This window comes from Pseudonaja textilis, chromosome 7, assembly GCF_049901715.1.
Source record: "Pseudonaja textilis isolate UNSWEBS1 chromosome 7, rPseTex1.2, whole genome shotgun sequence".
NCBI lineage: Eukaryota > Metazoa > Chordata > Lepidosauria > Squamata > Elapidae > Pseudonaja > Pseudonaja textilis.
In genome coordinates, this window is record NC_141996.1 from 8,250,024 (window position 1) to 8,394,202 (window position 144,179).

Consider the following 144,179-nt stretch of genomic DNA (forward strand, 5'->3'; position numbering starts at 1 on the left):
CACTTTGGGTTAAGGGTGATCAGTACAAGGAGAGGCTGAACGTCCATCGGTCCAGAGTGCTCTACTCTGGATTCCTATATTAGTTGGGAGGGCGGGTCAGGTGATGGGCTTACACCTCTAAACTTAGAGTGTTCTAACTCTATGATTTCAAATACAACACTCCCTTTTTACAATCCTATAATCCCTTAATTCAGGGTAGTATCTGGGTGACTGCATAGAGCTGAGTATTTACTGGATGAATGCCCTTCCTGATGCCTATGTGGAGCTCACAGCAGATGTTTTCTCTTTGAACCCAGAAGGAGAAAAATATCCCTTGTTACGTAGGATTGAACTCTCAACCTTGCAAGTGGGAGGCAAGCATCTTCACCACTAGGACACCATGAGGCTCGTGATTTTAAACACAATAAATACCATTAAAGCAAAAACAAAAAGAAAGGAAAGAAAAGAAAAGAAAAGAAAAGGAAAGGAAAGGAAAGGAAAGGAAAGAAAGAAAGAAAGAAAGAAAGAAAGAAAGAAAGAAAGAAAGAAAGAAAGAAAGAAAGAAAGAAAGAAAGAGAAAGAAAGAAAGAAAGAAAGAAAGAGAAAAAAATAGTCCCTGAGATTACAATTTCTTGGTTGTGTTTGATGGAGAGGCATATGAATTAACAGATGAATTTTGTTTCAAGGCCTAGTAGTGTTCATCTGATGGTTTCGGCTTAAGACACAGTTATGGGAGTTCTGCAGGACATTCTCTAATCCACATTCTATGGGTGCCACCAAATTAAAATACGAACATTGAAATTTGGACCAAGACTTTGCTTCTCTTTCTCGATGCTCAAGGTTGAAATTGCAGTTCACCTTTTATTAGAAAGATTACATTATCGTTTCTTTATGACTGGATGATCCTTAATGAGAAGATCTGAAGAATAGCTTAAAATCCCTACTCTTAACTCTATCCTAAGCTCTAACCGGAATCCTTCAGATACTTGAGTGCTATTTCTACAGAACAGGCCTGAAAAAAGCTATAATCTATAGCAATCTCTTCTAATCTCGATAACTTTAAAATATGTGGACTTCATCTCCCAGAATTCCCCAGCCAGCCTTAATGGCTAGGAAAGTCTGGGAATTGAAGTCCACACATCTTAAAGTTGCCAAGGTTGGGAAACTCTGGTCTACAATCAAAGCCCCCTTTTAAAATTGTGTTAGCTACAGATAGTCCCCAACCTTGGTTCGTTCATTCAGCAACCGTCTGAAGTTTGAACAGCGCTGAATGAACGGTGGTTACGATTGGTCCTTACAATTCTGGCTGTTCCAGCATCTGCACAGTCACATGATCATGATCTGGGCCCTTGGCAACCAGTTTGCACTTACAACCGGTTGCAGAGCACACAATCCAGCAGGTACGCAAGCAGGTTCTGACCAGTTCTGGAGAACCGGTAGCGGAAATTTTGAGAAGTTTGGAGAACTGGCAAATCCCACCTCTGACTGGCCCCGCCCCCAATCTATTCTCTGCCTCCTGAGTCCCAGCTGATCGGCTGGCTCTTCTTTGGTTGCCCTGCACAGGAGAACGGAGCTGGAAAGCAGGGTAGTGGGGTGTGGAGGAAATGGGGATTTTGCAGTATCCTTCGCCCAGGAGTGGGGAGGGAATGAGATTTTACAGTATCCTTCCCCTACCACACCCACCAAGCCATGCCACGCCCACCAAGCCGCGCCCACAGAACCGGTAGTAAAAAAATTTGAATCCCACATTGACACAATGGTATGATCACCGTTTGGAAATCTCCCCTGCTGGCTTCCCCAGAAAGTCAATGGGAGGGTTGCAACTTGCTGGGTTAAGTTTCCCTGACCCATGTATCCTTCCTACATCCCTTCCACCCCTCTACTCAGCACAACCCTCTTAACTGCTTGCTGGCCCAGGATTTGCAATTCCTTCCCAGCTTCCCTGCTGACTTTGTGAGAGACTGGCAGGAAGTTGCCTGTCTAACAACTGTGAGATTTGGTTAACAAAGGCCACCAGGACTCCAGGGGTTGCTGTAACTAAACTATGAGACCTTGCTTCAGCGATAGAAACGATGGTCCCAATGGCCGTTGTAAGTTGAGGACTACCTGCATTCAACACTGGAGCATGAAATAGTCAACCCTATTTTTATATGTTGCATGAATCCACCCTAGGCTATTATAATCTTTCAGCGTATCATGCATCCTACAAATTTGGGATACTTGAATAAACCAGGACTTAATTAACCATGGATATACGTTATTGTGTGACCATCACTTGGAGTGCTTCTTGAGTTAGTCTAGACTGCCAACCAAAACATAGTGAGTTTGGTAGAACTTTCACTGTTGTATAGTAATAAGACATAATATAAGCTGGATAAAGAAATATCGGTTACCTGGAATTTTTTCAGTAAATTGGGTTAGTGAGAACTCTGTGCAACTGCTAAAATACCACCATCCACATCTCTAATGAGGATCAGGGTTAGGATCAGGTCCCTGGGGATAGTTGCTAAAATTGAAAGAAGCCATGCAGAAACTTTGGGCAAGAAGTCACTTCTGAACTGTATGCCCAATAACCGTTTCATGGTTATTATGAAACAGTTAAAGGTAAAGGTAAAGGTAAAGGTTCCCCTCGCACATATATGCTAGTCATTTCCAGCTCTAGGGGACAGTGCTCATCTCCATTACAAAGCTGAAGAGCCAGCGCTATCCGAAGACATCTCCGTGGTCATGTGGCCGGCATGACTAAACACCGAAGGCGCATGGAACGCTGTGACCTTCCCACCAAAGTGGTCCCTATTTTTCTACTTGCATTTTTACATGCTTTCGAACTGCTAGGTTGGCAGAAGCTGGGACAAGTAACGAGAACTCACTCCGTGACGCGGGGCTAGGGATTCGAACTGCCAACCTGTCGACCTTTCTGATCGACAAGCTCAACATCTTAACCACTGAGACACCGTGTCCCTTCATCAAACTGTTACATTCTCCTAAACCAAGGCTCTTCAAACTTGGCAAGTTTAAGACTTGTGGACTTCAACTCCCAGAATTCCTGAGCTAACATGACGGGAGGAGGAAATCTGGGAGTTGAAGTACACAAGTCTTAAAGCTGTCAAGTTTGAAGACCCCTGTCCTAAACCCACGAACGGTAACCTTTACTAAGAAAGGCTGTAGCAATTACACCAGCTTAATAGATATGAAGTCATCTGGCAAAAGCATTTTCTATGAACTCTGCAGAAATTCCTAATCCAGCCTGGAAGAGACCAATGGCGATACGGAATTTTGGGAGCTGAAGTTCTGATACATTGGGAAAGGTCCGGATTAGAGAAGGTCAGGAAAGGAGACTCAAGAGTATGGGAAACTTCTAAATTTCATGTAATCACATCGTTCATTGGGCGCCGGTGCCATAATAATTGGTCCTTGTTTTACTTTGTATGGTTTCTGGCTCAGATATATATATCTTCTATCAATTTTATAACTGAAGAGCCTACAGGCTTGAAGTTCAAGACACTGTAGCATCTTAAGGTTCACGGCTGCTTGAAGGTTTCTCTTGCCTGCCTTCTCAAAAGAGAAACATCAAATATTTTGAGTCTTCATGGCTTCCTGCGGCCACTGGTAACTATCGATAACAAAGGAGTCATAGTCAGGGCTGTAAATGAGGTTTTTCACAAATGCTTCTTTGTCCTCTGGTTCTGGATACCAGGAGGCCAAGTTGTGTTTGTAGGCATAGTCAACCACCTATGAACAAGAGACAGAAGAAGAAGAAAAACATTAGACAAAGCCATTGGAATGAATGAATGAATGAATGAATGAATGAATGAATGAATGAATGAATGAACGAATGAATGAATTTCTTTATTAGCCAAGTGTGACACAAGGAATTTGTCTTGGTGCATATGTTCCAACCAGATGCCATCTAGATCAGTGGTTCTCAACCTTTTCTTCACCACAAACCCCCTTTAAATACCTTTTGTGGCCAGGGACTTGTTGGAAGAAATATCCATCTGGTTCAGTTCCAAGCTGGAAGAAAGACACTGGAAACATGGAGGCTGATTGGAAAGGTGGTTTAATGATGGAAGCAGAACCACCAAGCACATGGGTTCTGGTGCAGCTGACCACATGAAGTGGAGAGTGGAGGGTTTTTGTACCTTCTCTTGGGCTTTGCATTTGAGCTTCCTGTTCCTGTGCAAGAACACGTATTCTATTGGCTGTTGGCAGATTCCTATGGGGCCATGTAGGGGTTATGTAGAGGTCATAGTTGGCTCTATAGGCAAAAGAGGAAATGCAAATCCTAGGTGTTTGTCTGAGCTAATCTGGTCAGCTTCCAGTTTATTGTTTAATTGAGCTCTGAGGTGAAGTTTGGACTGCTCTAGAGGATGATGCAATGAAGGGGTTTGTGTTCTGAAAGGGTGTTGGGGAATTCCTATTACGGCTTAATGTCCTGTTTTGGATCCTGGGTGAGGGGCTGCTTCTAATCTGACCATTCTGCCTTTGTTTAGACTTTGCTGCAGGGAGTTTCAAAGTATCCTGTCTTTAATGGACTTCTGCCTGCAGTATTTCCTTTGCTTATGAATAGAGCTATCTAGATACTTGTCTTCCTCTTTCAATAAGCTCTTTATCTCTTAAATGTTGACATCTGCTGTCGGCCATTAAGAAAGAGTGGGGGTTCCTCTAAAAAAACATGTTTCTCTATTTCTCTCTTTGAGGAAATATAATATTCTGCCTTTTTAATATTCCTCAAAACATTTCATTCTTTGGGGCGGGGGGGGACTTCCCACAGACCATGGCCAGGGGCCACCAAGACTTAAGATTTGAATCATAGTATTTCTTCAAGTCTTCGCAGATCTCCTGTGACAATATTGTTGGGGTTGAGAACCACTAATCTAGAGAACCGACAACCTCCAAAGCCAACAACGCTATGATGGGTGTTGCAGACAACGTAGCCATTTTGTGATTTGCTCTATGGATGCCACTACAGGTAGTCCTCAACTCACGACTGGTCACTTAGTGACCATTTGAAGTCACGACAAATCTATCTTGGGCTGTTTACGTCCTGCGCGTGAAAATAAAACCGTGGCCTCCCCTTGATCATGTGACTGAATCTCGGGTGCTCGGCAACGCGATTGCATTTATGTGGCCGCGCAGTGGTTAGAATGCAGTGCTGCAGGCTACATCTGCTGACTGCCTGCAATTTGGCAGTTCGAATCTCACCAGGCTCCAGGTTGACTCAGCCTTCCATCCTTCCAAGGTAGGTAAAATAAGGACCCAGATTGTTGGGGGCAAGAGGCTGACTCTGTAAACCTCTTAGAGAGGGCTGTAAAGCACTATAAAGCGGTATATAAGTCTAAGTGCTACTGCTATTGCTACAGCCATTTACAGCATCCCATAGACATGAAAACATACTTCCAGGTTTTGGCAAAACTGTGCCCAAAGTGAACTACAGGTACTCCTCAACTTATGACCAAAATGGAGCCCCAAATTTATGTTGTTAAGTGAGAAATTCGTTAAGTGAGTTTTGCCCCATGTTGCGACTTTTCTTGCCACGTTTGTTAAGTGAATCACTGCAGTCGTTAAATAAGTCATGCCATTTTTAAGTGAATCGGATTTTCCCATTGACTCTGCTTGTCAGGAGGTCAAAAAAGGGGACTCTAGGACACTGCAACCGTCATAAATGTGAATCAGTTGTCAAGCATGCAATATAAATCCAATGACCCGGGGGATGCTGCCATGGTCATAAGAGTGAAAAAGCGTCCATAAGTCACTTTTTTCAGTGCCGTTGTATCTTGGAACAGTCACTAAATGAAGTGTTTTAAGTCGAGGAGTACCTGCATTGATTCGCTTAACAACGGTGATGGTGCTTAACTGATGTGGCAACCAATATCCAACCACAGTGTTTGCTTAACAGCCGCTGCAAGAAAGGGTCATAAAATTGTCTGTCATGTGACTGGCTCATTTTATAACTATCATGACTTTCCACCATCATGGGAAGGCTCCATTTCAGTCATAAGTCGAGAACTGTCATTCATATTTTCTTCAAAGACTGATTAGATGACTGAAGCTTCTGCTGTGGAAAAATCTAATTGGAGAGCATGATTGATGACTCTTGGCTATGGAGGTGTTCCGTTGGATGATACACCGAAAGGGGTGGGGGGAAAAGCAGGATCAATGGTGACAGTGAATTACGCATCTCAAGAGTTGGCTATCTGTCAGGATTCCCAGCAGTTCCCCCAATTAAATCATGAGCCTTGAGCCACACTCCCAAAACTTCAAAGGATTTATTAGAAGTTAACATGCCAGCATTAGCCTGGACATAGCTGACTCTGTGTGTCATTGGAGAATATGATACACCCAGGAGATGGGGTAAAACCAGGGTCAAGAGTGACAATGAATTGTGTGTCTCAGAGTTGGCTACACCCAGACAATGCTGGACCTTTTAACTCCCAATAAATCCTTTTGAAGTTTTGGAAATTTTGGCTCGAGACTCGTGATTTAAATGGGGTTAAGTGCCGGAATCTTGACAAGGGGATTATTGCTGTTCTACTTACCAGGGCCGGCCTAGAAGGTAAGCTGTAGCGGTTCAAATTGGTGTTTTTTTGAATGCTGCGCACGCGTGTGCGTGCTCACAGAACCAGTTGTTAAACCGGTTGCAGCTCACCATTGCTTAAATCCCTCATACCAGGAACGTCACGAAAGCTCTTACTTTAACGGCAATTTTGAAGGACACGTCTCGAATGGAGCTCAAAGGTGGATAGAGCCTTCCTTCAGCCAGGTGTTCCTCTGTCACCTCTTCTGCAATTGCCTAGGAGAGAAGAAAGCGATTGTGCGTCACTCCCTGGCCTACAACGTTTAAAAATCCACCACATAAAATCTCATAATTCCTCCCCATCCCTCCATGGCAACAACACAATCAAATCAACCACGTGATTGGCTCTGTCTTCTTGGGCCCACTGACAAAACCATGTTTTTAGGGGCCTTCCAAAAAACAACCATGGTGGGGGCCAACCATATTTGGGGAGAATGACATTCCACAGGGAAGGTGCCAACACCGAGAAGGCCTTTTATTTTTTTTATTTTATTTTTTTGCAGTCCCACCAGATCAACCGCCCCAATCGATGGGAGCCATAACATCCCCTGCCTTCCCGTCCTTGGAACTAAAATGAAGTGGAACGGAAGAGCACGAACCTCTGCTGTGGTGAGAAAGATTTCCTCGGTGATGTGACGGACTCCACAAGCGATGACTCCTAGAGCAACTCCGGGGAAAACGTAAGCGTTGTTCCCTTGGCCGGGGAAGAAGGTCTGACCATCGGAGAGGGTTACCTTTGGAAACGGGCTCCCACTGGCGAATATGGCCCGACCCTATCCAAAGAAATCCAGGCACCGTCAGACAAGAAGTCAAGGAGGCGGGTTATTTTATTTTACTTTATTTATATTCATTATTTTATTTATTGTTCTTTAGTATTTTATTATTTTTTATTTGTTTTAATTAATTATTTTTTTATTTTTCAATATTTTTATTAATTTATTATTTTATTTTATTATTTTGTTTTATTTTATTTATTGTTCATTATAATTTTATTATTATTTTTTTGTTTTACTTATTTTTTATTTTTCAATATTTTTATTAATTGATTATTTTATTTTATTATTTTGTTTTATTTTATTTATTGTTTGTTATTATTTTATTATTTTTTATTTGTTTTACTTAATTTTTATTTTATTTTTCAATATTTTTATTAATTGGTTATTTTATTTTATTATTTTGTTTTATTTTATTTATTGTTTGTTATTATTTTATTATTTTTTATTTGTTTTACTTATTTTTTATTTTTCAATATTTTTATTAATTGATTATTTTATTTTATTATTTTGTTTTATTTTATTTTATTTTATTTCATTTCATTATTTTATTTTATTATTATTTATTTATTTTATTTTGTTATTTATTTTATTTATTTTGGTTTTATTGTTTTATTTTATTATCTCATTTTATGATTATTTCTTTTCTTTTCTTTATTATTTTTATTTAGCATATGTCAAACAAGGTGAAATGGAACAGGAAGAGGAAAACCAAGGGGTGTAGGCAAAACATTTGCCATCTCAAAAGTCTTTTAGACATGAAACAGTTCCTTTGAAGTTACTGGAACTTCTCTGGAGTTTTTTTTCCCCTCCTTTGCTGGTACTTTGCTTGTGTGGAGTGACCACTCAAAGTTACAATGGCACTGAAAAAAGTGACTTATGACCGTCTTTCACACTTATGACTGTTGCAGCATCCTCACAGTCGTAAGAGGCCTGGCGAGGAGATGCGTGCCTCGATATGAGTGATATTGAGTTGGCTACACCCAGCCAATAACATGACCACCAAGCCATGTCCACCTAGTCACATGACCATCAAGCCACGCCCACCACCTAAGCCACGCCACAGAACCGGTTGTTAAAAATTTACGCAAAATTTACGCGCGTGCACACGAAGCATGACCACCAAGCCACGCCCAATGAACCAGTGATAAAATTATTTGAAATGCACCACAGATCCACAGACGTATAATATTTTTTTGCCAGAAACTCACATTAACTTTCAGTTTTCCATCAGAAAAAAAATCCACCATCGTGAACAATGACCATGCCATTTGCTTAACGCCTGCTGTAAAATATATCATAAAATTGGGCACGGTCCCATGATAATCTGCTTTGTGACCATCTCAACTTATGACTGTAATTATGGTTCCAGTTGAAGACTACCAGTATTGTCAGAAGATTCCGTGGGAGGAGACTTACGTCTGTCAAACGGTAACAGTCTTCGGCGGTGCACTCCGCTTTGCTCGTTGGGTTGCTGAGGGCAAACACAATGGGCTTCTCATTGAAGGTCCCCATGTCCTTCAAAATCTGGTGAGTGAAAGCACCTGCCACAGCAGCCACCCCTGCAAAGTATTTTTTGTTTTTTTGAAAGAAAGAGAACAAAAGGAAGTAAACAAAAGTTGTACGGAAATCAATTGACTGGCTCAAGGTTGACTCAGCCCTTCCATCTTCCTTCCGAGGTGGGTAAAATGAGGACCCAGTTGAGGGCAAGAGGCTGACCCTGTAAACCTCTTAGGTTGTAAAGCACTATGAAGAGGTGTACAAGTAGCCTTCGACTTACAATGGTTCATTGTTCAAAGCTACAACATCACTGTAAAAAGTGACTTATGATAATTTTTCACACTTACAACTTACACTGGCACTGATGATGTTACCTAGTTTGAAATGAAATGCAGACGTAAGCTTAGAGAACACAAAGGAGTTATTGTTCTCTACCTTGAGTTATTTCTGTAGTAATAAAGGTGGGATCAAAAAAACCCAATCTAATAAGTAATAATTAGTCAGTAATTGCAGCTTGAAAGTGAGAATCCGCATTCACAATAGGAAGGCCCGAAAACAGAATGGAAGCAACAGAGAACGTTCTAGAAGGAATCAGGAAGGATTACCAATAATAGCTGTTGGTTTTATTGTCTGCACCACTTCCTCCAGTGTCTTCACAGTGGGATGGTCATGAGCAAACATCTCCTTCTCGTGGTTCAGATGACTCCTGCCCTGGGAAACAAGAAAAGCACAGGCAGACATATTTCTAAGTTAAAAAAAGAAAAGACCAAACAAAGTTATTTTCCCAACATTGTGGATCTAACGGGGGTTAGATTTATGAAACAGTTGTATTCAGTGGTTACTCAAAAAAAACCTCAGCCAAACTCATTCTTCCTAGAGCAGGAATGTCAAACACAAGGCCCGGGGCCCAGATCTGACCTGTGGGGTGCTTAGATCTGGAATAGAATAGAATATAGAATGGAATGGAATGGAGTGGAAGGGAAAAGAAATAGGAAGGGAAGGGGAGAGAAGAGAAGAGAAATGGGAAAGGAAGGGAAGAAAAATAAATGAAGAGAAGAGAGAAAGGAAGAGAAATGGGAAGGGAAGGGGAGAGAAGAGAAATGGAAAGGGAGAGAAGGTAAGAAAAGAGAAATGGGAAGGGAAGGAAGAGAAGAGAGAAAAGAAGGGAAGGAGAGAGAAGTGGGAAGGGAAGGGGAAAGAAATGAGAGAAACGAGGGAAGAGAAATGGGAAGGGAAGGAAAGAAAAGGGGAGAAAGAGAAATGGGAAGGGAAGGGGAGAGAAGCGAGAGAAGGGAGGGAAGGGAAGAGAAATGGGAAGGGAAGGAAGAGAAGAGAGAAAAGAAGGGAAGGAGAGAGAAGTGAGAAGGGAAGGGGAGAGAAACGAGAGAAGGGAGGGAAGGGAAGAGAAATGGGAAGGGAAGGGAAGAAAAGGGGAGAAAGAGAAATGGGAAGGGAAGGAAGAGAAGAGAGAGAAGGGAAGGGAAGAGAAGAGAAATGCGAAGGGGAGGAAAGGGAAGGGGAGAAAAGAGAGAGAAGGGAAGGGAAGAGAAGAACCATGGAGGTCTTCTAGTCCAATTCCTTGCTCAAGCCGGGGACCCTATACATTTCAGACAAATAGTTGTCCACTCTCTTTTTGAAAGCCTTCAGTGATGGGCAGTGGTGGGATTTTTCTTTTTACTACTGGTTCTGTGGGCGTGGCTTGAAGGGCGTGGCAGGGGAAGGATACTGTACAATCTTGAGTCAGAGGTGGTATGTGCCAGTTCTCCGAACTACTCAAAATTTCTGCTCTCCAGAACTGGTCAGAACCTGCCGAATCCCACCTCTGGGGATGGAGCAGCCACAACTTCCGAAGGCAAGCTGTTCCGTTGGTTAATTGCTCTCACCATTAGGAAATTTCTCCTTGGTTCTAGGTTCCTTCTCTCCTTGGTTAGTTTCCAACCATTGTTTTTTTTTCCTTGCCTTTTGGTCCTTTGGAAAATAGTTTGACACCCCCCCCACTCGTCTTTGTAAGAGCCCCTCAAATATTGGAACTGTGCTATCATGTTCTCTCTAGTCCAGGGGTGTCCAACCTTAGCAACTTTAAGACTTGTGGACTTCAACTCCCAGAATTCCTCAGCCAGCAAAGCTGGCTGAGGAATTCTGGGAGTTGAAGTCCACAAGTCTTAAAGTTGCTAAGGTTGGACACCCCTGCTCTAGTCCTTCTTTTCAGTAGACTAGACATCTCCAGTTCCTGTAACTGTTCTTTGAACATTTTAGCCTCCAGTCCCCTAATCATCTTATGTGAAGTACAGTACAGCTTTATATTGGACTGATGAGACTACGTTTGGAATGCTATGCCAAAAAAAAAAAAGATCTGGAGACTCCAGAAAGAGTGCAGAAAAAAGCAACAAAAATAATAAAGGATCTAGAGGCTAAGCCACTTGATGAACAATTGAGGGAACTAGCTTATGTCTGGTCTAATAAAGAGAAAGACTAGGGATGATATGATAACAGTCTTCCAGTTGAGGAGCTTTCACAGAGAAGAGGCGGTCAACTTATTCTCCAAAGCACTTGAGGGCAGGGCAAGAAGTAATGGATGGAAGTTGATTATGGAGAAATCCAGTCTAGAACTTCTTCTTCTTGTGCCATATCCGTCATCGGATGTTGGTTGATCCTATTTTGATCAACAGCCGCACGAAAAAGTACTGCTGAGTTTTGTCCAAACCGGTCCCTTAGATTTTGAAGCCCTGATGTTCTTCTTCTGCCTGGACCTCGTTTGCCTTCAATCTTTCTCTTCAGGATTAAGTGGTGAGACTCATCTCCTGAGGGGGATGAGTCTGCCTACCGAGATGAGGTGGACCGGTTGCTTTCGTGGTGTGGAGACAATAACTTGGTCCTCAACACCAATAGGACCAAGGAACTTATAGTGGATTATAGAAGGAACAAATCAGACATCCAGCCCCTGCTTATCAATGGAGACCGAGCGGAGCAAGTGGCCAGTTTTAAGTTTCTGGGTGTTACCATAAAAGAGGACCTGACCATTGCAGCTATGGTCAAAAGGGCCCAGCAGAGATGATACGGAGACTTCTCAGAAAACAACAACTGAATGAAAAACTGCTGGTGACCTTCTACTGCTGTACCATAGAGAGTATCTTAACTTACTGCACCTCTGTATGGTTTGCCAATTGCACAGAGGCAGATAGGAAAGCACTCCAGAGGGTTGACATCATTGCCCAGAGGATCACAGGTTGCCCTCTCCCCTCTTTGGAAGAGCTTTATAGCTCCCGCTGCCTTAAGAAAGTTCAAAACATTCTCAAAGATCCATCTCATCCTGGGCACCCCCTTTTTTTTTGAACTATTACCATCTGGCAGACGGTACAGGACAATAAAAACAAGGACAAATAGGCTGAAAACAGCTTCTATCCCAGGGCAGTAACTCTGTTGAATTCTATTGTATAGTGCAGTGTTGGTGCGGTGTCGGAAGTTTTCGGTTCAAAGTGTGGAGTGTGAAGGATGTGTGTTTGTGTTTATTTTCATGGTCATGATGTGCACTGAAGATGGTGTTTGATTTCATTGTATGAGGTGCAATGACAATAAAGTAAACTAAAATAAACTAAGTGAAGTGAAGAATCTAGAACCGAGGAAAAAATTCCTGAGGTGAGAACAATTTATCAATGGAAAGGCATACTTCTGGCAGCTGTGGATGCTCCATCACTGGAGGTTTTCAAGAAAAGTTTGGGCAGGCATTTATCCAGAATAAAAAGAATTATGCTTGAACAGCAGGTGGGACTATAAGACCTCCAACGTCCTTCTAACCCCATTATTCTATTTTCTAATGGCAGGGGGCTGCAAATGGCGATCACTTATCTGCAGCCTGCAGCGACCAAGCGGGATTCTCCTAATGATGACAACTGGACTACTGGAACGGCCATCATAAGATGTCACACTCAGGTGACATTGTGTCTTATGATGGCATCACTCAGCAACAGATTTACCAATCCTCATTACAGATGCTGTAGCATCATGGCATCTGTTTTAAGGGCCTGACAGTTACCTTGACAATGAGTCCTTTTGAGTCGACCATCCAGATTTTCTTAACAGCTTCTTCTCTGGGAATTCCTTCTTTTGCTAGTGCCATCACAATGAGGTGAGCAATACCCAAAGCAGCCTGAAAAGAAGCAAAAATAAAAATAAACAAAATCAAATTAATAAATAAAATCAATTCCTCCCGATAACAGGAGGAATGAAAGAGTAGGACTGGTAGGGACATCCAATGAAACTAGTTTCAGAATAAAGAAAGAAAGAATTTCTTCGTGGAAGTGACTTAAGTTGTGGAACTCCTTACTACAAGACATGAGATGGCTACTATTTGGTGAACTCCAAAAAGGAGATTCGGGCAATTCATGGACTACCTTGCAAGGCTGAGAAGTGATCACCCAAATTCTCAGAAGTAAAAAAACTCTCAGTCATCCAGATCATGGTTGTCCCAAAGGTGACTTTTCAGGAGGCAACTGGATGTTTTGGGGGAGTTTTCTGAAGACATTTCACTTCTCATTGAAGAAGCTTCTTCAACTCTGACTGGATGGTGGGGAATGGAAGGATTTATATTCCTTGCGGACAGCTCGTCCTTTGCATCCTTTTAGGGGGTCGTTGAAGCACTTGAAGGTTTATCTGGTTCCTCAGGGTCACCTGAGTAGTTTTCCTGGTTCTACAGGACTACAGAAACCAGAAGCACTACTCAGGTGACCCTGAGGATAGAGAGAAACCTCCAAGTGCTTCACTGACCCTCTAAAAGGATGCAAATGACCAGCTGTCCACAAGGAATATAAATCCTTCCATTCCCCACCATCCAGTCAGAGCTGAAAAGCTTCTTCAATGAGAAGCGAAATGTCTTCAAAAGAAAAAATAAGAAAGTCCAGTTGCCTCCTGAAAAAGCACCTTTGGGTCTCAGAAGCAAACCAGAATCTTACCTCTCCAGCCCCTTGGAAGACGAACGTATTATCAGAAAGCTTGTTCTTTGTAATTCTTAAGGCTGCAAAGATTCCGGCTATAGCAACAGAGGCAGTTCCTGCAAAAAATAAACAAAATTTTTTTTGCTATTGTTCGTGTGGATGGACCTGAAGTGCATACAGGTAACACAAAGAACTTGGGTGTCTTTTTCCAACAAGCTATGGTGTTCACTGAAGTCCGTGACCAGCAAGAACTGCTGAGATTAAGATTTTCCCGGGTGGTTGTTTGCAGCTTACAACTTGGGCAAAGATGGTCTGAGAATCTTACTACTCATTTTTTCCTGTTCTTTGTCAAGGGACTTTTTTTAGAAGTGTCTGCAGTGGCCATAGTGGCTCTTTTGGTACTATGACAGTGCCAGTGTTACCAAAGGCATAAATCCATTGGTCAGTGGAATTGGTAGGACCTCCATCTTCCCATGTTGACGACTGAATAAACATGATTACCTATCTCCTTTTCTACTTATTAGTACCTTTGTTAATTGTATTTTTACGATTTATATTGCTTTATTTAGTTTCCTAGTACGATTTATGTTGATTGTTTATTTAGTATCCTATGGTTATCACTAAGTGTTGTATCTTATGATTTATGATGAGTGTATTTTTATGATGATGATCATCATCATTGATCACTTATAGCTTTTAGGTACGATGAGAGCTTATGCACTGAAGACAGATTCCTTGTGTGTCCAATATTGTATAGGGAATCATATCCCAAAGGTGTGTGACGACCCAGGGCCTGGCACAAAAGCAACACAGTCAGATAATCAGTAGGAGTCCCTTTATTAGCTCCAACTTTGCCCCCAATGTCCTGGTTCCCTTCTGGCTGGAGAAAAACTCTCCCAGGAACAGCCTCTGGCTGCAGAGAACCAAGTCCAAAACGCGGTCAACAAAAACTGTAACTATAAGTCCAATCAAGGCAAGAGGAGGTAATTAGTCTGGCAGGGCAAGAGAAGGAATTCCAATCATGAAGAAGGAGCAATAATTCAACTGGGTTGGGAGGATGCCAGGAACGCAGATAACCAGTCAACACAAGATAAACTCACGTTTGTTCCCAGCAGATGCCGCACTCAGCTTGCATCTCTTTTAAACTCTCATTCCCAGGTGTGGCTAATGAGGGGAATCAGGGCCCTTTCCTGCCCCGTAAGCCATGCAACCCATGTTGCTCTCTTCTCCATTCCACCCTGCACGCCCTAGGATGAAGAAGGGGTGGGCCTGGGTCTTCTCTGAACTCTCTCTCCCTTGTTCTACCTCTTCCCTGCTCTGCCCAGCCAGACTTTGCCCTTCCCCAGTTTCCTCCACGGCCAATGGAGCCACACTCCCACTCCCTGTCAGCTGTTTGTCTTCCTCCAGACTCTGACAGGGGCATGAGAAGTTGCTTTTTCAAGAGGCAATGTCTTCAAAGAAAAAACAAACAAGAAAGTCCAGTTGCTTCTTGAAAAAGCACCTTTAGGATATGATTCCCTACACAATATTTCTAACACAGTTATGTCCATTTATAAATGCTTCCCACACGATCAAACACACATAGCTGGACTGTGCAATTTGTGGACCATTAAGCCAAACGCATCGCTGAGTCACAAGAGGATCTTGTTAATGATGCTCAGCTCTAATGAGTTTCACCTCTTGTATGACTGCAAAACCGAAGCAACGCAATAGCAACTTTGCATTATAAATGAACCCAGCATGACTGCACTCGCCAGGTGTTTAGACACCTGCTTAGCTAGGCCAACAGGAAGAGGAAATTGTCTACATTTCTGACGAAGCACGAATTGATCTGAACGGCTGGAAAGGAAGGTAATACACCTAAATCAATCTTGGTAACTCGAGTCAGCAAGTGTGTTGGATTACATGATTGCTCTGGAAACATTTCTTTAGGATAACTTAGGATATAACCTTCCATCCTCAGGGTCAAAGCTGGCTTGAGAAGATGGAGCAAGCATTTGGATAAGTGGTATGTTCCAGGGGTGTCAAACTCGATTTCATTGAGAGCCACATCAAGGTTGTGTTTGACCTTGGGGTGGTGTGTGTGTGTGTGTGTGGCAGGGTGGGAGTGGCCAGCTCAATGTCATTCGTTGAGGCTCCATTTTTGGCCATGTCAGTCCTCCCGGGCTCCATTTGCAGTCATGACGGCCCTCCTGGGCTTCCTTTTGGACCATGACAGCTTCCTGCCAGCAAAAACAGAGCTTAGGAATGCCACATGCAGCCTCTCCAAGCTCCCTTTTTGCTGGCAGAGGCACAGTGGGCCACTCCTTCGCTGTTTCCAGGGTGGGCCCATTGGGCCAGATCTAAGCCCCTCACAGGATGGCTCCGGCTCCATGCCTTGAGGTAGACACCCCTGGTATAGACTGTCACCTGTAACTATGACATTGGTGCTTATGACCCATTTTGCAAGGTACAATTTCAAAAAGAAAAAACTGTAGCCCCACAAAAACCACGTTATTGACCTGTTTTGGGGGTGCGTAAAGCCAATGGCGTCTTTCGATTTTTGCCCTGCAATCTTCGAAAATAAATCTACTTGTTCTGAATTCTGATGAAAAGGAAAAGTTTTCCAATTCACATTTTAAAAGGCATTTTTCAGCTAGGTGTTAAAAGCTGGGTTTTGTGCCTGCTTCTCTCAAAGCTACAGACCAGAAAATACAATGAAGTGTTCCGCAGTGGAGAGGCTGTTGTGTTACATTATCCCACATCAAAGGCTAAAGAGTGACACAGTATTTAAAGAGAATTGATTGCAGGCTCCAGAATGAACCCAATTTTTCAATTTATACCATGCACAAATACACCCACTCAACACACACACACACACACACACACACACACACACGTGTGTTTAAGGAATTTCTGGTTGCCTGTGAAGTGAGGAGGGTGCATAGTTTTTTTTCCTTGACTACAAGAGCAGAGAAATATGGTCAGTGTACTGAAAAAAATTACAGTTACAGAATAGAGTTGGAAGAGACCTTGGAGATAATCTAGCCCAACCCCGTGCTCAAGCAGGACACTGTATCATTTCAGGCAAGTGGCTGTCCAGTCTTTTCTTTAAAAACTTCAGTGATGGAGCCCCCACAACTTCTAAAGGCAAGCTTTTCCACTGTGAATTGTTCTTGTTGTTAGGAAGTTTCTCCTTAATTTCAGGTTGCTTCTCTCTTTGATTAGTTTCCATCCATTGTTTCTTGTCTTGCCTTCAGATGCTCTGGAAAATATTCCGAATATTGAAACACTGCAACCGTGTCAACCCCAGTCCTTCTTTTCTCTAGACTAGCCAAACCCAAATCCTGCAACAGTTCTTCATATGTTTTAGTCTCCAGGCCTTTAATAGTCTTTTCTGCATTTTTTCCAAAGTCTCAATATCTTTTTTTTTTTTGTAATGTAGTGAACAAAACTGGATGCAGTATTCCAAGCGTGGTCTTACTAAGGTTTTATAACGTGTTACTAATACCCCATATGATTTTGACTTGATGTTCTGTTTATGCAACCAAGGATTAATCCTACAGAGACAATCTTAGACAAAATCATGGAGAAAAAACATTCCAGTGATATCAGTCTCCAGAATAGTTAAATGTCCCATCTCCACTTCACTCGACACAAAATTACGATCGGGTAACTTTGTTTTGGATTAAGGACCACACTTGGTCGCTTTCAGAATGAATCAAGGGCAGATAGCAAGAAAATAAAAGTGGCGAAGGTGGAGGAAGAGATAGTGAGAAGGATCACCCACAAAGCATAACAGACCGTAGTCTTCCTCTCATATTTCACTTGGATTCCTTCGCTATAGGTAGTCCTCAACATATGGCCTATTGCTTAGCAACCATTTGAATTTAAGATGGACCTCTCTGAGGGGTCGTTATTTCATTTAGAGCTGTTTTTAATATCCTGTGGTTATGTGATCATATTTTACAACAGCGTTGCTGAAAACAGGAAGTTATTTCTAGTTTTTAGTGAAGCCAGTCCCTCAGTGAACTGTTAGTTGCTTGATAACCATGGTCATCATTTAATGATTACAGTGGTTGCTTAATGACCACTGGAAAAAGGTGGTAAGATTGGATCGGTCATGTGATAACCATCATGAGTTACAACCATGATGGGCAGCTCCGTTACAGTCGTAATTCGAAGACTATCTGAATTCTCTTTCTCTGATTTTCTGACATCCCTCTAAAATGGAAGTTTCACCAACATCTATATCTACAATATCACCTACCTACCTACCTACCTACCTACCTACCTACCTACCTACCTACCGTATCTATCTATCTATCTATCTATCTATCTATCTGTCTATCTAGGCATGGCCATGGTGGACGTGGCCTACTGGAACTTCTGGGAGGGCTGTTTTTCACCCTCCCAAGGGTCTGGAGGCCTCCCTCGGGCCTCTGGGAGGGCGAAAACAGCCTCTTCCGGGCTCTGGAGGCCCACTGGAAGCTGGAAACAGGCCCATTTCTGGACTTCTGGAAGGCCCCTTTCCCCCCCTCCCAGACCCTCCATGCGGACCCTGCGTTTACCTGCATTGCGTGGGGACTCCTGGGTGTGGCGGGGTGGGGCAGGGTGTGCAGGGCCAGGCGGTCGATTGAAATACCGGATAGATGAACCAGATGAAAATTTAACATCTGGTTAGCCCGAACCGTTCCAACTGGTAGAATTCCACCCCTGGTGGTAAGTTGAGGACTACCTGCATTCTACCAGACTTCCATGTATGCAAGAGGATATTATCTTTGTCTCTTAAATATAATCACACTACTATTGTTCAGAAAACTGAATAAATACTATTTAGGACAGGGGTCTCCAACTTTTCCAACTCGGTGGAAAGGCAGAGGCAGGCGAGAGTGAATGTGTGAATGCCACTTTCACAAATTTAGTGTTGCATACACACATGCACTCACCACTTCCGTGGCTCAGTTCAGAACGGGCTGTGGACCCCTGATCTAGGAAATGTCCTAATGCATTTAAGTGAACTATCCTGCTACTGCTATCCTATAGCTCACGTTGTCATGGCGGCATCACGCGACATATCAGGACTTTCCCCCCTTTGCTAAACTGGGCGTGGGTGTGGCCAACACATGACATATCCGGCCCTTGGGCTGGGAGTTTGACAGCCCTGCTATAGTTTCAAAAGCTCTTTATGCAAACAATCCCTTTTTGTTCCCTTAGCCTGATTTCTAAGAATATTCACACATGCTTTTCAAAATTCATATTTATCAAAGCTCAGTGCACTCTTCTGTCCTCTTGAGGGAGCTAAATAATTAATTTTTTTATCAGCATCAGAGAAACGAACGCCATACAGTTCAAGGCACGCAACTTTTCCAAAGAAACACTTCACGTTTAAAAAGAAAAACATTGTTATAAAGAGATGAGGGGAAGGAAAGAATGCTAAAGTATGGTATGACTTCCTGTTATGTGGTTTTGAGAAATCTCTACAGTCTTCCCAAGAGGTAGGGTGTGCCGAAACTAGAATTCTATATTCTAATGACTAAAATCACCAAAACCTTGCAGGAAGGTGTTGCATAATAAATGTTCCTTTTCTTAAAGAATGTTTCTTGTATGTCCCATCAGCTCTACTAATTGTTCCCCTGTTTTCCAGTTACGTAATCCAAGACGTAGCAGATGTGAAGAACAAAGATTTATGATGAAAATTAGGCTCTGCTAGTCTCAAAGGAGAAGACTTTTAAGAGCCCACAAATATTTTTAAGTAAACAACTGGCTGTTTAATGTTCATTTAATACCAAAAGGTCATTCTGCAAAACAAACAGAAATCAATCTTTCCTGCTCACTGTAATTTGCTAACACCAAAAATAAAACATATCAAGCTTTTATTAATGATAATTTAAGAATCCATTTATTCAGTTGGTCACTTTAAATTCATGGCCAAATATTTATGTTTATTTAATTTATTTAATTAAGTTGGGTGTGTCCAGTCCATGACCCCTGGACAGCTAGTGATGTGGCCACACAAGACTTCAAACTTTTAACATTATTATGTGATTTATGTACATTAGTTATAGTATATATTTGATACGCAGCCATATAAGACCATTCCTCTCCACTCTACACAGCCCAGACAAGTCAAAAGGTTGGACACCCATGAATTCGACACAGGGATGTCCAGTCTTGGCAATTTTTAAGACTTGTGGACTTCAACTCCCACAATCCCCCTGCTTCTTTGGCATTTCTTTGATTGGGATATTGTTTGCTTCTTCATTGTTGGTCTATATTTAATCTTGGTGTTCATCTTTGCTCATTTGAGGGTTGATCGCTGGTGAGAGGTGTTCTGGTCTTTTTGTTCCTTTTTTTTTGGCTTGTTGGTTGTATCTTTTAAATGGTATGTAGATGTTGTGCATGTCTATGGGCCTGTTGATGGCTGATTTGTCAGAGTGCCAAGCTTGGATCCAGCCAAGTCCAAAAATACTAGAGGATTCCTGGAAGCCTGGCAACATTAGACCAACGGTCAAGAAGCAAACAATACCCCAATCAAGGAACTGCCAAATAAACTAACAGTAAACAGCAGCCTAAACAAGGAACCACCAAGATCACTCCCACCACTGACAGGGCAAGCCACAAAAATATAAATTGAGAGCAAACCCTACTAGCACTAATGATGTTACTTAGTTGGGTAATGAAACGTCTGCAAGAAAACAGCCAAGGTAAGAGAGCACCAAGGACCTTACAGTCCTAACCCCCTCCTCTTCCTCCTCCTCCCTGCAAACCTTACTCCCTTTTAGCACTGATGATGTTACTTAGTTGGGTAATGAAATGTCTGCAAGAAAACACCAAGCTAAGAGAGCACCAGGGACCCCTCCTTTCAGCACTGAACTTCAAATATTCTCCCCTATCGAAATCTCTCAGTATCAATACAAATGTCATGAACTGAATCTGTTCTTGCCCATTTCACAAGAGAACAGAGAAAGAGGGGTTGTGATGAAGGAAAATCTACATCAGTGAACTAAGAAAGAATTTTTGCAGAGGGAAAATGTGTAACAATGTGAAGGTGAAGGATTCGAATGCAAGTCTTTATGAAGGTAAAATCCAACTTCCAACTGTGAGGAAATACATTCTTCTTATTTTACTTTTTATAAGTGGCTGCCTCTGTTTGTAAGGAACATCTCCAGATATCTCTACGGAACTTTATGTACGGCTGGGACGAACTGCAGAATGTGTAACTCAACCGAAACAATGTGGTACTTCTACTTACCTCTTGAGTATTTCCTCCAGGCAGTGGTGGGATGCTGCCGATTTGGACCGGTTCACAGGAACCAGTAGTTCCGACAATCAGCTGGCCCCAGCTGCACGCATCTGCCCTATCCTGTCCTTTATTTCCTGCTTTGTAGCTCATCTCATTCATGCAGCACAGCTGATTTCACCCCCCCTCACTGTTCTACTAACAGTTGGCGACTTGGAAGGTCAGCAGATAAGCTTCTAAATGCTCTATTTTCAGCGCTGCGCAAAGCACACGCTCACTGAACCGGTTGTTAAACTGACAGCATCCCACCACTGTCTCCAGATGAAGCTCAGAAGACCTTGAGAGGTACCTGTTGGCAAGGAATCAACTGCAAAGGAACTCAACAGAAGACGCCTTGCAAGGTTGCCACCTTTCATTTTATCAAGGAACACTTAGACATCTTACCCTGAATGTCATCGTTGAAAGTACAATAACGGTTGCGATATTTGTTGAGAAGCCGGAACGCGTTGGCATTGGCAAAGTCTTCAAACTGAATTAGACAGTTCATTCCGTACCTGCAGAGTGACAAAAAAAGGAATAATAACCAAGAATAATAACCACTGGCAGAAGAACTGATGGGAAAAACACCGGCAACTTGCTTGCAGGAAGAAATAGGAAATCCTCTTCACAAACCAATGTCATAAAGGCTAGCCTGGGCTTTCTGAACCCAGCACCTTAACAAGGATCTTAGAAGTTGTAATGCAAAAATTGTGGAGGACACAATTCAGATTGGGGAAAATTTGACACAGAGAAACTTTGGCAATTGATAGGCTTCCGCAGAGACAAATATAGATAATCCTTGACATACAGCATTCGATGAGTGACAGTTTGAAGTTACAACAGCACTGAAAAAAAGTGAAGTCCACAGCACAGCCCTTCTGCCAGAACAGTTTGGGCTATTCTATACGTTGTATTTATGTGTCAACAGGAGTTCTGATTTACCCCCAGCTTATCAGGTACTTGGGAGCCGAGGGATTGGCAGCACAAGGAAACAACAGCCTATAGCTGGCCATCAACACACCAATAAGAAGGCACAACATAAATAAGTCTCACTGAATAGCTTAAAGAACTTATCTCGGTAGAGAGCAGTTCCTTGAAGATGGGCTTCAGCGCGAGCCTCAAAGCTCAGAAGACTAAACCTCTGGTCCTGCCGACCCATCTAGATTGGATCTTGCAACATTATCCTAGGACATATATGTTCAGTGGTGGGATTCAACCGGTTTGCACCACTTTGGCCAAACTGGTTGTTAAATTGCTGGCTGGCCCCTCTCCTCCCCATCCAGGAATCCCCAAGTGCTCCATTTCGGCTCCCAGATAAGTGCAGGCCCAAAATGGGGCGTGGGTGTGTGTGTGGGTGTGACGCGCCCCCCCTGCAACCTTTTTCTGCTCCCAGGGAGGTGCAGGAGGCCGAGTGCTACCTGTCACACACCCCTGGCTATGCCCATCATGGCCACGCCCACCCAGCTGGTCATTAGGGCAGAGAACTGGTTGTTAAATTACTCGAATCCCACCACTGCCTATGTTCAGCATTCGTGAGATGATCTTTGTTTCACAGCAGTGGTGGGATTCAAAGATTTTTACCACTGGTTGGGTGGGCACGGTGTGGAATGTGTGCACGCATGCACCAAATGTGCACTTTGCACAGCCACAGAGGCATTTGCACAGGTGCAACTCACCTCCTGCAAGCCTGTGCTCTCCTTGTCGCTTCAGCTGCGGCTACATGGTACTACGCTGTGCCGCGCAAAGCAGCTGCGCTTCAAAAGCAGAAGATAAAGGTGAGTATGATAGCCCAGGTGGGTGGGTGGGCCCAACAGCAGATGGGCGGAGAGAAACGTTTCGGCCTCCACTGCTCATCGGCGCTACCAGCTCAGCCGAACCAGGCTGAACCAGTAGAATACCACCACTGTTTCACAGGCTGTGTGAACCCAGCACACACAAACTCCGGATTATGTGGCAGATCCTGGGAGGATTCTTTGAAAGACCCACGCATGGAAAAATAATGTTTCCCTAACAGCACATGGTTAAACAATCAGTGCTTTGAATATATGAAGCGAATAATTGGAGAGACGGCGCCAAAGAAAAAAACAAACAAACTGATGAATAGCCCCCCTTCTGAATAAGTGGCCAAGGGAGCATCTAATGAAAAGAGAACATGCTGCCTTTGGGTCCCAAGCTAAGCAATAAAACTTTGGCATGGCAAAACAATCTTCCATTCAGCACCTCCGACTCTTCCTGAAACCTGACGTGAACAAGTCCAGGATAACACGGAGGGCTCCCAGTCTGGAAACCGACACCAGGAAAATCAAGCTTTATTTCTACATAAGCTATTGAAAGCTCCATTCATCACCGTATTAAAAAGGTTCCTGGTTTTTGTTAGGGTCTCCCAGGTGTATATATTTTTCTCTCTCTCTTGTTGCTGTTTGTCAGGAGTTTTTCTTTTTGCCCTGCTAAAATGTGTCTGTCAGCTAGCAGACAAAGACAGCTGGCTCTGTGGGCTCTTGCTAGACATTCAGACAAGTAATTCAGTCCCCATTTTGCTCCTTGATTATAAAAAAAGAAATGAGAAAAGAAGAAAAGGTTTACCTCTCCGACAGCCCTTCTATCTCACCTGTATTTCAGACGGGCATCTGCTCTTAAAGAGCTTAGAATCCATGCCATACAAAGCATTTTTTTAAAAAAAATTCTGACAAGGGAGCATGAAATTCCTGTCAGGAGGCTACAATTCTTACTCCGCTTACCTTCTGGATGTAGGTTGCCAGAAAATTGGAGTATAGTCATCCTCACAGTTCGCCCCCAAATTTCTGTTGCTAAGCGAAACATTTCTTACGTGAATTTGGTCCCCTTTTGCAACCTGTCTTGCCACAGTCGTTACGTGAATCACTGCAGTTGTCAAGCTAGTAGGATGTTTATTAAGTGAATCTGGTTTCCCTGTTGACTTTGCTTTTCAGAAGGTCGCAAAAGGGGACCCCAGGACACTGCAACCGTCATAAATAAGAGTCAGTTGCCGAGCCTCTGAATTTTGATCAGGTGACCACAGGGATGCTGAAATGGTTGTAAGTGTGAAAAACGGTTGTAAAGTCTTTTTTTTTTCAGTGCCATTGTAACTTTGAAGAGTCACTAAATAAACTGTTGTAAATCAAGGACTTCCTGTAGTAGATTGATCTCAACTTGCAATGACCACATCAATGTACAGATAGTCGACTTACAACAATTTGTTTAATGACCTTCCAAGTTACAATAGCATTGAAAAAAGTGACTTGTGACCAGATCTTAACAAAGTTGGAAGGTCATCTGGTCCAACCCCCTGCCCAAGCAGGAGACCCTACACCATTTCTGACAAATGGTAGTCCAGTCTCTTCTTGAAAGCATCCAGGGATGAATCTCCCACAACTTCCAAAGGCAACTTCTGTTCCATGGGTTGATTGTTCTCACTGTCAGAGAATTTCTCCTTAGTTCTACGTTGCTTCTCTCCTTAATAATTTCCACCCATTGCTTCTTGACCTGCCCTCAGGTGCTTTGGAGAATAGCTTGACTCCCTCTTCTTTGGGGCAGCCCCTGAGATATTGGAACAGTGCTATTATGTTACCCCTAGTCCTTCTTTTCATCAAACTAGACATACCCAATTCCTGCAACCGTTCTTTATATGTTTTAGCCTCCAGTCCCCTGATCATCTTGATTGCTATGCACTCTTTCTAGAGTCTCAACCTCTTTTGTATAGTGTGGTGACCAAAACTGGGTGCAGTATTCTAGACCAGTTTTCAGACTTACGACCGTTGCAGCATCCCCATGGATATATGTCCACAATTTGGGTGCTTGGCAACAGGCATGTATTTATGACGGTTGCAGCTGCCCAGGGTCATATGAACTCCTTTTGCAACCTTCCAACAAGCGAAGTCAGTGGAAGAAGCCATATTCGCTTAATACTTAACAACGGTAGTGATTCGCTTAACAAGAGCGAGAAAATAAATTGAAAAATGGGGTACTACTCACTTAACAACAATGTTGCTTAGTAATAGAAATTTTCGGCTCAGCAGTGGTCATAAACCGAGGAGTAGCTATATTCAAAGCCAACTTATGATGCTTTCTTGACAAGGTCCACCAAAATTGGCTGGATGTAATCACTTATATGAAAGTTTTCTAAACTCCAAACTTCTAGTAACCATTTCAGTGTATTCCGTAGCTCAATTCCTAATAATTACCTGGACATGAGTCATACACAGCTGGCTGGGTATAACCACTTGTAAGAAAGGAGTGCCATTCTTTGACTTTCAAGAATTTGGAAAAAATACAATAAATTGTGTAAATAAAAATGGTGACAGTTCATAAGGATTACTAGGTCCAAACAGAAATACACATTATTTACATGGCAAGGAAGATAAACCAGGAATGGTTAACTTGATTACTTTATTTAAAGAGGAAAACACGTTCTTATTTGGATATCACTTTTGGAACTTACACTTGTAAAGAAAAAAAAATGAAACTTTGATTTTGGTTCTGTTGATTAGAAAGATTTGGTGTTCTAGAAATGGCTAGTTATTATATATCAGTGTGTAAAAGCAAAAAGTCAAACTGGAGTTTATTCTCTTGTACCGTGCTAGGAAGAGTTGGAAGTCAATGCCCCCTTTCCTATCCTTAATTTCCCATGTTCTTTTCTTGTTTGTATTTTATATAATAAAATAAAAATGATTTTTAAAAAAGAAAAAAAAGGGGTATCGCTGTCTAAACTGGTCCCAGCTGTAGCTTCTCTGTGGACTCATTTTTATTTTAAGATGAAAACTGAGGATAATTTCAGCTTCTAGCAATTTCTTGCAAATTACTGCTTTTATCCCCCAAAGGAAAATAACCCTGAATGCAAGACAGCTCTCTATCTAAAGAAAGCTAAGACGGGGAATAAAAGGAAAACAGATATAAATGCACACGGAGTCTTCTCTGTGCCACCTGTCTTACCATCTTGTCAAATGGAATTGCCAAATCCTATGGAAACCAGTATGGAAGAGATTTTCCTCTCAAGTGAATGCAATGCATGCATGCATAAAGCTAGGTATAGAATAGTGTTTAAGGGGGTAAGCCAGGATGAGAGACCACAGTAATGCTACTCCAGTCATTCTTTGCAGCCTGACTTACTTACACAGAGGTGGAAATTCTCCGTTTGCCACCCAGAAGGGCCGGAGAAAGGCAAGGCATAAATCTGGCAAGTGTATAAATATTGTAATGACGTACACATAACTCCTAAAGAAATCCAGACAGGACAAAAATAAAAGTTTTATTAAGGATTAAAATGAGTAGCTTTATATGAAATATGACGTGCATCTGGAAAAATATGCATGCTAAAATTGTCTCTCTCCCTCTTATAAATAAATACACAGGGAGACTGTAGAAATCTAATTTCATCACGCATTATAATAAATTTAAGGGACTCATTAGTAGCAAGAGAACGTAAATAGACTGCTAAACTGGATTGGATGGTCCGTTTTGTTGGTTTTACCCCATCTAAATTTGGATAGAAATCGTGGCAAAAAGCCATGAAATAACAGTCATTTTTTCCCCCATTTCTGTTTGCAAAAAAACGAAATGGTTGACAGAGACTGTGCAAGAAAATGTATGCATATTGTTCCCAAATAAGTACAATCAAGAATCAGCACACACACACACAGGTAGTCCTCGACTTACGACAATTTACTTAGTGACTGTTCAAAGCTGCAATGGCACTAAAAAGTGATTTATATGACCGTGTTTTTTTCACACTTTGGACCGTTGTAGTGTCCCCAGGGTCACGTGGTTTGCCGGCAGCCGATGCAGACGGCAGAGGTATCGGACAGTGAGGACGAAAGGGAACCAGTCAGTCTGGAGAGGACTCGGACAAGGGTCCTGCATCCGATGCAGGGATGTGGCCAGGACCATCTGGGGGTGGAGTGCTGCCTTTGGAGCCTTCGGAGTCTGGCAGCAGAGAGGCAGAGGCCCCAGGGGAGCCATCACCTTCTCCTTAGGGCTGAATAGCCCAAGGTCACCCAGATGGCTTTGTGCCTGAGACAGGAACTAAGAGTCACTGTTTATTTTTCCGTTGACAGTATTTTAAAGTCACCTACCTTTCTCCTACTTCCACTTCCCAAGATTGCCCACAGCAGAGGCAGCCAACAAGACATCACGATACAGATCTGCAATGTATTCTCAACTCCAGCAAAACGGACATCAACCAATAAATATCTTTTGTGGGAGTACATTTTCAAAACAGACGGATAACAGACAGATGGCCTGGGATACCCTTCCTGATATATAAACTTATCCTGGGCTTTTATCACAGATGGCTGAATCTGGCTCTAGGTGCATAATCCCAGGTGCTGTGTCTGGCCCTGCCATTCCTCACATCATCACCTGTCAAAGACTGGCATTCAACCAGAGAAAATGGCACCAACACTTGAGATGCTTCTCCACAGACCAATTAACGTTACTGCCTATTAACGTTGCAAAAGACCCCGGCAAGTGAAGGAGATATCAATCTTTTTCTGTCTTAAGTCCTAAATTGATGAGGCTGAAAGGAGAGTGTGTGAGGACTTCTTGATTTTATCACTCACCAATGTTCTGTCTCAGGAGAGACGATTGGGCAACTCACCAAATAAGACCATATTAAGTAGAAAATTGAGAGCAGCCATCGGCGTTTTACTCACTTGCTGAACAGATTGAGATTGTGATGACCCGGGGTATGGCACAAAAGCAAAAAAATCACAAAAATAGGTAAAGCCCCTTTAATACCCCCAACTTGGCCCCCGATGTCCAGTTATCATCGGCTGGAGAAAAAACTCTCCCAAAAACAGTTTATAAAGAGAAGAAATTCCATCCAAACCCAAAATACATCTAAATTATAAATAAAAACCAACACAAACCACGCCGCAGCAATTAACAAGACAGGGCAGGATAAGGGATTGAAGACGTGGAAAAATAATGAACCACACACACTTGGGAAGATGCCAGAACTCAGATAAAACTTGACAAACCAGAATAATTTCATGCTTTGCTTTCAGTAACTTTGCCATGTGCAGTTTTCTCTTTTAAACAGTCTTCCCAGCTTCAGCCAATGAAGGGGATCAGGGCCCTTTCCCCCCCGTAAACTACGCAACTCACATTGCTCCCTTATCCGTTCCTCCCTCTCTGCCCTAGGATGAAGAGGGGGTAGGCTGGCTTCTCTGAATGTCCAGTCGGACTGTGCCTTCCCCAGTTTCCTTCACAACCACTGGAATCACACTCCCACTCCCTGTATAAATGTGTTGCTGTGTCCCATTTCTCTGCCACTTCCTCCAAAGACAAACACTAGTGGTTGGAATGCAGAATTGCAGGCAAACTCTGCCCACAGTCTGGAGTTCGATCCTAACCGACTCAAGGTTGACTCAGCCTTCCATCCTTCCGAAGTCGGTAAAATGAGGAGGCAAATTGTCGGAGGTAACAGGCTGACTCTGTAAACTGGGTAGAGAGTGCTATAAAACACTACAAAGCGGTTATATAAGTCTAAGCACTGCTGTTTTCCTTTTAGGAATAACTATTTCTTTTTTTCCTCACAGTTGCCTGGATCTCATTTTTATTTATAAATTTTATGTCTACTTATTCTACTTTACATATTTATGTATTCAATTATTGTATTTTGTCCTATAATGATTGCATTTTACCCTACTGTCATTTTCAATTGTTCGTTTAGAATTTTATTGGCAATGTGTGTTTGAACCTGTACATTGATTTGGCTCATAGGCTAATCAATCAATCAATAGATATTTATTTATTCTGGCACAACCTCCGCTCGAGTGGGAGCCCCAAATTATTTTTCTAACAGTTACATGACAGTTATCTGTGACTCTTCCCCAAGATCATTCCCATATACCTTAACTGTGACCAGTTATTTTTAACAAAAAGCGCTAATCACTAGGCCTGGCCTTAAATGCCAGAAATCCATGCGAGCTAACATTTTTCACATGCAGATGTCCTGTGCCACGGATAGGAAATCGTTCCTGCTCTACCACATAAATAAACATTAACCTAAGAGGGTCTTCATCCAAAGGGGTCATTTCCAGACCACCCACGGGGGCATCCGTGCCTACATTTTTTTTCTCTGTTTCAAATCTGCAAGTTGAAAGCTGGTTTGTTTACATGCCTCAATCTCTCACGGTAAAGCAGCTAACGGGAGAGTAAGTAGTAAGCCTACTCACTTGTTAGTGACGGCTTGCATAAACTCATCCAGCAAGTCATCGTACTGTTTCCCACGAACTCGCTTATGCTTGAGGCCAATGTAGAGCGGGTCATTCAGGAGCGCCTAAAATAGAGGAAGGAAAAACAAACAATGTCTGCCTCAACAGCAGCAGGATATTTTTCTCCTGCCGGCTAGAACCGTTCTTCCTGCATTAGCAGGAAAATGGATGATTTATCTTCATTTCGGGCCGTTAACCCCAAATAGTAAAGGCTCTGTGTGGTAGCTCAGGTTGGGTTACATTGACAGTGTGGGAACAGGACCCTGGCTCATAAAACAACCTCTGTCTTTTCCTGGGAATAAATAGAATAGGATTTCCTGTCTGAGCAGGAGGTTGGACTAGAAGACCTCCAAGGTCCCTTCTAACTCTCTTATTCTGTTTGTCTGACTGCAGGGCTATGTTGCTTAAAGCAGCTATGTTTTAAAGTAGGGGTCGCCAACCTTTTGGACCTCAGGGACCACTAACCGGTTCTGTGGGCATGGCCTAATTTGTGGGTGTGGCTGTGACTGGCTGGGCATGGCTTATATGTAAATATTATAAATATTTATATAAATATTGAATTTTTTATTTAAAAAAAGAGCTACTTTTACCCAAAATCAGGAAAAGCAGGCAGGCAGATTGAGTTGCTCACAGAATCATTCAGCGATCTATCTATCTGCCATCAGCTAGCTCAGTCTGTCACATAAAATTTGCTTGCCGTGAGTCTGCACTGAATAATAGAACCTTCAGTCCTAAGGGAGGTTCAGCTGTTCTTAAAAACAGAACCGAAGGTCTAAAGACTAGCTAGAAAGCAAGACATCCAACCATTTCCTGCTTCCTAGATAATCTAAATCTCCCAGCACAGCAGAACAGCTGATGGTTGGAAAAAGGAAAAATAGCAATTTAGAAGGCAAGTTTGCCAGATAAGGAATGACTGGGTGAGGAGGGTTCCCATGGGCCATGTGGGGCGGTGCAGCCTTGTGTTCCTGCACAGCCTGGATTAATTGCTTTGAGGGGTGCTCTGGGGACAACATTTATCTGCAGCCCACCAACATTTTCCCGCGGCCTGCTGCGGCCCATTGGTTGGCAACCACTGTTTTAAAGCATTGTGGGAAGTCCCCCCCAACTCCTAGAAGAATGAAATATTTTGGGAAATATTAGAAAGGCAGAATATTATATTTCCCTAAAGGAGAAATGGAGAAACATGCTCTTAAAGACAGAAAGCAGCCCCAAAGTCTTTCTTAATAGCCCACAGCAGATGCCAGCACTTAAGAGCTTATTGAAGGAGTACCTAGATAGCTCTATTCATAAGCAAAGCAAATATTGCAGACAGAAATCCATTCAAGAGACGATATTTTGACACTCCTTGGCAGAATGGTAGGATTAGAAAGCAGCCCCTCATCCAAGATCCAATACAGGATGAAAGCCATTAGCTATAAAAGAAATTGCCCAACACGCTTTCAGAATATAAGTCCCTTCATTATACAATCTCAGAGCAGTCCAAACTTCATCTGGGAACTCAGATAAACAATAAGCCAGAGGTTGACCAGATTAACTCAGACAAGCACCTAGGATTTGCATTTCCTCTTTTGCCTATAGAGCCAGCTATGACCCCTACATAACCCCGTACATGACCTGATAGGTATCTAACAACAGCCAATAGAATATTAAAGGATATGTTCTTGGACAGGAACAGGAAGCTCAAATAGAAAGCCCAAAGAAGGTATAAAAACCCACCCACCCTCAACTCCATTTTGTCAGCTGCCCAGAATAACATGGTTGGTGGTTATGCTTCATCAATAAACCTCTCTTTCCAATCAGCCCCCAGCCTCCATTTTGTTTCCAGCACCTTTCTCCCAGCCTGGAACTGAACCAGATGGATTTTCCTTCTAGCAGCATCTTTAGAGCAATTGTGTCTTCCTGGGAGCAAAGGGCAATTGCAGAGGACAGCTTTAGAGCGTTATGTAGCACAGTATTTTTTTCAAACTTGGCAACTTGAAGATGTATGGACTTCAACTCCCAGAATTCCCCAGTTTGGGGGATTCTGGGAATTGAAGTCCACGCATGTTCAACCTGTCTAGTTTGAAAAAAACATGGACACCATCTTAAAGCAGCTGTGTCCTTTCCCACAAACATGCAGCAACTGGTTGATGTCCTAATTGTGGTATTCATAAGCAGAAATGATATTCAAAGACAAGGGATGTAGTTTCAGAATAATATTCCTGCAAAATATCTGTAGAGATTCTCAGTCATCCAGGTTATGGTTGTCATAAAGGTGCTTTTTCAGGAGGCAACTGGACTTTCTTGTTTTTCTTTTGAAGGCATTTCACTTCTCATCCAAGAAGCTTCTTCAGCTCTGACAGAACTGTGGGGAATGGAAGGATTTGCAAGGAATATAAATATTTCCATTCCCCACCATCCTGTCAGAGCTGAAGAAGCTTCTTGAATGAGAAGCGAAACGTCTTCAAAAGAAAAAAAAAACAAGGAAGTTCAGTTGCCTCCTATAAAAGCACCTTTGGGACAATATTCTTGCAAGCTTAGTGCTGCGGTGTCAACATCTGGATAGAGTTGAGTTTTAAAGCGATGAAGGCAGAGAACATTTATGCTTTAAAACACCATTTGGAGCATCTGAAGTCCTCCACAGCCATATCAAAGAAAAAAAACTACAAAAAGGTCCTTCATTTCATTAAAGCTGTCCTTTAAATCTATTTATTTTCCGCTTCAGTCCTTTGACTGTTACCGTATAAATGGTACCATTTAATCTTTCACATTTTTGAGAAAAATACGAAAATGGAATTGTCTTTGTAAAATGTACTGTTTGGTTTTAGATATATGTGTTAGAAGATACGTTTTTGTAACACTTTTCTTGATGTTCCTCTTGGATTTTCCTTTGTAAAGCAAAGTTTATAAGCATAAGCAATTGAAACTTTTAATCCTTATGAACCTCTTTCAGATTTGCTCCTTTTTGAGGCTGGTCCTTTATGTTTTTCTGAGAAAATATAGCCAGTGTGTATACAGTCCTTCTGGCTTCTGTGTAAATAAAGGAGCCCCCTCACAAAGCGAGGCAAAAATGTGCCTCTCTGTTACAGAGTATAATATTAACCCTCGGTTCGGATTTCAGTATAACAATGAAAGGGTAGAAATATTATCCTTCCGTGCACTTCATGCCTCTCCATTGCTTTCCTGCCTGGAATAATCAGAGCAGGCAATTAGCAATTTACTAGATAAGACCAACCTTTGACCATGTGGGCGGGACTTTGTGCACTGATGATGTTACCTAGTTGGGTAATGAAATGTCTACAAGAAAACAGACAAGCTCAGGGAATACCAAGGACCCAACAAATTTGAATTAGCATCAGCATAAAAATGTGAAGGATGTTCTGCTTAAAAATAATACTTTGATCCGAGCTCAGTTTCCATTGCAGGTAGTTCCTCGACTTATGACCACAATTGAGGCTTGAGCCCCAAATTTCTGTTGCTAATGAAGATGTTAAGTGAGTGTTGTCTCATTTTACCACCTTACCTATCACAGTTGTTAAGTGAACCACTGCAGTTGTTAAGTTAGTAACAGGGCTGTTAAAGTGAAACTGGTTTCCCCATTGAATTTGCTTGTCAGAAGGTCGCAAAAGGGGGATCCCAGGACCACGAGACACTGCCAATGTCATAAGTATGAACCAGTTGCCAAATTTTGATCATGTGGCCATGGGGATGCTGCAGTGGTCATAAGGGTGAAAAATGGTCATAAATTGTTCTGACCCAGCTCCCCAAACATGATAAACCCTCTGAAGTTAGTTCAAAGATTCCTTTATTAGGAGCGCCAGCAGCCCCGGCAAAGCGTTTATCTCTCACCGCAGGCTAACAAGTCTGTCCAGCATGGAGATGAATAGTTGTCTGCCACATATATTCATCTCCGTCCCCTGCCTTTTATCCCCAGAGCTAGGGTGGGTTTCGCTAGCAGCGGTGGCTCTTCTGTCCCAGGGACCGGCCCATAGATTTCCACTGCTCTCCTCTCCTCTGCCTTCTGTGCAGCCGTGTGTCAGGCCCTGGACCCAGCTGTTCCTCCTCTTCCTCATCAGCCATCTCCAGACCTGGGGGCTGTTGACTCTCCATTTAAGGGCTGATGGACGGCTCAGGCTCCGCCTTTGTCTCTCTCTCTCTCTCTCTCTCTCTCTCTCTCTCTCTGACGGCTCCATTCTCTCTTCCCCCTCGGAGCTCTCAGACTGCTTTGATGATGACCCTGACTCCCACACCTCCTCCTCCTCCTCTTCCTCTGATTTGGCTGCTAGAAGAGCCAGTGGCCGATAGGCTGCAACATAAGTCACTTTTGTTGATTTATGACCATTGTGACTCCGAATGGTCACTAAATGAATGGTTGTTAAGTTGAGCACTTCCTGTACTTGATACACAAGGGATGTCAGATGCTTTGTCCATGTGTCAACTATGCTCAAATCAGCCAAAGGATGCGGGGTGGACGCTGAAGCCATGTCCATCATCTTGTTTCATTTGATTGACGCATACACACCCCAGATACCAGCGCACAAGGCTTTGGCTTGTAATCCCGGTCTATGTACACAGACCCATAATTCATACTTTTGATTGAAATATTATTTTTCCAAGAGAGCCATAACTCTGGCCATTAACAAATGATTCATAGGAAGCACTGGTTTAGCTCAGTGGGAAACAGGATTCTGGACCGCATACTGGAAACAGAAGCAGATGCAAATACCAGGGGACAATTAAACAGCCTGGATGACTAAGAGGAAAGAGATTCGGGTCTTAATCAATAGGTCGATTCAGCTGCACCAAAAACTGGGGACGTGAAAACATCTTTCCAAGTGACACATTGTTCCCACAGTGCTTTCTTGCTGACATTTCACATCATTTTGTTCGTTGTTTTCCCAAACAGCGAAAGGCACAGCTGTGTTTCTCCACCAGGAAGCATAAAAGGGGATTCCCTGGATTGAAAGTCGAAGTTTCTCTCCGTTGTGACACATAGTGTTGTCCACTGAAGACAAGGCTAGGGGTTTTTTTTAAAACGCTATCAGCTGCCTAATTTGACAAAGCCTTCACATTGATTAAGGGGACTTAGTCTCCATTGTAGGAAGTCAATATATATTCCACAATCTCCAAAAAGGTGTTTTTTTTTTTCAAGAGGCAACTGGACTTTGGGGAAGAGGCAACTGGACTTTGTGGAATCAGAAACCTATGACAACTGAGCTACCTTTTTAAAGCAGGACTGCTGTAGAAGCAGGAAGTTTATTAGGACTAATTAAGGATTGCTCTTGATCTTAGATTCAAGGCTCAGGCCTTGGTTTATGTCTCTTCGACGCTCGTCAACACGAAAGGACAAATTAGTTTGAGAAGACAAGACAGTGTGACACCACCTTGAACTAGATTCAGGTCACCGACAATGTAGGTTACTTTGGGTCAGTTACTCTCAGTCTTACCCATCTCACAAGGTTATATTGACTGTTTCCTAGTATGATTTGATTGCTTATTGTACCCTATGACTATTATTAAGTGTTATACCTTATGATTCTTGACTCTTGACCAATGTATCTTTTCTTTTATGTATACCAAGAGCATTTGCACCAAGACAAATTCCTTGTGTATCTAGTCACATTTGGCCAATGAAAGAATTCTAATTCTACTTCCAGGAAAAAGTATTTATTTGTGAAACACAGTATTACTTTGTAGAATTTGCTGCTGCAGATGGGAAGACTACAAACTTAGATTTCCTTCCTTCCTATCCTGTCTTTATTATTTTTTATTTTATTTTATTTGTCAATTGCTTACAAGGTAATAGGTATAAGTATATACATAGTTATGAATACATGAAATGGGTACTTATAAAAAAAATAAAAGAAACAATAGGACAGGGACGGTAGGCACGTTGATGTGCTTATGCACGCCCCCTACAGATCTCTTAGGAAAGGGATGAGGTCAATAGTAGACAGTCTAAGATTAAAGTTTTTGGGGTTTGAGGAAGAAAGAGTCAGGTAGAGTATTCCAGACATTGACCACTCTGTTGCTGAAGTCGTATTTACTGCAATCAAGTTTGGTGCGGTTCACCTTGACTTTGTATCTATTGTGTGCTCTTGTATTGTTATGGTTGAAGCTGAAGTATTCATTGACAGGTAGGACATTGCAATGTATGATTTTATATACTATACTTAGATCGGACCAAAGGCGGCATAGTTCTAGGTTTTCTAGGTCTAGAATCTCGAGTCTGGTGGCATAAGGTATTCTGCAACGAGTAGAGGAGTGGAGAACTCTTCTTGTGAAATATTTCTGGACTTTCTCAACTGTGCTAATATCAGATATGTAATGTGGGTTCCAGACTGATGAGCTGTGTTCGAGTATTGGTCTAGCAAATGTTTTGTATGCTATGGTTAGTAGTGTGATATTACCAGAGGAAAAAGTTACGTAGGATTAGGTTAACAACTCTTAATGCCTTTTTGGCTATGTAGTTACAGTGGGCTCTAGCGCTTAGATCATTAGAGATGAGTATTCCAAGGTCCTTTACAGAGCTTGGATCATCAACAAGGTCTTAACTATTCAGCTTGTATTTTATTTTCTGATTTTTTTTGCCAATATGTAAGACAGAACATTTATTTGTTGAGATTTGAAGTTGCCATTTGTTTGACCATTCTGATACATAGTCAAGGTCTTTTTGAAGGATAGCAGTATTGTCTGTGGTATTGAACAGCTTTACATCATCAGCGAAAAGAACGCAGTTGCTCTTAATATTTTCACAAATAACTCAAGATGGAGAACATATCCAACATACTTTCTTCCTCCTATTTTCCCCAAAGCAACAACCCTGTGAGATGAGTTGTGCAGAAAGAGAGGCACTGTCCCAAGGTCATCCAACTCGTTTTCATGGCTAAGGCAGGACTTACTGTTGGAATACATGTTGGAATGTATTTTGCATTGCAACAACTACAAGTATTCAGCCAGTAGATGGCAGTGTTTACAAGTTTGGATCTATGGTATATACTCTTATGTTCTTTTGCTCTAAAGTAGAATTTTTGTTTCCTCTTACAGTTAAACAGTTGAGCAGGAAAGCACATGGTGACTGTACTCTTTGTTTTTCTGTGGTGCTATATATAAACAGAATTTCTAACATGAACTCACAGTCTCTTGCTTTCTAGCTGAGAGTGTCTTAAGTACTAAACCAAACTGAGGATTTTCCATATTCATGGAGGATTAGTCTAGGAAGAGCTGTGAGTCATTATAGATGATACGATGAATGAACAGTAAGCAATCATGGAATGACTATCACAATGAATTAGTGGCTTGCAAAATCCTCTCAAGTAGAGAAGATTAAATTTTTCATTCTCCTTTTTGTTTAAACTTCAAAGGAATTTTAAAAGGCAAAATTGGACCCTTTTGGGCATTTCTGTCCCACACATGTGGGGCCTACCTCCCATCTTGATGGCTCCCCACAGGTCTTCTGCCCGCTTCCTACTCTGCTGGGCCTCCCATATGGGAGGGGTGAGGCAGGATCAGGAAGGGGAATCAACCGATCCACCCTGCGGCCTCCATATAGTAGAGAGAACTAATTTTAAATGTATATCCAGTTTTGAAATGCTGAGAGATATTCCAGCTGACGCTGTTTCTAATTTTTCTTATTAGAGGGTGGTGAGACCATATTATAACCTATTTGTGGGATCTCTGGAGAAAAGGCTTGATAGAATCGTAATAAAAATTGGATTGTGGCTCCAAATAAAATTGCAATTACTTCATTTTGTGTAAGTCACAACACTCAACCTTCGTTTTGCCATCTTATTGTTTTAACCAGTAAGCTATCAACTTTTTTTAAAAAAAGCACTTTATTTTAATGAACAGCATTTTGTTAACTAAGTTGATCACATCAAATAGCACGAGGTATTTTCTTTTTGGCCAAAAACAAAGAAGGGGAAAAGTTACAGACGTCATTTCTGGCGTGGGCTTTAAGCTGCTGGATTGCATCCTTTTGCAGCTGACGACCAGAAAACTGTTAACAGATGAAGCCACTCTCGTATCATCGCAAACATTAGGGTGTGTGCAAACTGACAAAACACTGAAATTAATTAGGCTTGAATTCTTTTATTTGGCGAAATGTGATCTCCTCTGGTCACACAAAAGGATGTGTGCATTTCCTTCTGACTAGCACAGGAAAAGTCAAATCTATCTGATCGACTGAAAAGCTTTTATCGCAATCTCTCGTGCTGAAAGAGTGAAATGGCCCCTTTGGCTGCAGCAAGTAACTATCATACGACTTGTTGAAATGCTTTAGACAATTTCAATTCTGCTAGTCCATCCCACGCTCAAGCAGGAGGACCTATTCCAGGCAAATGGCTGTCCAATCTCTTCTTAAAAAGCCTCCAGTGCTGGAGCATCCACAACTTCTGGAGGCAAGTGGTTCCACTGGTTAATTGTTCTTTTTTTTTATGTATACTGAGAGCATTTGCACCGAGACAAATTCCTTGTGTGTCCAATCACACTTAGCCAATAAAGAATTCTATTCTATTCTATTCTATTCTATTCTATTCTATTCTATTCTATTCTATTCATTCCATATTATATTCCGTATTCTATTCTATTCTATTCTATTCTATTCTATTCTATTCTATTCTATTCTATTCTATTCCTATTCTATTCTATTCTATCCTATTCTATTACATTCCATTCCCAATAAAGATTCTATTCTATTCTATTCTATTCTATTCTATTCTATTCTATTCTATTCTATTCTATTCTATTCTATTCTATTCTATTCTATTCTATTTCTATTCTATTGATTTCTATTTCTATTCTATTTTGAATTCTATTCTATTGATTTCTCTTTCTACTCTATTTTGAATTCCTACTCTATTCTAATTCTATTCTATTAATTTCTAATTTCTATTCTATTCTATTCTATTCTATTCTATTCTATTCTATTCTATTCTATTCTATTCTATTCTATTCTATTTCTATTTCTATTTCTATTCTATTAATTTCTAATTTCTATCCTATCCTATCCTATCCTATCCTATCCTACCCTACCCTATCCTATCCTATTATTCTACTCTATTCTACTCTATTCTATTCCCTATCCTATCCTATCCTCAGCCCTATTCTGTTCTATTCATTCCGTATTCTATTCTATTCTATTCTATTCTATTCTATTCTATTCTATTCTATTCTATTCTATTCTATTCTATTCTATTCTTGTTTCTATTCTATTCCATTCCATTCCACTCCATTCTCGCTGTCAGGAAACTCCTCCTTAGTTCTAGGTTGCTTCTTTCCTTGTTAGTTTCCATCCATTGCTTCTCGTCCTGCCCTCAGGTGCTTTGGAGAGTAGCTTGACTACCTCTTCTTTGTGGCACACCCTGAGATTTTGGAACACTGCTATTATGTCTCCCCGGTCCTTCTTTTCATTAAGATCATAGACATTGACCTCTACCACCCATGACAGTCAGTTTAGGCGTATAAGATTGAATCTAGGTCAGCCACTGGGACCAGAAGTGCACTGCTCCAAGCTTTCGGACATGTGCTGGAGCCCATCTTCAGGGAACTTCTCTCTACTGAATCTGTGCTTCGGGCTATTCTGTGAGTCGTATTTATGTGGTGCCTTCCTATTGGCTGAGTGGTGTGTTGATGGCTGGCGATTGGCAGTTGTTTCCTTGCCCTGCCAAGCCCTCGGCTCCTGATAGGCTGGTGGTAAATCAGCATTCTGACAACGGCCTCATTTCCCAGGTTTTAATAGTTTCCTTGGCTGTTTTTGTGCTTGCCCATCCAACAAACTTAGTAGCAGCAAAATTGAATGTATGTCCTCGTTCATTGCAGTGTGAGTCTACCGATGAGTTCGTGTCTCCTCGTCTGACGGCTCACTTGCAATCTAGTGGTTAGCTTCTTCCCTGTCTATCCTACATAATAATCACAGAGGGAATCCATGCAGGGGATCCAGTAGATTACATTAGAAGTATCTCCCGCTTCCAAGCGATCTTTGCAACGCATGATTTGCTCTTGTATGGTAGTCACTGGGCAGTATGCAATGCCCAAAATTTAGGCTCCTCTCTAATGTTTTTCAGTCCAGACTAGATCACTAGTCTTTGCTATATCTGTGCTACATTCCCTGCAAGCACTAACTAGACTATCATTCAGTTCTGGCATGTTTTGGGCAATCTTCCATATGTGAAACCAAAGCCCAGCATGCTCAAGATAGATTAGCTTTCACACAAACATACCGTTGACACCATCCAATGCAACTTAAGGTACATGCAGTCTAATGATATATTCAGGTTGTTTCAAAGGTATTTTTCAAAAGACAACTGGACTTTCTTGGGTTTTTTTTTTCCCCTTGAAAAGTTTTGCTTCTCATCCCAGACGCTTCTTTGGTTCTGATTAAATGGAAGGGAATAGGAGGATTTATATTCTTCGTAGTTGTTGTCAGCACTGTGAAAGAATTTAAATACTTCTATTCCCCACCATTCAGTCAGAATGTTGGGGCCTGCCAGCAGAGCTGGTGGCAGACTCGGACAGTGAGGAAGAACATGGGCCAGTCCTGGAGTCTGGGGAAGGCTCTGGTGAGCGCTCTGCATCAGAGGCAGAGATGGGGCCAGGGCCATCCGACAGTTATCAGCTGCCTTTGGAGTCAGACATCAGTGAGGCAGAAGAACAGCTGGAGCCTGTTCCCGATATGCGCATGCACAGAGCTACCAGGAGAAGGGAACAGTTAAGGAACAAGGGTCAACTTGGGAGTAAAGGCACAGATGGACGGCGAATAGCCTCAGAGCCTCAGCTCCCTACCACTCCCAAGCAGATACTAATATGAGGCCAGGTTTTAGAAATGCAGATTTGGTAATCCATTACTCCCTGCAGCAAGGTCCGAGCAAAGGTAGGGTTAGCCCTCAGCCATAATAGGAATTGCCCAACAAGCCCCTTCATTGCATCGGCCAAACTTCAACCAAGCTTAGCTCAGACAGACCCCTAGGATTTGTACATGGCCCCATGGGAGTCTGACAACAACCAATAGAACACATGTTCTTGCACAGGAACAGGAAGCTCAAGTGCAAAGCCCAAGAGAAGGTATAAATACCGCTCACTCTCAACTCCATGTGTTCAGCTGCACCAGAGAACCATGGACTTGGTGATCCTGCCTCATCATTAAACCATCTTTCCAATCAGCCTCCATGTTTCCAGTGTCTTTGTCCTGGCTTGGAACTGAACCAGATGGATATTTCTTCCAACAAAGTCCAGTTGCCTTTAGAAAAAGGACTTTTGGGACCACCATGACCTGGATGATGGAGAATCTCCATAGACAGATATATTCAAGCAGCTCTGATCCATACCTTTAAGGTCGTAGAAGAGATCAGAAAGAAAATAAGCGAGACATCTCACCTCATTGTCTGTGCCAACATCCAGAAGAACCGGGAGGCACTGCTGTGGGTGGACGCCACCACAAGCAGTGTAGAGTGCAAGTTTTCCTACTGGGATGCCCATCCCGTAGCTTCCTAGATCACCCAAGCCTAAAATTCTTTCTCCGTCCGTCACCACAACAGCCTGAAAATGAAGAGAGGAATCTGTTGAAAAAAGAAGCATTCAATGCAGAGGTGGTATTCAGCAGGTTCTGACCAGTTCTGGAGAACAGGTAATGGAAATTTGGGGTAGTTCGGAGAACCGGCAAATCCCACCTCTGACTGGAGATTTTACAGTATCCTTCCACTGCCATACCCACCAAGCCACGCCCACAGAACCGCTAGTAAAATTTTTTGAATCCCACCACTGGTTCTGACCAGTTCTGGAGAAACGGTAGGAGAAATTTTGAGTAGTTCAGAGAACCAGCCAACACCACCTCTGATTGGCCCCGCCCCCATCTATTCTCCGCCTCCCAAGTCCCAGCTGATTGGCTGGGTCTTCTTTTGTTTCCTTACATAGGAGAACAGAGCTGGAAAGCAGGTTAGTGGGATGGGGAGGGAATAGGGATTTTGCAGTATCCTTCGTCTGCCACGCTCCCAAGCCATATCCATCAGGTCACAAGGATTCAGAAAGTGACAGAGTAACCAAACAACAAATTTAATACCGAATTCAACATGGGACCGTTGTGTTGGTAGTAAGTCATGTAATTTGTAGTTTTTCTTCTCACCAAGTAATATTGCTATAAAGGGAATAAATACATCCCCATATTGTTATTGTAGTTCAGTCTGACTCTTGGTGACCGAATGGACCATAGCATGCCAGGCGCCACCATCCTCCATGGTCTCCTAGACTTTGCCCAAACTCATATTAGTTGCTTGGATGACACTATCTAACATTCTCATCCTCTGTTTTTTGCCTTCAATCTTTCCCAACACTGTAGTCTTTTCTAGTGAGTGTATCTCCACATATTCCTCCACTGTGTTGCAAGTCTATCAAGAGAAGAAGCCCATAAATATATTTATGAATTATTATTCATTTGATTTAGACCTGCCACAATCAAAAGAAGATTTCAGCAGCTTGGAAAGAGTACAGAGAAGAGCAACAAAGATGATTAGGGGCAGTGGTGGGATTCAATTTTTTTTTACTACCGATTCTGTGGGCGTGGCTTGGTGGGCACGGCAGGGGAAGGATACTGTAAAATCTCCAGTCAGAGGTCTCCGAACTACTCAAAATTTCCGCTACCGTTTTTCCAGAACTGGTCAGAACCTGCTGAATACCACCTCTGATTAAGGGACTGGAGGCTAAAACATATAAAGAACGGTTGCAAGAATTGGGTATGTCTAGTTCGGTGAAAAGAAAGACTAGGGGTGACATGATAGCAGTCTTCCGATATCTCAGGGGCTGCCCCAAAGAAGAGGGAGTTAAGTTATTCTCTAAAGCACCCGAGGGCAGGACAAGAAGCAATGGGTGGAAACTAATCAAGGAGAGAAGCAACCTAGAAATAAAGAGAAATTTCTTGACAGTTAGAACAATTAACCAATGGAATGACTTGCCTCAGAAGTTGTGTGTGCTCCAATACTGGAGGTTTTAAAGAAAAGATTGGACAACCATTTGTCTGGAATGGCATATGGTTTCCTATTTGAGCAGGGGGTTGGACTAGAAGACCTCCAAGGTCCCTTCCAACTCTAATATTGCATTGTATTGTATTGTATTGTATTGTATTGTATTGTATTGTATTGTATTGTATTGTATTGTATCCTATCCTATCCTATCCTATCCTATCCTATCCTATCCTATCCTATCCTATCCTATCTTATCCTATCCTATCCTATTCCCCCAAGTAAGCCATCTCTTATTTCAAAAGATCTACCTATTTTAAGGACTGGTTGGAAGAGAATGAGAGATGCTGGTATACTTAGAAATAGACCTTATAGGTATTGTTTTCCTCTAGCTGACAAGGAATTTGCTTTAAAAATATTAACGTATTACAGATGATTAAAGGCAGAACCCCTGGAAGGATTTAAACGTCTGCCATATGGCTTGTGGTTTTCTTTTTTCTGCTGAAAACAAACGGGCATCGCTGTTTGATAGAAAACAATGAAAGCCATGAATGGGAATCAAACTTTTCCATTTCTTTAGATCACTCCGTTGTTTTCCGCTGAAGAAATCAATTCCACAAGAATGCATCTACAAATAATTGTTTGTGGCCTGGGCTGTGGGTAGAAAAAAGTCCTTCCCTTTACACACCAAAAACAATGCTGTCCTGAATATAAATTTGTGGTCTGAATATTTTGAATTTGCTAGCTGAGGGGCATCTGAGTCTCACTGACCTTATTAAACATACTACAAATGCAGTGAAAACTCGCTATTGATGTGGATTTCTTTGTTTTGAGATGTGGGCAATAAGTCACTATTCCAGGAATGTCAAATATGATTTAGTATTTTTCTCCTTCTCTCGGTCTTGCTCTCTAGTAACCTTTAACCTTTCAGAATAACAGAATTGGAAGGGACCGCTGAGGTCCTCTAGTGCAGTGGTCACCAACCAGTGGGCCGGGGACCACTGGTGGTCCATGAGAAAATTTTGGTAGTCCACAGAGAAATGTCACCCCCAAAGCAATTAATCCAGGCTGCACGGGAACACAAGGCTTGCATCACTTGCACTGCAAACAACATGAGGTAGTGAGGGGAGGGGGGAAAGGGCAGAGGGGGGAATTTGCCCCATTCACCCCACACACCTGGCCTGGCCCCCAGGCTGCTTCTTTCAGCTTCTTTCTTCTTCTGCTTTTTCAGCTTCTTTCTTCTTCTGCTTTTGGCTGCACACAAGGAAAGCAGCAAAAGTCTTTCTTTCTCTCCCCCAAACTCTGCCAGAAATGAGTCTTTGGGACCCAGCAAGGCATCCTGCTCCAAGAGGCTGTGCCGGCAAAGACTCATTTCTGGAGGAGTTTGGGGGAGAGAAAGAAAGACTTCTGCTGCTTCTGCTGCTTTCCTTGCATGAAGCCAAAAGTCTCTCTCTCTCTCTTCCCCTGAGAACAGAGCTGGAAACAGTATCCTGCGATCCCAAATAAACAATGATCGATTGGTAGGAAAATGGGGTGGGGAATTTTCCTGCAGACTTTTTGGGGGATTTTCCCAGGGTCTCTGGTCCGCAGGATTTAAAATTATGAGTTTGGTGGTCCTTCAGGTCCAAAAGGTTGGCGACCCCTGTTCTAGTTCAACTCCCTCCTCAAACAGGAGACTATACCATTTCAGACAAATGGCTGTCCAGTCTCTTTCTAAAAGCCTCCAGAGATGGGGAAACCACAACTTGTGAAGTTACAGCATCCCCATGGTCACATGATCAAAACCCAGGTACTTGGCAACCGTTTCATGCTTATGATGGTTGCAGAATCCTGGGGTCATGTGATCCATTTTTGTGATTGTCTGATGAACAAAGTCAATGGAGATGCCAGATTCACTTAATTATTGTGTGACAAATTTAACAACTGACATGATTCACTTAACAACAGTGGCAAGAAAGGTTGTAAAATGAGGCAAAACTCATAACTGTCTCATTTAGTGACAGAAATTTTGGACTTGATCGTAAGTCGAGGAGACCATATATTGGTAAATCACTTCTGTACTATTGCAAGAAAACTGTATGGTACAGTACATCCATAACCTCATGAGTCAAGTTTAACTTGAAGAAGACCAGGTGTATGGGCACTAAAAATATCTTGGTTATAATTACAGTCTAAATTTGGGTCCATGTGTGGAGGAATGGAGAAATTTTCAGGTTATGTAAAGCCATATCTATTTCTTTTTGGAACGGATGGATGGGTGATGACAGCCGTCCTTTGAGTCATCAAACTTACGGGTGTGTCAAAATCATTTTTAAGGAAGAATCACGGAAGATAGACAAGCCTGTTTTGCACCTATAATGAAGTCCAGGAAACTGGCATCTTGAAGAGAAGCGGAAAAGATATGTAGTAAGAGCTGTAAAAAGGCACAATTAGCCAGTAGCCAACACTCAACTGGCTCCATTGACAGTGTGACTTAAGGCAACAGCTATGATTTGTACCTCACATGGTGTCTTTTGGGACTGTCTGTATACATGGGGCATTATAGTATCCTCCCTTCAGCGTGACTGTGACGTCCCACGTCAAACTGTAGATCACACACCGTGACTAGCTGTAAGCTGAGGGCCTATACTGGTCCAGTATCTGATTTTCTTTTAAATATAAATGATGATGTGCTTCAATGGTTATATGGCCTAGACAAGGAGTGGGGCATGATGGCCCTTTTATGACTTGTGGACTTCAACTCCCAGAATTCCTGAGCCAGCATGGTCACACTGGGAGTTAAGTCCACAGATTATAAAAGGGCCATCGTTCCTCAACCCTGGCCTAGACATTGGAATCTTAACTTACTGCACCAGTGTATGGTTTGTCAATTGCACAGGGGCAGATAGGAAAGCACTCCAGAGGGTTAACATCATTGCCCAGAAGATCATGGGTTGCCTTCTCCCCTCTTTGGAAGAGCTTTATAGCTCCCGCTGCCTTAAGAAAGTTCAAAACACTCTCAAAGATCCATTTCACACTGGGCACCCCTCTTTTTTTTGAACTATTACCACCTGGCAGATAGTACAGGATAATAAAAACAAGGACAAATAGGCTGAAAAACAGCTTCTATCCCAGGGCAGTAGCTCTGTTGAATTCTACTGTATAGTGCAGTGTTGATGTGGTGTCAGGGTTTTCCATGCAATGTGTGGAGTGTGAAGGATGTCTGTTCGTGTTTATTTTCATGGTCATGATGTGCACTGAAGATGGTGTTTGATTTCATTGTATGAGATGCAGCGACAATAAGGTAAACTAAACTAAACTTATATCTTTTTAATAGCAATAGCATTTAGACTTATATACCGCTTTACAGCCCTCTCTAAGCAGTTTACAGAGTCAGTATATTGCTCCCAACAATCCGGTTCCTCATTTTACCAACCTTGGAAGGATGGAAGGATGAGTCAACCTTGAGCCTGGTGAGATTTGAACTGCCACATTGCAGTCAGCAGAAGTAGCTCGCAGTACTGCACTCGAACCACTGTGCCACTGTGGCTTAAGATTTGTATTTTATTATGTTTTAGTAATCTAGGTAAAATGTTAATATATATTGCTAGTCCATGATGTCATACAATAAATAAACGAATAAATAAAGGCAACAGCTTCACATGTTCTATTTCTGAATTTTAGATATCCACCCGTATTTTGCAATGCAGGTGAGATGTCTGAATTCTAACCCTTGTTTGCTTTGGTGTGGTTTTTGAACCGAATGTCAATCTTCCACTTATAATCAGGAATGAGGCCGCCATGGGATCAAAAAGCTATGAGTCACTCTTTGATCTTAAATCCTGATAAAATCAAAGTATAGGCCCAGTCCTACCATAGAACCTGTTCTTTGAAAAACAGCAAACCCCAATTTAACCACATGGGTCATTTTAGCTTGATTGGCTTTGATTCTGAAAAGTTCTTGTTCCATTATGCAAACGTCTCATTTACAAAGGCTAAAACTCCTTTCTTCAAAATTAATTCAGCATGTGAAGGCTGTCAGTCTTACTGAGGGGCGTGTGGATGAATTCTGTCTCCTTCAGAGCACCATGGAGAGATGTTACTATGGAAATGCAAAAAAAGGGGGGGGTGGCTTGGGGAAAAATAATTTTTGCATAGAAACTATTATTCTGCATTATGAAATGTAGACAAGAGAGATTCAGTTACTTTTTTTTTTAAAGGAGTCACAATTACTCATGCTCAGAAGGGGAATCTTCATTATATCTTAAATTTTATTTTGATCCTGCCTTGATTATTTTTAAAAATAACTCAAGGTGGCGAAAAACCTGTAGAGATTCTCAGTCATCCAGATCGTGGTTGTCCCAAAGCTTTGGGATGAAAAACCCTTTGAATAGGGTGGGAGTAGGAATGGATTTCCAGAGGAAAATGTTGCAGACTACAGGAACCAGGAGCACTACTCAGTTGCAACCCTGCGGACAACAGATAAACCTCCCAGTGGCCTCAACGACCCTCTAAAAGGATGCAAATGACCAGCTGTCTGCAAGGAATATAAATCCTTCCATTCCCCACTATTCTGTCAGAGCTGAAGAAGCTTCTTGGATGAGAAGTGAAAGGTCTTCAAAAGAAGAAAGAACAAGAAAGTGCAGTTGCCTCCTGAAAAAAAAAGCACCTTTGGGTCAAGGTGGCAAACAAACACACTTCTGCATCCTGTTTTCCCCACAACAACCCTATGAGGTGAGTGGGAGTGAGAGAAACTGACCCAAAGTCACTTACATTGTCGGTGACCTGAATCTAGCTTGTAGGTAGGCACTCTCACACAGCAAAATGGTGTCACATTGTCTTGTCTTCTCAGACTGATTTGTCCTCTCCTGCTGATGAGCGTCAAAGAGATGTAATATATAGACAGCCTCAATGGTGCAGTGGTTAGAGTGCAGTACTGCAAGTTACTTCTGCTGCAGCCAGCTGCCTGCAATTTGGCAGTTCGAATCTCACCAGGTTCAAGGTTTGACTCAGCCTTCCATCCTTCCGAGGTGGGTAAAATGAGGACCCAAATTGTTGGGGGCAACAGGCTGACTCTAAACCGCTTAGAGAAGGCTGTAAAGCACTATAAAGTGGTATATAAGTCTAAGTGCCTGAGCCTTGAATCTAAGATCAAGGGCAATCCTTAATTAGTCCTAATATACTCCCTGCTGCTCCAAGCAGTCCCGCTTTAAAAAGGTACCTCATTTGTAATAGGTTTCTGATTCCACAAAAAAATAAAAGGGTTTCTTTTTCACCCTCCCCATTAAAAGCAAATCAATCAGCCTCATTACCTTTATGTTGTCTTCAGGCCAGGAATTCAGCATTGTGGCAATGTGTCCTTTGTCGTGAATGGTAATGAATAGCCCACTGGGGAAGGAAAAAAAAGGATAAATTACACACACACACACACACACACACAAAAGTAAAACTAATCCGAGCAGGCCAGAGAAGTAGGACTTGCAGAGAAGGCTGGGCACTAAGTGGAACGGCATAGTAAAAACAGTTTGGCATGCAAAAAAAAGGAGAACCTTAATAGATTTTTGAAAGCACATTTAAATTTGGCAAAGAGGAAGCACAGGATTTTCTCATGCTTGTGAATTAGTGTGCAAAGGAAAGCGTGCAGAAGCAATCCAGGCAAAAGAGAAGTAACCAGAGCTCGTCTTTAAAGTCCTCGACTTATGATCACAATTGAGCTCCCCTGCAAAGTGACTTTTGTCCCATTATATGACCGTTCTTGCCACAGTTGCTAAGTGAACCACTGCGGTTCTTAAGTTAGTAACATGGTTGTTAAGTGAATCTGGCTTCTTCGTTGACTTTGCTTGTCAGCAGGTCCCACAAGACTTCAGGAGACTGCAACCGTCATAAATATGAGAGTCAGTTGCCAAGCGCCTGGATTTTGATCACATGGCCATGGGGATATGCTGCAACGGTCATAAGCGTGGAAAAAAACCCAGCCCCACATCACTTTTTTCAGTGCCGTTGCAACTTTGAACGGTCACTAAATGAACCATTGTAAATCGAGGACAACCAGCACTAAGCCCTCTTTTTCGCAATGCTAAATATGTGGTTCCAGGTGGGATGGCCAACAAATATTACAATACCCAGTTCATTTGTTCACTTAATACGAACAATTGAACTTGTAAAGCCAGTGGGGTTAAACAACACTATCAGGTATCATCTTAGAAGAGACATTCTACCCTAATTCATAATGAACTAACTCGATACCTGTGCTTCGCAACGAAACCATGTGGTCGTGCTTAGTTTTGGGGGAGGAAAATAAGGGGGGGGGGGCGGGAAATTCTGCCTCTGCCTACTAGCATCCATCGGTATTCATCTGGCTAGCGTCCTGTCAGTGTGTGAGAGAGTTGAGGGCTGTTTGGAAACTGAAACAGTACTTGCTGTGTAAGCAAGAAGGAGACAGCAAGGAGCCTGGGCGTGGCTTAGCTCAACTGTTCTGTACTAAAGCTGCTTGCTGCTGTGAAACTGAAACTCCTCTACTCTGCTTGCGTTTTGCATTTGGAAGAGATTTCTTTTCAGGTGGGGAGGGGCAGTAGAACTCCTTAGCATCAGAGCGTGTTAATAATAATAATATAGGAAATACTAATGCTCTGATGGTCATTTCGAAAAATCCTTTCTTAGTGAGCACCTAGAAGCCAAGAGGAACATATGTGCCAAATTTCAAGTTTGTAGGTTTTACGGTCCTGGATATTTTGTCATGATGCGTGAGGCAGGGGTGGGATTCTACCAGTTCGCACCTATTTGCTAGAACCGGTTGTTAACCTTTTAAGCAGTTCGGAGAACTGATTGTTAGAAGAAATTACTGGCCTAATCCTGTAAGAAAGGCAGGAAGGAAACATTCTGGTGTTGCTTACAGAAACTGCCTCTCCGTTAACCCTTATTACATTCTTGGCAGGACTAGACTTCCTGTCTCTGGAACTTCTCTGGAGTTTTTCCCCCCTCCTTTGCTGGTACTTTGCTTGTGTGGAGTGACCATTCAAAGTTACAATGGCACTGAAAAAAGTGACTTATGACCATTTTTCACACTTACAACTGTTGCAGCATCCCCACAGTCATGAGAGGCCAGGCGAGGAGATGCGTGCCTCGATGTGAGTGATATTGAGTTGGCCACGCCCAGCCAGTCACATGACCACCAAGCCACACCCACCACCTAAGCCACGCCCACAGAACCGGTTGTTAAACATTTTGAATCCCACCCCTGGCATGAGGGGTATTTCGCTTTTATAGATAGATAGATAGATAGATAGATAGATAGATAGATAGATAGATAGATAGATAGATAGATAGATAGATAACAGAGTTGGAAGGGATCTTGGAGGTCATCTACTCCAACCCCCTGCTCAATACCATTGCAGACAAGTGACTATCCAGACTCTTCTTCAAAACCTCCAGGGACAACTTCAACTTCTACAACTTCTGAAGGCAAGCTGTTCTACTAGTTAATTGTTCTCACCGTTAGGGAGTTTCTCCTTAATTCTAGGTTGCTTCTTTCCTTGATCAGTTTCTATCCATTGTTTCTTGTCCTGCCCTCCAGTGCTTTGGAGAATAATTTGACCCCTTCTTCTTTGTGGCATCCCCTCAAAACCTGGAATACTGGTATCATGTCACCCCTAGTCTTTCTTTTTTCTAGACTAGACTTTCCCTGGTGCTTTTTAGATGTGTTGGGATCACTGGATAGAAAGTTGTGATATTTCAATCACAAGCAGCTTATACTAGCCATGATTATATCAGGTGCACCATGGTTCATGTGGGCTTATCTTGCCCATTCCTGGTTTCACTTCCAACACATCTGGGGAATGTCAGGTCACTCTGCAGTCTGTGAGTCAGGAATGAATATATTCAATACAATTTAATTTAATGAATATAACATTTTTTTTCCAGAAATAACTCCAGCATATGATGCATAAGTCTCTTGAGAGCTTTTTTAAAAAGGAACCTCCCAACCATCTGTTGTGTTTGCAGGTCCTATTTCTGTTATTGCTGTGGCAACTGTGTTAGGCTTTGAAATTTAGAAATCAAACATTCAAAATTAGTTTCTTTGGGAAAATTTTTTAAACAAACAAACACATCATCTTACAAAAGAGCCTGGACAATCAAACTTCATTCGAGCCTGCAAGGAATTTATCCAAAGAGGAAAAATAATTAACCAATCAATGGTTGAAATTGCAGCAAGTGACTAATCTCTGACTTTTATAGATGTGTTTATAGCAAAGACTTGGTTATTACAGAGGTTTTAAACAATAGAACAACCAAGTTGTTTGTTTCTTTCTCAAAGTGCTTTTCAGTGTAGGCTTAGTAAGTAACTCAAGTTTTCTGAGCTCCAAAGCTAAACACAGTTGGACCGTTTGGTATTTGGAGAGCAACTACTAGGAAATATGAAGGTTAGGCCAGGCTGGGAAGGTAAATGTATATATTATAAAATAAGGTAAGGGTATCTTCTTTAATAACAGCTGTCAAGAAAGGTACCAAGATGCCTCCAGATGTTGTAAATGCTCCAACACTGGAAGTTTTTAAGAAGAGATTGGAAATATTCTATTCTATTCTATTCTATTCTATTCTATTCTATTCTATTCTATTCTATTCTATTCTATTCTATTCTACCCTGCCCTGCCCTGCCCTGCCCTACCCTACCCTACCCTACCCTACCCTACCCTACCCTACTCTACTCTACTCTACTCTACTCACTCTACTCTACTCTACCCTACCCTATTCTATTCTATTCTATTCTACCCTATTCTATTCTATTCTATTCTATTCTATTCTATTCTATTCTATTCTATTCTATTCTACTCTGCCCTGCCCTGCCCTGCCCTGCCCTGCCCTACCCTACCCTACCCTGTTCTATTCTATTCTATTCTATTCTATTCTATTCTATTCTATTCTATTCTATTCTATTCTATTCTATTCTATTCTACCCTACCCTACCCTACCCTACCCTATTCTATTATATTCTATCCCACCCAGTGGTGGGATTCAAAGATTTTTACTACCAGTTCTGTGGGCGTGACTTGGTGAGCGTGGCAGGGGAAGGATACTGCAAAATCCCCATTATCTTCCCAACCCACTAAGATGCTTTCCAGCTCCATTCTCCTGTGCAGGGCAACAAAAGAAGATCCAGCCAATCAGCTGGGACTCAATGGGAGACAGAGAATAGATGGGGGAGGGGCCAGTCGGAGGTGGGATTTGCCGGTTTTCTGAACTACTCAAAGCTTCCGCTACCGGTTCTCCAGAACTGGTCAGAACCTGCTGAATGACCACCTCTGATCCCCTCCCATTCTTTCCTGTTATTGTACTGTATTCTTTACCAAACTAGGTAACATCATCAGTGCTACTAGAGTAGCCTAATGACTGTTAGCAGTGATGACTTTACCCTGCTTGGGTAATGAAACATCTACAGGAAAACAACCAAGTTCAGAAGAGCATCAAAGACTCAGCAGTTCAACTCTGGGCTACAAATAGGCTCTTGTTTCCAAGTTGTTACGGTACAGGTTTTTTTTTTTCTGAAGATAAAACAAACTGCTTTAGGACAGTGTATGCCATTCTCTTTATCTTGGTACAGGCATATAAGAAGGTTTTTTTCTTTCTTTCAAGGAAATAGAAAAGTCCAAAGGAAGGATACATCTAAAATATCTGATTTGTGAACTATGTTAAACAAGGTTTAAGAGGTGATTGCTCGCCTACTCAGTCTGACTGGACAAAATATTTTCCAAAGAGAAAAAAGAAATACACTTTGCAAATAAGATTGTTATTCCTCATGTGACATCCATCGTTTTTAATAATGGCAAAAATAATAAACTTTCCAAGGGGTGGGGGGAGAGAGAGAGAGAGAGAGACAGAGAAACAGACACACAGAGAGAGATAGACAGAGTCAGAGACACACAGAGAGAGAGAAACAGAGAGAGACAGAGACAGAGAGACAGAGAGAGACAGAGAGAGACAGAGAGAGAGAGAGAGAGAGAGAGAGAGACAGAGAGAGAGAGAGAGAGAGAGAGAGAGAGAGAGAGAGAGAGAGAGAGACAGAGACACACAGAGAGAGACAGAGAGAGAGAGAGAGAGAGAGACAGAGAGAGAGAGAGAGAAACAGAGAGAGACAGAACAGAGAGAGACAGAGAGAGACAGAGAAGAGAGACAGAGACAGAGAGACAGACAAAGAGAGAGACAGAGAGAAAGAGAGAAAAGAGAGAGAGAGAGAGAGAGACAGAGACAGAGACAGAAAGAGAGAAACAGAAAGAGACAGAGACAGAGAGATGGAGAGAGACAGAGACACAGAGACAGAGACAGAGATAGAGAGAAAGAAAGAAAGAAAAAAGATAATTGAAAAAATATGCAGTGGAATACAGCTTCAAAGGGAGTTGGAACTTTTCTGTAACTATTTACAGAGCATTTACAAAGGTTTAGCCTCCTTTGTGAATTAGAAAATCAAACGCAATTTGAAACCTTCTCCCTTGCAGCCTCGGATTGAACCAGGGTCAGATTTCCATTGGATGGCCGAAAGAAAAACTGTCTGTGAAATGACAGGTGGGATACCCAAGCCGTTTTCCCTAGCACTGGTGAAAAAAGCAATTGGATTTCATCGGCAGTAGGAAGATTTTGTGCCAATTTATTCCTGGCTGCATCCAAACAAGGGAAGATCACTATAATGTATTGAAATGGCAAACTGGGATTATGAATCGAACATGCAACCAAACCCTGATTCATAGATACCGTACAGACCTAGGAGATGCTAATTTATCTAGGATGCATCAATAAAGGAGAATATTTATAGCTCAGGGTTGAAATGAAGGGTCCTTGGTGCTTTCTGGTTGTTGAAGATGTTTCGTTACCCAAACTTGTGCATTCAGAGAACATCAAGGACTCCTCTAATGGAGAATGACTCAGCCAGTTAATCAAGATGACAATCCAAGACTAAATGAAAGAGAAGTTCTTTTTTAACAACTAGTTTTTGGTGGTACTTTGAATCTCCTCCCCGTGAGTCTCTTTATATGCTGTTGTTGGGTCACATGAATATTTGTAGCTCAGGACTGAAAATGAGGGATCCTTGGTGCTCACTGTACTTGGTTCTTTCCTTGCAGATGTTTCATTATCCAACTAGGTAATGTCATCAGGGCTTGGCTCGACAGAGAAGCATGGGGCTGGTTTGTGCCTTCAAGGCCCTTCCCCAGCCTTTAAATTCTGAATTTTAAATATTTTATTTTTGTTTTAATTGGATTTGTATTATAATATTTATCCAGGAAGGAAGGACAGAGAAGGAGGGAGGCATAAAGGAAGGAAGGAGGAAGGCACAAAGAAAAGTCAGAAGAGGGAGGCACAAAGGAAGGAAGGAAGAAGAAAGGAAGGAAGAACAGAGAAGGAAGGAACAGAGAAAAGATAGAGAAGGAGGAGGCAGAAGGAAGGAAGGAAGGAAGGAAGGGAGGAAGGAAGGAAGGAGGAAGGAAGGAAGGAAGGAAGAAGAGGAGAGAGGAAGGAGGGATGCGAAGGAAGGAAGGAAGGAAGGAGGAAGGAAGGAAGGAAGAAGGGAGGAAGGGAGAGACAAAGAGGGAGGCACGAAGGAAGGAAGGAAGGAAGGAGGAAGGAAGGAAGGAAGAAGGAGGGAGGGAGGGAGAGGAAGAGAAGAGGGAGCACGAAGGAAGGAAGGAAGGAGGAAGGAAGGAAGAAGGAAGGAAGGGAGGGAGAGAAAGGATAGAGAAGGAGGGAGGCACGAAGGAAGGAAGGAAGGAAGGAAGGAAGGAAGGAAGGAAGGAAGGAAGGAAGGAAGGAAGGAAGGAAGGAAGGAAGGAAGGAAGGAAGAAGGGAGGGAGGGAGGGAGAGAGGACAGAGAAAGAGGGAGGCACAATGGAAGGAAGGAAGGGAGGGAGGAAGGAAGAAGAAAGGAAGGAAGAACAGAGAAGGAGGGAGGAACAGAGAAAAGATAGAGAAGGAGGGAGGCATGAAGGAAGGAAGGAAGGAAGGAAGAAGGAGGGGAGGAGGGAGAGGACAGAGAAAGAGGAGGCACAATGGAAGGAAGGAGGAAGGAAGGAAGAACAAGAAGGAGGGAGGAAAGAGGAAAGATAGAGAAGGAGGAGGCAGAAGGAAGGAAGGAAGGAAGAAGGAAGGAAGGAAGGAAGGAAGAAGGGAGGGAGAGAGGACAGAGAAGGAGGGAGGCACAAGGAAGGAAGGAAGGAAGGGAGGAAGGAAGGAAGGAAGGAAGAAGGAGGGAGGGAGGGAAGAGGACAGAGAAGGAGGGAGGCACGAAGGAAGGAAGGAAGGAAGGAAGGGAGGAAGGAAGGAAGGAAGGGAAGAAGGGAGGGAGGGAGGAGAGAGGACAGAGAAAGAGGAGGCACAATGGAAGGAAGGAGGAAGGAAGGAAGAACAGAGAAGGAGGAGGAACAGAGGAAAGATAGAGAAGGAGGGAGGCACGAAGGAAGGAAGGAAGGAAGGGAAGGAAGGAAGGAAGGAAGAAGGGAGGGAGGAGAGAGGACAAAGAAAGAGGGAGGCACAAAGGAAGGAAGGAAGAAGAAAGGAAGGAAGAACAGAGAAGGAGGGAGGAACAGAGAAAAGATAGAGAAGGAGGGAGGCATGAAGGAAGGAAGGAAGGAAGGAAGGAAGGAAGGAAGGAAGGAAGGAAGGAAGGAAGGAAGGAGGGAGGGAGAGAGGACAAAGAAAGAGGGAGGCACAAAGGAAGGAAGGAAGAAGAAAGGAAGGAAGAACAGAGAAGGAGGGAGGAACAGAGAGGAAAGATAGAAGGAAGGAGGAGGCAGGAAGGAAGGGTAGGAAGGAAGACAAAGAAAGAGGGAGAAGCACAAAAGAAGGAAGGAAGGAAGAAGGAAGGAAGGGAAGAACAGAGAAGGAGGGAGGAACAGAGAAAAGATAGAGAAGGAGAAGGAAGGAATGAAGGAAGGAAGGAAGGAAGGAAGGAAGGAAGGAAGGAAGGAAGGAAGGAAGGAAGGAAGGAAGGAAGGAAGGAAGGGAGGAGGGAGGGAGGAGAGAGGACAGAGAAAGAGGGAGGCACAATGGAAGGAAGGAGGAAGGAAGGAAAACACAGAAGGAGGGAGGAACAGAGGAAAGATAGAGAAGGAGGGAGGCACAAAAGAAGGAAGGAAGAAGGAAGGAAGGGAGGGAGGACAGAGAAAGAGGAAGGCACAATGGAAGGAACGAGGAAGGAAGGAAGGACAGAGAAGGGGAGGCAAAAGGAAAGATAGAGAAGGAGGGAGGCACAAAGGAAGGAAGGAAAGATAACCACAGTTACTACTACAGTGGTTACCATGCACTAGACATTTAAAAGTTATAGATATGATGGAGGAAGTTTAAATGAGAATTCAGGGTAACACTTTGTTATTAACCTCAGGCAGAGCGAGCTGTACTGTACCGTATTGTTCTCAAACAAAACTGCTTTCATTCATCTTAGAAGAGTTTTCCCATTTGTCGTTGCAGGAATACAGATGCACACCGAGTTATTTGACAATTGCACCAAGAATAGTGAGTTTCCCTTCTCTTGTGGAGACCACCCACGGAAAGTTAGGTAGCCATTAGAAGGGCGAACATTTCATGCCAAGGAGAACCTTTGAGTGAGAAACAGCTGGTGGAAGGAAAAGTGGAATAATTCTGTCCACTCACCGCGGCCGCCTGAAGGCTAGGCCGTACAACTGGCAAGCCAATCCAACAGTCGGAGTGTACACTATTGGCATAAATCTTTCTATGTCAGATGTGAGCACCCGGTAAAACAGTTTCTCATTTCTGTCTTGCAGCGTCATGAGGATGATGTATCTGGAAAAAAAAGGACAGAAGAAAAGGAAGAGATGAAAAGAGGAGTGGATACAAGCATTGTACTTTGAACAATCTGAAAAGGCTTCAACCAAGTCCATAAGAGTCTCTCATAGTTCCCACCCCACCATGGGAGCTAATTAGGAATATGTGGTAAGCAGGGGTGGGATTCTAACAGTTCGCAACTATTCACTAGAACTGGTTAACGTATTAAGCAGTTCGGAGAACCGGTTGCTAGAAGAAGTTACTGGCCTAATCCTGTAAGGAAGGCAGGAAGGAAACATTCTGGTGTTGCTTACAGAAACTGCCTCTCTGCTAACCCTTATTACATTCTTGGCAGGACTAGACTTCCTGTCTCTGGAACTTCTCTGGAGTTTTTTTCCCCCTCCTTTGCTGGTACTTTGCTTGTGTGGAGTGACCATTTAAAGTTACAATGGCACTGAAAAAAGTGACTTATGACCGTTTTTCACACTTACGACTGTTGCAGCATCCCCACAGTCATGAGAGGCCAGGCGAGGAGATGCGTGCCTCGATGTGAGTGATATTGAGTTGGCCACGCCCAGCCAGTCACATGACCACCAAGCCATGTCCACCCAGTCACATGACCACCAAGCCACGCCCACCACCTAAGCCACACCCACAGAACCGGTTGTTAAAATTTTTGAATCCCACCCCTGGTGGTAGGGATCTATGGCGATTTAATCATTCAGATTCCAAGCCACTGCAATCAAGGCATGAATAACTGTGTTTAAATACTGCTCTGACCTAGGCTTCACAAAATCATGAAGCAGGCTGCTTGTCCCAACAAAACCACTTTTATTTAGGCTAATGTGAATTCTTCTCATTCACATCAAGCAGAGTCCCGGCAAATAGTCTTCCAAGAGCGATTTACAATCACAGACCTTATCGGGCTTGGAGAGTTGCCAGGCCGATTGCTCCCAAGTGCAACGCTGTTGCAGAAAATACTTGGCAAGGAGTCAAGAACAAATCTTCGCCCTCATTAAATGAACTAATTGTCTCCTGCAAACACCACTCCCCTTTCGCTCATCTTTATTCCCTATGGGAGGGGCCATTCACCATCCAGCTGTGCCTTTACTCCCTAGTTGACCCTTGTTCCTTAACTGTTCCCTTCTCCTGGCAGCTCTGCACATGTGCACATTGGGAACAGGCTCCAGCTGTTCTTCTGCCCCGCTGATCTCTGACTCCGAAGGCAGCTGATAACTGTCAGACGGCCCTGTCCCCATCTCTGCCTCTGAGGCAGAGCACTCATCAAAGCCTTGTCCGGACTCCAGGATTAGCCCATGTTCCTCCCCAACCTCCTTACTGTCTGAATCTGCTGCCAGCTCTGCTGGCTGCTGGCAGGCCACAACAGATACAATGAAATCAGGATTGGGGGGGGGATTCTACTGGTTCCGACTGGTTCTATAGAACTGGTTGTTATGATTCTGTGCAGTTCAGAGAACCAGCAAATTGTGCCCCTGGCTGGCTCCTCCCCTTTCTGCCCACCCCTCCCCTCCCCATCAGTCCTTATTGCACATGTGCGACATTGCTGATTGCATTCTCCCCTATCCAGTCACTCCTTAAAGTATTTCTTTTCCTCCCTCCCAACGATCAGCTGTTCCGACAATCAGCTGTGCTAGTATCCCCCTTGCTGTCTTACTGCTTCGCCCAGGAGGCTTCCCTGAGGCCCAGGAGGAAAAATAAAAAGGTTCGCGGGAGGGGGCCTGCAAACAAAAGCCATGCCCAACCAGTCACATGGCCACGCCCATCTAGCCACACCCATCTAGCCACGCCCACAGAACTGGTTGTTAAAAAATTTGAATCCTACCCTGGATCAATAAGAATAATCCCAAAGGCGCTTTCCCAAAAGGTAACTGGACTTTCTTGGGTTTTGTTTCCTGGAAAATGTTTCAATGAAATCACTGATAATAATCACTAGTAATATCTCACTCTAGAGCTCCAAGTGACTTTATCCCGTAGATATTAAAACACCATAAGGACACCAACAGGAAATGAGTTAAGGGCTGAGCAGTAGTTCACCCAGAATCACCTTCTGGTCATATCCCAAAACCAGAATTATTATAAAACATGCTCCTGAAGTCAAAAGACAACGAAGTGTATCCAAGTCACTAATATGGAAAGCTGCTGAGATATGCAATAACCCTTAAGCCACATTTCTTCCATTTAGCTTTTTTGGGAAAGGGCGTTGGTACTTACCTGATACGCCCGTTCTCTGTGAGCTGTGAAGAGCATCCAGAAGTGGGAGGTGCTTCAGTCTCTTCTGGAAAGGCTGGGCTTAAAACTCTGGGACGCTCCTCCTCCTCCTCCACGGGACACCTCCTCAGCGTCCCCCAGTTTTGCAAAGACTGAGTGCCAAAGTCCGGAACTCATCACCTAATCTGGATCCCTGACTGGAACGGAACCTCCCAGATGGAAAGAAATGGGTGGGGCTGGATGCTCTTCACAGCTTACAGGCAGGCTCCGCTAGTTACAAAGAAACTGTTTTTAAACTGATCGAGGCAACCTAATAGAGGCACAAGCCTGAAAAAAAGCCAAATTAAATGGGGAAGATTTTTACAAGCCGAAATAACCCAAGAGCAAACCTGAATCAGAAAACCGTTCCAGTCAGGGAGTGCACAACCTCTTACCATGAAGGCTGAGATAAAACTGCGGGACGCTGAGGAGGTGTCCCGTGGAGGAGGAGGAGGAGCGTCCCAGAGTTTTAAGCCCAGCCTTTCCAGAAGAGACTGAAGCACCTCCCACTTCTGGATGCTCTGAACAGCTCATGGGAGAATGGGGCTATTCCATCAAAATGACAAAGCAAAATCAGTACTACAGCTAGTCCTCGACTTATAGCAATGTCAATAGCACTTAGATATATACGGCTCCACAGTGCTTTCCAGCCCTCTCTAATCGGTTTACAGAGAGCCTTTTGTCCCCAACAATTTGGGTCCTCATATTACTGACCTCGGAAGGACGGAAGGCTGAGTCAACCTGGGGCCTGGTAGGATTCAATCTGCCAAATTGCAGTAGGAGTAGCTTGCACTCTAACCACTGCGCCACCGAGGCTCCTTTATGACCACAATGGGCCCAAAATTTCCATTGCCAAATACGATGGTTAACTGAATTTTGCCTCATTTCACTACCTGACTTTGCCACAGTTGTTAAGTGAATCTCTGCAGTTGTTAAGTTAGCCACCTGGTTGTTAAGCGAATCTGGTTTCTCCATTGACTTTGATTGACAATAGGTCACAAAAGGAGATCACATGATCTGCAGACCTTGCAACCGTCATAAATAGGAGTCAGTTAACAAGAGTCTGAATTTTGATCATAAGATTGCTGCAGCAGTTGTAAGCGTGAAAAATAGTCACAATTTGCTTTTTTTCAGCATTGTTGTAACTTCGAATGGTCACTAAATGAATGATTGTAAGTTGAGGACTACCCCAACTTGCAACCTATCTCAGATGAAACCCCAATTTAAATGACTGCAGAAGGTCAGTTTCATCCAGTTTTACTTGAACCTACAATGTAATATTTGAGACCAGACTACAGTATAATTATAAAGTTGTTCTCAATTGAAGGCAGGGATTTTTTCCCCTAAAAATGAAGGGAAGAACATAAGGGAGTTCAACTTCTTGATTTTTTTTTAAATTATTGCCATTGCTTTTAATAAATTTACTTTGAGAAGGATTGAAGCTGGATTCCATCCTAATGCTTCAGGCTAAGATTCACCATGAAGTAGCTCCCATCTTTTTCCCATTACGCTAAAAATTAAATTACTGTACAGTATCCAGAATAGTAACCATGGAAGAATAAATTGATGCAAAACAAGAGACATCATTATTTTGTGTTGTTTTGCATTGTTTTTTTTTTTAATTTTTCCTCCTTTTCCCCTTCTCATTATACGTCCTTCCCATTTCTTTTAGCTAGGTTGATCTTCATAACATTTGTCTTATTAGGGTTTTGTAGAGTTCTATCTTTTAATATTATAAGTCATGCAGGGTTTCTGTGTGGCAAAAAAAGGCGGCTAATAAATGTTACAAATAAAATAATAAAATAAATAATAAGTTAACATTTTGTGATAGACTTGGTGATTTTTTCCAGTTTTTTTCCCCCCAAGGACCAGCAGGAAATAGATTTCATAGAATAACAGAGTTGGAAGGGACCTTGAAGGTCATCTAGTCCAACCCCCTGCTTGAGCAGGAAAGTCTATTCCAAATATTAGCCTCTATTTAGGATTGAACTCACAGCCTCCCGATTGTGAGGCAAGAGCAACCTCCTGCTTAATCAGGAAACCATTTCAGACAAATAGTTGTCTAATCTCTTCTTAAAATCCTCCAGTGTTGGAGCACCCACAGCTTCTGAAGGCAAGTCATTTCACTGATTAATTGTTCTGTAAAGAAATTTCTCCTTAGTTCTAGGTTGCTTCTCTCCTTGATTAGTTTCCACCCATTGCTTCTTGTCCTGCCTTCAGGTGCTTTGGAGAATAGCTTGACTCCCTCTTCTTCATGGCTACCTTTTAGATATTGGAACACTGCTATCATGTCGTCATTAGTAGAATAGAATAGAATAGAATAGAATAGAATAGAATAGAATAGAATAGAATAGAATAGAATAGAATAACAGAGTTGGAAGCAACCTTGGAGGCAGGGATGGGATTCAATTTTTTTAACAAGTGGTTCTGTGGGCGTGGCTTAGGTGGTGGGCATGGTTTGGTGGTCATGTGACTGGCTGGGCATGGTCAACTCAACATCACTCAAACTGAGGCAGGCATCTCCTTGCCTGGCTTTTCATGACTGTGGAGATGCTGCAACAGTCATAAGTGTGAAAAACGGTCATAAGTTACTTTTTTTAGTGCCATTGTAACTTTGAATGGTCACTCCACACAAGCAAAGGAGGAAAAAAAAAACTCCAGAGAAATTCCTGAGAGAGGAAGTCTAGTCCTGCCAAAAATGTAAAAAGGGTTAATGGAGAGGCAGTTTCTGTAAGCAACACCAGAATGTTTCCTTCCTGCCTTCCTTACAGGATTAGGCCAATAATTTCTTCTAACAACCGGTTATCTGAACTGCTTAGAATGTTAACAACCGGTTCTAGCGAATAGGTGCGAACCTGTAGAATGCCACCCCTGCTTGGAGGTCTTCTAGTCCGACCCATGTTTAGGCAGAAAACCCTAGACGAGAGCTGTTAAACTCAAGGCCTGGGAGCAAGATTCAGCCCACGGGGTACTTAGATCTGGACTTTGGGGCCGTCCTGGAAACAGTGAAGGACTGACCCGTGGGGCCTCTGCCAGTGAAAATGGACCTCCGTTTTTGCTGGCAGAGGATTACAGAAGGCCGTTGTAGCTGAAAACGGAGCTTGAGAGCCCGTTTTTGCTGGCAGGGCACTTGGGCCACTGCAGGTGCCCCTGACATGAATGACATCGAACCTAGTCACACCCAACCTGGCCAGGGTGGCCCACAATGAAATCGGGTTTGACACCCCTGCCCTTGGCCAGGGATCGGCAACATTCAAAGAGCCACAAAGGTCCTAACTGGAAACCCCCATTTAATTTCTGGAGCCGACCAGACTTTATGGCGGTTCCCCCACCATAGAGTCTCCTCCTAGCACTGTGTCATTTTTCCTCTACCTGTCCTAACCAAAAGCCCTATCAATTGTGGAGCTGACCAGCAACAGAGAGCTGCAGTAGAGGGATGAAAGAGCCACATGCGGCTCCAGAGCTGCAGGTTGCTGACTCCTGCCCTAGAACCATTGCAGACAAACAGTTGTCCAATCTCTTCTTAAAAACTTCCAGTGTCGGAGCATTCACAACTTCTGGAGGCAAGTTGTTCCCCTGATTAATTGTTCTAACTCATTCTTCTTTCCATTAAATTAGACGTACCCAGTTCCAACAACTGTTCTCTATAAGTTTTAGGGAGGAAGGGTGTGCACTTCCTTTTACAAATGCTGTAGGGAACATTTAATATACATTTAAAAAAAGATCCTACAGTTCTTTTAAAAGTTCAAAAGCGTCTGCCACGTTTACAGCATGGAGAAGAATATTGGGTCAAAGAGGAGACTATGAGAGGTCATGTCATAATAACTGTGCAAGGAAGTCCTTATCTATGTGGGAAAATGTCTGAATACAGTGGGGATAAGCTGGGGTCAGTTTACTATTTCTGTTGGATGGATACCTTCACAGGAACTCGAAACAAAGCTAGCATAGAAATTTTTGAGACTGATCTGGGAACAGCTAGACTCCTATGACAAAATGCGTGGTGAGATGCCAGCGAATTGATAGTTTCTCCACAAACACAGAAGGCAGCCAATGAGAGAAACCCCAAAGGCTCAAAATCCAAGTGTTGCGGCCTGTTGGCTGCTGGCCCCTCCAGCAGCCAAATCAAATGAGTAGGAGGCATGGGAGTCAGGGTCAGCATCAGGGCAACCTGAGAGCTCCAAGGGGGAAGAGGGAATGGAGCTGGCAGAGAGAGAAAGAGACAGAGGCAGAGCCTGGGCCATCCGTCAGCCCTCAGATGGAGAGTCAAGAGCCTCCAGGTCTGGAGGTGGCTGATGAGGAAGAGGAAGAACAGCTGGTTCCAGTGCCCGATGCACGGATATGCAGAAGACAGAGGAGAGGAGAGCAGTGGAAATCTATGGGCCGGTCCTTGGAATGGAAGGGCCACTGCTGCTAGTGAGGCCCCACCCCAGCTCTGTGGATAAAAGGCAGGGGGCAGAGACGAATAGATATGGCAGACAACTATTAATCTTCCAGCTGGATGGACTTATTAGTCTGCGAGAGAAACTATTTGTTGGGGCTGCCGGTGCTACAAATAAAGGAATCTTTTGAGTTCACGTCAGAATGTTTGTCGTGTTTGGGGAGTTGGGTCAGAACACCAAATTTCAGAGCATCTAGTTCCAACCATAAGATTTATGCAGGCATCCCCAGCTCACTTCTGCTCACTTGTCTAGATCATTGGATTTGGTCTCGTAGCTTTTCAGGACCCGTAGAACTTGTACATCTTGGCTCAGGAAGCAAGGCGGAAGAAGACCGTGTATTCCCAGCTGGAGCCTCTCTTGAAGGGTGAAGGCCATACCCTAAGACAGAAGAGAGGATGGGTGTGTTAAAACAACAGAACAGAACCACTCTCTTAAAAGGAAAAAAAAAGTATTAACGGTAGTCCTTAACTCGCGACCAAAACTGAATGCAAAATTTATGTTAAGTTGTTCAGTTAGTTTTTGCCTCATTTTATGACCTTTTTTGCCATGGTGGTTAAGTGAATCACTGCAGTTGTTAAGTCAGTAACACGGTTGTTAAGTGAATCTGGCTCCTCCATTGACTTGGTTTGTCAGAATGTCGCAAAAGGGGATCACATGACCCTGGGACACTGGAATTGTCATAAGTATGAACCAGTTCCAAGCTGTTCTGACCAAGGCTTCCTGAGGCACCAACAAACACACATAAAATCCAAAACCCTTTTATTTTAGTTCAATGGCTGTGAATGATCATCATTCACAGCCTGGAATGAGTCTTAACCAGTTATAAGTAGTCCCAGGGACGTCCGTCAAAGTCCTTCAGGAGAAGTCTGATAAGAACGCACCTTTATCTGACTTGAAGTGCTGCCAATGACTAAAGTCCCAATTAGTCTTTCAAAACCAAACAGAGAACAAATTCACCACAGAGCTTTCAGACTCCAAAACAATCAGAGTGAAAAACATTGCTTCCTGCAAAGGTTTCTCTACCTTTGCACTTCTTTTATACCTTATGGGCAGGGCAATCACCTCCAAACCTTACTCCCAAGTTGCCCCCTTTGTCTCTTTACTCTCGCCTTCTAACAGCTCTGTGCACATGCACACTGGGAACAGGCTCCCCTGGGTCCTCTGCCTTGCTGCTGCCAGACTTCGGAGGCTCTGGAGTCAGCACATAACTGCCACATGGTCCTGGCCCCACCTCTGTATCGGACGCAGGTCCATCGTCCAAATCCTCTCCAGACTCCCAGACTGGTCCTTGTTCTTTCCCACTGTCAGATTCTGCTGCCGTCTGCACAGGCTGCCAGCGAACCACAACACAAGCATCCAAATGTTGATCGTATGACCAACGGAGATGCTGCAATGGTCATGCGATAAATCACCCTTTTCAGTGCCGTTGTAACTTTGAACAGTCACTAAATGAATCTTTGTAAGCCGAGGACTAGCTGTATTAGCTTTCTAAATTGATAAACTTTCTCAAAGAAAGACATGTTGCAAAGAGCAGTAGCTCAATTGATCTCACCTTCCAAGTTCACTTTGAACTTGCAGTTGTGCAGAAGATCAATTTTAAAGCAAAGTAGCTGAACACAGAGCAACAATGATGTTCTGTCGCTACTGTTCACTAATTTACAGTCTAGGAAAACGTGATTTAAGCAACCCAGCAACTTGGTGCAGCAAACATACAGCGCAGAATGTAGGAACATTAGCAGAATGACATCCCAGGACTCCCTGCTGAAAATTCCCACTGCTGCTTCTACAATAAATTTAGATTGTTAAAAAGCAATCTGGTGATTGATCCTAAGCTAGTGCAATTTTAAATGCCTTTAATCCATAATTGTGCTCCCTGTGTCAGTCAATGTGTTTTTCAGATTTAAGTGAATCTTGCCAAGCGATCACTTTGTCCATTATTTATTTCACTTAGTTTATTTATTTGTATCCTGCCTTTATTATTTTGACAACTAACTCAAGGCGACGGACATATCCAATACGCCTTCCTCCTCCTATTTTCCGCACAACAACCCTGCAGGGTGTATTGAGCTGAGGGAGAAGAAATGGCTCAAAGTCACCTAACTGGCTTTCGCGTCTAACGCGGGACTAGAACTCACCGTCTCCTAGTGATTGGCCCAAAGTCACCTAGCTGCCTTTCATGGCTAAGGCGGGATTAAAACTTACATCTCCTGGCCAAAAGTCACCCAGCTGGCTTTGATGGCTAAGGTGAGACTTGAACTCACGGTTTCCTGCTTTCTAGCCTGGTGCCTTAAACACCAAGCCAACCTGCTCTCTTTCTCTTTCCAACAATACAAAGTGAGGTGCATCTGGAAATGCTAAAATTTAAGTCCCATTCACAGATTCATTCTCTATTCTATTGCTCTCGTCTTTGATTAAAAAGCCTAAGAGTGCCATCACTCAACAGATGGATTGTGAGTAAGTTATGACGGTGAAGGGAATATGGGAATGAAGATGTGGAAATGGGATTTGGAGTATGCATAGTTACCCACCTCACGTCAATTGGCATACCCTGACACCAAATGTGTCCATTTCGTGCACTACGCAATTGTGTAAGCCTGGGAAAAGCTATAATTTCTGTAAGACGATGCCAACATACACTCCAAAGCATATTTTATTCTTGGAATTTGGATTGCAGCACAGCTCCGTGGGTAATAAAATTAGAAACGAGATAAAACCGAGGAAAATGTATATATATTGTGCTTCTATGTTAATAGCAAAGTTTTTTTAAAAAAAAAAAAGACATCGAAAATATTTCCAAGGAACAGAAAGGAAAGCCAAGGCTGAATAAAAAAAATATTTTTGTCCAACTCGCCCCAATATATCTCCACATGCTATTTAAGATAGCTGAATTTGTTTGCTGTTATGTGGGAGCCATGAGTCACCCATCCTCCCTTGGAGACTTTCAAAATGGGATATTTTACATAATGCGTGCATTTTGGTTTTTTTTTGATTCTCCCCGTTGCAATAACTTAAATGAAAACAACATTATTTTTGACAGGACCGTCTCTAATCCGCTCTATTTAGTCATTGCAATGGCTCCGAGAAAGATTTGGGATCACTGAAATCTGCCAGGAAAGCAATTTCCTTCTTCCAATGACCAGGAAATGCAAAAAGTTACTGAAGATGCTAGAGTTTTTGCCAAACGTAAGCGAAAGGTAAGCCAGGAACTCCACAGTACAGTCATCAATATTCATTTGCTTCAGCGATATGCAGGATTTGACAAGTCAGTCAAACAGCTCAGGGAAAGGAACGTCTGCAGGATTTCTGGAATTCTCTCCAGCTCCTTAACACAGGTAAATCCTCGACTTACGACCCCAACTAAGGTAAAAAAATTTCCTTTGCAAAGCAAGGCGGTTGTTAAATGAGTTTTGCCCCATTTTACGACCTTTTTGTCACAGTTGTTAAGCGAATCATTGCAGTTGATCATGAATCATGCAGTCATTAAGTGAATCTGGATTCCTCTCATCATCAGAAACAAGCTAACAAGGTTACAAATAGTGATCACTGGATCCCAGGACAGTGCAATGGTCAAAAGTACATGCCAGTGGCCAAGTGTCCGAATTTTGATCACATTCCCATGGAAATGCTGCAAACGATCGTAAGTGTGAGAACTGGTCCTAAGTCCCCTTTTTTTAGTTCGTTGTATATCTGAACAATCATTAAATGAACGATTGTAAGTCGAGAACTCCCTGAAAATACCTTGCTCTACTTTATACAATCAGAAAAGAAATTGTTAGGGAATTGGAATGAAAGACATGCTGATATTGTCAAGGTTTCAAGCAGAGGTGGCATTCAGCAGGTCCTGACCAGCTCTGGAGAACCGGTAGCAGAAATTTTGAGTAGTTCGGAGAATTGGCAAATACCACCTCTGACTTGAGATTTTACCGTGCCCACCAAGCCACGCCCACAGAACCAGTACTAAAGATTTTTGAAACCACTGGTTTCAAGTAACATACCCATAGCAAACAAAACCATGGAGCACACAATTTCCTCAAAGAATAGGTTTATTGGATATGTCATATTGGCCCAGGCTGGTAAAAATGGATACTGAATATTCCCGTGGTTTTTACCTAATTAAAAGTAAAAGTTTATCACTTTCTCAAAACAATCAACCACATGGTCCAATCAGGATACTGTCCAGTTGCTAGGTGACTCCAGTCCCCTCCTTCTGGGCACCTGCAGGAATGTCCTTGGTTCCCAAGAGAAAGCATTTTGTTTTGACTACAACACCTGAACTATCTCTATTCATCCCTGCCTGTCTCTCTTCTCCAGTGTGTCAGCACGGAAGTCTCAAAATGGCCTCAGCTAGGCCAGCTTCAGGGTTGACAGATATATTAAGCCACTGGCTATTTGCCTCTCCCTTAAGTATCCGTTGAAGGAATTAATTTTGGAATATTTTCCTCTGTAGATCCTAACCCTTTTTGAACTCAATCATTCTATCGCAGCTTCACTGCCCCAACTCACCAGAATAGTTTATGGAAATAAAAAGCTTGGGCAAATAAACAGAGAAAACCCCATATTGCTTGAGGAATTTTCTTTCCTATATTCCAGAGGTTTGGAAAGAATAACAAAGTATGGAAAAAGCATGCAGAACGTGGCTTGTGGGATCCTTTCCAAGCCATTTTCCAATAGCTACATGGGTGGGACTTTCTCTTGATGGATGACCTGTCTGCTAAATCAGATGCCAGCAAGGATTCCCTTGTGTCTACAGGTAGTCCTTGACTTAGGACAACGACTGAGCCCAAAATTTCTGTTGCTAAGCAGGACAGTTGTTAAGTGAGGTTCGTCCCATTTTACAAACTTTCTTGCCACAGTTCTTAGGCGAATCACTGTTAGTAACACGTTTGTTAAGTGAATCGTGTCATTTTTTTTAGTCCATTGTAAGTTCGAACAGCCACTAAACGAATCATTGTAAATCGAGGTTTACCTGCATTTGCCATCCTTCAACTATTGTATTGGATGCAGTATTCTAAGACCACGCTTATAATACTGCATCCACTTTCGGTCCCCACAATATAAAAAAAATGTTGATCCTCTTGAAAGAAAAGAGAGAAATGGAGAGAAGAGAAGAGAAGAGAAGAGAAGAGAAGAGAAGAGAAGAGAAGAGAAGAGAAGAGCAACAAAGATGATTAAGGGGCTGAAGGTCAAAACATATGAAGAACTGTTGGAAGAAATATCATTCTGGGTTCAGTTCCAAGTGGGGAAAAAGACACTGGAAACATGGAGGCTGTTTGGAAAGATGGTTTAATGGTGGACAGGACCACATGGCTTGGAGCTCCGAAGTGAAAAGGATGATCACATGCTTCAAGATATTGGGTGAAGGAAAAGAAGAGAGGGCTGAGATGCTGAGAGTCCCTTATATACCCACTGTTGGGATTTGAATTTGAGCTTGTATTCCGATTGGTTGTCAGACTCCCATGGGGCCATGCAGGGGCAACTCTGTAGGGTGTCCTGAGTGCCAGGCTTGGTTGAGCCTTGCTGGATGATGATGTAATGAAAGGGCTTTGGGCAATTCCTATTATAGCTCTACCTGGAGATCTTTGCTATGTAAAATATTCTGGCCCAGGCCTTAATGGCTCACCCATTAACAAAGGTGGAGATGAGCTTTGGCTTCTGAGTGAGTTTCTGCTTCTGAGTTTCTACTCTTTTTAGGGGAAATATTCTGCCTTTTTCATATTTCCCAGGATATTTCATTTTTTCTAGGAGAGGGGTGGGTGCTAACTTCCTATAGAACGATTGAAGGAATTGGGTATGTCTACTTTAATGAAAAGAAGGACTACAGGTGACATAATTGCTGTGTTCCAATATCCGAGACGCTGCCACAAAGAACAGGAGATCAATTTATTCTCCAAAGCACTAGAAATCAAGGCAAGAAACAATGGATGGAAGAAGCAACTTTGAAATAAGGAGAAATTTCCTGAAACAATTAAGAAAATAATGGAATGTGCAGAAATGAGTAGATTGACAATGGCAATTAGAGAACAGGAAGAAAAAGATTATTTAAAGATTTGGAATTTATTTTAGGAATGGTTAGACAGAAGAATAAGAAACGGAAACATGTGATAATAGTAATATTACAATTAATTGACAGACTGAGCAAGAGAACGAATATAATTTAGGTAAGGATGAAATATATTTTTGAAAGATAATAAATACAATATTAATAATAATAATATAATAATTGACCAATGAGAGATAAAATATTGATTAGAATGGTTTTATATATATAAACAAGTAAGAAATGTATGATAATATTACGTGCACAGCATATATGTATCCACCGACACACTGTTGAACTGAAAGATTTATTTGTTTTTGTTGTAAAAATAAAAAAAATACTTAAAAAAAAAAGAAATAAGGAGAAATTTCCTGACAGTTAGAACAATTAACCAGTGGAACAACTTGCCTCCAGAAGTTGTCAATTTTCCAACACTGGAAGTTTTAAAGAAGAGATTGGACAACCATTTGTCTGAAGTGATATAGGGTTCTCCTGATTACTAGAAGACCTCCAAAACCTTCTTCTCAAAGTCTGTTATTCTATAGGATCACTGACTAGTTAGCTGCTTTTCTGAAAAGCCATCTACAATCACACACCCTTGCAACGTTCTTCTCTGAGCTGGCTCTCAGCTAAAAATCTTCTAGCTCTTGCTGCTGCTGGAGAGTTCTTAGTCAGCAATGATTATTATTCCCTAATAGTTAGTTTTGTTTTGTTTTGTTTTTTAAAAAAAACCTAACTTCTAGGATGAGAAAATTCTGGAGGCTGCATCCAAATTGCCTGCTAATGCCAAAGGAAACATGGCTAGCCGTAAGGCATCCGTTTTCCTGTGTGATTATTTCCTGATGTCGCTATTTAAGTCCAGCAAATCTGGATTGTGAAGGGTTTGTGCGTCAGTGAGAAGGGAGGCCAAGCCTGTGGGGTGACCTGCGCTCTCTTTTGACCTTGAGGTCCAAATGCCAACTTTTGATCAAGCCATCCTTTCAAATATTGATAAAGCTTGGCTTCAGTGACGGTTTCCGAGAGCCAGGCTGGGAAAAATACAGCCTGGAGATGCCGACAACGGGATGAAAAGAATGAAAATAAAAATAATAATAATCCCAAGGTTATCTGCCTGCAAATCTATTGGGACGTTCAAAGACTCTGCACGCCTATTTCCTAATGACCCCTTCAATCAAATTCAGGAAAAGACAAAAAGAATTCTTAGGCAAACACACAGACAGGCCCGTTTCCAGCCTCCGAAGAGCCTCTGGAGTCCAGGGAGACCATTTTCGACCTCCCATAGGCTGAAGGAAAGTCTCCGGAGCCCGGGGAAGGCAAAAACAACGGGTTTTTTTTTTACTGCAGTCGTTAAATGAATTGCTATGGTGGGTAAGTGAATCATACCATCCTTAAGCGAATCCGACCTACCCAATTGACTTTGCTCGTGAGATGCCAGATGGGAAGGTTGCTGGTTGCAATCAGATGACATCAAACACACTGCAACCGTCGTAATAGTGAGATACTTGCCAAATGCCCAAATTGTTATCACATAACTAACATGGATGGTGTTATGGTTGCAACTTAAAAGGATGGATCATATATCACTTTTCCCAAGCTTTGAGTTATTATTAAATGAGTGGTCACAAGTCGAAAACCACCCAATTCCCAGAGAACCAACCAATCAATAGTTAAATGGAGATATCAATAAAGGCGAATCTTTATAATGATGGATCCTTGGTGCTTCCTGGGCTTGCTTGTTTTCTTGCAGACATTTCATTACCCAACTAGGTAACATCATCAGTGCTACTAAGGGGTGCTGTTTGCTGTCAGTTGCCCGAGGTGCCTATTACTATTTCCTTTCTTTTGCCACAGTCATTCTACTTCTGTTTGCAGGTCTTTGCATGTTGTTATTTTCTACAGTTCTTTCTCTACTATTCTGCTGTCTCCAGTTACTGCCGTTGTTGTCTAGACTTTTTTGTCTTTCTTATCCATTATTTATGAATAATAATATCCTATAACTTTAACATCATCAAACATCCACATCTGCGTATCCCATGTCCTTGGGAAGGACTCGATAGGTGGATAGAAATGCCAAGTCTAGTCTAAACATCTGGCTGGCTGTGTGACCAACCATAATTTATAAATGTTCTTTGTGTTCAGTGTTTCTGGGTGGCTCACGACCATCACAGAAATTACAATAAAATGCTGATGTTGGATTCAGGAAACAAACCACAATTGGCAACTTCACACATACTTTGTGATGTGACCTCACCCCATTCCTAAGAGTCTGTAATTGTGCATGTGCACAATTGTCCCCATTTATTCGTACCTATTTCCTGTATTCTTACTCATTTTTATACTTATATCTATTATCTTGTAAGTGATTGACAAATCAAATAAATAAAAATAAAAAAAATAATCTGAACCATGATACACAACGGCTTAGCCTTAGTTCATACATTGCACTCTGCTAAAATCAAATAAGCTGCATTTTAACTTAGCATGTTGGGTGAAAGTACATTAATAGAAAGTAAATAATAGTAAGTAAATAAATGTTGGTAAGATTTAATATCATTTCTTTAGGGGTTCTCGCTGAATCTTATTCACAAAGCATGTTCTTCCCCTAGTCTAAAATACCACATTTTAAAAGTGCTGTTTCCATTCAAGATTTACAAAATAATACTTCCATGATTTAATTAAACCCATAAAACCCCCACCCCACTTGTTTTATTCTTGTTGCCTCTGGCATATCTACAGTATGACTCAGACATGGTGCACTTTAGAAATGAATTCCTTCTCTGTTCTTTGTGTTAATATTTTCCAACATCTATATTCATCATTCTTTTATACTGTTCTTTTATACTCTTTGAATCATAAAATGCTCCTTTTTGTGTCCTGTGCTTTGGAGCTGCATTTACCTGAGGAAAAAAGTTGCTTACCAGCTGTATAAAACTTGTATATAAAAGATAATTTCATTGGGGGGGTGTCTGCTGCCTATTTTCATACTCTTGACCAAAATATCTATTCGTTGCTTCAAAAATGCAATATTTTGCAAGCTCCAAAACATTCTAGTTCCGGAAAATAGCTCTCCTTCATAGTTGAATCACCAACTATTAATTTTTGTTCTTTTTCATCTAAGTATTCCCCACTAGCACATATCTCCAGAGTAAAATAGTATCATAGAAGGGGCGTTGGTTCTTACCTGATACGCTTCTTTTCGTAGAGCTGTTGAGAGTGTCCAGGTTGGGAGGAGCTCCAGTCTCGGCTCTTCCAGGCTGAGCTTGAAATTGAGGAACGCCCCCTCACCGTCACGTGGTCCTCGGGCGCTCCCCAGGTTTTTGCACAGACGAGAAGGAAGGTCCTGTTCTCATCACACTCAGGAAAAAAATATATTAGATTGCTCGGTCAAACAGCCAGGTTTCCCACCAGGCGGCCTACGGGTGGGGCTGGACACTCTCAACAGCTCTACGAAAAAAGCGTATCAGGTAAGAACCAACGCCCTTTTCCATAGAGCTGTCTCGAGTGTCCAGGTTGGGACATACCAAAGCTTGGCTAGTCCTGCGGGTGGGGCCCCGTCTGGTATAGAATCTCTCCTGGAACCCTGATGACCCGCTGGAAGGCATGCCCAACAGGAGAAAACCCCTGGATATTGGGATGTCTCAACAAGTGGCCTAGAGAGGAGGCGGAGCTATCCGGGAGGCAGTCCCGCCAAAGAGGCCAACAGGTGTGCACTGGGACCGGGATTCAAGAAACTGGGAAGACCGACCCGTGTGGGAATTCCCTGGGAGAACTCTGGGACAGAGAGAAGGAGGGGAGGTGCAGAGATCTGTGTGAGGCCGGGAGCGCAAGAAGGGACCCCGGCTAGCATTGAATGGGGGTAGATGTGTTGCCGACCAGGCGCCAGGGCAGGGTGAGGAGGACAAGAGTGCTCCTGGGGTAGGAGCCTGTTGCAAGCAGGGGTTAAAGATCGGAGTAGAGGTAGGCCTTCTCGCACTCCTTCCTCTTTTTTTTTTTTTTAAAGGACAAGCGCCTGAGGGCGACTGCATTATCGAGAGCAGACGGAGCGAACCTCTCCCGGATCCCCGGGAGGGCTTCCTGGAAGGATTACCTCCGGACCCATCCGGCTCCGCTCGGTAGGGAGATCTATAGGGAGAGGATCGGTAGTATCTGGCAAAGGAGGAGGAATGAGAAGAACCCTGGCGAGGAGAGGGGGAGCCTCTGAAGTCGGACCTCCTAGAGAGGGAAGGGAGGTACTTGCGCTTGTTCCGGGTCTCGGCCAGGAATGGGTCGAGAACCGGTCCAATAACTTCCCCCAGAGATGGGGGCTGTTGCTAACTTAGTCTTGTTTTTAACGTCCGCTTGCCAGTGGCGGAGCCAGAGTAGACGGCGGGCGGTAACCTGGGACGAAATGGCCTGGTGGAGAACTTTGCCGCCTGGAAGGTGGCGTCTGCTGAAAACTTCGGCCGCGGCCAGGATCTTGGCAATGTCTGGTGCGCCCTGAGATTGGCTGTGGGGACATGCTGCTTGAGCTGCTGGAGCCACTTGATGGAAGACCTGGTGAAAAGCACGCGGCAGTGGAAGCCCTGACTGCCCAAGCGTCAGAGAGGTGAGCGCGGCACAGGGCCAGTTCAGCTCGCTTGTCCTCGGGCTGGAGAGCATCGGTGAGTCGCTGGGAGTAGAGCGGAAACCAGGCCTACCACGGGCTGCGTCCACGGGGAGGGATCGAGCAAGGTGGAGAACTGCGGTTCCAGGTTAAAAACCGCTTGTCCTGGGCGTTGGGGGGCCGAGGAGGCCAGCTGCCTAGAAACCATGTCTGAGAATATGGGCGGGACAGGGATCACCTCAGTTTCGCCACGGGCTGAGAGAAGAGAGAGTCGGGAGGAACCCCTGCCGCCGCCGGGTTGGGTGGGGAGGGGGTTCAGGCCCGAGGTGGTCCTGGCTTTGAACAGGAGGGACCTAAATAGGTGTGGTTTAAAGAGCCCTAGAAACACGGGCTGACCTGGAGGGAGGCCCTCGTCCTCCGACATGTCCCCTTCTAGGGACCTGTTCCCGAAAAGAGTTCACTGCCTATGAGGGACCTCATGTCAAGGTCCTGCTCGTCCCCAAAGAGGGAAGGGTCCCGGGTTCTTGGGCCTCCATTCCCTCCAACTCCAAAGGTAAGGTTAAGTCCTCTTGGGGAGTTGCTTGACCATGCGAGGCCGCTGATCCTAGGGCCTCGGGACCGCGGGCCGAGGAGCCAGGCCGGCCAGCTGCTGCATCTGTTGTGCTACCCTTTGCCGGATGGCCAGCTCCATAGCCTGCATTAGGTTTTCGGGTATTTCCGCCATGGGAGAGACTCCTCGGGCGCAGTTCTACAGCAGTGGTGGGCAAGGTGACCTCAGGGGCCTGTCCAGGCTGTGGGGGGAAGCAGAAGCAGGAGGGGAGGGGAGAGGAGGATGGGTGGAGGTTGATGGAACGGAAGGGTCCCGGGGCACAGAGCTTGACTCCTGAGAGCGTCTGTCAATTTCCCTTCGAGGGCCCTGTGTCGCCTGAGGGCATCCCTTTGGGAAGCTTTGGATGGTTCCTGTGCCTGTTTGCGCAGGTGGTGGGATTGGCCTTGGCCTTCAGAGAAGTGCCACGAGAGGTATTGTCGTCTGCCATCTGGAGAGGAGAGAAAAAAAGGAAAAAATTTTTGGTTAATGCGAGGCGGTTAACGGGTCTGGGTACAGCCAAAGCAGAGGCTGGAACTCCCAGTGCTCATGTTGCACCCTTTTTGTCAAGGCCACAGAATTGTTCTGTAACGTGTTGGGAAGTAGGGCCTAGCCCGGGGCCAATCGGCCAGAATAAACGCCAAGCTGTCCCTGCCGGGCGAACCGGGAAGGGACATGGCAAGCAACTAACTCCTTAGTTGGGGGAGACTTAGGCAGGATTGCAAGGTATTTGAGCAGTCCCAGGATCTGCCCAGGAGTCAGGAAAACAATGCGGCCTACTGGTAGGCCTCTGAAAAAAAAAAAACCAATGACTCTGAGGCCGCAGGCAGAAGGGAATAATGTAAGCTGAAACCAGGTCTGGATGCGGCCTACGGGAGGCCGGGAATCCCAACGCACGTTCCACGCCCCCTTTTAGTCAAAAAATTTTTTCTGTTTAAAATAGAGGTTTGAGTACGAACCAGGGCCTAGCCAGAGACCAATCAGCCAGAAAGGTGAACGCCAGGCAGCTACCCCTGCCGGACGGACCGGGGAAGGGGTGGGGGGGCAGAGCTGCTACTTCGCCTGCTGGGGAAAAAAGGCTGCAGGGCCAACAGACCCTATTTCTGCAGGAGGCTGAGACGAGGGAATCCCAGGCTGCCTAATAGTCAGTTAAGGCTGCGGCCTGTAAAGGCCTCTAGTAATGGCAGACGGCCATGCGGCCACTCCCAAGATGGCGGCCGTTCCAGGGCACACCCAAGATGGCGGCCGCTCCAGGGCACACCCAAGATGGCGGCGCGTTCCAGGGCACACCCAAGATGGCGGCCACTCCAGGGCACACCCAAGATGGCGGCGGTCCAGGACACACCCAAGATGGCGGCCGTTCCAGGGCACACCCAAGATGGCGGCCGTTCCAGGGCACACCCAAGATGGCGGCCGTTCCAGGGCACACCCAAGATGGCGGACGCCACAGGGGGCCCGAGATGGAGGCCGCAAGTAACGGAGGCAGCCCCAGCGGTAAACTCCCAGGGAAGATTAGAGCCTTTGGGAGAACCAGGAAGCGTACCCTGGGCTAGAAGGCGTTCGCGGGGGAACGGCGGCTAAAAGCGAGGAGAGGCAGGCAGGAATGAAGCGGCCTCGCGGAGCGATTAGGCGGCGGCAAAGCGGTGGGGGGCAGCGCCGAGCGCTCGTTTTCTCCCCTAAGGAAACAGTTCGGAAGTTAAAAAACACTCCCTGGGGAGTTCAAACCTGAAGTCCTGCGCTGCCTGCGGTGATCCAGTAGAAAGCGATGAGAAGGAGAGGCCTAGAATGCTGAACGGCCGGAGCAAGGGAAAAACAGCCTGTTAGCCACGAGGCTGAGCAAAAAACTGGGGAGCGCCCGAGGACCACGTGACGGTGAGGGGGCGTTCCTCAATTTCAAGCTCAGCCTGGAAGAGCCGAGACTGGAGCTCCTCCCAACCTGGACACTCGAGACAGCTCTATGGAAAACCATTCCATTTCGCATGTTTTTAACTTGAAATACTCAAGGTACTTGTACTAACCGTTTAACTAGCCCAGGAATGGTCAGTCATGAGCACATGTGAGCTTCAACTACCAGAATTCCCCAAACCTACATGATGATTTCAATGAGGAACAGATATTTTTATTAATTCCCACTATAGTACCTTCAGAAAACCAGATCTAGAGTAGAAGAAGATGAAATTATGGCTTCATTTGTTGTCATAGATTCCGAACGAACAAAAGAATCCATGGCAGAAATACTGCACAACATACCCAACTTAGCCAAATACAGATAACAGAATAACATAGTTAAGCTCCCTCCCTCCTAGAAGAATGAAATATTTTCAGAAATATTAAAAAAGGCAGGATAAAATATTTCCCCTAAAAGAGAAATAAAAATCTTAAGGGAGATAGAAATTTAGAGCCCCAGCTCCCTCTCCCCCAGCAGGTATTTTGTGCCCATTAAGAGAGACTAGGCCATCCTACCTACAAAACAAAAAACCTTCAGCTCCAGGATGATGGGATTAAGACATGACCCTTCAGGACATAATAGGATTAACCCATTAACATCTAGCAGCAGAGTTCACCACATTGCATAATCTCCTAAAGACATTACATCAGCTGGCAAACTTCAACCAAACTTGACTCAGACAAACATGACCCCACATTGCACCATGGTGTCTGACAACAGCCAATAGAATACATGTTCTTGCACAGGAACAGGAAGTCCAAGAGAAGGTATAAGAGCCACTCACTCTTAACTCCATGTGGTCAGCTGCCCATAACTATCCAAGTCCTTCTGGTTCATCAATAAATTGACCCTCTTTCCAATCAGTCTCCAGCCTCCATTTTGTCTCCAGTGCCTTTCTCCTGGCTTGGAACTGGACCTGGATATTTCTTCCAACAAGAGCTAGAAGGGATCTTCTATTCAAACCCCTTGCTCAAGCAGGAATCTAAAGATAAAGCCAGAAACTTTTCTTTGGGGTTTAATGGAAAAAGACTTTAGAAACAAATTTGGAACTTTGATGTCATATATGTTGACGGCAGCAAGATGCACAAAATTGCAAAAAATGCACAAAAAGGGAAGGACATTTTGATCTCCACAATGGACAAATGGCTGCAAACGTGTATGGAATTAGCTAGAGATGGCTAAATTGACTGCTCTGCTCAAAGAAAAAAATGCAAATACTTTTATTTCTACTTGGAAACCTCTTCTGGACTTTCTGCTTCTGGATTTTGTGCTGAAACTTCGATTTTGGGCTTTACTGATTAGATGGATGTGTTGCTATAGAAATGGCTACTTTATACTATTATATAAACATGAAAAGTTGAGGTTTGAGGTTACTGTTTTATTCTACTGCAGCAGAGAGAGTTGGAGGTCAACGCCTTTTTTCTTTTTTCCCTTCTTTTCTACACTCCTCTTTTCTACGCTCCCTTATTTTTCCATTTGCTTTTGTGTTTTTGTATATTATATTATGATCAATAAAAACTGTAAAAAAATGCAGGAAACCCTGTACCTTTTTAGACAAAACATTGTGCAATCTCTTCTTAAAAGCCTCCCATGTTGGAGTACCCACAAACCTCTGCAGGGAAATCCAGGAAAGATTTTTATGGACCCTGAAGGACATGGCATATTCAAATCTGGAGTTTTACCCACTCTTGAGCTAAAAATACGGGGTCAGGAAGTCTACATTGGGTTTTGTCAAAAGGTCAGATGAGAAGCTGATTGCTATTCACTGGCTATTCCAGGTTAATTTCAAAGCATTCCATCTTGTCCCCTCCTGAGGATATCAAAGTTTGGAACTCACAAAGCAAATGAAAAAAAAAAAAGGCAGGAAATGTTGTTTTGGGTGTATCTGAAAGACATCCACAGGTCAGCTCTTCACAATCAGCACGAGAATGTTTTCCAACAATGTGAATTATGTCTGCACCTTGCCAGAAGTTTCAGCACTCTTGTGTCTCATTTCAGCACCGAGAAACAATAATTTATGTGGAAGAGTTAAACATCCTGATTGTGGATTTCGGTTAAAAAATAAGAAGAAAGATAATTAGTGATTACTTGCAGCCCACAAGAGGTTGGCAGGTTTACAAAGGGCAGGCATAAATAAAATAAATTATTTAAATGGTGTGGAGGCAGAGAAGAAGCTTTTCTTTCTAATTTGGCACTTTTAAAAATGATGTACTTGGTAAAATGCCTGCTAAAACACTTCTTCATGAAAAAAAAAACCATAGCAAACATATTGCTGTCATTCACATCTGACATAAAGATGGAGGACCCAAGAAAAACATGGGGAAAAATTGGCTGCGGAGAACTTCATCTTTTGATGGATAATGTTCCCAGCCAGCAAATGGTGATATGATGCTGTCATTGAGGACAGTGGAATAGGATTTCTGGCACGTGCTAATTGTTTGGTGGGGTCAAGAGTTCTAGGAAAGCTTTGCAGATAGGTTAAATTAGAAACTAGAATTAATTTGTAGATAAGTTGAATAAGTCTCTAATAATCCACTTTTCTTTTGCCTCCCATTGAAAATCAGACAGTACTTACACTGCTACACCCCCCTACACCCTCAAAAATAAATCAGAAAATACAATTGTGGGGTCTTCATGGCTTCCAACCCACTGATCAGATAGACCAGGGGTGGTATTCAGCCAGTTCTGACAGGTTCTGGAGTTTGGGGGAGAGAAAAAAAGGCTTCTGCTGCTTCTGTTGCTTTCCTTGCATGAAGCCAAAAGTCTCTCTCTCTCTCTCTCCCCCCAGAACGGAGCTGGAGACGGTATCCTGCGATCCCAAATAAAGAATGATCGAGGGGAATTTTCCTGCAGACTTTTTTGGGGATTTTCCCGGGGTCTCTGTTCCACAGGATTTAAAATTATGAGTTTGGTGGTCCCTGAGGTCCAAAAGGTTGACAACCTCGGGTCTGAATCATTTCAAACAAAATGTGTGCCTTGGATTTCAACTCCATTGTGCCACTCCTTTCAGTCTTCTCTTCTGAAAGTGACAATTGAGTCAGGCATTGACAGACTCAAATATTCTTAACCATCTTTACTCTGCAGGCTTTTTAAAGTGTGTGTTGAGTTAGAAGCTGTAACAGGGAGGAAAACAGTCACTTTTAAACCAGGGGTCTTCAAACTTGGCAGCTTGAAGACTTGTGGACTTCAACTCCCAGAATTCCCCCTCCACTCATGTTAGCTCAGGAATTCTGGGAGTTGAAGTCCACAAGTCTTAAACTAGCCAAGTTTGAAGACCCTTGCTTTAAACAGTCACTTTAAACTTCAGCTTTAAGAAAAATGCCACCTATAATTAGCACCTCATCTGCTCCCAACTACAGGATTTTCTGAAAAATAAAACTCTTGATTTAAGATGCACTAACTGATTGCCTTGTTTATGCCCTTATAGAAAGCAGATGCATGCTGGAAAAGCCACATTAAAAGTACTCTTTGAAGGATATAAGACTTAAAACAGGCAAAGGAAACTTATCTGGCTGAGATTGGTGCACTAAATATAAAAAAAGACAAACCAGAGAGCTGTTCTGACCATTTCAACCTTTTTGTTTTGTTTTGTTTTGCATTACAAGTGGTTCTTAACTTACGACAACAATTGAGCCCCAAATTTCTATTGTTAAGCGAGACATTTGGGACTGGCAGCTAGTGTGCTTGTTAAAATAAGGTAAGTTAGGGTTAGAACTTTGGAATATAGGATTGAACTTATTTTAATATTGTAAGCCTCCTGGGAAGGACTAATGCAACATTTATTTGTTTGTTTGTCAAACATGTACAAGATAACAAGTAGAGGTATCAACATAAACAAGAACAAAAGGAGTAAATATGGGTAAATGGGGACAGTAAGACAGAGACAGTGTGCTTATGCGCGCCCCCTTTAAGGACCTCTTAGGAATGGGATGAGGTCCAGATGGCATGTACCCCCAGCACAAATAGCAAGGATGAGCAAGGATAAGTTGCCGCAGTGTTAGAAATGTCATCAGATACCTGGATCATATTACCATATGTGGTGGACATGTGTGGAAGCCAAAAGATACTGGACTAAAATTCATACATGGCTGGAAAAAATGACAAAACCACATATAGATTGAAGCCAGAGATTTTTTTATTGGGTATCTTGCCAGAAGGATAGATAATCGACATATTTGATTATTAATATTTTAACAGCAGCTAGAATTGTATTTGCTTAAAACTGGGAAAGTGAAAAATCCCCGATAGAAGAAAAGGTGATTAAAAAAATAATAATGGAATGTGCAGAAATGAGTAGATTGACATTGGCAATTAGAGAGCAAGAAGAAAAAGAATATTATAAAATATAGGATTTATTTTATTAATGGCTAGATAAGAAAATAGAGAAATAAAATATACTATAATATAGATATAATATAATAATAAAGATAATAGATGGTAATGATATGTTATATTTGTTTATTGTGAAATGAATGATGTTATGAACTAGACATTGTAAAAGTTGAGATTTGCTTGAAAAGGATGATATGAACTTACAATCAAAGTTTAATAATGGTTGGATAGCAATATAATATGATATGGATAGCTGATTTACATAATATGAATTTTAATTTTACGTGAGCATGCATAGGGGGCGTGGGGGGGCACACATTGCCTTCTGGGCGCTGGCACGCAGGAGGCCAAAAAGGTTAGCCACCACTGCCCTAAAGGGTCACCTTGTAAGGAAGATGGGCAACATAAAAAATTAACACCTACATATACATATACCAGGTGTGGTAGTCCTTGACTTATGACTACAATGCAGCCCAAAATTTCTGTTGCTAAGCAAGACAGTGGTTAAGTGAATTTTGCTCCCATTTTACGATCTTTCTTGCCAGAGTGTGTAAGTGAATCACTGCAGTTGTTAAGTTAGTCACATGGTTGTTAAGTGAATCTGGCTTCCCCATTAATTTGTCACAAAGTCACAAAAGGGGATCATGTGACCCCGGGACACTGCGACCGTCATAAATATGAACCAAGTGTCTGAATTCTGATGACGTGACCACGGGGATGCTGCAACAGAACCGTGTGAAAAATGATCATAAGTCACCCTTTTCAGTGCTGTAGTAACTTTGAATGGTCACTAAACAAATGACTGTAAGTGTCATGCCCTTGTTGGAGTCCGATTCTGAGGGGGAGATTGAGGAGCTGACAGGGAGTGGGAGTGTGGATCCGGTGGCTACGGAAGAATCAGGGGAAGGGCTGGGCATTCAGAGGAAGACCCAGGGCCACCCCCTCTTCTTCCTAGGGCATGCAGGGAGTAATGGAGAAGGGAGCAACCTGGCTTATGGGAGAAAAAAAGGCCCTGATCCCTTTCATTAGTTGCAGCTGGGAGAACAGGATATAAGAAGGGCATTTGTACACAGCATCTTGCTGGAAGCAAAGCGTGCATTATCTTTGTCGAGGCTTATCTGGGTTTTGGCGTCCTCCCAACTGTGGGTGCTGTGTTATCTTGTGAAAGTCTGCAATTTATCATCCTGGCCTGCCGTGTTAATTACTTCAGCATGGTTTGTGTTGTTGTTTTGATTTCTAATTATCTTAGTTTGGATTTACACTGCATTTCTTTCCTTCGTAGGCTGTTTTTGGAAGAGTTTGATCTCCAGCCAAGGATAACTGGACATTGGGGGCCAAGTTGGAGGCACTAAAGGGAATGTATCTACTTTGGTGACTTTGTTATTTTTGTGCCACACCCCGGATCATCACAGTAAGTCAAAGACTACTTGTAGTATATTATTCCAGAGAATGCAACAACTACATTGGAAATAATCAGTAAAGATTGAAAGTGACAGCATAAGAAAAGAACATTTGATTTTTCTTTTCTTTTTTAAAAAAAACCTATTTCGAAGCAGAATGGAGCTATTTCAGAATAGCCTGAGTCAGCTGGAAAAATTTTGTCTGCGTGGATCACCGAACACCAATTGAACTTTTTACTCGTCCATCGTTCCTTCTCCCAGTCATGTTCAGGAACGACTGTCAATTCTGAGGAAAATATTTGCAAAAGTTCTACTTGTTGTGTTTTTCAAGCTTGGCCTTTTTAAGACATGCGGACTTCAATTCCCAGAATTCCCCAGCCAGCAGGCTGGGGAATTCTGGGAGGTTGTCCACAGTCTTAAAGCAACAAAACTTGTGAAACAGTGTTCTACTATTGCATGATAGAAAGGATAGGCCTGATGCACTGGGAGCTGGATGACCATGAAAGATTTGGCAATTCAGGATTAATCTTGTTCATCACAGAACTGGACCAGCTTTAGCTGACTGACTGACAAGAACATTATATGGTTTCGCATCCCTTATTATAACCAAATTTGTACTTTCAGATAGAACGTTGTGCAACATAGTTCTTCATCAGTGTCAATGTTCTTTTGCACACATTTTCCTGATTTGGTTAGATACTGTAAAACAGATGGTTCCTTCTTCTGTTATTATAAAAGTTCATTGATACCAGAATCTGCTGAGATGTTCCACCCATTCAGTCTCATTTGATCAATGCTTATTCTCTGTCTCTCTTTTTTGTTTGATCTAGTTAATTTTCTTCACATGAACAACCCAGTAATCTACCGGTTTTCATTTGTCTCTTGTACCTGGGAAAGATGCATACAGTGACTGAATTCTTCCTTTCTTTTTATTCTTTTTCTTCTTCTCCTTTTCCTCCCACTCCTCCTCCTTCGTCTTCTTCATCTCCTCCTTCTCCTCTCTCCCCTCCCCTTCTCTTCTCCTTCTCCTTCTTCTTCCTCTTCCCCTTCCCCTCCCTCTCCTTCTCCTCTTCCTCCTCCTCATCTTCCTCCTTTTCTTCCTCTTCTCCTCCTCCCTCCCCTTCCTCTTCCTCCTCTTCTTCCTCTTTGTCTTCCTCCTTTTCTTCTTCTTTTCCTTCCTCTTATTTTTATAAACAACTTTTTATACATAAATGTATAAATAAAGCATCCAAATTTTGATCACATGACCATGGGGATGCCCAAACAATTGTGTGAAAAACAGTCATAAGTCACTTTTTTCAGTGGCATTGTAACTTTGAACGGCCATTAAATGAACTGTTTTAAGTTGAGGACTACCTGTACATTTTTCCCTAGGTTGTTCTTGGATGTGTGTGTGTGTGTGTGTGTGAGAGAGAGAGAGAGAGAGAGAAAGAGAGAGAGAGAGAGAGAAGGTCTGTAAATTCCGTGGGCGCGCATGCTATTATTTTTCTGTTTCCTGCCTCAAAAGAGCAGAAAAACCACACCACCAATTTTCAGCAATTGCGATGGGAAGCAATCCAGTATTTGAGCAAAGGAGAAAAACAAGAGGCAGAGAGATTAGGAAGGATGGGAAGCTAATACGCAGCTCAGGGCTTTCGGTTGTCTAAAGGACAGAAAAGCAATTTCAATAAAGAACAAAAATGAAGAACAAAAAAGAGAATCAAACTGACTACAGTTTTTCGTGGGGGATGAAGCATACAATGACACAAGAAACTCATTTCCATCAGTTTTATGGGATGTTCAAGAGAAAAACTACTTCATATGTTGTTTCTCATGTATTCTTTCCAGGGCAGGGTTTAATTTATCCCCGGATTGGGCTTTGGATACAAACCACAGAGGTGCGGTGAGCAGCTTAACGCTGGTAGGTTATACAAGCCTCATGGAAAAAAAAAAACCACCCTCCCAATTTCACCAATTCCTGTTATTACTAAAAAAGAAACATTAAACCAACCCCATTTATGCAATGCCCTTGTCAAATGGACTAAAAGAGAATGGACGCTCTTGCCAAACTTAAACATACATTGTGTACCAAGAAGATTTTTTTAAAAAGTATATTTAATTTTTTTTCTAGTCACTTATTTTTTTAAAAAAAATTGAAGGGAATTTGGAATAATCATCATACTTTGAATATGTTTTGTGATTTGGGAATTCTCCTTGGTTGAATATCACTGGGCCAAGGTTCAGGACTAAGGGGCTGGTTCCATGTGTTGGAAGTTAAAACCCACCCGTCCCCTAGGGAAATGAAATATTTTAGGATATATTAAAAAGGCATTTATTTCCTCTAAAAGAGGACTAGAAACTCAGAGAGGCAGAAACTCAACCCCTCCCTCACCTTTGTTAATGGGCCATTAAGGCCCGGGGAAGTCTATTCTACATAACAAAGACCTACCCCCTTCAGGCAGAGCCATAATAGGAATTGCCCAAAGGCCTTTCATTACATCGTCACCCAGCAAGACTCAACCAAGCCTGGCACTCAAAAGACAACCTACCCCTGCATGGCCCCATGGGAGTCTGACAACCAATCAGAAGACAAGTTCAAATTCAAAGCCCAACAGAAGGCATAAAACCCAGGCACCCTCAGCATCTCTGCCCTTTTTCTTCGCCCAAGAGCTCCAAGGCTTGTGATCCTGTCCACCATGAAACCATCTTTCCAAACAGCCTCCACGTTTCCAGTGTCTTTTTCCCCCACTTGGAACTGAACCCAGAAGGATAATTCTTCCAACACTTGTCAGGCAAAGATAGGCAAGGTTTCGTTGACTGGTAGACCTGTCCCAAAAACTGTGACAACATGTTGTAGGGGCTCACACAAAACGGTTGAATGTTACTCAACTGAAACTAAATAAAGGCAACCGGGCATCAGGCTCAACGCCATGTACATTGCTCAAAAAAAATAAAGGGAACATTTAAACAACACAATGTAACTCCAAGTCAATCACACTTCTGTGAAATCAAACTGTCCACTTAGGTAGCAACGCTGATTGACAATCAATTTCACATGCTGTTGTGCAAATGGAATAGACAACAGGTGGAAAGCAGAGGCAGTTAGCAAGACATCCCCAATAAAGGAGTGGTTCTGCAGGTGGTGACCACAGACCACTTCTCAGTTCCTATGCTTTCTGGCTGATGGTTTGGTCACTTTTGAATGCTGGCCGTGCTTTCACTCTAGTGGTAGCATGAGACGGAGTCTACAACCCACACAAGTGGTTCAGGTAGTGCAGCTCATCCAGGATGGCACATCAATGCGAGCTGTGGCAAGAAGGTTTGCTGTGTCTGTCAGCCTAGTGTCCAGGGCATGGAGGCGCTACCAGGAGACAGGCCAGTACAACAGGAGACGTGGACGAGGTCATAGGAGGGCAACAACCCAGCATCAGGACTGCTACCTCTGACTTTGTGCAAGGAGGGACAGGAGGAGCACTGCCAGAGCCCTGCAAAATGACCTCCAGCGGGCCACAAATGTGCATGTGGCTGCTCAAACGGTCAGAAACAGACTCCATGAGGGTGGTAGGAGGGCCTGACGTCCACAGGTAGGGGTTGCGCTTACAGCCCAACACCATGCAGGACGTTTGGCATTTGCCAGAGAACACCAAGATTGGCAAATTCGCCACTGGCGCCCTGTGCTCTTCACAGATGGAAGCAGGTTCACACTGAGCACATGTGACAGACATGACAGGGTCTGGAGACACCATGGAGAACATTCTGCTGCCTGCAAATTCTCCAGCATGACTGGTTTGGCAGTGGGTCAGTAATGCTGTGGGGTGGCATTTCTTTAGGGGGCTGCACAGCCTTCCATGTGCTCGCCAGAGGTAGCCTGACTGCCATTAGGTACCGAGATGAGATCCTCAGACCCCTTGTGAGACCATATGCTGGTGCGGTTGGCCCTGGGTTCCTCCTAATGCAAGACAATGCTAGACCTCATGTGGCTGGAGTGTGTCAGCAGTTCCTGCAAGACGAAGGCATCGATGCCATGGACTGGCCCGCCCGTTCCCCAGACCTGAATCCCATTGAGCACATCTGGGACATCATGTCTCGCTCCATCCACCAATGCTACGCTGCACCACAGACTGTCCAGGAGTTGGGGGATGCTTTAGTCCAGATGTGGGAGGAGATCCCTCAGGAGACCATCCGCCACCTCATCGGGAGCATGCCCAGGCATTGTAGGGAGGTCATACAGGCACGTGGAGGCCACACACACTACTGAGCCTCATTTTGACTTGTTTTAAGGACATTACATCAAAGTTGGATCAGCCTGTAGTGTTTTTATCCACTTTAATTTTGAGTGTAACTCCAAATCCAGACCTCCATGGGTTGCTAAATTTGATTTCCATTGATAATTTTTGTGTGATTTTGTTGTCTGCACATTCAACTATGTAATGAACAAAGTATTTAATAAGAATATTTCATTCATTCAGATCTAGGATGTCTTATTTTTGGGTTCCCTTTATTTATTTTTTTGAGCAGTGTAGTTTTCTTGAAAGCAGAATCAGACTAGAGCTCGAAGGGACCATGGAGGTCATCTAGTCCAACCCCAAGCTGAAGAACCTATACCATTTCAGACAAGTGTCTGTCTCTAGCCTCTTCTTAAAAACCTCCAGTGATAGAGCATCCATGATTTCTGGAAGGCCAGCTGTTCCACTGGTTAGTTGTCTTCACTGTTTGGAAATTTCTCCTAAATTCCAGATTGCTTCTCTTTTTGATTAGTTTCCATCCATTGTTTCTTGTCCTGCCTTCAGGTGATTTGGAAAATAAATTGACCTCCTCCTCTTTGTGGCAGCCCTTCAAATACTGGAATACTGCTATCATATCCCCCTTAGTCCTTTTCTCTTGAGTAGCCAAACCCAAATCATGCAGCTGTTCTTCATATGTTTTAGTCTCCAGGTCTTTAATCATCTTAGTTGCTTCTCTTTAGAGCACTTTTCCCAAAAGCCTCAACATCTTTTTTTTGTAATGTGGTGACCAAAACTGGATGCAGTATTACAGGTGTGGCCTTACTAAGGCTTTATAAAGTGGTACTAACTAATGCTTCATATAATTTTGATTCTGTGCCTCTGTTTATAAAACCAAGGATTGTATTAGGAGAAGAAAAGCTAATACAATCCTTGGTTGTAGAAACAGAGGCATAGAAGCAGTTCAAGAAATCCCAGATTTTATATTCATCTTGTGACTGTTCGAAGCTACAACAGGACTGAAAAAAGTGACTTATGACTGATTTCCACACTTATGACCATTGAAAAGTCCTCACAGTCACCTGATCAAAAGTCAGATGCTTGGCGATGGGCTCATACTTATGATGTTTGTAATGTCCCGGGGTCACATGATCACGGGATCACATGATTTTGCGATCTGACAAGCGAAGCAGCGATTCACTTAACAACGGTGGCAAGAAAAGTCATAAAACAGGGCAAAACTCACTTAACCACTGTCTCGCTTACCAACAGAAACGTTGGGTTCAATTATGATCGTAAGTTGAGGACTACCTGTACAGAAATTATCTGCCATGCCCTTCTCCCAGAATTTGACTTTAACTTCCCAGCCACTGCCTTGATATAACCTGGTGTTGCCCATCTAAATACTAACCACAGCTGACCCTGCTTAGCTTCCAACATAAGGTTGACAAGATGATTAGAAAATTTGGTAAAGTGGCATTCACTTGTCCATTCCATTGTCCCATATGCTTTTTGACATATGGACTATTTACACACACACACACACACACACAAAATATAAATATACATAAAAATATTTATAGACAAGTTCCTTGTCTGTCCAATCACACTTGGCCAATAAAGCTCTTCTCTTCTCTTCTCTTCTCTTCTCTTCTCTTCTCTTCTCTTCTCTTCTCTTCTCTTCTCTTCTCTTCCATTCCATTCCATTCCATTCCATTCCATATTTTCTATTCTATTCCATTCCGTTCCATATTTTCCATTCTATTCCATTCCATTCCATATTTTCTATTCTATTCTATTCCATTCTTTCCATTCCATTCTATTCCGTTCCATATTTTCTATTCTATTCTATTCCATTCCATACTATTTTTGTCTTTTTCTTTGGGCAGACAGTGAAGATTTCCAATCAAAAACATTCGTAGCCCCCTATTGTTTTTATTTCTGTAAAATGCCAATGCAGTGTGCTCCTTCCAACAACAACCTCCTCCAAAATGCATGCATTCCCAGTCTAATACAGAAATTGCTGCTGCATTATAACAAATGCCAGTAACTTAAGAGATAACTTGGATCTTTCTTCCTTAATAAATCACTGAATTATTAAGCTGCCTTCCGCCAGGACATCATTATGACGACTCGCAATTTAAAGTTGTATTAACGTAGAACCAAACTCTCCCTTGTGCTACAATCACCTAATAAGGTTGAAATATGTTCGGCTTCTTTAACCTTCACAAATAGCACACTGTACAAGCTATTTTTCAAACCAGCCTCCATCTCTATGATGGCAATAGCTTCTCCTTCCATCAATCCAAAGCTGTTAAAAATAATCAAAATTCAACTTTGATACCCTACTAGCTTTTTAACTTTAATTTAAGAAAGCTTGGCTTTCTCATGATGGAAGAAGTGGATTGTTAAATTTTGCATCCTTTCTGCCATTTAAAAGATTTCCTTTCCAAGCTTGAGGGAATCAGTGGAGAATCAATACATCTATTTGACCAACTACTAACATGCTGTGGAAAAAAAACGTAGCTTGTGCTCAATTTGCTAGAAAGCCAATATTTCCTACCTAATATAGAGAAGAAAGAAGACAGAAAAAGGAGGAAATAGGTTTTTTTTTTTAAGAAAAGAAACATTTAACTCTATTTTAAAACATCTACAGTGGGGTTTCTCTATTAGTTGCTTCTGAAGTGTGGAAAAACCCTGCTACAGATTTACAGCTATGTTCAAAAAGAGTTATTTTTAAAAAGCTTATTTTAATATCTTTATTTTTGCAACAAATCCATATTCCACCTTAAAAAATGAAACTTCAAAAGTTAAAGATACAAATTAAAAATACAAGCTGAGAAGGAAAAGAAAATACAAACCCTATTTTACACTTATCAATAGCCACTGAATTTTATCAATGAATTTACTAGTGGTAGTCCTTGACTTACAACAGTTTGTTGAGCGACCGTTTGAAGTTACAATGGCACTGAAAAAAGTGACTTATGACCATTTTTCATACTTATGACCATTGTAGCCTGCCCAGGGTGACATGATTAAAATTCATATGGTTGGTAATTGACTCATATTTATGACGGTTGCAGTGTCCCAGGGTCATGTGATAACTTTTGGTGGCCTTCTGACAAGCAAAGTCAACGGGGAAGCCAGATTCACTTAACAACTGTGTTACTAATTTAACTGCAGTGATTCACTTAACAACGGTGGCAAGATAGGTTGTAAAATGGGGCAAAACTCAGTTAGCAAATGTTTCACTTAGCAACATAAAATTTGGGCTTAATTGTCAAGGACTACCCATATAGTGTAATTTTTCAAATAAACCAGGGATGGAATGCTACCAGTTCGGCCCGGTTCTATAGAACCGGTAGCTCTGAAGTGCAACAGACACCGAACCGGTTCGCTGCGACAATCTTTTGATCGTCTGTTTGGCCAACCCACCTGCCCGGGCTCTTGGCTGTCCTTTATTTCCTTCTTTTTCAACTTCAGTATGGCACAGCTGAGGTTGAAAAAGCAGGAAAGAAGATTTTCAAATACTGTGCACCTTCGCGCAGCGCTTGTTAGCTGTCTGGGCAGCACAGCGGATGTTTTTTTTCCAAATGTGCTGTACATACACGCGCAGCAAAACACACTCTTACCAAACCAGTAGTAACACCAGTTGAATCCCACCCCTGAAGTGCACTATATACAATGTCAAACTTGATTTCATTGAGGGCCGCATCAGGGTTGTGTTTGACTTTGGGAGGGGAGATGGGTGTGGCTGGGGTGGACACGGCCATTTTGTTTTTAGTTTGTTTTGCTAACCCTCTGCCAGTGCAAACAGAGCTTGGGGGGGGGGTGCACTGCCCCCCGGCTCCATTTTCGGCCACAACGGCTTCCTGCATCCCTCTGCCAGCAAAAATGGAGCCTGGGGGACTTCACACAGCCGCCCTGAGCTCCATTTTTGTTGGCAGAGGGCTTCAGGAGGCCATCACGGCCAAAAACGGAGCCTGGGAGGGCCGTGTTGAACTCTGTTTTCACCGGCAGAGGCTGGTCCTTCCCTGTTTTTAGGCAGTCCCGCAAGCCAGATCTTAAGACCCCGCAGGCCACATCTGACTCACTGGCCTTGAGTGTGACACCCCTGTTCTAGAGTCTGAAAATTGGACATGGCTGAACAGAAGAAGAAGAAAAATCAACAGTGAAAAAACAAGCAGACAAGAAATATTCTGCAGAAGAGCGCTTGGTAGAACAGCCACGAAGGCATTGGAAAAGGTATTCAGATGCCACGATCTGTCTAATACCTACAAAGATCAGAATTTTGCAAGGCACAACATTTCCTGTGACACTCTGGGAAAGCAAAACCAGGATTTTGAAAAAGCAGTACAGAAAGAGTTCCTAGTTTATTTTGAACATTGGTATTGTAAAGGATTTGTAAAATGCCATGAATAATTAAGAAAACAAGTGCATGAATCAGAGATGTTTCAACACCTGGACCCCTTAAGTCTCCAAAATTGTTCGTTCCAAATCTTCTATATAACTAACTTTCATTTTACTTTCCAATTCTTCACAAAATTGAATTGGTTTCCATTCAAGTGCTGCATCTTTTAAAGATCCTAAAAATGTCGCTATCTTACAGGTTGCTAAAGAATATTGGTGATGCTATTTCATTAACACGTATGCCAAACATACAGAATTGCCAAACAAATATTGAAAGTGGACTAAATCATATTCAATACACAATCTGTCCATGTCTTTGCAACAGCCCTGAAAATCAACCGGTCCAAAGTCTTGATCCCCATCTCTGCTAAACAATTTTGAACACCAGGGTTCATTGTGTGTGGGATCTTCATTACCAGATTTGGAAGAAAAGAACATGCTTTAGAGTCGGTTCTCATCACTTGGTGAAAGAGGAACTGAGTCATTTGCACATTTGAAGCAATTCTCTTATAAAAAGCAATGGCTGGCTGGTTTAAAACATTTCAAAGAATTGAGCTGATGTGACAAAAATTTGTGTCAATGCTTAGTCAGGAATACATGAAATTATCTCTCTCTCTCTTGAAACAATCTCATTGCAAAAGAACGTTGCTCATTCCAAAATTTAGTTTAAAATCAGCTGCCTTAATAACAGATGGAATGGGAATTTCTATGTGTTGGTTGACAGAAAGAGAGAGACAAGTCCAAGAATATGACTATTGTCTATTAATGCTACTGACCCACTCCCAAACCTAATGTTCTCCAGCTGTGTTAAAATCATAATTCCTTCTTACACCATGCCAGCTGGAAAGCATAGGGGTTGTAGTCAAAATGAATTTGGACCACACCAAGTTCTTGAAGGTTAAAAGAGACATACAATGCAATTTCCCAAATAAACCGTACAGAGTTCACGCATGCTCCTGGAATGTCTCAGGTAAGTACAGAATAACAGAATTGGAAGGGGCCTTGGAGGTTTTCTAATCCAGCCCTCTGCTCTGGCAGGAAACCCTATACCATTTCAGACACATGGTTATACGATTTCTACTTAAAAACTTCCAGTGATGGAACACTGCTATCACATCACCCCATGTACAAAGTCAAGATCTTTTGTTTCGGTCATTGATCAAGCAGTAAGTAGGTAAAAAATTGTAGAATTAGGTTAGCCTCCTATTCACTGAAGTAAATTGCATGGAGATAGGTAGGAGGTGTAAAAGCGGTAAAAAGCTGTAAAAGATGTAACAGCACTATGTTCATTTAATTTAGTCTTTTCTCCCATGCCATCATTGCTGAACATCTAATTTCCACAGCACTCTCTTATGCTTCAAAATACTTACCAATGTAGTATTGCTACATTGCTATATTGCTATTTTCCTTCTCATCTTTCTCATTTCTCATCTTCATCTTTCCAACTATCTTCACCTATTGGTATCTTATGATTTCTCATTTGTTGTTTGTATCTTATGATTAATGATTGTAACTATGATTTATGACCTATGACCTATTACTTTGTTGTTTGTATGTACCCTGAGAGCTTATGCACCAGAGACGAATTCTTTCTGTGTCCAATCATACTTAGCCAACAAAGTATCCTATCCTAATTCTAATTTTATTCATAATCCCTGGCAGGGTGGAATCTGGACAACTGAAAGGAGCTGACTGTTTACTGGCCAGATGCCCTTCCTGTTGCCAATGTGGAGTTATATTTGGCAGATATAATCTCAATGTGCCCGGAGAGAGAAACATCTGCCTCTACCTAGGATCGAACTCACAGCCTCCTGATTCTGAGGTGAGAGCTCCACCTCTACCCAACCACACTATTCTATTCTATTCTATTCTATTCTATTCTATTCTATTCTGTTCTGTTCTGTTCTGTTCTGTTCTGTTCTGCCAGCAGTGTGCAACAGCCACCAAAAAAGCCAACACAATCCTAGGTTGCATTAACAGAGGGATAGCATCAAGAACCCATGAAGTATCAGAATCACTTTATACTGGACTGGCAACAGCACACTTGGAATGCATCGTGGTTGCCTACCACTAGAAGTATTTGGGGATCTAACATTTTTTCTCAAAACAGTGCTGGGCTGTTGTTTCCCAAATTCTACCCCTTTCATACATGTATGTGTACAATATGGGCAGAATTTGCAGCAAAAGTAAGTAAGATTGTTTTCATCATCTGAATACACCACAGATGCCTCTGTACAGGGATACCTACCTATATTTCCCTGAAACTAATACCGGGTCTTATATTCTTGAAGCATCAGGGCTTATTTTCAGGGGGTGTCTTATCCCCATATATAGGAGGCCCACATCTTCTGCTTGCTCAGGGTTGGGGAGGAGGCTACAAGGTGGTGGTGGAGCTTTCCCACACGCCTCAGGGCCCCTGCAGCCAGACCATTCACGCCTGACAGCTGCCTCGCCTCGCGGCATTGGTACACCGCTTGGTCTCTGAGGTAAGCCAGTGCGGGATCTGTGGGACAGGTCTACCCCGCTGCTTCACCTCGTGGCCACAGCATCACGAGCAATCAGATGGAATGGGCGGCTGAGTGGGCTCTTAAGTAGGGCTTACTTTTGGGGGGTGTAGGGCTTATATTGGGCGCACACATGTAAAACCATGCTAGGTCTTATTTTTGGGATAGGTCTCATTTTCGGGAAAACGAGGATATTGCCTGGAACAAAACAGGTAAGATAGAGATCACAACAGCACAGTCAAAAAGGTGCACTTTTGTACGGGCCTGACACATCAATTCACCTACAAAATACTTAAGACTTGGATCACGCCGACTTGGATTCGTGCATCAGATTTTCTGAAATGTGAAGCTATTTAAGTAATGAGTCCCTAAGGTCTATTATTTCATTTACTGGCTGGCAAGCAGACAGCTCTGGTTGTTTGGCAGCAAACAACATTCAGTATGATATGGTATTGCAAAATGCATTTCCCAATGCTTCCAAAAATAAAGTGGAATTGAGAATTCAGAAACAGCTATCCTCTTTCCAAAGTTGTCTCTGGTGGCATCAGATTTTTTTCTCCCACTGACATATCCTGGCTTCTTTCATTTTCATATCTTAAAGTAGAAAAATTTGTCAGAAGTTGGCCAATGAGTGGAGATCATAAGAATTATTTGGAAAACATCTCAAAAACTTCCAGCGAGCCTATTCTTAGACCACTCAGAGGTCTAATGTAGTTCTGAGGAGGTCTCTGGCTGTCTCAAAACACAGGACTAGCTAAAAACAGTTTTGGGGAAGTGAGTACTCATTGAGTCTTGAATTCGTTCTCTTTACTCCCAAAATACAACAGGCATGGATTCAAGCATCTTTAGTATGATCCAAAATAGGAACTGTAAGGATATGAGTCTATAAAAGTGCATGGATCCCAAGGGTCGGAACAAATTATGTAGGACCAGGGGCGGGATTCTATCAGTTCGCACCTATTTGGTAGAACCGGTTGTTAACCTTCTAAGCAGTTTGGAGAACTGGTTGTTAGAAGAAATTACTGGCCTAATCCTGTAAGGAAGGCAGGAAGGAAACATTCTGGTGTTGCTTACAGAAACGCCCTCTCCGTTAACCCTTATTACATTCTTGGCAGGACTAGACTTCCTGTCTCAGGAACTTCTCTGGAGTTTTTCCCCCCTCCTTTGCTGGTACTTTGCTAGTGTGGAGTGATCATTCAAAGTTACAATGGCACTGAAAAAAGTGACTTATGACCATTTTTCACACTCATGACTGTTGCAGCATCCCCACAGTCATTAGAAGCCAGGTGAGGAGACGCTTGCCTTGATGTGAGTGATATTGAGTTGGCCACACCCAGCCAATAACATGACCACCAAGCCATGCCCACCACCTAAGCCACGCCCACAGAACCGGTTGTTAAAATTTTGGAATCCCACCCCTGCGTAGGACTCTTTAAAGTCAAGACATTATTGGATTATTTGTGAATTGTTGAATAAGCCCCACTTGGAATGGTTCCCTACAGAATTACCTCTAGATGAATGGGGGCCTTGGAGGTCATCTAGCCCAACCCCATGCTCAAGCAGGAGACCCTATACCATTTCAGACAAATGGCTGTCCAATCTTTTCTTGAAAGCCTCTAGTGATGGAGCACCTACAATTTCTGGAGGTTGTTCCACTGATTAATTATTTTCACTGTTAGGAAGTTTCTCCTTAGTTCTAGGTAGCTTCTCTCCTTGATTAATTTCCATCCATTGTTTCTCGTCCTGCCCTCAGGTGCTTTGGAAAATAGGTTGATTCCCCCTTCTTTTTTGTGGCAGCCCCTCAAATATTGAAACACAGTTATCATGTCCCCACCAGTCCTTCTTTTCACTAGACTAGACCTACCCATGTTCCACCATGTACCAATTCCCATGCTGCACCAAGCCATAAACTATGATTTACAAACCACAAGGACTAGATTCACAGAATGATTTAAACCTAAAACCACACATATTGTGTCATGAGGTAGGCCACAAATACTTAAAGATCTCAGGCTATGCCCAGAGTCCTTTGAAATAGATATATCAGCCTACTAACACTATACCCATGCTTCGCTACGAAACTATGTGATTGGGCTTAGTTTTGGGGGAGGAAAATAAGGGCCGAAAAATTATGCCCCTGCCTACCAGCATCCATTGGTATTCATCTGGCTAGCATCCTGTCAGTGTGTGCGAGAGTTGAGAGCTTTTTGGAAACTGAAACAGTATTTGCTGGGTGAGCAAGGAGACAGTAAGGTGTCTGGCCGTGGCTTAGCTCAACTGTTCTGTACTAAAGCTGCTTGGTGCTGTGAAACTAAAACTGAAACGAAACTCCTCTCCTCTGCTTGTGTTTTGCATTTGGGACAGATTTCCTTTCAGGTGGGGAGAGGGAGTAGAACTCCTTAGCATCAGAGCGTGTTAATAATAATATAGGAAATACTAATGCTCTGATGGTCATTTCGAAAAATCCTTTCTTAGTGAGCACCTAGAAGCTAAGAGGAACATACGTGCCAAATTTCAAGTTTGTAGGCTTTACGGTTCTGGAGATTTTGTGATGATGCATGAGTGGTATTTCGCTTTTATACACACATAGATATAGCAACCATGAGTATTTAATTGTGAAATCTTCCGAGTCCCTGCTGGCAGTGCAATTCTTTGTCTCTTCACATTAATACAGATTCTTTGTTCCTGTAACATTAAGCAACCCTAGACAACGTCCAACTGCCAGACATCCCTATTTTTGATATGCTTGTTCTCTCTGCCACAAATGATTGCCAGAAACACTCCCAGGTTGCATCTCACAGCAGATGGTAGACATCTTGGCTGATCTCCAAAAATGAATCATTATTGAACTAGGATGGGAGACCACAAGGAAATAGAGGAAGTCCTCAACTTACGAACATGATTGGGGGCCAGAATTTCTGTCGCTAAGCAATGCAGTTGAGTCATGCCCGACATTATGGCCTCTTTTTTTGCTATGATTGCTAAGCAAATCACTGCAGTTTTTAAAGTGAATCATGTGGTCATTGAGTGAATCCAGCTGTTCCCCCACTCTCCCAATTGACTTTACTTGATACAAGCCAGCTGGGAAGGTCAAAAATGGTGACTATAGGCAGAGGTGGTATTCAGCCAGCTGTGACAGGTTCTGGAGAACCGGTTACAGAAATTTTGAGTAGTTTGGAGAACTGGCAAATCCCATCTCTGACTGGCCCCGCCCCCATCTCTTCTCTGCCTCTTAAGTCCCAGCTGATTGGCTGGGTCTTCTTTGGTTGCCTCGCACAGGAGAATGGAGCTGGAAAGCAGGTTAGTGGGGTGGGGAGGGAATGTAGATTTTACAGTATCCTTCCCCTGCCATGCCTACCAAGTCACACCCACAGAACTGATAGTAAAAATTTTTGAATACCACCACTGATTATAGGACCCTGGGATGCTGCAACCATCATAAATACTTGCGGGTTGCCAAGCGCCTGAATTTTGATTGTGTAATCAGTGGGGAATGCTATGACAGTTGTGACGTGAGGACCGATCGTAATGTAAGTCACTTTTTTTCAGGGCCACCATTACTTGTTAGGGCCACTGAATGAATTATTGTAAGTTAAGGGTTACCCGAATCTGAACTAAACTTCAGCTGTTTAAAAAAAAAGAGAGAATCTTGACATTACCAAAAAAAAAAAAATGATATTACAAAAAAAAAAAATCAAAGAGTTTTTCACACAATCACCTGAAACTTTCATTCAAAAATACACTTTTTATTCTGTAGGTATTAATCAAGAATATGCTATTCTTTCATACTGCCTCAAATCTGCATGGCTTCACCCATGGTAAAGATAGGGCTAGCTCTATATATCAGTTAGGAAGCAAAATGTATCCTGAACTGTATTAATTGATCTTATTAATTGATCTTATTTATTTATTCATTTATTTATTTATGTCCCACTCTTATTATTTTTTTAAAAAATAACTTAAAGCGGTGAACATATCCAACAAACATTCCTCCTCCTATTTTCCCTACAACAACTCTATGAGGTGGATTGGGCTGAGACAGAAAGAGAGCATGAAATTGAGTTTTGTGTCTGTATAAAGAAGTTCAACCCGGGACCATGCTATTTTCAATAAAGATGTTTTACTTGTATTTTGTATGTGTGAAAACCCAAATAAAAAGTTATTTAAAAAAAGAAGAAGTTGTGGGTACTTCATCATTGGAGGCTTTCAAGAAGAGACTGGATTGCCATCTGTCAGAAATGCTGTAGTGTCTCCTGCTTGGGCAGGGGGTTGGACTAGATGACCTACAAGGTCCCTTCCAACTCTGTTAAATCTGTTAATCTGTTAAACAATTACGGTATTTTTTTCCTCCTTTTTATAAAAGAACCAAGAGATTTCCAGTTCCTAAAAAGATACAAGGCTTACAATCCGTTTTGAGCTGATTTGCTTATCAGGTTTTGGCAACTGTGGAGGTTGTTGGTTTTTGGACAGAACTCTGAAATTAACTTCTAGGAAAATGGGTTTCAGATTGGTTTGTTAAGCGCAAAGAACACACGGCCTTTAATATCCATAAACTGCATCAGCTGAGAAAAATCTACCAATAGAGGTTTGAACTGGCATGAAATCCAGAGTGCTTTCTGGCTGGTTTACACTTGTAATTAGCTATCTCTCCACCACTACACACACTCCCTGAGGATCTGAGTCATGCTTCAGTCTCCGATGAAATGCAAACACAGCTGTGTGGTTTTATTCCTGCCAAGATCTTCATGAGATTTTTTTCACATTACATAAGATTTAGCCGCTGTAACAGATAAGCTCAAAAATTTCTCCTTATTTCCAGGTTCAATCTCTCCTTGTTCAGTTTCCATCCATTATTCTTTGTCTGGCCTTTGGGTACTTTAGAAAATAGCTTGACCCCTTCCTCTCTGTGGCAGCCGCTCAAATATCGGAAGACCACTATCTTGTCTCCCCTAGTCCTTCTCTTCACTAGACTAGCCATGCCCAGTTCCTGCAACTGTTCAACCTATGTTTTAGCCTACAATCTTGGTTGACTCCAAAGGCTTTCCTTGAGCCTCCAGGAATCTGAAAATGGCCTCCCTGAGCCCTGGAGGCTTTCTGGAGGCCGGAAATGGGCCTGTTTCCAGCCTTCCAGAACTTCTGGAGGGCCTGTTTTTCGCCCTCCCTGGGCTCCGGAGGCTTTCCTCAAGCCTCTGGGGAGGGCACAAACGGCCTTCTCAGGTTCTGGAGGCTCTCTGGAGACTAGAAACGGGTCTGTTTCTGGCCTTCCAAAGCTTCCGGGAGGCCCATTTTTCACCCTCCACGAGCCTCCACGCAGGCCCTGCACTTACTGTACCTGGGTGCAGTGGTTGGAATGCAGTAATGCAGGCTACTTCTGCGAACTGCTGACTGCCAGAAGTTTGGTAGTTCAATTCTCACCAGATTCAAGGTGGACTCAGCCTTCCAGCCTTCCAAGGTTGGTAAAATGAGGACCCAGATTGTTGGGGACAATATAGGCTGACTTTGTAAAACTGCTTAGAGAGGGCTGTAAAGCACCCTGAAGAGATATGTAAGTCTAGGTACTATTGCAAAGGAAGGAAGGAGGGAGGGAGGGAAGAAGGAAGGAAGGAAGGAAGGAGCTGTGGTGGCACAGTAGTTAGAATGCAGCATTGCAAGCTAACTCTGCCTACTGCCAGAAGTTCGACCCTGACTGACTCAAAGTTGACTCAGCCTTCCATCCTTCCAAGGTCGGTAAAACGAGGAGCCAGATTGTTGGGGATAAGAGTCTGACTCTGTAAACTGCTTAGAGAGGGTTGTAAAGCACTGTGAAGCAGTATATAATTAAGTCTAAATGCTATTGCTATCTCCTTCACCTTTAACTAACTAAATTTGCACATGGCTTTTCCAAATTTCCACACGCCAATAATTGCATGCAGCCATTACTTAATGCAGAGTTTTGAGCTCACTTCAGATTTCCATTAAAAAAAAAAAAATTGGAAAGACCTGGATGCGACCATTCCATTCTAGTCTTTTAAACATCCTTTTTTTCCTGGAAGAAACAAATGTATCCTGAATTAATGGAAGTCTTGTCCTGCCTTTCACATCCCAACCTCCAAATGCCCGAAAAGAAAGGACATTACAGGTAATTTGATCCATTTTTTAAAATTGCGTGATGAAGCCATTCTGCGGAGAGAGAGAAAAGCTGAGATGATCAAAAAAGATCCAGTATATCATTGGGAGCTATATTAAAAATGAATACTACAGGTATAAGTGCATTCATCTATTAATGGTGCGGAAATTTCGCTTTTGATAGCCTATTAATCATAATAGCTTAGATCTTAAAATAACGTAAGAATGGAATATTCCATCTTTTTCTCTGAACTTTTAGCTTCCTAGATTCCATTTCTCATTGATTTATTTGCCTGTACAGTGGTATAAAGGTTAAAAAAACATGGGAAACTTGTTTTATTGAATTTTCTCAACTTAGTTTTATATCTAACCTCTTAGGTGGATCATAGAATAGGCCCAATTCTGTGAGACAGGCAATGTCTAAATTTGATAAGTAAATAAACTTATTAGAATGCAGACTTAGCAGGGTGTGGTTAACGTGTGGTATCATTTCAGAATCTAAAAAAGGACCTCAAATTTCAAATTATAGATCTTAATTTAACTACAAAACTGGGTGGAATTACTGTGTTTCTCATATAATAAGGCCAGGTCTTATTTTGTTTTGAGCCCCGAAAAAATGGCTAGGTCGTCTTTTCGGGGGTGACTTAATTTCCCCCTCTTGTATTTTGGGCAGGCGGCGACAGCTTGGATGTTGACTTCGGCGTTGGTGGGGCACTTCGTGTCGGGGTCAACGCAGGCAGCACCATATCCGGGTGTGCAACTAAAGTACTTCCTAACGGCAAGCACCCCCACCATTCCCCCCCATTTCGCATGTTTTAATATAGGCCTTAATTTGGGGGGAGGGGCTTAATTTCATTTCATGCTTATAAAACATGCTGGGACTTCCTATTGGGGGAGGCCATATTGTTGGAGAAACAGGGTATTTAGACTTCATCCATTCATTTATTTTATTGAATTTACAGCATATAGATGCCCATCTCACTTGGATGTGACTGTACAACAGGCGTGTCAAACTCGATTTCATCGAGGGCTGCATCAGGGCTGTGTTTGGCCTCGGCAGGGGGCAGGGTAGGTGTGGCCAGCATGACGTCACTCGTGTCAGGGGCACCTGTGGTGGCCTGAGCGCTCTACCAGTGAAAATAGGCGCCTAGGCCTCGTTTTCGGCCACAACCGCCTCCCGCAGCCCTCTGCCAGTGAAAACGGACCTTGGGGGGGTACTGTGTTTATGACCTTTCTTGTCACAGTCCCTCCATCTTTGTTTTTGCTGGTAGAGGGCTGCAGCAGGCTGTCATGGAGCCTGGGACGGTCATGTGTTGCCCATCCAAGCTCTGTTTTCACTGACAGACACTGCGGGCCAATCCTTCGCTATTCCCAGTGCAACCCCGCAGGCCAGATCTAAGTACCCCATGGGCTGGATCCGGTCCACAGGCCTTGAATTTGACATCCCCGCTCTACAACATAGACACCTCAAAATGTTCAACCATGGCAATCTGGATTAAAAATTTCTTTTTTTCACTTTTTACTATCTACTGAGCCACTCGACACTATTGGTGTTGTGCATGTAGGTCTGGCAAAAACATTACAGTGGCACAATTGAGACCATTGTTGTTATCGTAGATCGGAGGTCTCCAAACTTGGCAACTTTAAGACTTGTGGACATCAACTCCCAGAATTCTCCAGCTAGCATAGCTAACCCCTGTCGTAGATGCACGCAGCACTAACAATCATACAAAAGCGTGGTTGCTGGCACTTACCAACACACAACCAGCTTCTGAGAACAAACTCAAGATATATGTTTTGGTTCACCAATCATATCCCAAAGAATGATGCAAATTCAAAAGTTTCTACATCGAAAACTTACTCAGCAAAAGAAGTCCAGAGAGAGACAGTTTTCAAATTTAGGAGTATCCAAAGAGAGTCCATGTCCTACCCTAAAGTCCAGGTAACCCGAAAAGAGCATTCAGAGAGAATCACAGGTAGGAAATTCAAATTGCCACCAACACCAATCATAAGAAACCATCTCTTTCATTTAGTCCTGACTATCAACTTGACTAATTGGCTGTGTCATTCTCCTTTGATTTAAGCAGATTGCTGGACATTTTTTCCCTTGTTCCAGAAGTGCTTTTGCAAAAGGCAACTGGATTTTTTTGGGCTTTTTCCTTGGAAACGTTTTGCTTCTCATCCAAGAAACTTCTTCGGTTCTGAACTGAAGAATTGAAGAAGCTTCTTGGATGAGAAGTTTTCAAGGAAAAAGCCAAGAAAGTCCAGTTGCCTTTTGGAAAAGCAAAAATAACGTGGATGATTGAGAATCTCCACATAGATTTCTTTCCTCTGACCACAATTGAGCCCAAAAGTTCTGTTGCTAAGTGAGACACACTTGTTAAGTAAATTTTGTCTCCTTTTATGACTTTTCTTGTCACAGTTGTTAAGCGAATCATTGTGGTCGCTAAGTTAGTAACATGGTTGTTCAGTGAATCTGGGCTTCCCCATTGACTTTGCTGGCCAGAAGGTCGCAAAAGAGGATCACCCAATCCCCGGGATACTGCAACCGTCATAAACATGAGTCAGTTGCCAAGCGTCTGAATTTTGATCATGTGACCATGGGGGGATGCTGCAAATGTTGTAACAGAGGTGGCATTCAGCAGGTTCTGACCAGTTCTGGAGAACCGCTAGCGGAAATTTTGAATAGGTTGGAGAACCAGCAAATACCACCTCTGACTGGCCCCGCCCCCCTCTATTCTCCGCCTCCCGAGTCCCAGCTGATTGGCTGGCTCTTCTTTGGTTGCCCTGCACAGGAGAACAGAGCTGGAAAGCAGGTTAGTGAGGTGGGGAGGGAATGCGGATTTTGCAGTAACCTTTCCCTGCCACGCCCACGAGGCCATGCCATGTCCACCAAGCCATGCCCGCTAAGCCATGCAATGCCCACCAAACCATGCCCACAGAACCAGCAGTAAAAAAATTTGAATCCCGCCACTGGGTTGTAAGTGTGAAAAACAGTTCTTTCACTTGTCTCAGTGCCGTTGTAAGTTTGAATGGTAACTAAAGTTGTAAGTCAAAGACTACCTGTATTAGTATTCTTGGTCTTGGTTTCCTAGTCCAAATTACCATGAGGGCTCAAATCAAGACCTGGTGGTTGATTCGTTTTTGTCTACTACACCTGCAGGCAGTTCTCAACCACATGGTGGAAAAGTAGACAATGAAATACACAACAGTGTTTGGATAAGGAACGCCTCTGAAGCTGAAGCCATACATTTTCTAAAACTGCTTTCAAATCCCCTTATTCATGGTAGCACCCAACGCAGACTGAAATCACACATAATCTCTAAAAGAAAACAGCGTGAATTTCCTGGCAGCCAGAACACGCTGTGTACTTTAGCACTGATTATATAGGCTTGCTATTTCTTCTAATAACCAGTACTTAGAAATATGAAGTGCATTTATGGATTGACATACTGTACTGCTCAACCGTAATTCCCCTAAGTGAATTTACAAAGAAAACGAAAGGAGAGACAAACAATGGCTAGGGAGAGTGGGAAACACCATATAGAATTAAGGACAGCCTATGAAATATTTACTTTTGCACTTTGGAACAAAAATAAAAAAGTTGCATTGTGCAACAATGAACTTCAAATAACCATATGTCTAATTGGTTTCACCTCCTCTTCTATTATTATTAAATGCAAGATAAGCACCTAAAACTGCTCGTTTGATCCTATACACAATTACTCTAACAAAAAGTAAGCCTTTTACACTCAATTAAGTGGGGAGTTGGAATTAAGCCCAACTGCATTCAATAAAAAGGCATGTTTTAATATGTTTCCCCATTCACAATAATCTAGGATAAAGCAGAAATTATACACAGTTTATAAATACAGCCTTATTTGAAGACGGTTACCTGTCTGATGTAACTACAGTTTGCTCATGGCAAATAAGTTCCAAGTGAAAAAAAAAAGGAAGAGATTTATAAATGCCTTTAAATACAAAAGCTAGATTAGGACTTCCATATAAAAGTACAATATATCTCTGATACAAGAAGATAAATAGGTTTTCCATGTCCAGTCATGTCCAACTCTAGAGGTGTTGCTCATCTCCATTTCTTAGCCAAGGGAGTCAACATTGATGCTTCCGTTGGTCAGGTGGCCAGCATGACTATACACCAAAATGCACGGAGTATTGTTACCTTCCTACCAAAGTGGCACCTATTTATCTACTCGCATTTGGCATGCTTTTGAATTGCTAAGTGGACTAGAGCTGGAGCAAGGAACGGGAGCTTACCCCATCGTATAGCGCTTGGGTCTCAAACCCGAACTGTCAGCTTTCCAGCTGACAAACTCAGCATCTTTAACTGCTGAGTCATTGTGTCCCCACTACTAAAAGATATATGTAAGGTACTATTGTGTTTCTTATGGGAGCTGCATGAAAGATAAACCTTATATTTCATCTTCATCTGTTTTCTCTTCATTTTATCTGTATAATTGTAAATCTGGGCTAACATATTGATTGGCTTAAAGTCATCCAGTGATTTTCCATGGCTGAAGCTAGCTTTGAACTTGGATCTCCATCATCCTAGTTCAGCATTTTAATCACTACACCGAAAGGAAGTACAGAACTAAAGCATCCATGATAAGACACAATATCTAAAGGGCAAAGTTCTTGGCTTTCATTTCCTTGAAAGTTTGCATAAGGCTGTCTTTGAAGACACATGGAAACCTTGTATTGATCCAAAATGCAGAGGCCTCTTTGCAAATAAGGGTAGCAGATTTAGCAGTGTTGCATCTGCACCGTGGTTGCTTCTTACAATCCTGGTTTGTTTCTAGGTCGAATTAAAAGACTGGTTATCAACAATCACATCGATCAGATGTGTACAATGCCACATTTCCTGTCCAGATATGATCAACCTTGTGTGATCTTTGAGTGTAGAATGCTGGGTTTTCATTCCACGGGAGGTAAGAAGGATGTGGGTGGATTTAATTGATTACATAAATAAATAAAATAAAAATCAAACTTCTATATGCTTTTGCAAAGCTTCCCAAGTTGAATAGGGTAGCAACAGACCAACATATCCTCTTCTGTTACTTTACAATCAGCGGAAAACAATCCTCACGATCAGAGAGGATACATCTATAAGAACCAGTGTGGTGTACACATAATTCTTAACTTAAAACCATTCATTTAGTGAATGCTCAAAGATACAATGACACTATTTTTTTTTACTTATGACTGGGCTTCACACTTACAAATATGGTACATAATTTATTCCATGTCCCCTTGTCAGGAAAAAAATTAAAAAATCAAATGAAAGAATGTGAACAAAGAAGTCAATGTGATTTAGAAAAAGAAAGAGAAATCCAGTCTTAAAATTTTATGGGATGTTAAAATACAGATGGACACCTGAAACACAAAATACCAAACATTACTTAAATTGAAATGTAAAATGTGTGCTGCACACATTCCAGATTTTTACTGGACTAAACAAACAAACAAATAAATAAGTAAAAAACACCCCAAATATTGGAATTTCCAAACTGAAGTAAAAAAATTTGGGGTAAAGGAAACCAACTATAATAACAATAGTAATTGTTTAAAAGCTTTAAATTTACCACATTTTATATCCTTCTCTTTGCATTACAAAATTTTCCTTGATTGGAACTTCTTACAAGCTACCACAATGCTTCCATAGTTTCTTTGATTAGAGGCCAAATCATTAGAAAACATCCAATTTAAAAACTGTTGGAAGATTCATTGGAAGATTAGACAATATCATAATAACACAAGGAATCCTTGACTTGTAGCCGTTCATTTAGTGACTGTTTGAAAAAGTAACTTATGACTGTTTTTCATACTTACGACCATTGCAACTTTCCCATGCTCACACAATCAAAATGTGGACACTTGGCAACTGCCTTTTATTTATGACTTTTGCAGTGTCCCTGTATCATGAAATACTCATAAAGTATCTCTTATGGTCTTTTTAGCGTTGCCAACAGAAAGGGAGGGTGGAGCAGCAGCTCGCAAAAATGAAACTGCATTCCATAAATGTTTTCAAAGATAGTAACTAGGTGACCGAAGTTTTTGCCATGCAAAATTCTAACTGGAGAGCCTGACTGATGACTCTTGACTATGGATGTGTCCCATTGGAGAATATGAATTACAATACACCCAGAGGGGTGGGGGAAAACCAGGGTCAAGGGTAACAATAAATGATGTGTCTCAGAGTTGGCTACACCCAGGCAGTGCCAGACAGTTTAATTCCCAATAAATCATTTTTAACTTTTAGAAGTTTGGCTCGAGACTCATGATTTAACTGCTGGACAATCCCCTTTTGCAAACTTTTGAAAAGCGAAGTCAATGGGGAAGCCATATTCAATTAACAACCACGTTAGTAACTTAACAACTGCATGATTCACGTAACAACTGTGGCAGGAAAGCTAAAATGGGGGCAAAACTCACTAACTCTCTCCCTTAGCAACAGAAATTTTGGGACTCAGTTGTAGGTGTAAATAGAGAACTACCTATATGCATTCACACCCAATACACAGAGGTGATTATGGATCCCAGATATTGAGAATCTGGTAGAATACAGCCATGCAGAAGTCACCACTTCCAAAGCTAACATCAATATAGTTCCTTGTAAATAAGTTAATCTCATACTATAGAGTAGATTAAGGATCAACGCAATAAAAATGGAAAATTCCAGCAGTTATTGCTGCTCATATATCACACTTCCAAGACCTCTGAAGCTGATATGATAAAAATAATTATCTAACACGAAAGGTGAAAGTCTAGTGGATGGGTAAACATCCAGGTTTCCAACAAGCTAATATCATTAATAATCACTGATACAAACACTCACACATGAACAAAACTGGGAGAACAGAATTGAGAATGGCACCCATCTCTTTCTCTTTCTCTCTCATTCACACATACAAAGACATAGAGTAATCTTCCCCAGAGTGCGGCCTACACAGCAGAGGATATTCAGCAGGTTCTGACCAGTTCTGGAGAACCGGTAGCGGAAATTTTGAGTAGTTCGAAGAACCGGCAAATACCACCTCTGACTGGAGATTTTACCACGCCCACCAAGCCACGCCCACAGAACTGATAGTTAAAAAATTTGAATCCCAGCACTGCTACACAGCCTGTAACAGGGGTATCAAATTCGATCCCACTTGTGACTGTACGACTGTAACTTTGTCGCTTGTATCCTTACGATTTATATTGACTGTTTCCTAATATGATTTGATTGTTTATTAAGACCCTATGACTATTATTAAGTGTTGTACCTGATGATTCTTGACTCTTGATGAATGTACCTTCTCTTTTATGTACACTGAGAGCATTTGCACCAAGACAAATTCCTTGTGTGTCCAATCACACTTGGCCAATAAAAGAATTCTATTCTATCCTGTTGGAGGCCACGTCGGGATTTTGTTTGCCCTTGGGGGGCGTGGGGGGCGTGGCCTGGTCATCGTAGCTGACTGGGTGGGCATGGCCAGGGCAGCAGGGGCTGGTCCCTCGTGGTCTCCAGGGTGTCCCTGTGGGCCAACTCCACAGCCTATCGCAGGCTGGATGAGGCCCATGGGCCGTAATTTTGGCACGTCTGGTCTATAAAACGTGTATGTAAACATGTAAATGAGTATCTGTTACAGGTGTGCTCAGTCCCACTTTTTCCCTCTAGCCCTGTTATCAAAAATCCCAAATCAACTTCTCATAATATTCCTTTGCTCATATAGTCACCGAGCCAAACTTTACCGCAATGTATAATTTACAGGTAATCCTTGACTTACGACCACAATCGAGCTTCAAATTTCTGTTGCTAAGGGAAACGTTTGTTAAGTGAATTATGCCCCGTTTTATGAACTTTCTTGTCATAATTCTTAAGTGAATCCCTGTAGTTGTTAAGTTAGTAACCCAATTGTTAAGTGAATATGTCGACATTGCTTGTCAGAAGTTCACAAAAGATGAACACACTGGGTCAATGCAACCGTCGTAACTATGTACCAGTTGCCAAGCATCCAAATTTTGATTACATGGCCATAGGGATGTTGCAATGGTCATTAAGTGTGAAAAATGGTCATAAGTCACTATTTTCAGTGTCGCTGTATCTTTGAACGAACTGTTGTAATACTACCTGTATTCCGCACCCTGCAAGTCTTCAAGAGTCATGTTTCGCATAACTTCAATTTCAGGTAGTGACAAATGAACTGACAAATGAATTGACAAATGAAAAGACCACATCTGATTAGAGAGCAAGAAGAAAAAGAATATTTTAAGAAATGGGATTTATGGTTACCAATGGTTAGATAGAAAAGTAGGAAACTGAAGTATAATTCGATAGCAATGATACGTTATAATTGATTATTATAGAATGAATTATAATATGCATTAAAATAAGTAAGAATTGAGATTTGCTCTAAAGGATAATGTGGATTTGAAATTAGAGTCTAATGATGATGTAATAACATGACATGGAAAGCTGACTAACGTAATGTGAATGTAAATTTAAATCTAAGAGGAAAAGATTACAGATTTTCTGCACAAGAAATATTTACCTACCAACACACTGTATAATTGAAAGAAGGTTTCATTTGTTGTTTTATGTTTATGTTTGTCTTTGTTTATTGTTAAAAATAAATATATATATATATATAAAAAAAGACCACACCTGGAATACTGCATTCAGTTTTGGTCACCACACTATAAAAAAAGATGTTGAGACTCTAGAAAAAGTGCAGAGAAGAGCAACTAGGATGATTAGGGGACTGGAGATTAAAACATATGAGGAACCTGGCATGGCTAGTCTAGTGAAGAAAAGGACCAGGCGAGACATGATAGCAGTCTTCCAATATTTCAAGGGCTAACACAGAGAGGAAGGAGGTCAAGCTATTTTCCATGGCACCCAAACGGCCAGACAAGGAACAATGGATTGAAACTGATCAAGGAGAGATTCAACCTGGAAATAAGGAGACATTTTCTGACAGGAAGAACAATCAACCAATGGAACAGCTTGTCTTGGGTGCTTCATCACTGGAGGCTTTCAAGAAGAAACTGAACTGCCATTTGTCAGAAATGGTGTAGGGTCTCTGGCTTGAGCAAGGGGGTTGGACTAGATGACCTACAAGGTCCCTTCCAACTCTGTTAATCTGTAATCTGTTTCCTGCTTGAGCAGGAGGTTGGATTAGAAGACTTCCAAACTCCCTTCCTACTCTCTTATCCTGGAAGAACTGTACAAGTATTTGTAAGGAAAAGCCTGGCAAAACCATTTGTTCCTTTTTAAAATGCTGCATTCACTTGATTGATTTACATAAAATTGCTTTTCAGTTTGGTAGCCACCCTGAGTAGAAGAGACATAAATTAGCAAAACACACCCATCCCAGGTGGCCCACAACATCTGGTAGATAAAACTAGCCCAAGTTTTAGTTCTGTATTGCATGCTTCCTGCATTGAAAAAAAAAAGTTATTCAAAAGAGCTGACAAGTCCGAAGTGTCTTTCCCCCTTCTTGAAAAAAAAATAAAAAATAAAAGTGATGACTGATGAATTATCAACTTGCCTTGCTTGCAAAGGCACTTTTCCAAAAGATAGGGGAAGTTTCACTCCAAAGTACATATAGTATTTACACACACTATTCTTCCTTATGTAACCAACGACAGAGCTAAATAATCACCAGAAGCGTGCAAAAAATAAATAAAATGCAGGCAATCCTCGACTAATGACTGTAATTGAGCCTGTGATTTCGGTTCTAGGTTGTGATGGCTATAAAACAGGTCACCATGCACAAAAGATTGCACAGCCTTTTTCACAGTGGTTATAAAATTAATACAGTGTTTGTAAAACAAATACAATGGTCGTTAAGTGAACCCAATGATCACTATGGGACAGTTTTCGCTGGGAAAAAAGCTCCATAAATTGAGATCATATGACTGGAGGGCACTGCACATGGCCATAAATGCAGGTCAGTTGATGGGTGCCCCAAATGCTGTCACATAACCACAGTAGTGTATAGTAGTGTTGTGTAGTGTATATACACAGTAGTGTATATTAGAACTTCACATTTTGTCATGGGTCCCTCTTTTGGGGGTCCATCATAACTTTGAACAATCTGGAATTAAACACACTCAAAACCATAGAAATGGCGGTAGAGTTTAGGAGAAACCCTCCCATACTACCACCTCTTACAATACTTGACAACACAGTATCAACAGTAGAGACCTTCACATTTCTAGGTTCTATTTTATCACAAGACCTAAAATGGACACCTAACATCTAAAACGTCATTAAAAAAGCACAACAAAGAATGTGCTTTCTGTGCCAACTCAGAAAGCTCAAACTCCCCAAGGAGCTGCTGATACAGTTCTATAGAGGAATGATTGAGTCCATCATCTGCACCTCTATAACTGTCTGGTTTGGTTCTGCAACCCAACAGGACAGACACAGACTTCAGAGGATAATTAGGACTGCAGAAAAAACAATTGCTACCAACCTGCCTTCCATTGAGGACTTGTATAGTGCACGAGTCAAAAAGAGGGCTGTGAAAATATTTACAGACCCCTCACATCCTGGACATGAACTGTTTCAACTCCTACCCTCAAAACGACCCCATAGAGCACTGCCCACCAGAACAACTAGACACAAGGACAGTTTTTTCCTGAACGCCATCACTCTGCTAAACAAATAATTCCCTCCAGACTGTCCAACTATTTACAAAGTCTGCATTAATCTTGTCATCACTCCTTATCACCCATCCCCTCCCACTTGTGACTGTATGACTGTAACTTTGTCGCTTGTATCCTTATGATTTATATGGACTGTTTCCTAGTATGATTTGATTGCTTATTGTACCCTATGACTATCATTAAGTGTTGTACCTGATGATTCTTGACTCTTTGACGAATGTATCTTTTCTTTTATGTACACTGAGAGCATTCGCACCAAGACAAATTCCTTGTGTGTCCAATCACACTTGGCCAGGAAAGAATTCTATTCTATTCTATTCTATTCTATTCTATTCTATTCTATTCTATTCTATTCTATTCTATTCTATTCTATTCTAACTCTTTGCTGCCACCAACAGGACACCCGGAGGAGTGAAGCTTAGGTCATCTAGCCAGGGAGTTGGGTCAAACCTTGTTGAGTTGGGGATTCCTGGTGATGTCATAGCCCCGTTTCTTAATCCCGGTGGCTTTGGTGGCTGAAGGAGGACACTCTCTGGAAGAGCAGGACCTGTTGGGGGGCAAAATGCCAACTTGGAGCCCGGGCGTGACCCCCAGCAGTCGAAAGAGGCTGCCCCCTCCTCTGCTTCTCAAGGACTTCAGCATCATGGATGGGAATCCTGCCTGGAGGAGATGCGGCACCTGCCCGGGTTTGGGGGGAGAAAAGAGAAGAGAGGTAAGCCAACCCCAGAGAGAGAGAGGTGGGATTGGCACGGGAGGGGAAAGGGCAGGAGGCTCAAAGGAAGGAGGGAAGAGAGTCATCTGCAAAACAACCCACGGCATCCGGCCCCTAAAAGCCCAGTCAAAGCAAAAGAAGAGCTGGGTCTTACTTCCGTTCCTAAAGCGCTTTTCCTTGAGCCGGGATCGTCAAGGGAAAAAAAAAAAAAAAGCAAGCTGGGAGGGAAGGCGATTTTAGGAAAGCGAAAGGAAACCCCAGGAAGCAGATCGGTGGCCGCCGATCTCGGCAACCCGAAGACTGGCATTGGCAGCCGGGAGGGAGCCTCCTCCTCCTCCTCTTCCTCCTCCCTCCGCCGCCCACAATCCCCGCCTTCTTCTTCCACCCCCCACCCCGCCCCCCCAGCGTCGCTCTTCGGGAACCGGAGATCGGGTCAGAAGGACGGTGGGATCTACCTCGGCGCTGCGGGAGGGAGAGAAGAACCCGTGCTTGGAAACATTTGTGGGGGCGGGGGTCGGAGGAGGGAGGGAGAAGGGGATCTAGTTTCCCCCGGGTGGCAGCAACATCTGCAGGGGCGCTGCTGACGGCTCCCCTTAATGGACCACGTAGGGTCAGCCAGATCTTGCCTTGGAAGGAGATGGAGGAGTCTGAGGGTCCACGGCCTGTGGTTTTTGGACAGCAGCCCCCCCCCAGTTTTGGCCTGGGAGAGGGGGGGGGGCGGGGGGGGGGTGGAATAAGATGAAGGGCTTCTTGCCCGGATCTGGAACGTGGCTGGTTTTGTTCTTCATCCTGCAAGGGCGGTCAGAGGGTTGCAGAGCCTCTTCTCAGAAAATGGGGAGGGGTTTTTATTTTTTTCAGGACAGGTTGGGGGGTCCTAAAAGTCAAGTTGAGGATGCTGCTGCCCGTTTAACCTGGGGGCCCCCCATTTGTGCTAGAGAGAGAAATGAAGGGAAGTGGCAGCAGATTGATTGACTGGCTGACTGACTGACTGACTGATGGATTGGAAGTAGGCCAGAAGTATCATGAAGAGCATGCTCGAATATTTATTTGTTCATTGGAAGTAGGCCAAGATAGCAAGAGAAATAGCATGCTTATTTATTAGGAGGCCAGAAGTAGCACAATTATCTACCCATCTCTCTATCTGCCTGCCTAACCCTAACCCCTGCCTACCTGCTTTTATCTATCCATCCATCCATTTTTCCGTATCTCTCCATCTCTCCATATCTATCTATCCATCCATCTATCCATCTCTCCATATCTGTCAGCCTTCAAGATCTTCCTCCTTTCCTTTGCTTCTTTCTGGCTGCCATGAGTAACGGGAAGGGGGAGATGTATGGGACGTGAGCTGAAAGTGTTACTAACTGATATTGTATAAACTGGGGAGGGTTTCTAATTGCTGCTTAGCTTTCTCTTCTCTGCACAACTGCAAACCTTTATCTGAGTAAGCCAAGGTCAACTAATCATCACCACCTGGAGACGTCCACATGTTGAAGTTCACAACTTTTAATTGGAAGAACCGTTTGAACTATTGGGGGTGGGAACATTTCACTCCCTTGATATATGTGATGTACGTGCCTATTTCCCCAGAGTCAGAATTTTCTTGTTGCTACCACTTAACTTCCAGTAAAATATATATTTTCTCTAATTGCAAGAGTCTAAGTATCTTCCTTGGATTTTGAACGGAGCACCAGCTGACAATATCTATCTATTCATCTCTCCATCTCCATATTCATCCATCCATCCATCTCTCCATCTATCTATCTATCTATCTATCTATCTATCTATCTATCTATCTATCTATCTATCTCTATCTATCTATCTATCTATCTATCTATCTATCTATCTATCTATCTATCTATCTATCCATCCATCCATCCATCCATCCATGCATATCCATCCATCTATCTCTCCATCTCCCTATTTCCTATCTATCTATCTATCTATCTATCTATCTATCTATCTATCTATCTATCTATCTATCTATCTCTCCATCCATCATCTCTTTCTTACCATCTCTCGTTATCTGTCTAGCTATATGTCTACCTACTCCCCCCCCGTGTGTGTGTGTGTTTGTGTGTGCACGTGCATACCTATCTACTTACCTGCCTCCCTAATCTGCCTTATTTATCTGATATCTCTCAGCTGTATCTCTGTCTATCTCTATCTCTGGCCGTATGAAGATAGCAAAAGGAAGTATATGGGTTTTGGTCCCCTGCTGGAAAATACAAAGGGCATATTGTAGAGCAAGTCACAGGGCCATCAATTCCTGAGTTTTGTTCTTGACCCAAGTATCGACCAGATCCCTATTCCCAGTCAGTGGGTGGAGTTCCTGTGAAGGAGCTTAGGGCTTTGGCTTCTTCCTCTTCCATGGAGAGATTGGGCACAATGGGAGACACAGAGTTGAAGGAGCTCCACCCTTATTCCAAATAAGAACATCAGCATTACGGAAAAGGCCTCCCGAAGGAAGACATTCCATTTACAAACTGCTTTCAGAAAAATGTTAGCGTCATCCCGGGATGAATTCCAAAATCCCAAATATTGGTGCTGTGGGTTGATATACAAAGGAGAGTATGACCTCCCCAAACCATGTTCCTTGCTTAACAATCACTAGTTACAGAACAAAATCTAAGGCAGAGGTCTCCAAACTTGGCAACTTTAAGACTTCCGGACTTCATTTCCCAGAATTCTCCAGCCAGCATGGCTGACAAGAATTCTAGGAGGTGAAGTCCACAAGCCTTAAAATTGCCAAGGTTGGAGGCTCCTGATCTAAGGAGTCAGATACAGTGGTGGTATTCTACCGGTTCGGCCCAGTTCTGATGAGCCGGTAGCGCTGATGAGCAGCGGAGACTGAATCGGTTCTCTCTGACAATCTACTGTGGGGCCCACCTACCTGCCTGGGCTCCCATTTATTCCTAACCTTTATTCCTTGCTTTTGAGGTGCGGCTGCTTTGCGCGGCACAGCACATTGCCACGCGGCAGCTGCTGAAGCGACGGGGAGAGCGCAGGATTGCAGGAGGTGAGTCAGAAAACCTCTGCGCCCGTGCAAAGTGTGTGCTTGGTGTGCGCATGTGCGCAAAGCGCGCCCACCAAGCCACACCCACCGAACCGGTGGTAAAAATATTTGAAATGCACCACTGTAAGCAGGCCTCCTTTCTAACTGCTCAGGAGAAGGAAAAAAAAAAAACTCCTCTCCATTGTTCGCAACAACAAACTGGCTCTGTCAAATTTGGCAGAGAAAAAGTTAATGGCAGGCAGGATTCTTATTCCTGGGTTTAAAGTGGCGGGTTGTTACTGAAAGCAAATTATTATCTTTTTTTAAAAAAAAGAGAGAAAAAAGTCAGCACGCTTGTGTAAATCGTCCAAAACTGCATGCTTCATTTGAAACAGATCTATTAGGTTTATTAGGCAAGACAAGAGAGAGAAAGAAGCAACTGATTAAAAAAAAAAAAGGCTGGCAAATTTCTAAGGTCATCCAGTCAAATCAAGTCCAGGACAGGCTTCTGAGAATGAATGAAACCCAAAGCCTCTTATGTCCCTCTGCCTGAGAGTTATTGGTTATCATCTCAGCCAAGCTAAAATTAGGATGACAAAAATGTTCTTAGAGGCCTCCGAGTTATTAGCTCACCATATGTTTGTTAGATACCGGATTCACCACCAAATGAATAGAATAGAACAGAACAGAATAGAATAGAATAGAATAGAATAGAATAGAATAGAATTCTTTATTGGCCAAGTATGATTGGACACACAAGGAATTTGTCTTTGGTCCATATACTCTCAGTGTGCATACAGAAATAATAAAATACATTCATCAAGAATCATAAGATACAACACTTAGTGATAGTCATAGGTTACTAATAAGCAATCAAATCATACTAGGAAACAAACAATATAAGTTGTAAGGATACAAGCAACGTGGTTATAATCATAAGTAGGAACAGATAGATACTAGGAAGTGTTATTATAATCTAGTAGTAGATGAAAATAGTAAGACAGTCTTAGTTAAATAAGTTGACAGTGTTGCGGGAATTAGTTGTTTAGCAGAGTGATTGCATTCGGGGAAAAAACTGTCCTTGTGTCTAGTTGTTCTGGTGTTCAGTGCCCTATAGTGTCATTTTCAGGGCAGAAGTTGAAACAATTTATGTCCAGAATGTGAGGGGTCTATAGATATTTTCACAGACCTTTTTTTGACTTGTGTAGTATACACTGGGGTGGAAGGCAGATTGGTAGCAATTGTTTTTTTTCTGCAGTTCTAATAGAGTAGAGTAGAGTAGAGTAGAGTAGAGTAGAGTAGAGTAGAGTAGAGTAGAGTAATAGAATAGAATAGAATAGAATAGAATAGAATAGAATAGAATAGAATAGAATAGAATAGAATACTTTATTGGCCAAGTGTGATTGGACACACAAGGAATTTGTCTTGGTGCAAATGCTCTCAGAGTACATAAAAGAAAAGATACTTTTGTCAGAGTCGAGAATCATAAGGTACAACACTTAATGATAGTCATAGGTAATTATCCGTTGAAGTCTGTGTCTGTCTTGTTTGGTTGCAGAGCCAAACCAGACCATTATAGAGGTGCAGATGACAGGCTTAATAATTCCTCTGTAGAACTGAATCAGCAGCTCTTTGGGCAGTTTGAGCTTTCTGAGTTGGCGCAGAAAGACATAATTGTAAAGAAAATGATGAAAAATTGCATATAGTACAGAGTTTTTAAATTCTGGAGGTAGGCTTTGACTTATATTACTTTAACAATGAAGCTGAATTAAAGATTTAACACTAGGATATTTCTTTACAATTTGAGAAATCATTTAAATTGGAAAAGCATTATGGTTAAGGTTTCTTTTTCAACATTGAGTAGATATGGAATTAAATTACAGCTGTGTAAAAAATGATTTGCTTTAAGGAAGAAGCTTAACCTATTATGTATTTTAAATGTATGAAAAGCGGAAAAAAAAAAAGAAATTCATAATAAACTATTTGAGAATGGGGGAGAAAAAAAGAAAGTAAATTAAAACTAGAAAACCAGAAGAAAAAGAACCTAAAAACAAGTAAGCAAGACTAAAAAGGCTCGTACAAATGCATTAAAACGGATAGCTAAATTGTATCTAATTATACTTCTAAAAGGGAAAAAAAAAGAATTTAAAAAAATATCATATGGGGAAAATGTGTTGTTTCATATAACCTGGCAATACCTTTTGAGATGTTTCTTTCAGACATGACAGATGTCTGAAAGAAAAGCAAATAAAAACTTCAGAAAAATTAGAGAAAGGGACTTGTGTAAAACGTCAAGCTATTCAGATGATTAAATTCATTGTTGTAGCCTGTGCTCTGGACAGATTTGATGATCATTTGTTGTTACAAGCCTTGGTGTAGAAATGTTTTACTAGTCTGATCATACGAGTAAACAATCCTATACTAATCCAGTTTTGTAATCTTGTTACACTCCTTTAACACGCTTCATTTAACTCATGGCTTTGCATTTTAATAAAATATGAATAACATTGTGGAGATCCATCCGTTAGCAGCATAAAGGCTGATCCTAAAAGCTAAGCAGATCCAGGATGGGAGGAAACCAGGATGTCCTGTGGATGAGACTGAAAAATTGAAGAAACGTCTCAAAAGGTATTGTTAAGAATCAGGGGTGGGCTTCAAAAATTTCAGCAACGGGTTCTCTGCCCGGTTGCTGGAGGGGGGCGTGGCCCTGGTGGGTGTGGCCTAGTCGGCCTCCTGTATCATGGCGGTGTGTGTGTTTTTGGCCCCAGGCTCCGGAGGCTTTCCTTGAGCCTCCGGGAGGGTGAAAATGGCCTTCCCCCAGACTCCAGAGGCCCTCCGGAAGCTGAAAACAGGCCAATTTCCAGCCTTCTGGAAGTTCAGGGAGACCAGTTTTTCGCCTCCCCGAGCCTCCGCGTGCACCCTGTACTTACCTCGCATCCAAAACCGGCTACATGGAAACTCCTGGGAGGGGTGGGAGGGGCAGGGTGGGGTGGGAGGAGCCAGCCAGGGGTGGGATTTGGCAGTTCTCTGAACCAGCCATAACGTTAGCTACGGGTTCTCGTGAACCTGGGCAAACCCATAGCGGCCCACTCCTAAGAATGCAAAGTGGACATTTTATTTTATTTATTTATTTGATTTGTCAATCGCTTACAAGATAATAGGTATGAGTATAAACATGAGTAAGAATACAGAAAATAGGTACGAATAAATGGGGATGATAGGACACGGACGGGAGGCACGATTGTGCGCTTATGCACATCCCTTACAGACTTCTTAGGAATGGGGTGAGGTCAATAGTGGATAGTTTGAGGTTAAAGGAGTGGGGGTTAGAGGATGTAACAACAGAGTCAGGTAGTGCATGCCTTTAATACACCAGACGTGAGATATATAGTCATCAAAGAAATGGATAACTAAGGATTTAACCACAACAGAATCACAGTAGCTGATTTTCTGAAAGAGAATAATAGTTCATAGTTTTCTTTCTACAGCTCTAAAGTAAAAAAAAAAAAACCCAGCGCCAAAGTAATATAATATAAACATCCGTTTCCGAGCTTCTCAGCTTCATACAAAGCATTAACCTGGTTTTCATAATCAGAGGATGTAAGACTCCAGGTTGAATAAACTAGCAGGTAGTTGGGAAGTAGGATAAAGTTTTGTCCACCAGCTATCTTCCTGTATGGCACTGAACGTTCTTCTTAAGTGGTTCTTTCTCTGCCTGATCTTGCGCAACATCCAAACTTCACAGAAAATCACCCTTAATTTAGAGGAAGATGCACCAAAAATGCAGCATACAGACATAACAATTAAAAGGTGCAAGCAGTAATGATGAATCGCCCTTCTTTTATTTTGCAAAGATTACTTCTTTTATTTTGCAAAGATTAATTCTAACCCAATGATGTGCTCCAGAAATTTTACTACTCTAACACCCAGCATTCTGAAACGTGCCAATGTTTAATGGATCTTGGCTCCAAGTAGGGAGTTAGAAGACTGCAAATCTCAAGTTGTTGAGTTTATCCACTTCTCTAAGCAAGCAGAATATTCAGTACCCTAATTGTCCAGGAGATTTTTTTTTCCTCCCAAAGAGTCTTAGTCTTACACCTATTTTAAGCCCTTAATTGCTTCAAGATACCGGTATTAGAATATAAAATAACCTTTCAGAAACAGTCATTCCAGGAAGAAATCCATAAAGCATGTTCCAGAGCGTTCCAGGAAATGTGTCCAACAACATCATTCCAAGCTAGAAATAGATTTTTACTCCTAATTTTATATCTGCATCACAGAACACCTTAATCCAGTATTTCTCAACCTTAGGAACTCTGTGGGAAAAATTGTCTTCCACAAAACTGGTCCCTGGTACCAAAAAGACTTGGGACTGTTGGCATAGCATCTCCCATTCAAGCAGTGGGCTAGACTAGAAAACCTCCAAGGTCCCTTCCAAGTCTCATTATTCTGTATCCTAGTATAAATGATCTTGTCTGTCCGTTGCATCTGAAGAAGACGTCTCCAGCGTTTACAAAATGTCTGGTGGGATGAAAATCCCCAAGAGCTATGTTAACTTTGGTCCACTGCCCATTAACGCTGGCCAATCTTATAATTTATCATTGTCGCAAGGCATTATCTAATTAGTCCGTCAGCAGAACAAAGAAAGCATTCATGCCACTGCTACTCCCTGGGCTTGTGTTTGTGAAGATGGTGTGTATTTCTGACCCCAGACCATAACAAAATTCTGCAGGAGGTGATGGATTACTGTGTAACCAAAGCCTTCCGAATCCCTCACAGTTTTAACGCTCTTTTCAGCCCCAACTCTGCAACAAAGGGCAGCTTATTTTCCCACTTCTATTCAGCCGTAGGTTTTCCTCGCCCTCCAAAATAGCTGTTTCTATTTATAAATTATCTGGATCCTTTTTAGTCTGAGAGAATGCCACGGAGTGCCGTGATGAAGGCGTGGAGTTAGGATTGGTTGACACCAGGTTCAAGTCTATTCTTCAACACAGAAATTCTCTTGAGGGATTTTCGGCAGGGGTGGGATTCGAGCGGTGTTACTACTGGTTCGGTGACTATCTTTTGCCGGCACAGGTCTCCCCTGGTTGTAGATGCAGCCCAGTAAAAAAAAAAATATCTTGGTTTTGCCGCAGCCTGAAAAGCAAACTGATCTGAGGACGGGAAAACAAGATAAGAACCTGATAACAAGAGCAAACAAATTGAAAGTGTGAAGTGGTTCAGGAAGGTCAGAAAGGTGAAAGAGGTTTTATAAGTGTCGGTCATCTTCTATCTTTTCTAGCCAAATAAAAACTGGAAAAGATTTTGGTGCTTTGAAGAGTTCTATAGAAAAATCCTTATCTACTGATAATTCATATTGTGTACCTTGGACAAAGTTCAAAGGAAGGAGATAACGTTCAGGGCCTCTGGTTCACTGTCAAAATATAAAAATAGACCTCAGGACAGTTTATCTTGCGGACTGTTGGTTGTGGCAGTTAAATATCAATTGTTTTCCAGTCACCAATTCTAGCCTTCAGCACGTGAGGGTATGTAGCTGATCTCAGAAACTATGTTGGATCAGGTTTCCTTGATCCTTGGATGGGAAGTAATTCTAGGGCTGTAGACTGGACAGGAAAGTGCAAAACTTTGGAATACAGTGGTGGGATTCAATTTTTTTTACTACCGGTTCTGTGGGTGTGGCTTGAAGGGCATGGCAGGGAAAGGATACTTCAAAATTTCCATTCCCTTCCCACCCCACTAACCTGCTTTCCAGCTCCGTTCTCCTGTTCAGGGCAACCAAAGAAGACCCAACCGATCAGCTGGGACTCGGGAGGCGGAGAATAGGTGGGGGCGGGGCAAGTCAGTGGTAGGATTTGCCGGTTCTCTGAACTACTCAAAATTTCCGCGACCGGTTCTCCAGAACTGGTCAGAACTTGCTGAATATCACCTCTGGGTCAATAGCAAATCAGTTCCTAGCCGTGGCCCATGAAATGAATCCAGGTCAAGTTTGTAGGAAGCTTTATTTACAATAATCTAAGATTTCATCAAAGGGTGTGTGTTTTCTTGGGCAATAACAGAAAAGAGGTTGGTCATTGTTTTCTAGGTTTTTTGTTTCATTTTGTATAACATTTGTTTAATTTTTAATAAATGAATTTGTGTTCTGGTTTATAAACCTTTTTTGAATGAACAATAGGTCCAGCCTGTTTAACCTTTTTCAAGGTCAACCAGACATGGTCATCTTAAATCCTTTCTTAACAGAATAAAATATAACAGAGTTAAAAGGGCCCTTGGAGGTCTTCTAGTCCAACCCCCTGCTCAAGCAAAAGACCCCATACCGTTTCAGACAAATGGCCGTCTAATCTCTTCTTAAAACCCTCCAGTGTTGAAGCACCCACAATTTCTGAAATCAACCTGTTCCATTGGTTGATTGTTCTACTAGGAAGTTTCCCCTTTAATCCAGATTGCTTCTCTCCTTGATTAGTTTCCATCCATTGTTTCTTATCCTGCCTTAGGTTAAGTCCAAGTTAATATAATTTAATTATGGAGTTACACCATATAATGAACCAATATTCTAGTATTAAAACACAGAATCACAGGGCTGGATTCTGGAAAGGACTTTGGAGTCATCTAGTCCAACTCTCCTCTCACAGCAAGAGACCCTATACCATTTCAGACAAGTGGCTGTCCAGTTTCTTCTTAAAAACATCCAGTGTTGGAGTGCTCAGAACTTCTGAAAGCAAGCTGTTCCACTGGTTAATTGTTCTTGCTGTCAGGAAATTTATCTAGTTCTAAGCTAAGGTAAAGGTAAAGGTTCCCCTCGCTCATATGTGCGAGTCATTTCTGGCTCTAGGGGGCGGTGCTCATCTCTGTTACAAAGCTGAAGAGCCAGTGCTGTCCGAAGACGTCTCCGTGGTCATGTGGCTGGCATGACTAAACGCCTTCGAAGGCACACGGAATGCTCTTACCTTCCCACCAAAGTGGTCCTTGTTTTTCTCCTTGCATTTTTTACATGTTTTCGAACTGCTAGGTTGGCAGAAGCTGGGACCAGGAACGGGAGCTCACTCCGTTATACGGTGCTAGGGATTCGAACCGCTGAACTGCCAACCTTTCTGACTGACAAGCTCAGCATCTTAGCCCCTGAGCCACCATGTCCCCTTCTCTAGTTCTAGCTTGGTTTAAACTTGTCGCTTAAATTCTCTCACATAATCTGGGATGGGGATAAGGTATTTAATGACAGGTAATATAGTTCATTTCAGGATATTGACGCCCTTCAGGTAGAATCACAAGGCAGATGTCCCGCACATCCGTATTTCATGGTGACTTAATCGGTTTTCAAGTGAATATAATAAATTCTTTTGCATTCACACGATGCCCTTAACTTACTTACAAGGCTGAGCCATCTCTTGGGTTCATGCAGTATTGAACCAAAGGAACGAAAAAGGTTGGCTTCACACAGGCCACAAGGAATCTAAGGAAACTAAACAAGCATACAGCGCTCAATACACGTAGCCCTTGAGTTTAACAACCGTCCAAAGTTACAACAGCATTGGAAAAAGTGATTTACACCCACTACTCACAATTATGAGTGTAGCAGCATCCCCACAGTCATGTGATCAAAATTCAGGCACTTGGCCATGGTCATGTATCTATGATGGTTGCAATGTCCCAGGGTCACCATTTGTGACCGGCTGTCTTCTAACAATCAGAGTCAATGCAAGAAATCTAGGTTCATTTCACGATGGTGGAATTCACTTAACAACTGCAGTGCTTCACTTAACAACCACGGCAAAAAAATATATGTAAAATTAGGCGGGACTCACTGAACAATCTCTTGTTTAGCTATGGAAATTCTGGTCCCAATTCTGGTCGTAAGCTGAGGATTCCCTAGCATTCCCTAGGCCTTTATCTGACCTTCTTCAGGCTGTTGTGTCAATCATTGTATATGATCCCAATCAGTGTCCAAATGAAGGACTGGCTGCTTGCGCATTGTTATTTTTTAAATGTTCTTTTCAAAAAAATCAGAAAGGGAGGTGCGTTGCAGTCCAATATATTTAGAAAGCAAAAGGATGGGGAAGATGGAATAGAAAATCCTATTAATACCTCATGCCCTACTCCAGAAGCTTTGGTGTGTGCGTGTGTGTGTGTGTGTGTTATTTTGTAATAGATTTTATTGATTTTCTGTTGTTTACATTTTGTTAGTGCTTAATAAACATCGTGTTGTCTGAGGTATTTAGTGTGCTTAACAATACAGTTTACGTTCTTCATCTCCACCTCTTGGTTTTTCTGATGTTATGCCTAATAAAAACAGTTCAGGTTTAAGATCCACATATTTTCCTATCCTCTTTTCTAACCTCTTATGTATTTTCCCAGTTTGGCACGTTGATGGCCGTAGCGAAGATGATAATACATTGCAAAAAAGAAAAAAAAGATTCTGAGGTGAGCCAATTTGTGAAAGTGTAAGGCCTATTACTCATCGCGGAAATATCTGGAAAGGAGCTGGGAAATTCACGTGGAGAAGTGATGCGTAGGTGGTCGCTATTCACCATCTCAGATTCTGTGGTAAATCTTGAACGTTGCAGCCCAGCCATTTGGCTGGGAGACAGGAACATGGAGTTCCTGTCTTCCTCCTGACCTGGCTCATTCGTTAATCTTTTGGCCAGTAGGCAGCAACGTGTTGCAATTCTCAGCCCCTCTGTGGTTGAAAGGATGGATTTTGATGGGGAGAAAGGAGATTCGGAGTAGAAGATCAAAAGAGAGAGAGAGAGACAGACACACAGAGAGAGAAGGAAGGAAGGAAGGAAGGAAGGAAGGAAGGAAGGAAGGAAGGAAGGAAGGAAGGAAGGAAGGAAGGAAGGAAGACAGAAAGACAGACAGACAAAAAGAAAGAATGAAAGAAAGAAAGAAAGAAAGAAAGAAAGAAAGAAAGAAAGAAAGAAAGAAAGAAAGAAAGAAAGAAAATTCATTGCATTCCATTCTTCTCATGATATGATAAAGGTCTTTCCATGAAGAGAAAGGAAAGGTCATTCTTTCTTCAGAAAATCTTGGTTGCTTGTTAGTTTGGAATAAATTACATGCTGGAGTGAAGAAATGCCCCAGCTGCTGTCTAAAATACTACATTAACCTTACAGGTATAGGAAGTGAGAACTTGTGAAGGAAAAAAGAAAGTAGAGAAACCACAGAATTATGTTAGGGTGGGGGATTTGCACCAGAAGACCTGCAAAGGCTTAATAAAATGATATGGATATTTAAAAAAAAAAGGTGTGTAGAGAAAAGAAGGACTGGGGTGACATGATAACAGTATTCCAGTATTTGAGGGACTGCCACAAAGTTTCTTGACTCTTGACGAATGTATCTTTTCTTTTATGTATACTGAGAGTATTTACACCAAGATAAATTCCAACCACACTTGGCCAATAAAGTATTCTACTATATTCAAAGAGGAGGGGGTCAATCTATTGTCCAAAGCACCAGAGGGCAAGAAAAGAAACAATGGTTGGAAACTAATCAAGAAGAGAAGCAATCTGGAATTAAGGAGAAACTTCCTAACAGTGCAGATAATTAACCAATGGAACAGCTGGCCACCAGAAATCATGGGTGCTCCATCACTGGAGGTTATTAAGAAGAGACTGGACATCCACTTGTCTGAAATGGTATAGGGTCTCCTGCTTGAGCAGGGAGTTGGACTAGAAGACCTCTAAGGTCCCTTCCAGATCTATTCTGGATTGAATTGAATTCATCAAGACCTTGAAAAGAATGGTAAGCCCTGAATTTTCTTCTCCTTTTCTACTCTCAGCCAAGCAGGACTGGCTCTACAATGAAATGGAAGATCTGGCTGTTTGAGAGCCATTGTTGAACTGGCTATTATGTTGTAAATTGGGATTATAGATCAATGGCAGAGAATGTTTGTAGTTCAGGGCTGAAATGTGAGGTCCTTGGTGCTCTCTGAGGTTGGTGGTTTTCTTGCAGATGTTTCATTACCAAACTAGGTAGCACCCTCAGCATTGATGGTGTTACTAGTTTAGTAATGAAACGTCTGCAAGAAAACCACCAACCTCAGAGAGCACCAAGGACCCCAGGATGATAGAAGCATAGAACAGAAGGTTGTAAGAGGTCTTGGAAGACTTCTTACCATACATATGGCCCCTCAGGGTCTATGCCCATGATGGCGAACCTATGGCACACGTGCCAGAGGTGGCACTCAGAGCCCTCCATGCGGGCACATGAGCCATTGTGTCTGCTGTGCATGCACGCGCATGGTTCCCACCAGCAAGCTGGTCTTTGGGTCTCTGCCGTGCCTATGCAGGGGAGGGGGGCATGGATGGGGGACATTTTGGGGATGCGTGCGGATGCTTTGGGCATTTGGTGCTAAAAAGGTTTGCCATTACTGGTCTATGACATATTCCTAGGGTCCCCCAGTGAAGGTAGTAAAGTACCTTTTCTCCAGGTAATAGTAACTATGCAGAAAGTCACAGAGCTAAGTGAGGTTCAGAAAGGGCTAGGAGCAGAGGTTGTATTCAGCCAGTTCTGACCAGTTCTGGAGAACCGGTAGTGGAAATTTTGAGTAGTTCAGAGAACCAGCAAATCCCACCTCTGACTGGCCATGCCCTCATCTATTCTCTGCCTCCCATTGAGTCCCAGCTGATTGGCTGGCTCTTCTTTGGTTGCCCTGAACAGGAGAATGGATCTGGAAAGCAGGTTAGTGGGGTGGGGAAGGAATGGGATATTTTTTCCCCTGCCATGCCCACCAAGCTACACCCACCAAGCCACGCCCACAGAACCGGTAGTAAAAAAAAAATTGAATCCCACCACTGGTTAGGAGTGACAAAAATATTGGGAATGTCCGATCTAGTCAACTGCCACTGTAGGTGAATGTACTGCATTCTCCAGAATACATCTATTCAGCCTCTATGTTCATCTTCAGCCAAGGTGGTCTACACATGACATGTACTAAAGTACTGAATTCTACTTAGCAATTTAAACCAACTGTTATTTCCTCTGACGTCTGGAACAATGCTGACAGTTGTACAGTATCATCTACACAATGGTCCTTGATAGATTTGAGTCTCTCAAGTCTCTCCATGTCTTCTACAACGTATTTGTTATGTCTCATAACTTTTCCTCCCTCGCTCCCTCCCTCCCTCCCTTCTTTCCCAAAATTGCAGAAAAAAGAAAGATAAAAAGAAATATAAAGAAATGCCTTTGTGTGATTTTCTTTTATGATATTTAAAAATTTAAATTGACCTCTTATTCTAAGGTTAGAGTTAGAATATTTTCATATTTTTTTTCCTCTTTCACACAAAATGTCCAAAAGAGGTTTCCAATCACCATTAAAATTCATCGATTTCCTTTTTTTTTTCTAATCAAAACTGACAATTTTGCCATCTGAGCAAGCACCATCATCTCCACCATCCATGCTTCCATTGTGGGTAATGTCAGATCTTTCCACTATGGTGCATACAAAAGTTTTGCTGCTATCGTGTAAAAAAAACAAAGGTCCAAGAGATTTTCTAACAACGTTTTGTTAATCCGTCCCAAAAGAAACTTCTTTGGCTTCAGTTGTATATTAATCTTTAATTTAATTACCGTAAAATATGCTTTTGAATCCATTTTTAGCCTTTTTTAGATGTCCACAAAGCATGGTACAAATTCCCTTCTTGTTCACATTTCCAGCATAAATTCAAAGTACATTTTAGACAAAATTTCCAGTGACAAATACCAACAATGCATCGTTTTATAATGTATAATAACATAAGCATGAATTTCTATCCTTTTGTCTACCTGTGTATTCTCCCATTGTTCCATTTGTATGTTATAGCCAACATTTTTAGCCTATGTCATCATCGTACATTCTTTCATTCCTTCTTCCTATAACAGTTTATTCTTGATGAACCAATTATGCTAAGTTCATTCCTCGGTGACCCAGTCTTAATGCGCTGCTTTCGACCTCAACTTCCTGCAAGTCAAAAGTGAAAAAACTGAAAAAGAAGACTGCCTCTACATCACGCTGGGCAGCTAAAAAAAAGAAACTCACTGTGTGTAACAAAAAGAAAAATGCTACTAAGTGAATTATTTCTTGGATGGATGCCTAACATAGCCTTAGCCAAAACAGCCATTTGTTCATCAAATGCTAATTTAATGTAAGTTAGAATTTTCTAACGGAACAAGAATGTTAAATGCATAACGGAGGCGATGATCAAATAGAAAAAAAAATAAGATCATTGGATTAAATTGGGGGAGGTGGACCTTCAAAACTTTGCACCAATCAAGGGTTTTTTTCAAAGATTAGATTGGACAGCTATTTGTCTGAAATGGTACAGGGAGCAGAGGTTGGACTAGAAGACCTCCAAGGTCCCTTCCAACTCTATTATTCTATTATTCTGTTTCTCTGCTCCTGACGTTACTGTACATCGTTGTTTTTTGACCCACAATTCTCAACCACTAAAGAAAGCAAACTCAAAATATAACCACCGCAACTTCCCTCCCTCTATTGTCCACTTCTGTCCCACAAAGAGAAGAACAATAGATCTTCACTGTCTCTTTTGTCCCAGTATAAAAATCCATGTTCCTCAAACTGCGTCTGAAGACTGACCAGTGACACCTGTAGGAAACATTTGCAGCCAGAAGCTCCTCTTTCATTTCCCATGAGCAAATGGTCAAGCCATTCCTCTTATGAGAAGTTAAGAAGACACAAGCTGAGCTACTGACCACTGTTGGCTTCTGTCAGTGTTTTCCTTTCGGTTCTCAATGTCCCTCATTAGCAACCCAAATGACTGTTGTAAAAACCCCTTGGAGATCCCGAAGGGAATGTATTACATTTCTTGTTGCTGCCTACCCTTGATAATTTATCTCCTGCTGATGGCCACAGAGTACATAAAATGTGCCATGAAATAAGTCATATCTCATGCGGAATCAATTTATTCCGTGCCCCACAAAAATAGCAGACCTCTTTAAGAAATCCAAAGGTTGGGTTGGAAGAAATATCCAGCTGGTTCAGTTCCAAGCCAGGAGAAAGGCACTGGAAACATGGAGGCTGATTGGAAAGACGGTTTAATGATGGAGCAGAACCACGTGTGATTCTGGGCAGCTGACAAAATGGAGTTGAGAGTGGGTGGGTTTTATACCTTGTTTTGGGCTTTGCACTTGAGTTTCCTGTTCCTGTGCAAGAACATGCATTCTATTGGTGTTGTCAGATTCCCATGGGGCCATGTAGGGGTTATGTCGGGGTCATAGCTAGCTCTATTGCAGGGGTGTCAAACTCAAGGTCTGCAGGCCAGATCCAGCCCATGAGGGGCTTAGATTTGGCCTGAGGGGCCATCCTGGAAACAGTGAAGGCCCGTAGTGGCTCTGCCAGAGAAAATGGAGATGGGTAGGGCCACTCACAGTCGTCTGCCAGCAAAAAATGAAGCCGGGGGGGGGGAGGGGGATAGCTTAGGAGGTTGTCATGACCAAAAGTAGAGTTCCCTCAAGCTCCATTTTCACTGGCAGAGGGCTGCAGGAGGCCATTGAGGCCAAAAATGGAGCTTGGGAGCCCGTTTTTGCTGGCAGAGCGTTCAGTCCGTCACAGGCACCCCAGACAAAAATGACATGGCCCCTCCTGGCCACGCCCCTGCCCTCCCCTGAGGTCAAACACAACCCTGATGTGGCCCTGAATGAAATTGAGTTTGACACCTCTGCTCTAGGTGTTTGTCTGAGCTAAGTTTGGTTGAAGTTTGGAGTGATGCGATGAAGGGGCTTGTGTTCTTAAAGGAGGGGTGTGAAACTCATGTCGTCATGATGTCATCACATGATGTATCAGGACTTTTTCCCCCTTCGCTAAACTGAACATGGGTGTGGCTAGCATGCGACGCATCTGGCCCATAGGCTGGGAGTTTGACAACCCTGCTTTAAAGGGTGTTGTGGTAATTCCTATTGCGGCTTTCTCCTGTGTTGGGTGATGGTATTTGCTTATGAATAGAGCTATCTATCTTTTTATCTCTTAAACACTGACATCTGCTGAGGGCTGTTAAGAAAGGTGGGGGCTGCTTTCTCCCTCTAAAAAAACATGTTTCTCCATTTCTTATCCAGGGAAATATAATATTCTGCCTTTTTAATATTTCTCAACATATTTTATTCTTCTAGGACGGGGTGGGTGCTAACTTTGTACAGCTGTAATATAAACAAAGGTCTGGGCCATCCAGAGCTATATACATGACTGCATCCAAAAAGTCATTGTTCTGGCAAAATTTGGCAAAAAGGAAAAAAAAAAAGGAAAAGCATGCCTGAACTTTGAATTGCAACTAAGACTTTAAAAAGAGCTTCTTCACATCCCTTGTTATTAAGTTATGTGGAGGGTATGTGTGTGTCATATGTTGTGGTTGCCACAAAAGAACTGGCTGGATGAGATGCACCAGGTGCCTGATCTAATAGTTCTCTTTTAGGGACGCTCCCTGATTTGTTTGTTGAAGATTCAACCCGTGGCAGTTCCAGCTAAGAATCCCAATATCCGTGAACTTAAGAACAACCTTTGTGAATCAAGCCCAGGCTCATTTTAGTGCAACGTGAAGAATTAAGATCCTGGAGGAAATTCTCACTGGGATGTCTGTTCTATGATTCATGAAGTTTGCTCTGTATGTGAAGTGGTTGTATTCTTGCAGCGGGCTTGACAGATGAAGACCATTTTGGAGGCTAAAACATATGAAGGCTAAAACGCATGAAGAACAGTTGCTGGAATTGGGTATGTCTCATTTAATGAAAAGAAGGACTAGCGATGATATGATTGCAGCGTTCCGATATCTCAGGGCTGCCATAAAGAAGAAGGAGTCAAGCTATTCTCCAAACCACCTGAAAGCAAGATAAGAAGCAATGGGTGGAAACTAATCAAGGAGAAAACCAACTAAGGAGAAATTTCCTGACAGGGACAACAATTAATCAGTGAAATGCCACTAGAAGTTGTGGGTGCTCCAACATTGGATGCTTTCAAGAAGAGGCTGGACAGCCATTCATCTGAAATGGTGTAAGGTTTCCTGTTTGTGCAGTGGGTTGGACTAGAAGACCTCCAAGGTCTCTTTTAGCTCTGTTATTCTGCTAATTTGAAAGATCACTGGTTATTTATTGGAGAACTGCATGGTTTGCACATCTTTGCTTAGCGAGGAATGAATATCTGTGGTGTTTGGAAGCAGGCCATGATCAGGCACTGTCTTAGACAGCCAAGTTCAGGCAATGCCTTAGGTAAGATATAGTAAAGGAAACAACCACCAAACCCAGTGGCATATCAAAAGATGGATAGAAGAGGGGATATGAATCAGTGTTGACTCCTGGTAATTGCCTGGACGAGTCTCTGCAGTTCTCCTGGCAAGACTCGCAAAAGTGATTTGCCCTTGCCTTTTCCCCATGTGCATCCATGAATTGGGAGGTGGTATGGACTCCACATCTTCGCTGAGTGCTGGGCAGCAGCTCCCCTTTCTCGACTGGAGATTCCAGGCTAAACCACTACAGCTGTGGCTCCCTTGGCTCAGCCTTCCATCTATCTGATCAATCTGGATGTGGCTATTCCACTGAGCTGTAGCTCTTCTCTCCCTGATCCAAGCCACCAATACGCTCCCTTTCTCCAAGTTTCTCTAAGCCTGCTAATTCACTGAGTTTGGGAGTTATTTCCAGTGGTGAAATGCTACTGGTTCAGCCCGGTTCACCTGAACTGGTAGCAATAATTGCTACCACTTTGGCCAAACGGGTAGTAAAAAAAAAGCTCTCATGATCAGCTGAGAGAAGAAAGAAGAGAAAAGCGTAGGATAGCAATGATTGTAAGTGTGAATACTAATCATAACTCACTTTTTTCAGTGCTGTTGCAACTTTTAACAGTTGTAAGGCGAGGACTAACTATATTGTCCCCGACTGAGGCATAATATGGAGCCTTCAAATTTAATAGCCCCCTTCTGTCTCGAAAAATTCATTCTCAAACCTGGACAGCTGGTGCTAATTATTGTCAACAGTGTTGGAACAAGTTCTGACATTTCACAATTCAATTTCTCTTAAGAAGTTGCCATGGCAGACGGACTCCTTAAATTCATTTCAACTCTTCTGCAAAATTTCCATCACACTTCTCCCTGGTTTAAAATGGCTCAGAAACGGATGGAAAAATGTGCTAAATCTGGCCACGCTCTCATTATTATTCATGCAGCAAAATGAGCATGGAGAAATGCATGCAAATAATAGTCGAAAGCGAGAAAGGAAATTGAACACACTCAATGAGAAGCATGTGGACTTTGTTTGGAGACTAAATAATGAAGCCAAGAGGAGCCTGGAAAGAATACAGTGTGATTGAATCGTATGATGGGCATTCAGGGAGATAGGGACAGGGTGGTGACTTTTAATGGAGCTTGACACATTGAACATATTGTGGGAACTAAGAAACTTTCTCTGGCTATAAATTTCTAGGTTGGAGAGGAAAGATCAAAGACAGAACACCAGTATACTATTTCTTGGAGGCACAACAAGGAGGAGTCCTAAATAACTTTTTCCAACCTCGGTGAAGATTCTCAGGCATCCAGGTAAAGTTGTCTGAAGGTTGAGTCCACCTGAAGGCAGGACAAGAAGCAATGAATGGAAACTAATCAAGGATAGAATGAACTTAGAACTAAGGAGAGATTTCCTACAGTTAGAACAGTCAGTGGAAACGACTTGCCTGCAGAAGTTGTGCGTGCTCCAACTCTGGAGGTTTTTGAGAAGGGATTGGACAGTCATTTGTCTGAAATGGTATATGGTTTCCTGCTTGAGCAGGGGGTTGGACTAGAAGACCTCCAAGGTCCCTTCCAACTCTGTTATTCAGTTACTCTGAGTCATGGCAGCTGGATTTATTGAATGCCTCAAACTAACAAGAAAACAAGACAATTTGCCATGACTCAACTTTCAGACAACTAGATGACTGGCAATCTTCACCGACACATTGCAACACGTTTGGGGGGTAAAACCCCTGAGGTTTGTGCAGGAGGAGTTGGTAGATTTCAACAATTCTCTATCTTGCTAACTTGTTCTGACTGCTGAAGCTGCCCAGATGAGCAGTGAAATATCTCAAACTAACAAGAAAATAAGTCCGATTGCCACAACTCCGCCTATAAACCACCTTCTCCGATCTTCTTTCAATGGCCTCTCTTGGAAGAAATATCCATCTGGTTCAGTTCCCATCTGGGAGAAGGGCACTGGAGGCAAAATGGAAGCTGGAGGCTGGATTGGAAAGAAGGTCCATTTATTGGTGAAGCAGAACCACATGGTTGTAGTTCTGGTGCAGCTGAATACATGGAGTTGAGAGTGGGGGCTATTTATACCTTTTATTGGGCTTTGCACTTGGACTCCCTGTTTCTGTGCAAGAACATGTATTTCTTGGGCTGTTATAGGGGTTTTATGTAGGGGTCGTAACTGGCTCTGCAGGTTGTCTGAGCTAAGTTTGGTTGAAGTTTGGAGGATGATGCAATGTCCTTAAGAGATTGTACAGTGTAGTGAGCTCTGCTGCTAGACGGTAATGGGTTAATCCTATTATGTCCCGAGGGGTCATGTCTTAATCTTTTTACCCTGGAGCTGAAGGTCTTTTGTTTTGTAGATAGGCTGGCCCAAGCTTTTAACGGGTGCGTGGGGTAGGACAAAATATCTGCTCGGGGGAAGGAGCTGAGGCTCTGAGTTTCTGTCTCCCTTAAGATTTTTATTTCTCTTTTCGGGGAAATGTTTTATCCTGCCTTTTAAAATATTCCTCAAAATATTTCATTCTTCTGGCAGAGCTAACTTCTTACATCTTTCTCAATCAAATTTCATCACTCACATTGGTTCAAACCATCATGAGCCATCACCAAGTCATAAAAAAAAATGTGGAATGAATAAAGTACATCAAAGCTGCAATTATAACAAAGGTAAGTGCCAGAAGCCATGTTGGCCTTTGAAGAGCAAGAACTGCCCGGAACTGAGAGAATATGATTTCCCCAACCTCAAATCTGTGGAGTCTTGCTTGGTGCTCATAGCAAGAAGAAGCTTCAACTCTCTTGAACAGGCACGGTGAGAAGGCTTCTTGCAGGATCCAGTCTGGGTTGGTCACTGGGACCGCAGGTGTTGTCTTCCAAGCCTCCGTACTAGTGCCCATCCTCAGGGAACTTCTCTGTATGCTCTAGGCCAGTGGTGTCAAACTCAAGGCCCATGGGCCACATCCAGCTCACAGGGTGCTTCGATCTGGCCCACAGGGACTCCCTGGAAACAGCGAAGGACTGGCATGCAGTGCCTCTGCCAGCGAAAATGGAGCAGCCCTCCTGTTGAGGTATTAAGATTTAAGAGCTGACCAGCAGCGGTAATAGCTGCCAGGTGCTATAAATCTGATGCAATGTTAGGCTGACGTAATGAAGGTGATTCAGCAGAGCATGTGTATTTCCCTTTAAGACTGGGGATTAAAGATCCCTTTAACAGGTGTTTATATAAGGCTGACATTACAGAGGGTGTGTTCTCTCTCTCTCCTTGTGTCCTGTACCCAGAGCAGAGTTTTTCTGTGTAGAGTTAAGAAGATATTTGCCTACCACGTTAGTGGTGGGATTCAATTTTTTTTACTACCAGTTCTATGGGCGTGGCTTGGTGGGCATGACTTGGTGGGCGTGGCAGGAGAAGGATACTGCAAAATCCCCATTCCCTCCCCACCCCGCTAACCTGCTTTCCAGCTCCGTTCTCCTGTGCAGGGCAACCAAAGAAGACCCAGCTGATCAGCTGGGACTCAATGGGAGGCAGAGAAGAGATGGGGGTGGGGCCAGTCAGAGGTTGCATTTGCCAGTTCTCAAAATTACTCAAAATTTCTGCTACCGGTTCTCCAGAATTGGTCAGAACCGGCTGAATATCACCTCTGTGCCATGTATATGTCTGCGTGTAACTGTTGTATATAAAACCCTGTTAAATGTCTAAGTCTCTGTGTGCTGTGTTTTGCTCCTGGGTTATCATGGCAGTCACGTTGCAAACACTCTGACACCTCCCGAACTCCATTTTCTCTGGCAGAAGGTTTTAGGAAGCTGTTGAAGCCAAAAACAGAGATCGGGAGCCCATTTTCGCTGGCAGACCGCTCGGGCCACTACTGGTGTCCCTGACATGAGTGATGTCAAGCTGGCCATGCCCACTCTGGCCATGCCCCCTACCCCCCCACCCCCAAGGTCAAACACAACCCTGATGCGGCCCTCAATGAAATCGAGTTTGACAGCCCTGCTCTAGACTGTTCTTTGTGTAGTATTTATAGGGTGCCTGTTGTGTTCCCTGAGGATTGTTGTGGTTCATTGGCAGCCTGTGCAGATGGCAGCGGAATCGGACGGTGGGGAAGAAAGGGGACCAGTCAGGGAGTCTGGAGAGGAATTGGATGAGGGTCCTGCATCCGATGCAGAGATGGGGCCAGGACCATCTGGGAGTGGGGTGCTGCCTCCAGAGTCTGGCAACAGCGAGGCAGAGAAACCAGGGGAGACTGTTCCCAATATATATATGCACAGAGCTGCAAGAAGGCGAGAGCAGCTAAAACAAATGGGGCGACTCAGGAGTAAGGCTGGGAGGTGATTGCCCCTCCCATAAGGTATAAAGGAAGGCAAAGATAATGAAACCTTTGCAGGAAGCAAAGTCTTTCATTCGGTTCAGATTCATTCTTGAAGCTCTTTGTACTTCAGGTGGTTTTTGTTCTAGTTTATTTGACACTCCTGTTATTGGCAGCACTTCACAGGAAAGAAAGGTGGATGCTTATCTTGAGGGACTGTTTGAGATTCATTGCCAGCTGGGAATGAAAATCATTCCAGCATTGCAATAAAACAAGACTTGTCTCGGAAGCCTTGGTCAGAACAAGGATGGGCCTCAACATGAGTCTGAATTTCAGAAGACAAAACCTTTGGTCTTGGTGACTGACCCAGGTTGGATCCTAGGACACGTATATTTGCCTTCATTCATGAGAAGGCTTCTTATATCGAGTTTAGCTAATTCAGCCTCCATATAGCCTACCAGTCATAGGGTGAAAATCAAGTTCCTTCTACACTTGAATAAGCAGCTCAGGCCCAAAGAATACTATTCCAGGTTACTTGCAAACACAGCCTGAGATGACATTGGAGCATGAAAAGTTTTGTGCAGTTCCTGGGTTCTGTAACATTAAGCATTATCTCTTTTGGTGGGGCCTATGTACACACTGGACTGCAGCCAACATGTCATCGTTATGAATCATGTCAGCCTAAAGTTCAGAGAGTGCTGTAAAGTGGTGTGAGTCTTGTCTTCAGCCCTGGGTCATAAAATGTTTATACTTATAGCTGTTTTCTTCCCATGGAAACATTTCAATGATTTAAAGTCTTGGCAATAGACTACATATCTTACATTTTTGCTACCAACAAAAGAACGTCCAGTTTGGAAGAAGAAGGGTGAGGAGAGAACAGTTCTCCCTTTCCTGTTCCAGAACATCTCCTAGAACCTGCCTATCTCTGAGTTCAGACTTCATTGGGCTGTATAATACCATTGGATCTAGTTTCCCACAGCACACTCCTAGATTAAAAAGAAGGGGGCCACAAAGAAGAGTGGGGTCAACTTATTCTTCAAAGCATCTGAAGGCAGAACAAGAAGCGATGGATGGACACTAATCAAGGAGAGAACCAATCTAGAACTAAGGAGAAATTTCCTGACAGTTAGAATGATTAATCAGTGAAATGTCTGGCCTTCAGAAATTGTGGATGCTCCAATGCTAGAAATTTTCATAAAAGAGATTGGACAACTATTTGTCTGAAATGATAAAGGGTTTCCTGCCTGAGCAGAGGGTTGGACTAGAAGACCTCCAAGGTCCCTTTCAATTCTGTTATTCTGTTATACTTGGGTGCAAAAGAGCATAGGAGGGCAACATCGATTATAGAGAATTTAGCTAGCTTTTCTAGCTTGGAATAAGTTGGACATTAACTTCCAGAATTCCTAGCCAAGAGTTGAAATCTAGCAGAGCTGAAGACCTCCAGGATAAGAAAGGGATTAAATGAATGTTCATGGACAGAGATAGATGTGGCAGCTGTAATAGTTTCTTTTACTAAACTAAATCATTTTATTACATTCTGTGATACATACAACAAAGTTTGAGAGACCAGTCACCTTCCTGATCTTATTGAACTTCATTTCCCACTAGTCCAATAAAGCGTGACAAGATCAGTTCTGTACTATTTGCTATAATATATAAAATGAGAGCAAACTCTTACTAGCACCGTTGACGTTGCCTAGTTGGATAATGAAATATCTGCAAGAAAACAACCAAGCTCAGAGAGCATCAAGGACCACACAGTTCAATTCTTTGAGCTACAAATATTCTCATCTATCCATTCTGAGGTGGTGATTGCTCCAAACATTAGGTTGGTCCCACTCTTTCTAATGTAGCTGATCTCTAGATGTATGGGATTATTTTTATTTATTATTTTATTTATTTATACATATATATTTATTTGTTTGTCAAACATGTACAAGATAACAAGTATAAGTATGAACATAAACATGAAAAAAGAGAGTAAATAGAGATAAATGGGGACAGTTAAACAGAGACGGTTGGCACGCTGGTGCACTTATGCACACCCTCTTTAAGGGCCTCTTAGGAATGGGGTGAGGTCCACTTTGGACAGTTTGAGGTTGAAGCTGTGAGGGGTTGAGGCTGTAACAACCGAGTCAGGTAGGGCGTTCCAGGCGTTGACCACTCTGTTGCTGAAGTTGTATTTTCTGCAATCGAGTTTGGAGCGGTTTACCTTGAGTTTGTATTGGTTGTTTGCCCATGTGTTATTGTGATTGAAGCTGAAGAAGTCGTTGACTGGCAGGATGTTATAGCAGACAATTTTGTGAACTATGCTTAGATCGGACCGTAAGCGGCACAGTTCTAGATTGTCGAGGCCCAGAATTTCGAGCCAGGAGGCATAGGGAATTCTATTGTGAGTAGAGGCGTGAAGTAGTTTTCTCAAGAAATACCTCTGAACCTGCTCAATTGTGTTAATGTCTGATATACAGTGCAAGTTCCAGGCGGACGAGCTGTATTTGAGAATTGGTCTGGCAAAGGTTTTGTATGCCCTAGTTAACAATTCAATGTTGCCGGAGAAGAAGCTTTGCCAAATAAGGTTAACAACTCTTAAAGCCTTTTTGACAATGCTGTTACAGTGAACTCTGGGGCTTAGATCGTCTGAGATAAGTGCTCCTAAGTCCTTGACAGAGTGAGGGTCATCTACGAGATCGTTTCTGCCTAAATTGTATTTTCCAAAATTCCCAGCCAACGTGGCCCTTGTTCAAAACTCTGGGAGTTGATGTTCACACATCTGAAGAAATTCCTTCTAAAAAAAGCCCCGTGCGCTCAAAAGTGACTTTGCTTGTGGATAACCAGTGATTCCCTAAAGCAATCTTATGTCAGAAAGAGCCAATTCCAAGAGCCGCAGCCAAGACACATTTACAGATCCAGGCAAACCTTTATGAGGAAAAATCCCAGGAATTTCAGAAAACCAGCCAAGACTGGAACTTTTATCAATGATCTGTGGGATGCAATCCCACTGCTTCAATGCCAAGTGGATGCGGAAACAGATGGAAGAGATCGGTCTAAAAAGTGCACACAGAAATGGAAGGTATGACAAACAATAACAGCCTGCACCCTCTCAAACTTTCAATTTCCCAATAGGTTCGGTTAAACTGTTCCAGCAGGATACAGAGCAGCCAGCAAGAAAAATAATGAAAATTAGCAAATTAAATGGGACCGGAAAGATATCATCGCTGAATTCAATGCCATATCCTGCTCAGAATCTGAAAGTGTGGAGAACACATTGTTCTAGCATCATTGCTCACACTGTATAAATGTCTGATTGGACCATCTTCTATTCATGCATTTTTTTAAGCTTCGGGATTTAGGTATTTTTCAAATATGTTTAATTCAAGCTATACTCCCAAGCACCTGAAGGAAGAAAAAGAAGCAATGGATGGAAACTAATCAAGGAGACAAGCAACCTAGAACTATATTAATTTTGAGTTAAACTAAGGCAGGACAAGAAACAATGGATGGAAACTAATCAAGGAGACAAGCAACCTGTAATTAAGGAGGAACATCCTAACAGTGAGAACAGTCAACTAGTGTAGGGGTCTTCAAACTTGACTGCTTTAAGACTTGTGGACTTCAACTCCCAGAATTCCTCCTCCGGTCATGTTAGCTCAGGAATTCTGGGTGTTGAAGTCCACAAGTGAACATCTTACCAAACCTGGTAATGAAATGTTCGGAAACCAACCCACAAACTCGGAGAATGGACCTCCGCATTCATGTTAGTTCCTGTCTTCTTTTTTAGGAGGTCCATCTCTTCCTTTGGAGTTCATGCGTAAGCACCACAGATGCCCTCATCCCAGCCACTCAGAGTGTGCCATGTATGGGCAGGCATCAGATCTCTATCCACGCCCGGGGAAGAAATGATAACTTTCCTCTCTCCCATGACCTCTGGCCTACCGTTCTGTGTTCTGCTTGAGGGATCCCTTGATGGGAATCTGCCTCAGTTAAGAAGGAAACATTGAGATACAGTTGAATAGCCACAAGATGAGCTAAGCCCTTTGGTATCTTCCCAGCTCCAGCCTGGCAAGCTGTGGCCGACCACAGTTTTGAGCAAACAGCCATCACACCATCTCCTCAGGCTTGTAAGAATGCAAACCCATCTGGCTATTCATCATATTTGTTTGGACCTCATGACGAGAGAAGAAAAGGAGCATTATGTCTCCCGTAGAGGAACTGCCTGGTTTTGACAAACCGTTCCACTTTCTTCACACTGCAGTTTAGGTGGCATGGATTGTTTTAGCCACAAGATTACGTGCTTGTTCTTCTTTTGCATATGAACTTTTGAGGCTTGGTAGAATAGAGAATGGAATGGAATGGAATGGAATGGAATGGAATGGAATGGAATGGAGTGGAGTGGAGTGGAGTGGAGTGGAGTGGAATGGAATAGAATGGAATAGAATAGAATAGAATAGAATAGAATAGAATAGAATAGAATAGAATAGAATAGAGAATAGAATGGAATGGAATGGAGTGGAGTGGAGTGGAGTGGAGTGGTATAGAATAGAATAGAATAGAATAGAATAGAATAGAATAGAATGGAATGGAATGGAATGGAATGGAATGGAATGGAATGGAATGGAATAGAATGGAATATAGAATAGAACAGAATAGAAATATAGAAGAGAACAGAATAGAAATATAGAATAGAATATAGAATAGAAAATAGAATAGACTAGAAAGTAGAATAGAATAGAAATATAGAATAGAATTAGAATTAATTAGAATTAGAAATAGAATAGAATTCTTTATTGACCAAGTGTGATTTGATATACAAGGAATTTGTCTCCAGTGAATAAGCTCACGGTGTAAGTACAGCAAGTAATAGGTCATAGATCAGAAATCATAATTACAAAAATTGTTAATCATAAATTACAAGTAACAATTGATAAATCATAAGAAACCAACAGGGGAAGATAGTAGGAAAGATGAGAGCAATGGGAAAAGACAAGAAATGAGACAGTGCTGTGGGAATTAAGTGAAGTAGATAGTTCAGAAAAAGCATAAACATGAGATAAACGTCTGTGGAAATCCATTAGCGGGAATGCTGAGTAAACATCTGACTTAGTCATATATCAAAATTTCTTAGCATATCCAAATTTGTTCCTTCCATCTTCCAGACATGACAGAAGAAATGGCTTTCTTGTGTACTTTTCTTGGAGTGAGAATAAGCAACTACGGACTACATGAGAACAAATGTTAAATACTTCATAGGTCGTGGCCTTCTCTTTTATGACATCCATTCAGGTATTTGAAGTTTCTCCCTTCGTATCTCATATCTTCTTCCTCTGCCTTTCATGTCAAGGTGAAGCTTTCCCAGATCCTTCAAACTCTTCATTTGTTTTTAGTTCATTGCTCATTCTCACACCATTCTTGGACACTGGTCCACTTTGACGGAATCCTCTTAAGACATGATGCCTAGAACTGGACACAGTATTCAAGCTAGAGTCAAACTAATGCAGAATATAGCAGAACAATTTCTTCTGTAAAATTTAAGAATGCTTGCAACCACAATTGACTCATATTTATGATGGTTACATTGTCCTGGTGGTCACTTTTTTGTGACTTTCTGACAAGCAAAGTCAAGAGGAATTCAGATTCATTCTTAAGGTGCTTCCATGGTCATGTGACCAACTCATGACTATACATTGAGGCACCTGGAACGCTGTTACCTGCTCACCAGCTTTTTATCTACTTGTATTTGCGTACTTTCAAACTGCTAGGTTGGCAGGGGCTGGAGCAAGGAACGGGAGCTCATCCCTTCACGCATTGCTTGGGTCTCAAACTACCAACCTTCTGGTCAACAGCTCAGCATCTTAACTGCTAGGCCAGTATGATTGTTTTAGTTGCACTATGTGGAAGTCCAACACATTTGAATGTCACAAACAGCCTAGTGCATCATGTTATTTTACATGCAGCTTCTATCTAGGACTAAGATAGTTTGCATAATGCTTCCAACTTCCTCTTTTAAAACGACCCTGTAATCCTTTAATTTAGGGTAGAGTCAGGGCGACTGGATGAAACTGAGCATTTACTGGCCAGATGCCCTTCTTGATGCCTACATGGAGTTCGCAGCAAATATTTTTTCGTTGTGCTCTAGGAGAGAAATATCTGCTGCTACCTAGGATTGAACTCTCAACCTTCTGAGTGAAAGGCGAGTGTCTTTACGACTGGGCCACCAGATGTTAGAAGCATACCTTGGGTAATGCTTCTAACATTTCAAAAAATATTCATCAGAAGAACTACTATTGAGTATTGGCTTGGGTTTTTTAAATACACTTTTTAAAAATAATTTTATGATTCTGGTCTTTCTTATACTGTTTTTATTGTTTGTGAGCTGCCCAGAATTACATATGGAGATAGATAGATAAATAAATAAGGATGCCAATGAGAAAATAAGGCAATGCCAAGAGAAACCACTGCATATTGGACTTGCTTCAAGATGCCCTGCTTTGAACTTTGCCAGCTAAGGAAGTTTTTTTTTTTAATGTCATTCTAATGACATTCCGCTTGTTAGTGCTTGCAATCCTCATGCACGTATAGGGGTGTAGAATCTGATCTGGTTTTTTTTAAAGCAGTCATTTCCAGACTGTTTCCCCAGCAAAAAGCAGCAACTTAGCAAATGATTTCATGCCTTTGTCATTTGAGGCACAGTTATCTTTTTTGTTTTCCAAGCTGTTTTGTTTTATTCTACATATACACATCAATTCATCAACAGTGTGGCACCTAAGCCTCATATATTTTAGTGCAAACAAGAATGGCAACATTAATCATATATCTTACGTTAATCAAACTTATATAATTCTAATGTTAATAGACATATTTGTATTAAATTATAATCCCTCATTATTTAATTATTCAATATTCCAGTACATTCTTCTAATGCCAATCACCATATTGTTTAAACATACATGATAATTTCATTATTCAATTTCTTCTTTTGTTTTTGTATTTTTTTTTAAGAAGTGTGAAGACTAGTGGTGAGGTTCAAAACATTTTTATTGTCGATTCTGTGGGCGTGGCTTGGTGGGCGTGGCATGGGAAGGATACTGCAAAATCCCCATTCCCTCTGCACCCCACTAACCTGCTTTCCAGCTCTGTTCTCCTGTGCAGGGCAACCAAAGAAGACCCAGCCAATCAGCTGGCACTTGGGAGGCAGAAAATAGATGTGGGTTAGGCCAGTCAGAGGTGGTATTTGCTGGTTCTCTGAACTACTCAAAATTTCCGACCCTGGTTTTCCAGAACTGGTCAGAACCTGCTGAATCCCACCTCTGGTGAAGACCCAAAACTATGGAGAAGGTTCTAATCCTTGAAGAGTGAAAGGAAAGAGAAGAGGAAGAGAACATGGTGCAAAGACTTAGTTACAGAAGATAGACCAAGTTAGAGACAGATCACCATGGAGAACATGTATTTATGTGGTCGTCAAGAAGATGACTTGATGGCAAACCATCAAACCATCAACACGCAACCAAAAAAGACACTGGGTTAGCGAATATATGCATGTCGTCCCACAGAATGATGAATATTTCCAAGAATCAATTATAGAACCTCAAATGATGAATTTGTGGGACTTTTTCGTGCATCCTTAATCAGAGGATGTCCTGTTTTGAATTAATAGGTTAAAGAAACAGTTTGCCAAGGAAGACCAAATCAACCTTTTATTTGGGATGATTGCTTGCTAACCAATAGCAATGCTGAAAAGAGACTTCTGGAGTGGGAACTATGAGCTCAGGTCATTTCCTGGCTGGCAATCTACTTGGAAGGGTGAGGTAGGAATGTGTGTTTTGCAGGGTGGAATGGAAACACAGGTGATGTCAAAGTAAACTTCACCGCAATGTGGACTGCTGGAGATGACCAGGGAGACAGAAGCGGAAGGGATTGGGGAATGGAGTCACAGTTTTGGAGGGGTGCAAAATGTATTCTTTATGGAACAGGTGGAAGCATTCCCTCTCTCTCTCCATTGTTGGAATATGCTTTCCCTTGCGTTAAATTTATAGTCATCTTTCTTCCAGGATCTGGAGTATGAAGTTGTAGACTACCTCCAACGCTGGTATACCCCTGGGCAATGTTCTGTTCTAACAGAGTGTCTAAAACTTCACACACATGGCGACCAAATTGGATATTGCGTCTCTCATGGTCAAAAACTACAGAAATTACAACAGGTATTTTTTTACGGACTGACAATACATATTGGACCCCACATCCATATTTTGCAAGTAAACATAGAAGACATACATACATAATTTGTGTATTTATTTGTGTGTGTGTGTATGTGTGTATATATGTATATATGTAGTATGTATGTATGTATGTGTATGTATAGATGTAGATAGATAGATAGATAGATAGATAGATAGATAGATAGATAGATAGATAGATAGATAGATATGGATATATGGATAGATAGATAGATGATAGATAGATAGATAGATAGAGATAGATAGATAGATAGATAGATAGATAGATAGATAGATAGATAGATATGGATATCTGGATATATAGAGAGATATAGATAGATAGATAGATAGATAGATAGATAGATAGATAGATAGATAGATAGATAGATAGATAGATAGATAGATAGATATGGATATCTGGATATATATAGAGATATAGATAGATAGATAGATAGATAGATAGATAGATAGATAGATAGATAGATGATAGATTTGCTGGTGCTTTATTTAAACTTCCTGACCTCTGTAGATGCTATATACTAAATAAATAAACACATTCTATTTCTGTTGCTAAGTGAATTATTAAGTGAGTTTTGCCCCATTTTACGACCTTTCCTGCCACGGTTGTTATATGATTCACTGCAGTTGTTAAGCGAGTAACAGGATTGTTAAGTGAATCTGTTTTCCCCATTGCCTTTGCTTGTCAGAAGGTCGTAAAATGGGATCACATGACCCCAGGACACTGCAAACATCATAAACAGAAGTCAGTTGGCAAGAGTCCGAAGTTTGATCCCTTGGGGACCTGCAATGATTGAAAGTGTAAAAAAAAACCAGTCATAAGTCACTTGTTTCAGTACTGCAGTCACTCAACAATGAATGTAATTTGAGGACTACCCAGAAGATAAATGACTAGCCATGAATTTGAGTTCCGGCCACACAACTGTTTTCTCATTGTACACATGTAAATATGGTATGTATATGTGGCATGGGTGTGCTCTGACATGACCTCCAGAGTCTCGGATGTCATTTGTGTAATTATTTGTTTTTTATTATAGTATATAGTGGCTCACATGACTGGACTGTATTAATTTGCAAATAAATGAATATGAATACTAGAACATGGAATATAGAACAATGGGGTTGGAAGGGACCTTGAAGGTCTTCTAGTCTAACCCCCTGCTTGTGAAGAAGATTCTATACCAGTGATGGCTAACATTTTCAGCACCAAGTGCTCAAAGCGCATGTGTGCATCCCCCAAATGCAGCGTGCGTGCCCCTTGTGCATGCGTCCCACTCCCCTGCGTGTAAGTACCTGTGACCCCCATGACCCCGTGCATGCACCCATGACCCCTGTGTGTGCGCTCCACCCTATGCACGTGCAACCCCCGCGTGTGTACCCCGCCCACTGCGCATGCACACTCAAACCCCCATGTGCACCCCCACACACACATGTGTGTGGCAGAGACCTTAAGACCAGCTGGATGCAGGAGGCGTGCGTGCATGCGTGGCAGAGCTTAGCTGGGGCAATGGCTCGTGTGCCCAGAGAGAGGGCTCTGCCATCATGGTGGTCCTATGCCATTTCAGGCAAATGGCTCTCCACTCTCTTCTTGAAAACTTCCAGTGTTGGAGCATCCACAACTTCTGGAGGCAAGTTGTTCCACTGGTTAATTGTTCTAATTGTCATGAAATTTCTCTTTAGTTCTAGGTAGATTCTCTCCTTGATTAGTTTCCATCCATTGCTTCTTGTCCTGCCCTCAAGTGCTTTGGGGAATAGCTTGACTCCCTCTTCTTTGTGGCTTTTGTTCATGGGGTTATGCTTTTTCCAAGCTTTTAACACAGAGAGCCCAAAAATTTCCCCATCACTGTATTCTGATGTATATTCAATCAAAGCAACTGAAAGGCCATCACGCAATGTAGGTCACCCTCTGCTTTCAACTCTGTTGACTTGACAGTTCTATGTCGTAAGTAAGATACAAGTCTAAGGCTACACAATTCTCAACCTTGAAGCAGAAAAAGTACCTTGGAACTTGTGAAGTATCTCAAAGTAGTATCTACTGAGAACCCCCCCCCCCCCTTTTTTTTTTAACTATTACCATCTGGCAGACGGTACAGAATAATAAAAACAAGGACAAATAGGCTGAGAAACAGCTTCAATCCTAGGGCAGTAGCTCTGTTGAATTCTACTGTATAGTGCAGGGTTGGTGTGGTGTCGGGGGTTTTCGGTTCAATGTGTGTTTGTGTTTATTTTCATGGTCATGATGTGCACTGAAGATGGTGTTTGATTTCGTCGTACGAGGTGCAATGACAATAAACTAAACTAAACTAAACTAAAAACAACTAAACTAAACCATTAGCATCTCCAGAAGGAAGAATGAAGGGAGAAAACTGTTTGGATTTCCCCGGGTCTCACAATGCAAATTTAATATATTATTACTTTTTTAGAAGTATTGTTTCCTCTCCTCCTCCTCCCATGAAACATAATCTCAGTCAATGATTTGGCTCTTCAGTTCCAAATTGTCCCTTCTCAGAGTCTTTTGTTCGCCTTGACTCTTGGATCAACCCCATAACTGGCTTGGCTTTGAGAGTCGCAGGCCCCCCAAAATTAATGTTTAATCCAAAACACCTCTTAAAGTCCAAGTGGAAGAAAGTCAGAAACTCCTTCCATCCCCTGTATCTCACTTCAACAACCCTCCAAGAAGCTCTCGTCTTCTTTGGTGTGATTTCTTGGGATTTAAGCAATCTTGACCATTGTCCTTGCCTCCCAGATGGGTGGTAGAACACATTGGCTGAATTTGGCAGGGGTCCCCCGATTCAAACCAAGTTCTTTGCCTTGAGTTGGGGGAACAGAGTGAGCAATAAATGGTGGAGTTTTGCTTTAGTTTGTAATGAAAGAAAAGCTTGTTCCAAAATTCTGGTTGTTTTCGTTCCAGACAGACTTAGGTGGGGGAATTCCGCATAACTCATTTGGCATCAGCCTCGGAAAATTGTTGAGTGATTAATCAGGAATCTCCTTGAAGCCCTCATGTCTAACTGGCAGCCAATGAAGGAACTTGACTGCTTTGACATCAGCAGGTAAACTTCATTTATTTAGAATAAGGAGCTGTTTATATCAACAGGGCCAGCCCAGGATTCTAGTGATCCAAGAATAAAGGCAGGCAAGTTTTATAAATACGTTGATAGAATGTATAATTTTAATGAGAGAAAATGAGGAAAAATCGCTGCAATATTGACCAGAAACATTTCACAATTCTGGTAGTTAAGGAATTTATGTGACCAAAAGTAACCAGTCTAGCAGTTCTAGAAAGATCTGGGAAACATATGGGGGGAACTTTACTTTGTGGTGTAAACCCTACGGAGATAGGGGAA

The 144,179-nt window shown here is 42.4% G+C and overlaps 1 protein-coding gene across 2 annotated transcripts; it reads right to left on the reverse strand.

Moving 5' to 3' along the window:
- Positions 1-826: 826 nt before the first annotated feature.
- ME3 (malic enzyme 3) lies at positions 827-110,429 on the reverse strand. 2 transcript variants are annotated; one of them, XM_087937011.1, is made up of 15 exons: positions 110,278-110,429; positions 109,862-110,089; positions 62,876-63,009; positions 55,793-55,942; positions 47,473-47,548; positions 40,605-40,766; positions 29,214-29,317; positions 21,427-21,536; positions 13,779-13,876; positions 12,863-12,976; positions 9,435-9,540; positions 8,749-8,891; positions 7,156-7,329; positions 6,674-6,772; positions 827-3,711 (listed from the first exon to the last, which is right to left on the reverse strand). In XM_087937011.1, exons 2-15 carry the CDS (start codon positions 110,054-110,056, stop codon positions 3,550-3,552), a joined length of 1,827 nt encoding a protein of 608 aa, XP_087793137.1. In that variant the 5' UTR covers positions 110,057-110,089; positions 110,278-110,429; the 3' UTR covers positions 827-3,549. The 2 variants fall into 2 exon arrangements, with proteins under 2 accessions (XP_087793137.1, XP_087793136.1); XM_087937010.1 differs by lacking the exons at positions 109,862-110,089; positions 110,278-110,429 and having other exon boundaries at positions 3,333-3,711; positions 62,866-63,001.
- Positions 110,430-144,179: the final 33,750 nt, after the last annotated feature.

Bases quoted from the DNA above. Each gene is read 5' to 3' on its own strand.
- ME3 (XM_087937011.1), bottom strand. From the start codon at position 110,056: ATGATGCTGAAGTCCTTGAGAAGCAGAGGAGGGGGCAGCCTCTTTCGA. The intron at 29,318-40,604 runs GTGAGATGTCTC...CCTCTATTTTAG, and splicing joins ATGTTGGCACAGACAATGAG to GCGCTCCTGAATGACCCGCT. The intron at 9,541-12,862 runs GTAACTGTCAGG...CTTGTTTCCCAG, and splicing joins CAAAAGGACTCATTGTCAAG to GGCAGGAGTCATCTGAACCA.